The sequence below is a fragment of the Ornithorhynchus anatinus genome, chromosome 4 (genome assembly GCF_004115215.2).
Source record: "Ornithorhynchus anatinus isolate Pmale09 chromosome 4, mOrnAna1.pri.v4, whole genome shotgun sequence".
NCBI lineage: Eukaryota > Metazoa > Chordata > Mammalia > Monotremata > Ornithorhynchidae > Ornithorhynchus > Ornithorhynchus anatinus.
In genome coordinates, this window is record NC_041731.1 from 65,419,298 (window position 1) to 65,563,476 (window position 144,179).

The following is a 144,179-nucleotide window of genomic DNA, read 5'->3' on the forward strand; positions in this document are numbered from 1 at the left end:
TTCCACCCAGCTTGCTGTAGACCGGAATCTGGTCGAATCTTTAAGCACATCTGGAGCGACAGCTCATTAGTACGTTACCAATCCACTGTTTTTAGAGAGAGGTCGACAAAGTCTGACCACCCTAGGTCCCTAGACCTTTCAGTCTAGGTCTCTGAATTGCTACCCTTCAAAAAAAACATGTATCCCCCTTGCCTCTTCGCTACTCCCACGCAACTGGCTTATTCTGGCATAAAAATTATAATCATCGTCAGTATGCTTTTCCTTCAGTTTAACTTTCTTTTTTCAATTTGGGAAGTTCAATTGATAATATTTCATTTCCACTGACTTCTTAGCATCTGCAGAAGGCGGCTAAGTCAAGAAGCTAAAGATGAAAGATCAGGATTTTCCCTTTGAGCTCTGACAGTCGTGTCTTCTAGGTAGGGAAACCAAACTTCAAGAGTCATGGTCACTATATTTCAAGGCTTTGAAGGATGCACCCCTTCTGGGTTAGCATGAGAAGTTATGTGGAGAAAGTATTTTTAATAATTTATAGTATTTATTAAGTGCCTACAAAGTTGATGGTGGTATTTGTTAAGCACTTACTATATGCCAAGCACTATACTAATTGCTGGGGTAGGTACAAGATAATCAGGTTGGATATAGTGCCTGTCCACATGGGGCTCACAATCTTTATCCGTATTTTACAGTTGAGTTAATTGAGGCTGACATAAGTGACTTAAGTGACGTTCCCGAGGTCACACAATAGACAAGTGGTCACACAGCAGAGAAGTAGCATGGCCTAATGGATAGAGCACAAGCCTGGGAGTCAGAAGGACTGAGTTCTAATCCTGGCTCTGCCACTTGTCTGCTGTGTGACCTTGGACAAGTCACTTCATTTCTCTCACTGACCTCATCTGTAAAATGGAGATCGAGACTGTGAGTCCCATGTGGGACAGGGCCTGTGTCTAACCGATTTGCCTGTATCCATCCCAGGGTTTAGGACAGTGCCTGGCACAGAGTAAGCATTTAACAAATACCAATTATTATTATTATTATAAGTGGTAGAGCTGGGATTATAACCCAGGCTCTTCTGATTCCCAAGCCTGTGCTCTACCTATTAGGCCACGCTGCTTCTTAGTTTTTATCCTTTGTTGAAAAAGTATGTGAAATTTGCTTGATTTGGTCTCAACAAAAATGCACATTCCATTCTGCCCTAACGAGTTTTCTATATATATTTTGGCTAGAACACACCAATAAAATTAGAGAACGTATTTCCAACAATGTAGTCCCATCTTGATCCAGCACGTGTAGTGTTGGACAAGGTGAGAACTACGACGAGTTTTCATCGATGCAGTCTTCTACAAGATTTCAGCCCCTAAGTTGTAAGCGAGCTGGATGTATAAAAATTTCCTCTAGCTGAATTTGCTGTTTTTGGAATGTGGCTGGACCTCCAAGGCGGAGAATTCAGTCTTGTGAAATGCAAATTGCAGTTTTTAGTGACCACAAGGAAGTCCAACCTTTTAATTTTCTTTGTCTGGAAAGCAAAATTTGGAATGGCACCGGGCTCCTGCCAAGACTGAGGGTGCATTTCAGGGTCACAGCTCTTCGCGGTGCCACATCTGCTGATGTTTGAGATCTGTCTCTTAGGGAAGAGTCCACCTAGCCTCATCCTACCTGCTTAATTGTTCAAGATAAACTGGGCTTTGATGGTCTTTCCAATCAAAGTTTCATCATAGCCAGTAGCCACATGGCAGAAGAGGGTGACCCCACCCTGACTCAACGCTTCCCAACCAGAACCTCGTATTCTGCCACCTCCAGCACGATTCCCCTCCCTCCAATTTAGTCCTCCCCCTGTAGCACAACTTCCGTGTTCTGGACTCACCCCACCTCTCTTACATGTCTCCTGGACTCTAGACTGTAAGCTCGTTCATTTAATCGTATTTATTGAGCGCTTACTAGATGCAGAGCACTGTACTAAGCACTTAGAATGAACAATTTGGCAACAGAGACAATAACGGCCAATAACGGGCTCACAGTCTAAACTCATTGTGGACAGGGAACGTGTCCGTTTATTGTTGTATTGTACTCTCCCAAGTGTTTAGTGGAGTGCTCCGCACACAGTAAGCATTCAGTAAATATGATCGAATGAACGAATGGCTCCCTGCCTGCCCAGCTATTCTGAGATGTGAGAGGGTCACTGCTTAGAACAGTGCTTGGCACATAGTAAGCACATAACAAATGCCATCATTATTATTATTACATCCCATCAACTCCAGCCTCTCTTCTCTCCCCGATCTCTATGTCACTCTAGCACCACCAACCCCGAGCCCTGGATCACTGCTACAGTCTGCTTCCTCCACGGTTCATTCATTCATTCAATTGTATTTATTAAGTGCTTACTGTGTGCAGAGCACTGTACTAAGTGCTTGGAAAGTACAATTCAGCAATAAAGAGAGATGATCCCTGCCCACAACAGGCTCACAGTCTAGAGACAGTTGGCACCCAGGCAGCTTGACGAAATCTAGGCTGACTTCCGCCCTTACCATTTCGCTTTCAGGGCTGCAGGAGACATGTAAGAGCCTGGAAAAGTTGGGGTGAGGGTGATGATGGTATTTAAGCGCTCACTAAGTGTCAAGCACTGTTCTAAATGCTGGGGAAGATACAATCTAAATGGTTGGGGACAGTCCCTGTCCCACATGGGGCTCACAGTCTTAATCCCCATTGTACAGATGAGGTAACTGAGGCACAGAGAAATTAAGTGACTTGCCCAGTGCTGGGGAAGATACAATCTAAACAGGTTGGACACAGTCCCTGTCCCACATGGGGCTCACAGTCTTAATCCCCATTTTACCGATGAGGTAACTGAGGCACAGAGAAGTTAAATGACTTGCCCAAAGTCACACAGCAGATGAGTGGCAGAGCTGGGCCTGGAACCCAGATCCTTTTGACTCCCAGGCCCATGCTCTATCCACTAGGCCATGGGTGGGTCCAGAACACGAAGGTTGTGCTACAGGGTTTGGACTAACTCACTGATGTTAGTTCAGCCAGGGTGGTAGCTAGCGCTTATGTACATATCCTGTAATTTATTAATTTACATTAATGTGTTTTTCTCCCTCTAGATTGCAAGTTTGTTATGGGCAGGGACCGTGCCTACCAACTCTTTTTTTTGGTTTGTTTTTAATGGTACTTAAGTGCTTACTATGTGTCAGGCATTTTACTAAGCGCTGGGCAGATACAAAGTAATCAGGTTGGACATGGTCCTTGACCCATATGGGACTCACAGTCTTAATCCCTATTTTACAGATGGGGTAACTGAGGCACAGAGAAGTGAAGTGACTTGCCCAAGGTCACACAGCAGTTAAGTGGTGGAGCTGGAATTACACTCTCCCATGCACACAGTAAGTGCTCAATAACTGTGATTAATTGAGAGGAAGGGAACACATACCAAAAGTCCATTGAAGATTGGTAAGGGATTTGCATATATGGTAAGAAATTACATTTCCCACGAGTAATAATAATAATAATGGTATCTGTTAAGTGGTTACTATGTGTTAAGCACTGTTCTAAGCACTGGGGTAGATACAAAGTAATCAGGTAGGACACAGTCCCTGTCCCAATTGAGGCTCACAGTCTTAATCCACATTTTACAGCTGAGGGAATTTAGACCCAGAGAAGTGAAGTGACTTGCCCAGGGTCACACAGCAGAGAAGTGGCAGAGTCATGATTAGAATCCAGGTCCTTCTGACTCTCAAGCCCCTGCTCTATCCTCTAGTCCACGCAGGAAGCCAAGGGACTGATTTTATACATCCCACTAAGGGGAAGCTGAGCTCCTAGAGTTCCCAAGCCAGAGCAGAGACAAAATTTTTTTCCTATTCTCTCCTGGTCCTGATGGAGTGAGGTATTTGATCTATCTCTATGGAGCAAGCCTGATTTTTTATGGTATTTGTTACTATGTACCAGACACTATACTAATCACTGGGGTAGATACAAGCTATCCAGGTTAAATACAGTCCATTTCCCACATGGGATGAAGGAATCGAGACGTCAAGAGAATTGCCCAAGGTCACCCAGCGGAACCCAGGTCCTTCTGACTCCCAGGCCCGTACTCTATGAACTGGGCCACACCGCTTCCGATTGGGTAAGAAGTTTATATCCCTTAAGTGATACGAAAGGTAGGCCAGGAAAGTGGAGGTTAGTGACCTATTTGGGTTTTTTCTGGTGCAAACCCAAGCTCCAAGTAGCTCCAAGTTAAATTATTTAACAGACACCAGTGATCAGAGTTTTATTGTTTTTCAAAGTACTCGAGCAATGTTCCCTTATGTATTCTGCCCAGATTCCACATCTCCTTCGTTCCCTTTGAATGCCTAGATTGTTGAAAGGCTCCTCATTTTAGGTATCTTAGCAAGATGGCTCTTGCATCACTCATTTTATGAATCGAATACACTCATAATTAGCTTCAAGGCTCTCCCACCTACCAAGTCACCCCACCTTACCTATCTGTCATCTTCACCCACTACTCACACCTCAGCTTTCGTTATTCCCAAACAATCAATCAATGGTATTTATTGAGCACTTACTATGTATAGAGCACTGTATGAAGTACAATACATCAGAATTAGCGGACACATTCCCTGCCCGAGAAGAGTTAACCCATCCGTACCGTACTCTCCACTCTCACTCTATTTCCCTGGTGTAGAACTCACTCCCTCTCCAACTTCAGACCACTGCCCTTCTGAAGTCCCCTCTCTTCCAAAAAGCCTTCCCCAATTAATTCCCAGCACCCCAAGTCGGACATACCCACCAGTCAGTTTTAACAGTCATAGAAGCATTTTTAAAAATTATACATTAAATTAGCCAGTCAATTGTATTTACTGAGCACTTACTGTGTGCAGAGCCCTGTACTAAGTGCTTGGGAGAGTATACTATAACAATGAAAAGACATGTTCCCTGCCCACAGCAAGCTTACAGTGTAGAGTAAATAAATAAATGACAGATATGAACATAAGTGCTGTGGGGCTGGGAGCGGGGGATGAATAAAGGGCAAGTCAGGGTGACACAGAAAGGAGTTGGAGAAGGGGAAAGAAGGGCTTAGTCAGGGAAGGCCTCTTGGAGAAAATGTGCCTTCAATATGGCTTTTTAGAGGGGGAGAGTAATGTCTGTCAAGTTTGAGGAGGGAGGTCATTCCAGGCTAGAAGCAGGAGGTGGGTGAGAGGCCGGCAGTGAGATAGATGAGTTTGAGGTAGAGTGAGGAGGTTAGCATTAGAGGAGGGAAGTGTGCGGTCTGGGTTGTAGTAGGAGAATAGCAAGGTGGGGTAGGAGGGGGCAAGGAGATTGAGTGTTTTAAAGCCAATGGTGAGGAATTTCTGTTTGATGCGGAGGTGGACGGGCAACCACTGGAAGTTCTTGAGGAGAGGGGAAACATGGCCTGAACTTTTTTGTTGGAAAATAATTTTGTTTATTTGTAAATAATTTTCTGCCTACCCCCGGCCCCACCAAATTAGAGGCAAGCTCCTTGGGTGAAGGAAGCATGGCTCTTCATTGTTTTGGACTTCCCAAGCACTTTAGAACCGTGCATTGTACCACCCAGTGGACACTCAATAAATGCTACTTCTATTGCTACTGCTAGGACAAACCAAACCAAACCAGGAAAACCAGAAAGGGCAATAAAAATGTTAATGTTGGTATTTATTAAGCGCTTACTATGTGCAGAGCACTGTTCTAAGCGCTGGGATAGATACAGGGTAATCAGGTTGTCCCACGGGGGGCTCACAGTCTTCATCCCCATTTTACAGATGAGGTAACTGAGGCACAGATAAGGTAAGTGACTTGTCCACAGTCACACAGCTGACAAGTGGCAGAGCCGGGAGTCGAACCCATGACCTCTGACTCCGAAGCCCAGGCTCTTTCCACTAAGCCATGCTGTTTCCCCAAGACAGGCAAGACAGGCAAAAAAGAAAGCATGGAGAAGCTGACATTTTCCCTCTAGACTGTATGCTCCCTGAAGGCAGAGATGGTATCGTTCATTCATTCAGTCGTATTTATTGAGCGCTTACTGTGTGCACAGAACTGTACTAAGCACTTGGGAGAATACAATGAGACAGTGTAACAGACACATTCCTGACCCACAATGAGCTTACAGCCTAGAGGAGTAGACAGACATTAACACTCCCTCCGTCTGCTCTACCCCCTTCCCTGCCCCACAGCACTTGTGTATATTTGAACATATTTATTACTCTATTTTATTAATGATATGTATATATCTATAATTCTATTTATTTTGCTGCTATTGATGCCTGTCTACTTCTTTTATTGTCTGTCTCCCCCTTCTAGACCGTGAGCCCATTGTTGGATAGGGATGGTCTCTATCTGTTGCCGAATTGTACTTTCCAAGCACTTAGTGCTCAGCACACAGTAAGAGCTCAATAAATTCGATTGAATGAATATAAATAAATAAATTACAGATATGGACATAAGTGCTGTGGGGCTGGAAAGGGGGCTGCTGAATAAAGGGAGCAAGTCAGAGTGATGCAGAAGGGAGTGTGAGAAGAGGAAAGGAGAGCTTAGGGAAGGCCTCTTGGAGGAGATGTACCTTCAATAACACTTTGAAAGTGTGGAGAGTAATTGTCTGTCAGATATGAAAATGCAGGATATTCCAGGCCAGAGGCAGGATGTGGGCGAGAGGTCGTCGGTGAGATAGACAAGATTGAAGTATAGTGAATAGGTTGGCGTTAGAGGAGTGAAGTGTGCCGGCTGGGTTGTAGTAGGAGAGTAGCGAGGTGAGATAGGAGGGGGCAAGTTGCTTGAGCGTCTACCGACTCTGGGTGCAATGTTAAGCATTGCATAAGTGCTTAGTAGAGTGCTCTGCACACATTAAGTGCTCAATAAATACCATTGATTGATTGACTGATTGATGGGAGAGTGTTTTGAAAGGAGGGAGAGAAGTAGAGGAAGGGAATGCCAAAATGGAAAGAGGAGTGCAAGAGAATAAAAAAGGAATCTTGAGATGGAAAGGAGGTGATGAAAGGAGCCCTGTAGGGGAAAGTAGTATTTCAGTCTTTCAGTTGAGACACAGGCATAAACATCGTAGAAAGTGGGCTTGGGATAATTACTCCTCCAGATTGTCTATGCAACTGCAGCTTCACTTTGCACACATTTAAAATATTTCCAAATTGCTTCTGTTCCACATGTGCTCCTAGAATGTTGGCATGAAATGAACACCAATTACCCATGTCAGAAAATATGAAGAGAATGCCTGAGAACCTCGTTCCCAATATATGAGTATAATATATATTGTACTCTCCTAGCCATTGAGTCATCTCCTCAGTGCTTGAGATGTACAGTATGGAAAAGTAAGCTCTCATAAGGAGGTAACACTCTAATGGGAGAAAAGGACATAAAAATATTTACAGAGTAAGTAACTGAACATGCAACTCTCTGCATACAGTAAGCACTCAATAAATACCATTGATTGATTCCGAGTAAAGTAAAAAATGCTAGAACAAATGAAATGTTCACTTTTCCTAAAAAGGAGATGAAAAATGCCTTCCATATGGACAATCTCTTATCTGCCAAAGCAAATTTGCTAACTGAAGCAGACTATCCTTTTTTTTCCACTCTTTTCCCTTCACATTCCATGATGTGATTGTTTTTAGTGTTGGAAAATTCATTCATTAATAATAATAATAATAATTATGGTATTTGTTAAGCGCTTTCTATGTGCAGAGCACAGTTCTAAGCACTGGGGTAGTTACAGGGTAATCAGATTGTCCCACGTGAGGCTCACATTTTTTAATCCCCATTTTTACGGATGAGGTAACTGAGGCCCAGAGAAGTTAAGTGACTTGCCCAAGGTCACACAGCCGACAAGCGGCAGAGCCAGCATTAGAACCCACGACCTCTGACTCCCAAGCCCGTGCTCTTTCCACTAAGCCACTTCATTCAGCCACATTTATTGAGTTCTTACTGTGTGCAGAGCACTTTACTAAGTGCTTGGAAAGTACAGTTCAGAAATCAAGAGAGACAATCCCTTCCCCCACCGGGTTTACAGTCAATAGACTATATTCAGCTTCAGGTCACATTCGTCTTGGATGACACCATCAGATTGACTAATATCAGCAAAGCCTCCTTCTTTAGAGTCATCCCAATGAGTTCTGGGGTAGCAAGAGAACTTATCGAGTGCTCACTAGGTGCAACAAATTACTGTTATAAATATCAAATGCCATTGAGTTATCTCCTAAATGCTTGAGATGTGCTATATGGAAAAGTATGCTCCCATAAGGAGCTTACACTCTAATGGGAGAGATGGACACAAAAATATTTACAGTGATTCATTGAACATACAACTGAGTAGCATATACACAAAAGTTCTCAGAATGGGTATAAAAAAGTGCATAAGCTGGAGGTGGCTGGTGGGTTTGTTCAGCACATAATACGTTCTTAGTAACTGTTAGTAATAGTAATGATAATAATAATAACTACTGAATGAGGGAACAGCCATTTCACCCATTAATTGTGATATTTGTGGTATTGGTTAAGTGTTTACTATGTGTCAAGCACTGTTCTCAGCATTAGGAAACATACAAGATAATTAGGTCAGGCACAGTCCCTGTCCCACACAGGGCTCACTATCTAAATAGAAAGGAGAACTGATGTTCTAGTTTTCTGCTCCTCTTTCCCTCCAAAGCATCAAATCAGTTCTTTCCTTGCCCCTCTATCTGAAACCTTCTTCTTTTTAGCTTTCAACTGCCAACTTTAAGAAGCAATGTGGCCTAGTGGAAAGAGCACAGGCCCAGGAGTCTGAAGGACCTGCCTTCTAAACCCATCTCCACCACTTCTCTTCTGTGTGAACTTGGGTAAGTCACTTTACTTCTCTGGTCCTCAGTCACCTCATCTGTAAAATGGGGATTTAGACTCTGAGCCCCATGTGGGACATGAACTATGTCCGAACTGATTAGTTTGTATCTACCCCAGAGGTAAATACAGTGCCTGGCACATAGTAAATGCTCAATAATGTCATTTAAAAAAAAACCCCAAAACTACCCTTTTTAGTGAATCTTCTGCTCAATAAATATGATTTATTGTTTGATTGATTGATACTGCACTTGGCTTTACCTCCCAGCATCGAACACCTACACTTTCTGAAGGCCTGACTTCTCTCTTGTTCAAGACATTAACCAAGTGACCTTTTGATGTTGCAGTCCTGAGGAGCAGTGACTGAGGTAAGCTTTGCTGGCTCCGTGTCCTGGTGTCCCAGCCCTGCAGCCTCACCCAGGACGGGGAGCCTTTTATTGGATCCAATTCTGGGATATCGGCTTCCCGACAGACTGTTGTTCGTTCCCCAACACTGTCACTTGAGACAGGGCGAGGGCCTAGAAGACTTGAGAATAGTCCAAAATTGATTGGACAGAGAGAAGGAAAGAATTCTATTAAAATGCCGAAATTCAAACTCAGCCCTTCCCCAGTGGTGCTTTGGGCTTCTGGTTCTCTCTCCTGTCATGGTTTGAGCCAGCTCAAACCCTGAGAAAACTGTTTTCCAGGCTGTTACTTTTCTAAGCTGTCAAAAAGGCACCTCTCATCACATTCTTGTGCAATTCCTTATTAAGAAACATTTATATCCTTGTGAATTGCCTTATCTACTGCAACAACATTATGATGATTTTACAATCAATGAGCCTCAATATTGTCCCCAGGAACTTTAGCTTGGTGAATGTGAATGAGAGTGCAAACTTGCCATTTCGAGTTTGGAGGTGAAAAGTGGATAGGCAGTCAGTCAGTTGTATTTATTGAGCACTTACTGCGTGCAGATCACAGTGCTAAGCACTGGGGAGAGTACTATTCAACAATATAGCAGAAAATTCCCTACCCACAATGAGCCTAAAGTCTAGAGCAGGAGGCAGACATTAAAATAAAGAAAATTACAGGTATGCACATAAATGCTGTGGGATTGGGAGGTCAGTCAATCACTCGTATTTGTTGAGCACTTAATGTGTGCAGAGCACTGTACTAAATACTTGGGAGAGTACAATATTGCAATATAATAGACACATCCCCTGCCCACAATAAGCTCACAGTCTAGAGGGGAAGACAGACATTAAAAAAAATTACAGATGTGTACATAAGTGCTATGGGACTGGGAAGCTAGTCAATTGTATTTATTGAGCACTAACAGTGTGTAGCACTGAACTAAGTAATTGGGAGAGTATAAAATAACAATATAACACATTCCCTGCCCACAATGAGCATACAGTCTAAAGGGCAGGACTTCCAGGTGTGCGTGGGGAGGGTGCAGATGGGGCATTTGGGAGAAGATTTTTTTCAGGTGTGTTTGCAAACTCTCAAGTCTCACTGGAGACCTGGGATGAGCAGACTGGGAATTCAGCCCCAACAGCAGTGGTTGAAAACCACGGTTTTGCTCACAGAGCAAGAAAGCCTGGGGTGGTATTGCCATCAAACTCGTGGAATTGACATCACATGAATGTTCACTATGTCTATTCCTGGGACAAGGCATGCAGACTTCCTTTACACTGATTGGGGTTTAACTGTACTTAGCAGCACATATATAATTTCAGGGTTCAATCAGAATGAAATCATTTATTTCATTCATTCCGGTGCTTTGTATGTCTTTGATTTTGGGGGTTTTTTTAATGGTATTTGTTAAGCGCTCACTGTGTGCCAGGCACTGTACTAAGCCCTGGAGTTGGATACTAGCAAATCAGGTCAGACACAGTCTATGTCCCATGTGGGGCTCACAGTCTTAAACCCTATTTTACAGATGAGGCAACTGAGACCCAAGGAAGTGAAGTGCTTTGCCCAAGTTCACAGAGCTGACAAGCAGCAGAGGCAGGATTAGAACCCAGGTCTTTCTGATTATTAGAACTAATACGATCTCTTCTTATATCTCCGAATAAGTGTTCTTGAACAGGGCAGGCATTTTACTCCCATTCTGTGGTTAAAGACACTGAGACAGCTTTAGCCAGCCCTGCTGGATGACTGGTATGCAGGCTGTAGCGAGTTACCAAGAAAAATAATTAAGGCTGTGACTTCAAATGAGCCGCTTGGAAACCAGCATTCCTGTTAAACACATTACTTGTGAGTCACAACCACATAAGCTAAGTATGCAGAATTGAAAGTCCAGCTCACAGTTAGGGGCCCGCTCTCCGGGCCAGATGCCGTCATTCTGGGCACACACTGGACTGGGATTTCTCTCTTAGAGACTCCGTTTCCCTGGGGGAAATAACTAGCCGCCCTGCCTACCCCCCCAGATTTTGAGCCAGGCTAGAGGGAAAGAATAATCCAGTCGCCTCATGCAGACCAGGTTCAACTACCAGGAGATGGATGGATGCAATTACGGGCTTCTTAACTATAATAATAATAATAGTGGTATCTGTTAAGCACTTACTCGGTGCCAGGCACTGTACTAAGTGCTGAGATGGAGACAAGCAAATCGGGTTGTTGGGACGGTGTCCCACGTGGGAGTTGGCTTCTTGGCCTGCACAGCTGCATGTTGGCAGAGATTGCAAGACAAGCTGACAAGGCCCAAGATGGATCACTAGGGTTCCACCTAGCTGGTTCCTTCCTGCCAATCCTCTCCCACAAGGTCAGGGCTATATTGTTTGAGGAATCCAAGCACAGCATGGTGAGAGGAGATATACTGATGCTACTGATGCCTGTTCACTTGTTTTGATGTCTGTCTCCCCCCTTCTAGACTGCAAGCCCGCTGTGGGCAGGATTGTCTCTATTGCTGAATTGTACTTTCCAAGCACTTAGTACAGTGCTCTGCACACAGTAGGTGCTCAACAAATACAACTGAATGAATGAATTAATTAATAATAGGTGAGGAAAGGGGGGTGGTTAATAATAATGTCATTTGTTAAGTGCCTACTATGTGCCAAGCACTGTTCTAAGTACTGGGGCAGATACAAGGTAATCAGGTTGTCCCACGCAGGGCTCACAGTCTTAATCCCCATTTTACAGAACAGGTAACTGAGGCATAGAGAAATGAAGTGACTTGCCCAAAGTGACACAGTTGATAAGTGACGGAGGCGGGATTAGAACCCATAACTTCTGACTTCCAAGCCCAGGCTCTTTCCACTAAACTACGCTTCTCCTTTAAAGAGCCCTTTCCTCCTCTTGCCATAACCACTCATCTTTCATGTAGGGGGACTTAGTCTCCCTTAGACTGTAAGCTCGATGTGAGTAGGGAACGTGTCTACCACCTCTGTTATATAGTACTCTCCCAAGTACTTAGTACAGCACTCTGCATGTGGTAAGTGCTCAAATGAAATGATTGATTAAAGTTGATCAGAGGCAAAGGGTTTCCACCATCTAGAAAAGGAGAAAATACCAAAATCAGACTTGGATCCCTTCAGTAGTGAATAACCAACTCACTGATGGAGAATTTTCAGACCCGCTTTAAGGTCTAGACGAAGAACCTTTCAAAACAAAGACTCCACCAAGCTCCTTTGATACAGAGGACAAGGCAAGGTATAGAAAAACTATCAGTGAAGGAAGACACGGCACTTCCCCCGGAACAGGGACTGTATCTGACCTGAGTATCTTATCCACCCCTGCGCTTAGTTCAGTGTGTGGCACATAGAAAGCGCCTAACACCTAATATCACGATTATTATTGAAGTCACCGTGACAGTCAAACCATGTAAAATGGCAAAGCACTTGGCCTAAATGGTATACCCACTGATATATAAGCTCCTTCTGGGCAGGGATTGTATTTACCTATTCCATTGAATTGTACTCTTTTTTTATGGTATTTGTTAAGCAGTTTCTTGGAGCCAGACACTATACTAAGCACTGGTGTGGTTCAGTCAGTCATTTAACTGTATTTATTGATTACTCACTATGTGCAGGGCACTGAATTAAGTGCTTAGGAGACTACAACACAATAATATAACAGACACATTCCCTGCCCACAATGAGTTTATAATCTAGAGGGGGAAACAGACATTAATCTAAATAAATACATTACGGAGATGTTCCTAAATGCTATGAAGCTGTCAAGCCTGGGGGTCAGGGGACCTGGATTCTAATCCCTGCTTTGCCATTTGTCTACTCTGTGACCTTGGGTAAATCCCTGAATTTCTCTGAGCCTCAGTTGCCTCATCAGTAAAATGGGGATTAAAACTGTGAGCCCCATGAGGGACTTGGATTATGTCTAACCTGATTAGTCTGTATCTACCCCAGTGCATAGTACAGCCCCTGGACATAATAAGCGCAAGACAAATACCATAAAGAAAAAAGAGGAGATACATGGGAGGGAGGTAGCTGATTGAGTGTCTTAAAGTCACTGGTCAGGAGTTTCTGCTTGATTTAAAGGGGAATGGATAGCCATGAAAGGATTTTGAGGAGTGGGATGACATTCCCGGCTCGGCCACTTGTCAGCTGTGTGACTGTGGGCAAGTCACTTAACTTCTCGGTGCCTTAGTGACCTCATCTGTAAAACGGGGATTAAGACTGTGAGCCCCACGTGGGACAACCTGATTCCCCTCTGTCTACCCCAGCGCTTAGAACAGGGCTCGGCCCATAGTATGCACTTAACAAATACCAACATTATTATTATTATTATGCTCAGAATGACATTTTAGAAAAATAGCCTGAGCAACAGAGTGTAGACTGGACAAATTAAGTTATGGGTCATGCAGTGACAAAGTGAAAAAAACCTCGGGGTAGGTTGGTGACTGATGGCCATGAGTTTCTACATATCACTAAAGAATTTACATAGCCCTGTCCACACCATCCCAACTCCTTTAAAGCATGGGACTGATTCCAGTTGGAACACAGCCAAAGCAGGAATCCTGAGAGGGTATCATCAACACTGCAGAGCCTCAGGAGGCTCGGCAAATCACAGAAAACCTGTGATTGGTGGCTTAGAGAAGCAGTGTGGCTCAGTGGATGGAACAAGGGCCTGGGAGTCAGAAGGATATGGATTCTAATTCCAGCTTCTCCACTTGTCTGCTGTGAGACCTTGGGCAAGTCATTTAACTTCTCTGGACCCCAGTTACGTTATCTGTAAAATGGGGTTTAAGACTGTGAGCCCCATGTGGGACGGGGACTGGGTCCAACCTGATTAACTTGTATCTAGCCCAGTGCTTAGAACAGTGCTTGCATATAGTAAGAGCTTAACAAGTATCATTATTACTATTATTATTCTTGATAATTATAAAATCTGTTGACATACGAAGGCTTGGCATTTGTCCAAACTATTGACAAAATCACCATGGCTGTGTGCTTTAACTCCCAAACATAAACATTTCTTCAACATGTAGACCCCAGAGAAGATGCCACAGAATATCAAAGGTGCTACGTCACCATTTTCACAAAGAAATGTGAAACACTGGACTATGGGAACTCCCACGACATCTCACTGCCCTTGTCAGCTGGTAAGATCCTACACAGAATCGTTCTGGACCAGTTACGGAAGAGTATCATTAACCACATACACCCATGATTGGAATATGACTGCCACATATAAAGCAGTGTAACGAAAGCTTCTAGTCAAAGAAACCATGATTTAACCTCTTGATGGCTTTTTTTTTTTTGGATAGAGAAACCAAATGTATTTTATACATCTAAATGTACTAAGATGGAGTTCCAAAACTCTTATTTATTTTGGCATTCCTTTATCATGCCACAGAACATTCTTTGTGCTTTGAAAGTCGCAGATTTCAGGAGTCATCTATGAGGCCCCAACGACTTCTTTAATCTAGACTGTTTTAAAGTGAAATTTCTAAAGTTAACAATTTTCTAAGGATTGTTCTTTACAATGCAAGGTCTGTTCAGAAATATTGGTTTAAAAATATCAGCACATAGAGCATAGAAGGAGAAGTCACAATAATCGTATTTATTAAGAGCCTACTACATTCAAGGCACTAAACTCAGCGGGAAAAAATACATGGATTCATTCATTCAATCATATTTGAGTGCTTACTGTGTGCAGAGCACTGTACTAAGAGCTTGGAAAGTACAATTCGGCAATAGAGAGAGACAATCCCTGCCCACACTGGGCTTACAGTCTAAAGGTGGGGGAGGCAGACATCAAAACAAGTAAAAAGGTATCAATATAAATAAATAGAATTATAGATCTCTACATATGTACATAAGTGCTCTGGGGTAGGGGGAAGAGAAAAAGGAGCTAGATGAGGTGACGAGGAAGGGAGGAGGAGTTAAGGAAGCAGAGACTTTGTCTTGGAAGGCCTCTTGGAGGAGGTGAGCCTTCGGTAGGGCTTTGAAGGGAGGAAGAGTGATTGGTGGATTTGAGGAAAGAGGGCATTCCAAGCCAGAGGGAGAATGTGGGGCAGGAGTCCATGACAAGACAGCCGAGATTGAGGCAGATGAGTGGCTTCAGAAAGAGCTCGAGGTGCTTAACCAAAGCCTAGTTGGCCCCTAGCCCTCAGAGGGCTGACAGTCTAAGACTAAGAAAGGGGAGAGAGAAGATTGGATACAAATACATAAGGAAAGGTAAAACACAAAAAAAATGAGATAAAGGCAGTGATAAATGCAACAATAGAATGGGGGCTATGGCTAGAAGGGCAGAGTTTCAATCTCCTCACCGTCTCTGTTATGACCACAGCCTACCTAAAATTCTAAATCATAATAGAGAAAACAAGCATGCAAATTTATGTACCAAAATCAAAAGGGCAAAAGAAACTCCAAAGGAAATTGAAAATCGCCAAAAGGAAAAGATTGTGAGATGCTAGAATTTAAGGTGAATAAATTTTTAACCCTTTTGTGTAAGCAGAGTGCTCCTCTAAAAAAAGGAGACAAGGGTATCAGATTGTAGGTCTGAGTAAAGGGACTTAGACCCACTATATCCTCTTGTCCTTTCTTCTCCTCATCCCTTCATCCAGTCTCTAGACTGTAAGTTCACTATGGGTAGGGAAGGCATCTACAAACTCTCCTGTATTGTACGGTCCCAAGCGCTTAGTACTAATACTTAATACTCTGCAGACAGTAAACGCTCAATAGATACCTCTGATTGATTATTACCATTCTGCTCTCTTCCCCTACCACGTGGCCCCACCTGATGTTTGGCTGGTGAGGGGAAGAAGCTTTGGCTTCTGGAGGATACCTCAGAGTGTTATGGGAGTTGTCTCCCATCTTAGGACGCTGGACTGTCAAGTCGCTTCCTGGACAGAACAATATTTCTGTTTTAAGTCTCAGCTCCAGCTACTTTGACCTGGCCCAAATCACCACTTTCTTTAAAAAGTAGGGTCTCAAAATCTAAGGGGGAGGGAAAATGGGTATTTCAATCCCATTTTACAGTTAAGGAAACCAAGGCACAGAGAGGTGAAGTGACTTGCCCAAAGTCACACAGCAGCTTGGCCTAGTGGGAAGAACAAGGGCCTGGGAGTCAGAGGATCTGGGCTCTAATCGGAGAAGCAGCGTGGCTCAGTGGAAAGAGCACGGGCTTTGGAGTCAGGGCTCATGAGTTCGAATCCCAGCTCTGCCACTTGTCGGCTGTGTGACTGTGGGCAAGTCACTTAACTTCTCTGTGCCTCAGTTCCCTCATCTGTAAAATGGGGATTAAGACTGTGAGCCCCACGTGGGACAACCTGATTCCCCTATGTCTACCCCAGCGCTTAGAACAGTGCTCGGCACATAGTAAGCGCTTAACAAATACCAACATTATTATTATTATTATTAACCGTGAGCCCCACGTGGGACAACCTGATCACCTTATATCTCCCCAGCGCTTAGAACTTTGCACATAGTAAGCACTTAACAAATACCACCATTATTATTATTAGAGCATCCTGCTCCTAGTGATGCCTCTCACTTGTTTTACCCAATGGAATTGAGTTGCAGTGAGCGTAGATCGATGCAAGGAAATTGACTCTGTCAAAGGATGTTGTTGTTTGCGAATCTGTCCTGTCATTTGGTATTGATTGTGCCCCATCAGTGTCACTGATGAAACTGCTCAACAAGTCTCTGTTCATTTATTCATTTAATCATATTTATTAAGCACTTACTTGGTGCAGAGTATTGTACTAAACATGTGGGAGAGTACAGTGGAACAATAAACAGACACAGTCCCTGCCCACGATGAGCTGTTTGTGGGGAGACTGGATCTCAGGGCTGTATTCATTCATTCATTCAATAGTATTTATTGAGCGCTTACTATGGGCAGAGCACTGTACTAAGTGCTTGGAATGTAGAGAAGGTTAGTGAGCAGCACCGCGCCGACAGCTTTTAGTTTGGTCTGACAGCTGGCTACCATAACTGCAGCTCCGCTGACTCTCTTTCCTCATGATTTCTGGCCTTCTGGATTCAGTTTGTCTCCTCAGTCAATGGTTTTTGTCTAGGCGATATAATTATTTGACAGCATTTAGCTCTATGTTACCGGATTTTTTTGGTCATATGTTTGGCAAAGCTCCATGTGGGCAAAGAGCTGTGTCCAACCCAATTGTGTATCTACCCCGGCACTTAGTACAGTGCCTGGCATATAGTAGATGCTTAACAAATGCCACTATTATTATTATTATTACCCAGGAGCAGGTTGGCACATTGGTTTTCAGCCCATAATGCCTGTCTGGTTTCATGGCATGATTTACAGTCATTTACATGGCTTGGTAGGTATGTAGGTATGTGCCCCTAGGGTGCAGTCATCTTCAATCAGTCAGTGGTATTTATTTGAGCACTTACTTTGTGCAGAACACTGTACTTGAGAAAGTACAACTGTGCATGTCCCTCAAGGTTCAGTACTGGGTCCCCTTCTATTCTCCATCTATGCCCACTCCCTAGGAGAACTCACTCCCATGGCTTCAATTACCATCTCTTTTCAGATTATATCCAAATCTACATCTCCTGCCCTGATCTCTCCCCCTCTCTCCAATCTCGCATTTTCTCCTGCTTTCAAGACATCTCTCCTTGGATGCCCAAACCTAACATGTCCAAAACAGAACTTCTTATCTTCCCACCCAAATCCTGTCCTCCCCATCACTTTCTGATCATTTGAGACAGCACCACCACCCTTCCGGTCTCATGAATTTCTAACCTTGGTGTTAGCCTTGACTCCTCTCTCTTTCCACCCACATATTCAATCCACCACAAAGTCCTGTCGGTTCCACCTTCACAACGTCGCTAAAATCCACCCTTTCCTCTCCATCCAAACTACCATTACGTTAATTCAATCACTCATGCTATCCCTCTTTGATTACTGTATCAGCCTCCTTACTGATTTCCGTGCCTCCTGTCTCTCCCACTCCAGTCCATACTTCATTCTGCTGCCTGGATCATTTTTCTACAGAAAAATTCAGTCCATGTTTCCCCACTCCTCAAAAAACTCCATTAAATAAAAACTCTTCACCATTGGAGCACTCAATCCATCTGTACCCTCCTAATATCACCCCCTATTCTCCTAAATACAATCCAGCCCACACACTTCACTCCTCTAATGCCAACCATCTCACTTTACCTCGATCTCATCTATCTTGCCACCGACCTCTCTCCCCTGTCCTGCCTCTGGCCTAGAACACCCTCCCTCTTCATATCCGACAATGACTCTCCCCAGATTCAAAGTCTTATTGAAGGCATATCTTCTCCATGAGGGATTTTTTGACTAAGCTCTCTTTTCTTTTTCCTCCACTCCCTTCTGCATCACCCTGACTTGCTCAATTTATTCATTCCCACTCCCGGCCCCACAGCACTTATGTACATAGCTGAAATGTATTTATTTATATTAATGTCTGTCTCCTGCTCTAGAATGTAAGCTCATTGTAGGCAAGGAATGTGTCTGTTTATATTGTTAATAATAATAATAATAATAATGATAATGGTATTTGTTAAGCGCCTACTACATGCCAGCCACTGTACTAAGCACTGGAGTGGATACAAGCAAATCCAGTTGGACAGAGTCCATGTCCCACACAGGGCTCACATTGTTTTATTATACTCTTCCAAGCACTTAGTACAGTGCTCTGAACACAGTAAGTGCTCAGTAAATATGATTGATTGCTTGAATTCCGATCCAAGGGCTGACCTGTCTGATCCTTTCCTTATCATCTATATGGTAAGAGAGGGAATTGTGCTTGGCCCGAATCTGTTAGAGTTGTGTGTCCAGGCTGGAAGGTCAACAAGAGACCTAGATACACTTCCATTTCTCGGGAAACTCTTGCAACTTAAGATTTGAAGCCTCACTCAGAGCCTCTGAAACAGCATGGAGCCAGCTGTGGTGTTATGTGAGCTCATTCCTCCTGCTGCTTGGCCTCAGAATGGCCCCTGTGCAGAGGCTGATGGAGCCGAGGTGTAAGAAAGTGAAAGAAATTGCCCCGCTTTCCCTGAGGAAATTCTCCCAGACTTGCACATCTGGAGTCCAGACCTGAGAGGCCAGAGTCAGAGCTGAAGCTGGAGGGGTGCTGCCAGCATCAGCAGCAGAACGAGGGGCCCCCGCTGCAGCCAAAAAGGCCTTCTGACTCTCGCGTGCCTGGCAGTGGATAGTGTGCATAAATGAAAAACATCCTGATTGGCAGCTTCCCCGCGCTGGGCACGGCAGCGGATCTGAGCATCTGGGGCCCGGGATCGTTTCAGCTTCACGGTTTGTTCAGGGTCAGTGTTCCTCTCTGGCCATGGAATCAAAATGATCTGCAGGCCTACAGTTGTCTTTCCTTGTTCTTCTTCCTTAGATCTGCTTTCACTTCATTTCCCCATTCTGGAAAATGAGAATTTTACCATATTTTGGAGAATGTGTTAATATAGTAAATATGCACATCAATCAATCATCGGTCTTTATTGATGATAGTAACTGTGGCATCTGCTAAGCGCTTACTATTTGCCAAGCACTGCTCTAAGCGCTGAGCACCGTTCTAGTGCTTGCCCAAGGCTACACAGCAGACAAGTGGCAGAGCTGAGATTAGAACCCATGAACTTCTGACTCCCAGGCCCGTGCTCTATTCACCACACCATGCCATACTATGTGCAGAGCATGATACTAAGGGCTTAATAATAACAACTGTGGTATTTGTTAAGCACTTACTATGTCCCAGACCCTATACTAAGCACCATGATAAATATAAGGTAGTTTGGTCACAGTCCCTGTCTCACATAGGGCTCTGTCTCTATCCCCATTTTAAAGATGAGGTAACTGAGGCACAGAGAAGTTAAGTGATATGTCCAAGGTCATACGCTTGACCTTGGTTGGATAATAACAGAGCTGGAATTAGAACCCAGGTCCTTCTGACTCCCAGGCCCATACTCTCTATCCACTAGGTCATGTTGCTTCTCCCAGCCTCCTTGGAAGATTAGATTATTCATGCAGTCGGTCAGATCAGTAGGCATGTTCCCTGTCTACGAGGAGCTTACACTCTAGATGGAGAGACAGACATTAATATAAATAAATTACAGATATGTATGTAAGTTCTGAGGGTGGGGTGAATATCAAGTGCTAAAAGGGTACAAATCTAGGTGCACGGGTGACACAGACAGGAGAGGGAGTAGGGAAAAGAGGGTTTAGTTGGGGAAGGCCTCTCTTGACCGTAATGACCTGGCCATCTTCTCTTTTGAGAAAATTGAAACTAGGCATCATCTCTCTAAAATCTCCCCTGCTCCTCTCCAGTCCCTCCCTCCTCCTGTCCCTTCTTCAACTTCCATCTTTTCCATCTGAATCTCGAGGAGATGTCCTGCTTTCTCTCAAAATCCACTCCCTCTACCTGTGCATCCGACCCCATCCCTTCACTCCTTGACTAAGCACTTGCCCCTTCCCTTCTCTCTGCCCTGACTGCCATCTTCAACTGTTTGCTCTCCAATGGCTTCTTGCCCACTGTTTCAAACATGCCCAAATCTCCCCTATCCTAAAAAAACCCCTCCTTTGACCCCACAGTTCCCTCCACTTACCTTCCCCCTCCCTCCCCTCATTTCTCACCAAACTCCTTGAGCGAGTTGTCTACACCCGCTGTCTCAAGTTCCTCTCCTCCAATTCCCTTCTCCGTCTCCTATGGTCTGGTTTCTGTTCCCTTCAATCCACAGAAACTGCCCTCTCAAAGGTCACAAATGGTCTCCTTCTTGCCATATCCAGTTTCCTCCCCTCCATAATCTTCCTCAACCTCTCAGCTGCCTTCAACACTGTCAACCACCCCCTTATCCGGAAATATTATCCAACTTTGGCTTCACTGACACCGTCCTCTCCTGGTTCTTCTCTTATCTCTCTGGCTGCTTATTCTCAGTCTCTCTCATGAGCAACTCCTCTGTCTCCCACCCTCTAACTGTAGGAGTTCCTCAAGGCTCAGTTCTGGGTCCCCTTCTATTCTCCATCTACACCCACTCCCTAGGAGAACTCATTCACGCCCATGGCTTCAACTACCACTTCTATGCAGTTGATTCCCCTATCTATTTCTGCAGGCCTGATCTCTCTCCCTCTCTGCAGTCTCACATTTCCTCCTGCCCTCAGAACGTCTCTCCTTGGATGTCCTGCCACCACCTCAAACTTAACATGTCCAAAACAGAACTCTTTATCTTCCCATCCAAATCCTGTCCTCCTCCTGACTTTCCCATCAATGTAGATGACACCGCCATCCTTCCCGTCTCACATGCCCGTAACTTTGGCATCGTCCTTGACTCCTTTCTCTCATTCTACACATATATTTAATCTATCAGTAAATCCTGTCGGTTCAGTTTTCACAACATTGTTAAAATTTGTCCTCTCCTCTCCATTCAAACTGCTACCGTGTTAATCCGAGTTGTTAATCCTAATCCATCCCGATTACTGTTCTAACGTTTTTGCTGACCTCCCTGCCTCCTGTCTCTCCCCACTCCAGTCCAAGCACCACTCTGCTGCCTGAATCGTTTTTCTCAAAACACTATTGGGTCTATATTTCCCCACTCCTCAAGAACCTCCAGTGGTTGCCCATCCACCTCTGCATCAAACAGAAACCCCTTACCATCAGGTTGAAAGCACTCAATCACCTTACCCCCCTCCTACATCACCTCACTGGTCTCCTACTACAACCCAGCCTGCAGACTTTGCTCCTTTAATGCCAACCTACTGAATTGTACATTCCAAGTGCTTATTACAGTGCTCTGCACACAGTAAGCGCTCGATAAATACGATTGAATGAACGAACCTACTCACTGTACCTTGATCTCATCTGTCTTGCCGCTGAGCTCTCTAACCCCTATCCCGCCTCTAGTCTGGAACGCCCTCTCTCTTTATATCCGACAGACAATTACTCTCCTCTGCCTTTTGAAAGCCTTATTGAAGGCACATCTCCTCCAAGAGGCTTTCCCTGACTAACCCCTTATTTCTTCTTCTCCCACTTTCCTCTTCTATTCACCTCCCCCTCAAACCCACAGCATTTATGTGCATATCTGTCATTTATTTATATAAATGTCTGTCTCCCCTTCTAGACTGTGAGCTCATTGTGGGTAGGGAATGTGTTTACCAACTCTTTTATACTGTCTTATTCTAACTCTCCCAAGTGCTCAGTCCGGTACTCTGCATACAGTTAGGCTCAATAAATACAATTGACTGATATGGGATTTTATAATGCTTTGAAGGGGGTGGGGAGAACGGGTAGATGAAGAGAGAGAGAGAGAGTTCCAGGCCGGGGGCAGGACCTGGGCAAAGGGTCAGCAGCCATATAGACAAGATTGAGGTTCAGTGAGCAGATTGGAGCTGGAGGAGCAAAATGTGCAAGCTGGGTCATAGTAGGAAATCAGGGAGGTAAGATAGGAGAGCGAAGGTGATATAGTGCTATGGTCCAGCTAATAACTCTTTTGCTGGACAGGGGCCTAAGGCAACAGAGTTTTTTGTGGAAATTCACATCTGCCTGACAGAGCATGGTGCCAGACAATAATAATAAAAATGTTGGTATTTGTTAAGCGCTTACTAAGTGCAGAGCACTGTTCTAAGTGCTGGGGTAGATACAAGGTAATCAGGTTGTCCCACATGAGTCTTCATCCCTAATTTACAGATGAGGTAACTGAGGCCCAGAGAAGTTAAGTGACTTGCCCACAGTCACACAATAGGCTAGGCTAGGTATAATCATAGAAGACCGAAAGCTCGTCCTCTAGACTCTAAGCTTGTTGTGAGCAGGGAATGTGTTTATTGTTGCACTGGACTCTCCCAAGCGCTTAGTAAGTGCTCTGCACACAGTAACTGCTCAGTAAGTATGATTGAATGAATAAATGAGACATTGCTTTTCTCAGGGCAGAGAGTGCTGATGATCAGGGAATATGTCTGTTAAAGATAACAATAATAATAATAATGATGGTATTTGTTAAATGCTTACTATGTGCCAGGCACTGTAATAATAATGATAATGGTATCTGTTAAGTGCTTACTATGTACTAAGCACTGTTCTAAGCACTGGGATAGATACAAGTTAATCAGGTTGTCCCACATGGGGCTTGCAGTCTTAATACCCATTTTACAGATGAAGTAACTGAGGCACAGAGAAGTTAAGTGAATCGCCCAAGGTCACAGCAGAAAAGTGGTGGACCTGGGATTAGAACTCAGGTCCTCTGACTCCCGAGTCATTGCTCTTGCCACTAGGCAAAGCTGCTTCTCCTGTACTAAGTTTCTGGGATGGATTCGAGCAAATCGAGTTGGACACAGTCCCTGTTCTATGTGGGGCTCACAGTCTCAATCCCCGTTTTACAAATGAGGTAATTGAGGCACAGAGAAGTGCCCAAGGTCACACAACAGACAAGCGGTGGAGCCAGAGAGAACCCATGACTGCTGACTTCCAGGCCCCTGATCTTTTCACTTGGCCAGGTCTTGTAATAATAATAATAGTAATGATGGTATTTGATGGTATGTGACAAGCACTGTTCTAAGCGCTGGGGTAGATACAAGGCAATCACATTGTCCCACATGGGGCCCACAGTCTTCATCCCCATTTTACAGATGAAGTAACTGAGGCCCAGGGAAGTTAAGTGACTTGACCAATGTCATACAGCTGCCAAGTGACGGAGCTGGGATTAGAACCCACGACCTCTGACTCCCAAGCCCGTGCTCTTTCCACTTGAGCCATGCTGCTTCTCGATTGTACTCTCCAAGCACTTAGTACAGTGCTTGGCACACAGTAAACGCTCAGTAAATACAATTAATTGAATGAATGATCCTGGGACCTGATTTTCCGGTGGGGGTGGTGGGAATCAGGGATGACCTTGGAGTGATGGGGAAGCACTCTCAACCTGCAGAATGCTCCCATGCTCAAAAGAGCTCTGTGAGGTAAACGGATTCTCCTTTCATTCCCCTTTTTCCCACCACCCTCATCATTTTCATTGAGCACCTACTGTGTGCGGTGCTTGGGAAAGTACGGTAGAATTGGTAGACATGTTCAGTGGAATTAGTAATGATGTTGGTATTTGTTAAGCGCTATGTGCAGAGCACTGTTCTAAGCGCTGGGGTAGATCCAGGGTAATCAGGTTGTCCCACCTGAGGCTCACAGTTAATCCCCATTTTACAGATGAGGTAACTGAGGCACAGAGAAGTTGTGACTTGCCCACAGTCACACAGCTGACAAGTAGCAGAGCTGGGATTCGAACCCATGACCTCTGACTCCCAAGCCCGGGCTCTCTCCACTGAGCTACTCTGTTTCTCTAGACATGTTCCCCACCCTTACAACCTCTCTTGTCCCAGCCTGGCCAGCTTCAGGGAGCTCCCCAGTGTGGGGCAGTTGTGCCAGAACTCCTCAAGGTAGAAGTCTTCCACCCTTCTCAAAGGTGGCGATGGGACAGAACCCTTTCTTTATAGGTAGTTGATAAATACTACATGCCAGGCACTGTACTAAGTGCTGGGGTAGATACAAGCTAATCAGGTTGGACACAGTCCATGTCCCTAGGGGGGCTCACAGTCTTAATCTTCATTTTGCAGATGAGGTAACTGAGGCACAGAGAAATGAAGTGACTGGCCCAAGGTCTCACAGTGGACACATCACAGAGCCGGGATTAGAACCCAGGTCCTTCTGACTCGCAGGCCCGTGTTCTATCCACTGCACCGCGCTGCTTCTCCTGATCTGTGAGTAGGTGTCTTGAATCTGAACTTTGTGGGGTGGATGGCTGAAGAGTAGGTAGCCATGGAGAAACATTCTTCTGCAAATTGTTGTGTAGGATGTCACTGCTTTGTTTTTGCTCGTGTTCTGTGACATGATGGCCTTGCACAGTGTTGGGGGTGGCCCTTATTATTTATTTATTATTGTTGGCATTTGTTAAGCGCTTACTATGTGCAGATCGCTGTTCTAAGCGCTGGGGTAGATACAGGGTAATCAGGTTGTCCCACGTGAGGCTCACAGTCTTCACCCCCATTCTGCAGATGAGGTAACTGAGGCACAGAGAAGTTAAGTAACTTGCCCACAGTCACACAGCTGACAAGTGGCATCTGGGCCCTCCTCAGGGAGGTGGAGTGTCTGAAACTGGCTTTGTTCAGCAGAAGCAGCAACACAAATATTTGGGGTGGGGGTAGGTGGATTTGTGTGTCAGGGTTGGAGCAGAGGAAGCATGCTCTGCGGGGGTCGGGGGGGTACTAGTGCTATTTTTCTCTTCTCCATCTACACCCATTCCCTTGGAGAACTCATTTACTCCCATGGCTTCAGTTACTACCTCTATGCAGATGATTCCCAAATCTACATCTCCAGCCCTGATCTCTCTCCCTCTCTGGAGTCTCACATTTCCTCCTGCCTTCAAGACATCTCTACCTGCATGTCCCACCATCACCCCAAATTCAGTATGTTTAAAACAGAACTCCTCATCTTCCCACCCAAATCGTGTTCTTCCCCTGACTTTCCCATCACTGTAAAAGGCACCACAATCCTTTCTCTCTCACAAGCCCATAACCTTGGAATTAACCATGTCGCCGCTCATTCAACCCACATCTTCAATCCATCACTAAATCCCGTCAGTTCAACCCTCACTACATTCCTAAAATCCGCCCTTTCCCCTTCATCCAAACTGCTACAGTGTTAATTCAAGCACCTATCCTACCACGCCTTGATTACTGTGGCAGCCTCCTTGCCAACCTCCCGCCTCCTGTCTCTCCCCACTGCAGTCTAAACTTCACTCTGCTGTCTGCATCCTTTTTCTACAAAAACGTTCAGTCCACGGTTCCTCACTCCTCAGGAACCTCCGGTGGTCACCCATCCAATTCCGCATCAAACAGAAACTCCTCCCCATTGGCTTCAAAACACTCAATCGCTACTCTCTTACTACAACCCATCCCGCACACTTCGCTCCTCTAATGCCATTCTTCTCACTGTACCTGGATCTTGTCTCTCTCTCCGCCGACCTCTTGCCCGTGCCCTGCTTCTGGCCTGGAAAACCCTCCCTCTTCATACCCCGACAGATTATTACTCTCCCCACTTCAAAGCCATATTCAAGGCACAAAAGAGGTCTTCCCCGACTAAGCCCTCCTTTTCCTTTTCTTCCACTCCCTTCTGCACCACCTTGACCCGCTCCATTTATTCATCCCCCTCCCAGGCCCACAACACTTATGTACATATCCTTAATTTATTTATTTACATTTACGTCTGTCTCCAGCTCTAGACTGTGAGTTCAGTGTAGGCGGGGAATGTATCTGTTATATTATACTCACCCAAGTGCTTAGTACAGTGCTCTGCACTAAGCGGTCAATAAATTCAACTATTGGACAAGATGATTTCCCTAGGACCTTGGTTTCCACGGCTTCACTTACTCCCTTGGACATGGAGTCGATGCCCGTGCTTGACTGTGCGCCTCTGTTCCCGCAAACTTACACGCAGGCACAGGAGGGGAGAGAGAGAGGGAAGGGGCCAATCAGAGGCATTTATTTGAACACTTACTGGGTGTAGAGCACTGTACTAAGCGCTTGGGAGGCTACAACACAACGGAATTAGTGGACACATTCCCTGCCCACAAGGAAACCACCCCTAACTCCAGTCCTGCTTTTCTGACATGTCTTTCTACAAACGATAGTTTGTCCTTGCTTGTTTTAGCTGGAAAGGGCTGAGCCGTGAAGGGGCTAAGGAATGCGGTCTCTGCTGGCTTGAGGGGAATCCAGATTTTTTTTTTCCCCAACGTTGAAGTCCCTGCAGAGTGGGTGCGGGCTTAGGAGGGATGCATTCATTCAACCAGTTGTATTTATTGAGCCCTTACTGTGCGACTTGCTCCTTAGCTCTCCCAACCCTCATCTCCCCGCCCCACGGCACTTGTGCATATATCTGTAATTTTATTTATTTATATTAATGTCTATTTGTGTTGATGTCTGACTCCTCCCCTCCGCCTCCCCAGACTGTGAGCTCGTTGTGAGCAGGGATCAGTCACTCTTTGTTGCTGTATTATACTCTCCCAAGCGCTTAGTTCAGTGCCCTGCACCCAGTAAGCGCTCAAAAAATAGGATCGAATGAATGAAATGCCAAGCCCTGTCCTGAACGCTTATTATTTTTAAGTGCCTTCGAGTCGTTTCCGATTCCTAGCGACTCCATGGATATATATGTCCAAAGCGTCCTGTCCTCTGCCATAATCCGCGACCTTTCTAACGGTTCTTCCCCTATTCAGTCATTCAACCGTATTTATTGAGCGCTTAGTACGTGCAGAACACTGGACTAAGCGCTTGGAATGTACAATTCGACATCAGAGAGAGACGATCCCTGCCTTAACGTTGTTATGGTCTCTGTGATGGTCGAGGATGGTATTTGTTAAGCGCTTATTACGTGCCAAGCCCTAGAGAAGCAGCGTGGCTCAGTGGAAAGAGCCCGGGCTCGGGAGTCAGAGGTCGTGGGTTCTAATCCCACCCCGCCGCTCGTCAGCTTTGTGACTTTGGGCAAGTCCCTTCATTTCTGTGTGTCTCAGTTCTCTCATCTGTAAAATGGGGATGAAGACTGTGAGCCCCAAGTGGGACAAACTGATCACCTTATAGCCTACCAGCGCTTAGCACACAGTAAGTGCTTCACAAATGTCATCATTATTATTATTGCTCTAATTGCTGATCCATCTGGCTGCCGGGCTGCCTCTTCCCCGTTTTCCCCGGACTTTTCCTGGCGTCAGCGTCTTCTCCGGAGAATGATGAGCCTTCTTGGTGATGTGTCCAAACCTGAGCGCTTGGGAGAGTGTACAATCCAACGACCGGCGGGGTTGGAGTTGGGCAGGGATGGTCTCTCTCTGTTGCCCAATTGTACACACTAATCGCTTAGTCCAGTGCTCTGCACATAGTCAGCGCTCAGTCAATACGATGGAATGAATGAGTGGAGGGTAGAGGGATGGGGACGATCATAATAATGGCATTCGTTAAGCGCTTACTGTATGCCAAGCACTGTTCTAAGCGCTGGAGGGGATACAAGGTGATCAGGGTGTCCCACGTGGGGCTCACAGTCTGAATGCCCATTTTACAGATGAGGTCACTGAGGCCCAGAGACTCGCCCCAAGTCACGCCGCTGCCAAGCGGCGGAGCCGGGATATTAATGATGACATTTGTTCATTCATTCAATAGTATTTATTGAGCGCTTACTCTGTGCAGAGCACTGGACTAAGCGCTTGGAATGGACAATTCAGCAACAGATAGAGACAGTCCCTGCCCAGTGACGGGCTTTGTTAAGTGCTTCCCATGTGCCAAGCGCTGAGAACAGTGCTGGGGGGGGGGGGGGGGGATTCAAGGTGATCAGGTTGTCCCCCGTGGGGCTCTCAGTCTTCATCCCCATTTTCCAGATGAGGAAACTGAGGCCCAGAGAAGTGAAGTGACTGGCCCAAAATCACAGAGCGGGCCAGCGGTGGAGCCGGGATTTGAACCCACGAGCTCTGACTCCCCAGTCCGGGCTCTTCCCACTGAGCCCCGCTGCTGAACCCGTGAGCTCTGACTGCTCAGCCCGGCCTTTATTCCACTGAGCCACGTTGCTCCCGCTTGGGACCCGTGTGTGTTCGTGAGTGTGTGTGTGTGTGTGTGTCTGTCTGTGTCCCCGAACCCTCCCACCGACCCCCGGCCCGACCCCCGTCCTCGGGGCGACCTTCTGGGGAGGGGCCGGGACGGGGAGGAGAGGCGAGGAGGGGAGAGAAGGGGAGGGGAAAGGAGGGGAGAAGAGAAGAGGGGAAGAAGAGGGAAGAGGAGAAGAGGGGAGAGGAGGGGAGAAAGGAGGGGAGAGGAGAAGAGAAGAGGGGAGGAGAGAGGAGGGAAGAAGAGGGGAAGGGAGAGGAGAAGAAGGGGAGAGGAGAAGAGGGGAGAGGAGGGGGGAGGAGAAGAGAAGAGGGGAGGGGAGCAGAGAGGTGGGAAAAAGAGGAGAAGAGGGGCGAGGAGGGGAGAAGAGAAGAGGGGCGGGGAGAGGAGAGAAGAGGGGAGGGGAGAGGAGGAGAGAAGAGGGAAAAAGAGGGGAGGGGAGAGGAGAGGAGGGGCGGGGTGTTGGTGCTGGCCCAGGGTGCACATTCCTGGGGTCCCCCGGGAGGGCGCGGGCTCGGGCCCCTCAAAGGCGCATTGATGCGGCCGCCGGCCCCCGCTCGGCGCGGCGCGGCGCGGCGCGGCGCGGCGCGGCGGAGACGCACACTGACCCATTCACCGCCCGCCCCCGCCCCTCCTCCTCCGTCCTCCTCCGTCCTCCTCCATCCTCCATCCTCCTCCTCCTCCTCCTCCATCCCGGCTGCAGGAGCCCGGGGCGGGGCGGGGCGGGATGGGCGGCGGGGCCGGGCTGCGGGGGCTGCGGGGGCTGTGGGCGCTGTGGGCGCTGTGCGCCCTGTCCGCCGCCGAGGGTCCCAACGGCAAGCAGAAGGCGCTGCTCCGACACAGGGAGGTGGTGGACCTGGTGAGCGCGGACACGGGGGGGAGGGGAGGGGAGGGGGGGGGGGGGGGGGGGTCTGTGCACGTCTGGCGCGCGCCCACGTGTGTCCCTGCAAGTCTGGGCGCGCCCGCACGTGTGTCCGGCTCTGGGGGCGCGCCCACGTCTGTCCGTGCCCGCCTGTGGGTGCCCGTCCGTCTGGGCGCGCACCCGCCTGTGCCTGCGTGTCCACGTCTGGGCGCGCGCTCCCGTGCGCGCGTCCACGTCGGGGGGCGCGTCCACGTGTGGGTCCACGGCCACGTGTGGGTCCCCGGCTGGGCGCGCACGCACTTCTGTGTGTGTCCGTCCGCGTCTGCGCGCGCACCCACGTGTGTCTGGGTGTCCACGTCTGGGCGCGCGCTCACGTGTGCGCGTCCACGTGTGTGTCCACGGCCACGTGTGTGTCCACGGCCACGTGTGGGTCCCCGGCTGGGCACGCACGCACTTTTGTGTGTGTTCGTCCGCGTCTGTGCGGGCGCCCACGTGTGTCTGTGTGTCCACCTCAGTGCGCGCGCGCTCTCACGTGTGTGTGTGTGTGTGTGTGTGTCCACATATTTGCTGTTGTTTTAATGAGCTGTTCATCCCCTCGATTCTATTTATTGCCATTGTTCTTGTCTGCCCGTCTCCCCCGATTAGACTGGAAGCCCGTCAGAGGGCGGGGACCGTCTCTATCTGGTACCGATTTGTACATTCCGGCTCTGTCACTTGGCAGCTGTGTGACTGTGGGCAAGTCACTTCACTTCTCTGTGCCCCAGTTGCCTCATCTGTAAAATGGGGATTAACTGTGAGCCTCACGTGGGACCACCTGATTACCCTGTGTCTACCCCAGCGCTTAGAACAGTGCTCGGCACATAGTAAGCGCTTAACAAATACCAACATTATTATTATTACATTCCAAGCGCTTAGTACAGTGCTCTGCACATAGTAAGTGCTCAATAAATACTATTGAATGAATGAATCTGTGTGCACACATCCACATCTGGGTGCACGCCCACAGCTGTGTGCCCGCCCGCAGCTGTGTGCGCACCCACATCTGTGTTGTGTCCATGACGTGGACGGACACACACACACGTGTGCACACCCCTCTGCAACTCCGGGTAGAGACGTGGGGACGCAGGCCCTCATTCTTTTCTTCTGGACCCTCCCAACCGCTCAGTACCCTGCGCTGCTCGTAGTAAGCGCTCAGTTCATTCATTCGATCGTCTCTATGGAGCGCTTACCCTGTGCAGAGCGCTGGACGGAGCGCTCGGAACGTACGGTTCTGCAACGGATGGAGACGACCCCCGCCCAACAGCGGGCTCGGTTCATTCCATCCATCGATGGGAGGTGTCTGCATTTCTCTGTGTAGAGGACTGGAGATGGAAGCAATCGATTAATAATAATGACGTTGGTATTTGTTAAGCTTACTATGTGTGGAGCACTGTCCTAGTGCTGGGGTAGATACGGGGTGATCAGGTTGTCCCACGTGAGGCTAACGGTCTTCATCCCCATTTTACAGATGAGGTGACTGAGGCACAGAGGAAGTGAAGTGACTTGCCCACAGTCACACAGCTGCCAAGTGGCAGAGCCGGGATTCGAACCCATGACGTCTGACTCCCAAGCCCGGGCTCTTTCCACTGAGCCACGCTGCTTCCCTAATATTATGATTATTGTGGTATTTGTTAAACACTCGCTTTGTGCCAGGCACTCTATGAAGTGCTGGGATGGAGGCAAGCACATCAGGTTGGACACAGTCCCTGTCCCATGTGGGGTTCACAGTCTTTATCCCCATTTTACAGAAGAGGTAATTGAGGCACTGAGATGTGAAGCGACTTGCCGCAGGCGACCCAGAAGACGAGTGGCAGAGACGGGATTAGAACCTGGGCCCTCTTCACTAGGCCATGCTGTTTCTCTAGGTAGGCAGGATCCTGTCCCTCAAGGGGGCTGGGAAGAAAGAGCATATTTTTCCCATTTCATTTAAACAAGAAAGCCCATCCTTAGCTGTACTCACGCTGATAGCTCGTAACACACGGGTGGTTCATTCATTCAATAGTATTTATTGAGCGCTTACTATGTGCAGAGCACTGTACTAAGCGCTTGGAATGAACAAGTCGGCAACAGATACAGTCCCTGCCCTTTGACGGGCTTACAGTCTAGGGTGGTTGTCCTGTTGTGAAATATTTGTGGTATTTGTTAAGCCCTTATTATGTGCCAAGCACTATCCTGAGCACTGGGGTAGATACAGGATGATCAAGGTGGACATAGTCCCCATCCTGGGCCTAGGAGTCAGAGGGTCGTGGGTTCTAATCCCGGCTCCGCCGCTTGTCTGCTCTGTGACCTCGGGCAAGTTACTGCACTTCTCTGGGCTTCAGTTACCTCATCTGTAAAATAGGGATTGAGACTGTGAGCCCCACATGGGACAGGGACTATGTCCAACTTGATTTGCTTGTATCCATCCCAGCGCTTAGTATAATGCCCAGCACCTAGTAAGCACTTAACAAATACCATAATTATTATTATTATGTTGGATACATTCCCTGTTCCTCATGGGGTTCACAGTTTAAATAGGAGAGACAATAGGTATCGAATCCCTATTTTGCAGTTGAGGAAACGGAGGCACAGAGAAGTTAAATGACTTGCCCAAGGTCACCCCAGCAGGCAAGGGGTGGGGCTGGGATTAGAACCCAGGTCCTCTGACTTCTAGGGCCATGCACTTTCCAGGAGCCCACGTTGCTTGCTTCTCCAGGGTTTGAGGAGGTTGGACTGAGACACAGTGGCGGGAGTGGGGGAGGAGAGGGGATGGAAATGGGAAGAGAAGGGAAGCCGGGGGGCCGGGGGGAGGAGGGAGAAATTGGCCAACTGGGCCGGGGGGGGATCAGTGACTCCACAGACTGGGGCCTCAGCCAAGCTACGTGGCCATTGTTGGGAGAAACGCCCCTCTCCGCCAGCAGGAACGAACACCCACAAAAACTATTTTGTCCGACTCCTTCTGTAATTGGAAGATTATAAGTCATGTTGGGTCGTCTTTCTAGGAAGGAGCAGCAGCAGTTTTCTTGTCTGAATGACCACAGGTCCTGTGGTAGGGAAAGGTTCTGACGGTTTAAAGTAGGGAGAAGCTCCCGCTGGCTCTGTGGCATCGTATTCTCCCAAGCGCTTAGAATGCGCTCTGCACACAGTGCTCATAAATACCATCGATTGATTAATGCAGAGGCGGGTCTATTTAATTTGGAAACCTTTCTTTTTAGTTTCTGTAGTTTTAGCAGCCACATTAGGCTCTTCCTAGTCGCCTAGACCTTTTTTAAGTGGAGCCTAGGATGTTCTTGTTCTCTTGGGTTATGTTGAGGTATTTTTTTCTTCTCTCCCAATCTTTCATTTTTCCTCCCTCTAAATAAGTGATCGTCTCCTCTCTCTCTCTCTGTGTCTCAACTCTTCTAGAGCCTCTTTTTTTTTTCTCTTTCTTCAATTGTCCAACCCATCTTCTGGGTTCCTTTTTTTCTGTCTTCTCTCTCTTTCGGCCTCTCCTCACTTCTACTCATCGGTCTCCTTTTCCTCCACAGTGAATGTTTCTCTGTCTTTCCCATGACTGTAATCTTTTGTCTTTACTGTCTTCAGCCTTCCTTCCTGTCTTCACTTTTCCCTCTGCTCTTTCAGGCCTTTTCCCAGCCCTTTTGCAATTTTTTCTCTGTTCCTTTTTCAGCTCTTCTACCTTCTTCCTCTTTCCCTCACTTCCCCTCCCCTCCTGTTCTTTTCTACAGCCCTTTGTCGGATGGCTTCTGGTGCAAGACAGAGAGAGATGGGTGTCACAGAGGATGATTGGGCGAGGTTTTTAACAAATCAGACCTACGGCTCAGCGGGTTGTAAATCAACCCCTTCAACTGGGTGGAGGATGATCAGATAGGGGTGCCGAGGATGATCAGATAGGGGTGCCCGAGGAATCCACTTGAATACTCTTTAGGCAGTCAGCACCCCTGTTGAATACAGATGAACCCACCTTTCTACCCCTATGTGGGGGCAGGGTTTCCTTGACAGAAGCCAACCAGTCGGAGCCTAGGCAGTGGTGCTAGTTTCCCCACTTCTTTGTTTTCCCTTGGTACTGAAGATCTAGGGAAGTCCAGGCTACTGTCTGAGGGAGTAAATGAAACAAGAAGACAGTGCTGAAAAACACAATTGTGCAATCTCAATCCCAACAACAGCATCCCGCTGCATGGGATTTTCTGTAAGCTTGTTATGGGCAGAGTATGTGACTGCAAATTCTGTTGTATCGTACTTTCCCAAGCTCTTACAGTGCTCTGCACATCGTAAACACCCACTAAATACCATTGATCGATTTCTTCCACCATTAAACCCATCTATTAGTGGTACTAGGGGTAGGTTACTCTGTGTACTTTAGTACCTGGGAGAGTAATAATAATAATAATGATGCTGGTATTTGTTAAGCGCTTACTATGGGCAGAGCATTGTTCTAAGCGCTGGGGTGGATACAGGGCAATCAGGTTGTCCCACGTGAGGCTCAGTCTTAATCCCCATTTTACAGATGAGGTAACTGAGGCCCAGAGAAGCTAAGTGACTTGCCCACAGTCAACACTGCTGACAAGCGGCAGACAATGCAAGAGTCTTAGCAGACACATTCCCTACCTATAACAAGCTAACAGTCTTAGAGACTAATTTACAGAATTAATAATTACCACATGTATTAAGCCCTTACTATATATTAAGTACCGGAGTAGATGTCAGGTGATCAGATCAGACACAGTCCCTGTCCCACAGGGACTCACAATCTATTGTAGCCCCGTTTTACAGATAAGGAAACTGGGGCTCAGAGAGTTTAAGTGACTTGGCCAAGGTCACACAGCAGGCTAAAAGCAGAACTGGGTCTAAGATCTGAGTCACCTGACACCCAATTCCATACCCGGTCCACTAGACCAGCTCTCATATGGAAACTTTTGAACTGGAAGTAAAAGTTTTATAGTGGAAAAATTATGGGTCTGGGAGTCAGGAAACCTGGGTTCTAGCCCCAGGTCTCCTACTTGCTTGCTGTGTGATACTGGGCAAGTCATTTAACTTCTCTGCGCCTCAATTTCCTCATCTGTAAAATGGGGGAAAAGCACCATCCATCCTCCTTAACCCCGGGTAGGAACAGGAACTGTGTCCAATCTGAATGTCTTTCAGCTACTCTAGTGCTTAGCACAGTGAGCGGTACATGCGTAGGAAGTGCTTAATCAATACCATCATTATTATTAGTTCATTAGTTCTCTTCTAGACTGTAAGCTCGTCGTGGGCAGCGAATGTGACTGTTTATTGTCGTATTGTACTCTCCCAAGTGCTTAGTACGGTGCTCTGCACACTGTAAGTGCTCAATGAATACGATTGAATAAATGAATAGTTCATAACATTTGCTACCTGCCTATTTGCTCTTTGCACTCCGTGCCCCACACACGGTCCATGCAGGATCAAGAGTGTACAAGTCAAACTAGCTACATAAGCCACTAGCACGATTGATTGATAGCACTATAATCAATTTCTCTGAGCAGGTACTTGATCCTGAGGTTGATCTGTCGTTCCTAGCAGGAGACGCCTGCAGAATAACGTTCCGAAAAACGCCCTTCACTGAAAGTAGCCACTCAACGGGGCTCCTCTCTACCAACTCTATTGCATTGTACTGCCCCAAATGCACAATACCTTGCTCTTTAACTGTAAGTGCTCGGCACATTCCATTGATTGATTGAATAGGTGACGACCACCGTATCATTATAAATAGAGCCTTTATTTCCTCTGCCTATAAAGAGGTTCTCACGATACGCTCTCCCTGTTATGTCTGGGTTTCATCTGTAATGATGACTCACGCTCGATCAGACACAAACAATTTTCAACTTGCTAGCGAGTCATCCTAACTGGAACCGACATGGGACCGCTTCAGCCGGATCCATCACGCTCCCTCCTCTAGCTTTCCCCCCGCAGAGCCCTGGGTGTGTTAGGTTTTTCAAGGCCCCATGTGTCTGCCCCTTAAGTGACTGCCCAAATCCCAGACTGAAATAAAAAAATGTTAATTCGTGTACTTTTGGCATACGATTTGAATTTTGTCAAAAAGTGTGCATGCAAAAACCAGTAGACATGCCCTGCTTTCTGTTGTTTTCCCTTCAATTCCTACACCATTCCTCCCCTATGTTCCAACCCCTTATTTCCTTTCCCCAGTGCTCAGGGCTCCAATCCAGACGGGAAAAGGTACTGATTGGGTTCAAGTCAGTAGCCTACATGTCTCAGTTGTACCACCGCATATATAACAATAACAATGATGTTGGCATTTGTTAAGAGCTTACTGTGTGCCAAGCACAGTTCTAAGCACGAGATGCAAGGGGAGGAAAGAGTTGATCTGGTAAATGGGATTTGTTTTCTCTGAAACATGAACCAAATACAAATCCTAGAAAGCCGAGATGGCAACAAAATATTTTTGGCAAAGGCCTGACCCCTAGTGGAATTTACGTAGCAAGGGGCCAGGGAAAAGGAAGATTCATGGTTTGTAAATCTTCAATCAATCGCATTTATTGACCGCTTACCGTGTGTACAGCACTATACTAAGTGCTTGGGAGAGTGCAGTATAAATCTTCATCTTTCATTACCCTGAATATTCTTTCGTAGCACTCAAACAGGTGCTGATTTGGAGTCATTTTTCTTCTGAGACACCGCCAGCAGCGTGGCCTAGTGGATAGAACCCCGGACCCGGCTCCTAATCCCGGCTCTGCCACTTGTCTGCCGCGTGACCTTGGGCAATTCACTTAACTTCTGCATGCCTCAATTACCTCGGCTGAAAATGGGGATTATCGCTATAGTTATAAAACAGTGTGTAGATTACCTTCTGGAATGAGGAGAATGCTCTCGCTGGCGATGGGAAAGTCTGTAGGAGGAGTGGGGTTGGGAGGGAAGATGAGCAGATGAGATAGTTGATTTTTTCAGTATTCTAGAAATAGGACCCAGGTAATGGCCTCTGAGAGACAAGTTGTGATATGCTAAGAATTCTCCTTTTGGCCCTACAGAATAAACTCAGCTTTGCAACCCTTCAGATTTATCCTTGTCATCTACCTAAGTTGAATCTCTTGCTCTTTCCCCAGTATAATGGAATGTGTTTGCAAGGACCAGCTGGGGTGCCGGGGCGAGACGGCAGTCCCGGGGCCAATGGGATCCCTGGGACTCCAGGAATCCCCGGCCGGGATGGCTTCAAAGGAGAAAAGGGGGAATGCCTGAGGGAAAGTTTTGAAGAGTCCTGGACCCCCAACTACAAACAGTGTGCGTGGAGCGCTCTCAATTACGGCATAGACCTGGGGAAAATTGCGGTGAGTAAACATCTCTCTTATGGCAAATTCTAAATTCTCTACATAGAGTAGATATGAGTTCCATACTAATAGCTAATTTAGTTCATTTCATTCTGAGACTTAATTCTCTTCTTGGGACTGTGAGCCCCATCTGGGACAGGAACTGTTGTCTGACCTAATTAACCTGTATCTACCCCTGCGCTTAGGACAGTGTTTGACACATAGTAAGCGCTTAACAAATACTATTTAAAAAAACACAACACTCAACCATGACATCCGGAACATTCTTTGCCTTAATTTGGAGGAGACCCAGGTGGTCTGCATTCTGTCAGGCTGGAAAGCAGCCAACCAGTTCTCCCTCCTCCTACTTTGCCTCACTGAGCTCCTCTCTAGGCTGTGAGCTCTTGTGAGCAGGGAATGTGACTGTTGTTATACTGGACTCTCCCAAGCGCTTAATGCACTGTTTTGCACACATAAGCATAAACACAACCGAATGAATGAATCTCCTAATACAGGCCAACCCGTACACTCTGTTCCTCTAACACCAAACATCTCACTGTACCTCAGTCTCATCTATCTTGCCACCAACCACTTGTCCACATCCTCCCTTTGGCCTGGAACTCCCTCCCCCTTCATATATGACAGACCATCACTCTCCCCACTTTCAAAGCCTTATTACAATTCTTCCAAGAGGCTTTTCCAGACTAAGCTGTCATTTCCCCAATTCACTCTCCCTTCCACCTATGCTCTTGGACCTGTGCCCTTTGAACACTTGATATTCACCTCCCCCTCAATCCCACAGCACTTATGTGCATATTTGTAATTCTTTTTAATGCCTGTCTCCCCCTCTAGACTCTAAGCTCCTTGTGGGCGGGGATTATCTCTGCCAACTCTACTGTATTGTACTCTCCCAAGCTTGTAATATAGATTATATTACAGAACCAGTTTTAAAAAATTCCCTGGTCATAATAGATTAGAAAACTGCATAAATTTCCTGCCAGTTTACAATAAAATAGTACTTACAACACAATGTGGCATTGTATAATAAGTGTACCACTCCTAAAACGGGCTGTCATGCCCCTTCATACTTTTCGATTGACTGGAAGATACTCTTCACTAGCTATTACCCGAGCAATGCCTCTTAATACTAGTATTAGTAAAAGTTGAAGCAGCGTGGCTTAGTGGAAAGAGCACACGGGCTTGGGAGTCAGAACACTTGGGTTCTAATCCCACCTCCACCACTATCTGCTATGTGACCTTGGACAAATCACTTAACTTCTCTGTACCTCAGTTACCTCATCTGTAAAATGGGGATTAAAAGTGTGAGCTCCAAGTGGGACAACTTGATTACCCTGTATCTTCCCCAGTGCTTAGAACAGTGCTTGGCACCTAGTAAGTGCTTAATAAATACCATAATTATTATTAAAAGTTTTTTTCTGAGTGCCAGCTGGATTCAATTTGTTGTGCTAGACACTTGGAAAGTATAAAGCAAAAAAAAAGACACCCTCTGCCCACAAGGAGTTTATACACAAATGGGGAAACATACTATTTAGATTGGATAGTTAAGAGAGTCAAATGTACAGCTGATCAAAATTGCATGGAAAACTACTGAGGCTGGGTATAAATAAGTTCATAAATGCTAGAAGTGGCTGATGGGTTTACATGACCTTAGGTGCTGGGATCTTATTGAAGAGGAATTGTGTGGTCTTGCTGAATTCCTCAGCAAAGTGATAGCCGTGTGAGAGCAAGAGACTCTTTAAGGTTGATGGTGTGAAGAGCAGAAAACCATAGAACTGTGGCACTTGAACTGAAAGGAAGAACAGGGCCCCTCACCTTAACTAAGGACTTGGAGAAACAGAAAGGATCTAGAGAGGAGTAACAAAAGAGTTGGAAAATGACCTATTTAGTGTAAGAAGTGAAGCAAAGATGTGACTGCAAACTAAGTTTGTCCTGCCTCTGGCCTGAAACCTCCTCCTCCTTGACATCTGTCAACCATCGGTCACTCTCCCCATCTTCAAAACCTTATTAAAAGCACATCTCGTCCAAGAAGCCTTCCCCGATTAAGCCCTGACTTCTTCTTACTCCACCTGCGTCCATCTTGCACTTGATTTGTACCCTTTATTAATCCCTCCCTCAGCCCCACAGCTTATGTTCTCATGTACCTACCTGTTATTTATATTAGTATCTGTCTCCCCCTTTAGACTGGAAGCTTCTTGGGCAGGTAACATGTCTACCAACTCTGTTATACTGTGCTCTGCCTAGCGCTTATTAGAGTGCTCTGCACACACTAAGTACTCAATGATTGATGATGAGTACTTGATTGATCAATGAGTGATTGATGTGCACAGTGCCTATCTTGTGGGGGTGATGTTCCCATGGAGTTCCTGTTCCTGGATTTTCGATAGAGAATGACTCTCCTTCCGAAGAACCGATTAAAGCTCTAACCGCGATCAGGATGGTGCATATCTATGTAAAGCCAACCTCCTGCCTGAACAGGAGCTGGGAAGCAATTATTTCATAGGTGTTTGTGTTAGAAAAAAGAAATTTAATGACTAAACAGTGCCACTCGCCTGGCTGTTTCACCAAATCAGTTTTTATTTGCTATTGTTTTAATGAGATGTTCTTCCCCTTGACTCGATTTATTGCCACTGTTCTTGTCTGTCTCCCCCAATTAGACTGTAAGCCCGTCAAAGGGCGGGACTGTCTCTATCTGTTACCGATTTGTACATTCCAAGCGCTTAGTACAGTGCTCTGCACATAGTAAGCACTCAATAAATACTCTTGAATGAACTTGGTTGCCTAGAACTTAATGTCAGCTGTGGGGAATAGGACAGTTAAAAGTCCGAGGCAACATCTGGGTCTGGAGCCCATGGCTGGGTAGGGATTGTCTCTACCTGTTGCCAAATTGTACTTTCCAAGCGCTTAGTACAGTGCTCTGCACAGAATAAGCGCTCAGTAAATACAACTGAATGAATGAGTTATGTCGAATGCCAGCTAACGTCTGTACTTTGCACTAGGAATGTACTTTTACGAAGATGCGCTCTAACAGTGCCCTCAGAGTGCTCTTCAGTGGATCGCTTCGACTCAAATGCAAAAGTGCATGTTGTCAACGTTGGTATTTCACGTTCAATGGAGCCGAATGCTCCGGGCCCCTTCCCATCGAAGCTATCATCTACCTGGACCAAGGCAGCCCTGAGCTGAATTCCACCATTAATATTCACCGCACCTCTTCAGGTATGTAGAATGACAGCTTCAAATTGGTTAAATTACAATTATGGCATCCATTAAGCGCTCACTGTGTGTCGAGCACCGTTCTAAGCACTAGGGTTGGTATAACTTAATCAGGTTGGACACAGTCCCTGTCCCATATAGGGCTTGCAGTCTATGGTGGGAGAACAGGAATTTCACCCCCATTTTACGGATGAGGAAATTGAGGCACCATATATTGGAGCAGCAGCGTGGCTCAGTGGAAAGAGCACGGGCTTGGGAGTCAGCGGTCATGGGTTCGAATTCCGGCTCTGCCACTTCTCAGCTGTGTGACTGTGGGCAAGTCACTTAACTTCTCTGTGCCTCAGTTACCTCATCTGTCAAATGGGGATTAACTGTGAGCCTCACGTAGGACAACCTGATTACCCTGTATCTACCCCAGTGCCTCGAACAGTGCTCTGCACACAGTAAGCGCTTAACAAATACCAACATTATTACTGCTGAAGATTTTCCTATGCATTTGATTTACAGAACCAGTTTTTTTAAAATCCCTGTTCATAATAGATCAGTAGATTGCATAACATTCCTTCCAGTTTAGACATAGTAAAATAGTACTTAGGAAACAATGCAGCATTGAACAGTAGGTATAACAACTCATAAAAAGGGCTGTCATGCCTTTATACTTTGGGGCTTATTTTAATCAGCCAATCAATGGTATTTGAATGCTTACTGTGTGCATTACTGTGTAAAAAAAGGTATATGGGTAGAAAGAAATTAAAATACAAACTCTAAAAATTAATATAGGCCTGAACAGTATTTGATATATGAATCATGGTGTACTGAGACGCAGCAGGATTGGGTGGAAAGAACACAGGCCTTGGGCAAGTCACTTAATTTCTGTGTGCCTCAGTTACCTCATCTGTATAATGGAGATTAAGGCTGTGACCACCCCCCAAAGTGGGACATGGATTTTGTGACCCACCTGATTAGATTTTATCTAACCTAGTGCTTAGTTCAGTGCCTAACACCTATTAATAAGCACTTAAAAAATACGTTTAAAATAAAAGTTTGTGTTTGTAGGGGTTGCAGGGGTGGCAGGACCACATCATGTAAATATTCTGTGTTTCACCTCTTACAAGGTGGAGCTCACCACGGGCAGGGAATGTCTGCTAATTCTGTTGAACTAGACTCTCCCAAGTGCTTAGTACAGTGCTCTGCACATTGTAAGTGCTCAACAAATATCACTGATTGATTGATACCCCATAAATTCTGAACAGCCTCCCAACACAAGACCGTGAGAAGCAGCATGGCCTAGTGGAAGGAGCCATGGCTCTGCTGCTTGCTTGCTGTGTGACCCTGGCCAAGTCACTGAACTTCTCTGTGCCTCAGTTTCCTAAACTGCACAATGGGGATTTACCTGTTTTCCCTCCTACTTAGACTGTGAGGCCCAGTGTCTGTGATAAGACTCTGTGAGAGTAGTCAGGCTGGGTTGGGATAAAGCTCCTTTCATTACGAATAATGCCTTTGCCCTTTTGGACACATTTAACTGACCACTGGGACGTGTTGTTAATTTTTTTGGTTTTGGTTTAGTCTTTTCTAAGGTACAGGCAGAAGCTTGAGTGAGAATGACAAAGGTTGACTACAGTTACTTTTTATTTAAATATTGTACAAATGTTTAGAGGTCCTTGCAGAAATGGTACTTTTATAAGTCACACATGAAAAATGAAAATCACTACAAAAAATCGTATTAGTGAGTAGTTGTGTGTCCTACAGCCGAAGCCCTGAAAAAAACAATCTTAGCCTTTTTTTGCTTTATGCACATCATCAGTGTAATGGAAATATCTTCTATTTAAAGAACATCAAATGCACAATGGTTAATAATGGATCTTTAGAGTACAACTAACCTTGAAAATAAATCTACAGCCTTTCCGGGGGAGATGTAATGATTAATCTTTCGTCTTGATTTTCCCAGAAACTAAAGACATTTTCCACAGAGCTGAAAAAATGTAGGCCATTTGATGGTAATGCTTTTGCCACAGAGCTATTGAATGTATGTGCTATTTAGCTGAAGAAAAACCTTGCTTTACCATGTACCTGGGGCACAGCTACAGGAGTCCTGATCAGTTATTGCAGCGTGGCGCAGTGGAAGGAGCACGGGCTTTGGAGTCAGGGCTCATGAGTTCGAATCCCAGCTCTGCCACTTGTCGGCTGTGTGACTGTGGGCAAGTCACTTAACTTCTCTGTGCCTCAGTTCCCTCATCTGTAAAATGGGGATTAAGACTGTGAGCCCCACATGGGACAACCTGATTCCCCTATGTCTACCCCAGCGCTTAGAACAGTGCTCGGCACATAGTAAGCGCTTAACAAATACCAACATTATTATTATTATTGAGTATTTATTAAGGAAAGTTGTTTAGTATGAATAATTGGGAATGAGTCCAGTGTATGCTGTGTGAAAATGTAACTGCAGGTTGCTGGGTGTGAAGTGTAATCTCTCTCTCTCTGCATTTTGTCTGTTTTTGCAGTGGAGGGGCTCTGCGAAGGGGTCGGTGCCGGGTTAGTGGATGTCGCCATCTGGGTCGGGACTTGTGCCGATTACCCCAAAGGAGATGCTTCCACTGGATGGAATTCTGTTTCTCGCATCATCATTGAAGAACTGCCCAAATAGCCTCTGAGCCTCGCTTTTTTTAATCACAAGAAACATTTCTCTGCCTGTTTTCTACGTTTCTGACCAATATGTAGTTAAATTTGTTTACAAATATGAGTGAAGATTCAGACCACCTTTTTTTTAAGGTCACCCCCGCCTAGTTCATTTAAAGATGTGTTAGGGAGTTTGCTGTCAGTAGAATGTACCTCTCCTTCCCCCATAATTAGGAGTGACACTTCTGCCAGATACGTTTTTATTTGTTCCTTTTCTGGCAATGGAGCATTTAGCCAGCCTTTATACAGGTTCAAGATCATTTTATATGTCTTAATAAAACCTCTTACCAAACAATTAACAAAGCCTGTTTTTTGGACCTGGGTTTGCATTTCCAAACTAGACCTGACAAGAAATGGGTAATTTTATAAGATTAAAAGAATTTCAATAAATATCAGGCAACCTTGCATTTAGGCTTCTGTTCCCTAGATCGTGCTGTTTGTCCCTACCAAGTGAACCAAACTATCTTTCGAGCTCCAGTTCTCTGAGCACAGTGTGGGAAGGGGACTGTATTCAACCGGATTATCTTGTATCTATCCCAGGATGCCTGGCCCGTAATAAGTGCTAAACAAATACCATTTACCATCAACCCCCTCCGCCCCCCAAAAAGAACAGTTCAGAAGTGGGGCACTAAAACAGAAGGGACAATGGAGCATCCTCAGAGTAGAAAAGATTCTGACCTGTTGCAGAGAAGATCCCCTACAGCACTGCTGACTCTTCACTTTCCAGGACAACAGCAGACAGTGAAATCTTTTCAGAGGCCCCAATTCACTTGAAGTGTTTTCAAAATCTCATTCAGTACTCCACCACCCACCGAGAGCAGAGGGCAAAAAGCTTAAGCTTATGCCTGTGAATGCATATCGGACTCCAGGAGGCCCACTATGTCCCACCTTTGTTACCAGTGGGCACCCCATCCTTTCTCGGGATGACTTGCTAAGCCTATGACTTCTAGCTACCAAGGCAGTAGTTGGTTACTGAAAAACCTGGCACTACTGAAAAACCTGGCAGCTGGAAGGGCCAGCGGTGTGAGCCTTACCTTGCAAACCTATTTCATGGCCTCAAAGGCTATACTGAGCTCTGAGAGTGCCCCATCAACTTTCAGTCCTTCGGACACGTGGACAGGCTGTGTATTCTGAAGAGTTGCTTTTGCCTTCTCCGATTAAGCCCTCTTTTCCCCTACTCCCTCTCCTTTCTGCATCACCTATGCACTTAGAGCTGTACCCTTCAAACTCTTGATATTCACTTCCACCTTCAGCCTCATATATCCTTCATATATTTATATTAATGTCTGGCTCCCTTCTAGACCCTAGACTCGCTGTGGACAGGGAACATTACTAATGCTGTTATACTGTACTCTCCCAAGCGCTCACTTCAGTCCTCTGCATTCATTCATTGAATCGTATTTAATGAGCCCTTATGGTGTACAAAGCACTTTACTAAGCGCTTGGGAGACTACAACAATAAACAGACATTCCCTGCCCACAAAGAGCGAGTAAGCACTTAAGTAAATACCACTGATTAATTCTCTACAATTTCAGGCTTGAGGAGGCTGAGGTTCTCCCAAACGACGATGAGACCACCCCTCCAGAGAAGCATGGGACTGTTGGCCTCCGTGAACACAGGTGGTTTTTGGACCCACCCCCTTCCTGAACCAACACCCTCTAAAGAAAGATGCTGAAAAGTTTTCATTTGGGTAGCAAGAGATAAAATACCCAACTAAAGGTGAACTGCGGAGACTAAGAACTTATCTATAAACTCAGTAATTCAAAAAAAAATTTTTACTTAAGTTTACTTTGCTCTCTAGGGACAGAGAGAAATCAAGGAACCCCACCCAAAATGGGAGACAGGGGCCACTGTTCCTCAATGTGTTCAAAGGCCATGAAAGCATGATGTTGGCAAGCTCGGAGTCAAGAGTCAACTGCTGAATGTTTAGGGTGACACACAAACTTTCCTGTTATTAGGAGCTGTTATTTAACCTTCCTGAACAGTTCTCTTACTTCAGTAGGTGTTGGGGCCTGAGTATTTACTGCCTACCTACCATATTACTCGATTACTTATAAACTAGAATGTCAGTATCAAGTCCCACTCTGTCAAAGCATTCACCTTTGGATCAAACAACAACAATCAATAATCACTCATGGCGTTATTCAAAATGGCTCCTTTTCTAACAGTGGCTAAAATCACACTTCATTTTGCAGATTATAAGTCTAGATTTAGTAGCCGTACATTCCAGAAAAAACTATGAATAACATCAATTTATAGTTTTCTTTACTGTCAAAGCTTTTGATGAGGTTAGTGTGATGAAAAAACTTTCATTCAAACATCTTCCCTGGCATATGCCCAATGGCCGAGAAAGTACACATAGCTGAGCGTTTATCACTTCATTTTTATTTTCAAACAATGTCATTTAAATATAAAAATATATCCATTTTCAAAGATCCATTTAAATTATTATGGCTTTGAAAACAAATGTTTTATTTACAAGAAATAAATGGTACTGGTATAGCAGAAATAAGATGTTTGTGATAAATTAGATTGGTTTCAGTACTTGAGTTTAGAAATAGAATTGCTTTTCTGCCCTTTACCTTGGCAGACCTACAAGGGTAGAATCAACACTAATGGGCGAAGGCACAAAATAAGCACCTCAACAATCAATGGGCAGCCAGTAGTGAATTAATCATGGATTTGGAATCCAAACCAAGGTGTTCAAGGTTATGCTAGCATTACTGAACAGAAATCACATCCAGTTCCTAGAAAACCAGCCTGTTCATTTAAATCGCTCTCCATACTCTTCTACCGCTGTCCAGAGGCTTTGTTACCTACTCAGAATTCTCTGAAAATGCTAAGTTTGAAATGACCTGGATCCACGAGCTCAGAAAACACGAAAAAATCAATTTTCATAAAATCCCAACTCTTCATCGGCTAGAAAAGTGGCGCTTGAGGCCGCAATAAAGTTTCCTACTAGGGTGGGATCCCTGCAGAAAAATACGGAAGAGGCAAAGTAGACTATTTCAATCTCTTCCAGATTTTGCAAAGCTTACTATTCTTCTCCCGCTAATCCCCTTAAGTTTGATGTTTACTTAAAAGACGCATTCCGGATTTGGATCCTCAAATTTCCAGTGAGTTTCCTTCCACCTTCGATCCCTCCTTTAAAATGTAATATTTCATACACAGCCTTAAAGGAAGCCAATTCTTGCAACTGCCCAGAAATGGATTTTAAAACCAAGCCGGTTTAGCAAGAGATAGGAAAATCCATTCGAAGCACAAGTGCCAATTCAAAGTAGCTTCTACTTGTCGAAACAGCTCTACTTCCAACTGCACGCTGCCGACCGGCTTTAATGTTGATTTGAAGGCTGGGTTAAGGCAGCCGAGTCACATGCAAAGCTGAGAAGGCAGAAGGGGGGTGGGGAAAGGCTGGGGGGACTGATCTGTTTATGAATCTTCCAACAGTTACAGAACCGGTCTCGATCTTTTGCCCGTGTTGTGGTATGATAGTCTTCCAAGTTTCACGTCTCAACCCTAAAGGATAAGTTGCCCTCAACGGATACTTTGGAACTCTCTTCCTGATGCAACCTTTCAGCTGTCATTTACCTTTACTCTTCTCTAAAGCCAAGTAAAAAATGTGAGACGTTCTCATACACCACAAAGGTAATACAGCAGGCAGGTGTCACTCTAATCAAGTTGGGGACAATTCCTTTGTAAAATCCATGAACACCTTCTTTCCTGTAGAGGTAAAATAATAATTATTATATACTCAGTCTCCAAAAGAGCTGGTCTGATTAATCAAAATCTAACCTAAGATAATGATTAGCATGGTTTGCAAAACATTTAAGATTCTCATTTACTACATTAGGCCAATGGAATAAACAATCCAAAGCCCTCCTGTTACTTACACCTTCACGTGGTGGTTCATAGAACTTTTTGGTCTGGGAGAACATGGTGCACGTTTTTTGTTCCCTCTAGACTGTAAGCTTGTTGTGGGCAGGGATCGTGTCTACCAACTCTGTTATACTCAACTCTCCCATGTACTTAGTACAGTGCCCTGCACAGAGCAAAGGCTCAGTCAAAACCATCGGTGGACTGACTGATTGACTGAGAGACTAACGGAAAGAAGGGAGGGTGGGAAGACCACGAGTCTGCGCTACAAAAGAAAAACGTAGCAAATTAATTTGCCTGACTTGAAACAGCCGCCCCTAAATTTCTTACATCAAGCTGCTAAGTTTCCACAAATCTGCGATTGAAGCGGCATAGTGCACACTCTAATTTTCTTCACATTTACTATGCAGAGTATAGGGTTAGGCCTGGGTGCAAAAGGAAATGTAGGATTCAAGCTTCCCGCCAGCTCTATCTGCTTCTGCAGTAGGAGCGGTGGTCCTACTGGTAGAGTTGAAGCATCCTGAGGAGAGGGCTGGACTCCGGCGGGATTCCAGCTGGAAGGAGGTCCTTTCAGAGAAAACGTGTACCTGCCCTCTCCTCCCTTGGCCTTATCAAGACCATCAAAATATGTGACCCTATGGGGACTTCATGCTAGTCCACTACCCACGAATACGGCACGTCCATTAGGGCTTAAGAGAGCGTGGGGTCTGGAGGAAGAATATCCACCTTCCCTCCTTCCCTCTGTCCCGCCCTCCTTCCAAAACGGGCTCCATTGATCCCATAGTCTTACCTCCACGTCCGACTGATTACATCCATCACTCCTTCGTATAAATTGTGTTGATCCTGAAGGCGGGCTCTCACTACTTGATAGGGGTAGGTTGCTGCCACAGCAAATATTTTAGATAGTGCTGCCACTGATATATATTCTAATGTGCTCTAAAACCACAAACACAATATCATTCTTTCTTACTTTCCGGTCGCTAAATACATGGAAACTAAAGTAATCCACAGACGTAAAGCAAAATTAGCAAATTACCACAAAACAGCAGAAGCGGGGCAACTCCCCTGCTGGTGCTCCTACACAATTTCTTGAAGGAAGAAGCACTTTAAGATGAACTGATTGCCTAATTAAATGACACGAGTTCACACTGTGCAGTGACTTGAGAAGTTTTTCTTTCTTCGAGCCTCAGGAGGGCTCCTCACATCTCAACCCCTTCCTTCATATACCAAAAGTCTGTGGTTTTGCCCTGTGGGAACTATCATTGTCAAATGGCTGTTCGGAGTCTTCCACTCAACACCGTAATGAATCTTAATGGTTGGTAGGAAGATAGGCAGAGGAAGGCCCAGGCAGAGAGATGAGGAGGTTGGCTCATTCCATTCCCATCATCCTTAGATTTGCTGCTGTCACCAGTGTTTAGAAAGAGCTCTAATCAATCGTATTTACTGAGTGCTTACTGTGCGCAAAACACTGTACTAAGCACTTGGTAGAGTGCAATATAACATGAGACACATTCCCTGCCCATAACGAGCTCACAGTCTACAGCACCGATCCTTTTAGAACACCTCTGGGAGGTTTCAAACTCCAATGCGAAGGAACACTAACAGAGTGAAATTCATTTAGAGGGCAAAAAATCACTTGCAGGCAGGCTAGTTTGTAGCATTCATATTTTATAAACTTGAAATACCCAAAGGAAAACTACTCTGTACCACCTAACATACTGCTCTGAAATCAAGTTATGGGTTCATTTAATAATAATAATTGTGACATTCGTTAAGCACTTACTATGTCCCACGCAAAATCAGCAGGTCCCATTAGGGACTCACAGTCTAAGTAGGAGGGAGAATTCAGGTACTGAATTCCCATTTTGCAGATGAAGGATCTGAAGCAAAGAGAGGTTAAATGATTTGCCCAAGGTCACACAGCAGACAAGTGGCAGACCTCTCAAGACTGTAAACTCCTTGTGGGCAGGGAAGGTGTCTGTTTATTGCTATACTGTACTCTCCCAAGCATTTAGTACAGTGTCCTGCACACAGTAAGCGCTCAATAAATACGAATAAATGGGTTGAATGAATGAAAGAAATCTGGAATTAGGGCCTGGGTCCTTTCATTCCCAGGCCTGTGCTCTTTCCACTAGGACATGCTGCTTCTCTATTTCCCAGATATTTTTAAAAAAATAACAAAACTCCCCTGACATCTTTCAATCGTGGTTTAAATCAGTGGTGGCACCTGAAGTCACTCAAACTGGCACTGCTAACACGGACACTGGTCCTCCTGGAGTGAGCCCTAAGGCATGGCATAGTGGCTAGAGCACAGGCCTGGGAGTCAGGGGGTCATGGGTTCTAATCCTACTCCCCGCTTGTCTGCTGGGTCACCTTGGGTAAGTCACTTCACTTCTCTATGCCTCAGTTATCTCATCTGGGAATTGAGGTTGTACAGCTCATGTGGGACAGGGACTGCGTCCAACCCAATTTGCTTGTTGCTGCAATCACAAATGCTGAGGCAGGACAGGGGTACGGTAGAGAGGGAAGTGTCCAAGCTTGAGCTCGCTGACCCACCCTGAAGGTGGCCTTCAGAGACAGCGGAAAAGTGGCAAATATCCAGAAGGGTCAGAGGTGAATGGATCAGAGAGTTGTTTAAAACTACCATCATCCTGGCTTTGGACAGTACAGTCACCAATAGGTTAAATATGCTCATTTACATGAAATAGAAGCCAAACACAATTCTGTAATCTGTTAACTTTCCATTCAGGAAACCATTTCATAGAATCCACCCCCCTCGATATCATTTAAAATGCCAACTCCCTGATGGCTGGCTCCTGGCCCTCCGGGTTCGATGCAAGCTTGACTCAGCTAGATCACCCTCTGTTACAGCAGTTACTTGGTTTATGGTTTAATTCAAGGCTCTGGGGATTCCCAGCCCTCACCTACTGCCTACCTTTTGTCCATCGGGTCCAGGCAGGTCTCCTGCCTCTCCTGCTCTGATACTGACATCTCCATCAATGTGCTCTCACATGCTGCTGCCCTCAATATTGCTGCTGCTGCTGTTAATAGTGATTAAGCACTTATGTGCTAGGGACGGTACTAAGCACTGGGCAGATACACGCTAATTAGATTGGACACAGACCAAGGCCCAAATAGGGCTCGTGGTCTTAATCCCCATTTTACAGATGAGACAGAGAGAAGTAAAATGACTTGCCCACGGTCACACAGCAGAAAAGTGGCAGAGCCGGAATTAGAACCCACGACCCTCTGACTCCAGGCCTGTGCTCTATCCACGAGAACATGCTACTTCTCTGCTACTGACTTCTTTAGTCCTCTGGCATCTTTCTTTGCCATTCCCTTTACGGCACTTCCCATCACTACAGCACCTGATGTTTCAGCACTCATTATGTGCCGAGCACTAAGGTAGATTCAAGACAATAGATAAAACAGACCTTGGTCCCACATAGGGTTCCCAGTCTAAGGGGGAGGAAAATCGATTTTATCCCCATTTTTAAAGATGAGGAAACTGAAGCACAGAGAAGCTAAGATGACTCGCCCAAGTGGTGGAGCCGGGATTAGAACCCAGGTTTCCTGATCTGGTAACACCACACTAGTCGTGGCAAAAGAGAAAACAGAAATAGCAGTGGATAAGGGTGGCAGTGGGGAGAGGAACAAGCAGTCTGGTATGGAGTAGGTGAATCCACTGTTAAAACAATTCGATTCTAATGACACTCACGGATTCCTTCAGTGCTACAACGAGGGACAATCTTCCTTTCGTTTTATAAAGGTCAAAACCCATGAAAGAAATGATAGCCATTTTCCTTAATTTCTGTGTCACTTTCTATACTTAATGATTTTTTTAAAAAATTCTTCACGTCAGTTCTCATCCTTTTAAATAATCCGAATACCAAATTTCCACAAAAGCCAATGAGATTATTTTTTTCAAGAATCACCTACCAATTGTGCTTCTGGTAGTCTTTTCATATGCTTATTGTACTCCAACTTCAGCAATTCGTATGCCATGAACTGAAGAGCACCATGGGATGTTCCAAACAGCCCCGGCACAAATCCCTAGAAAAGAATGTTTTTAGAAGAAAGTTACATTCTCAACTTTAACACACACCTATCTCCTTAAGAAAGCCTAAAACACTTTCTCTCTTCTCTTAGTTCAACACAGGACTTCTATTCATTCCTAGAGAGGTCAAAAGGACTCAATCCTATGACCTTAGCTTAATGACAACATCCTAAACCCAGGCAAGTAAGGAATTCCAAAGAGATGGCAGTAACACTTGAATGATCTTCTGAACGCAGAGCTCGGTGGAAACTAAGGCCTTTCAAAGTACTGAGACTTTGCAAATAGGTGAAATCCCTCAAACCTTTTATGAAGTTACTATTGCAGTGCATTGTGATCAATCAAATTGATTGAGCATTTACTGTGTGCAGAGCACTGTATTAAGCACTTAGGAGAGTTCAATACAAAGGAGTTGGTAGACGTTCCCTGCCCACAATGTGCTTACAATCCAGAGTGCTTAGAACAGTGCCTGACATACAGTAAGGGTGTAACAATTATCATAATCACCATTAGTCAAGGCTCTAAAGAATGGTAAAGTTTCTGACAACCTACAATCAGGGAGGGTAACTATCCAGGTGACCTCATGGAGCCCAGGTGAGAAAGGGACTGTGTCTGCTTTGATTTAGTGCTTAATACTATTATTAATACTATTATCATTTTGCATATTACAGAAAAAGCATATGCAAAGATCATCTCTATCATCAGCCATTTCAATGAAATTGAAAAATCACTCTGATACTTGCTGCTTGCCACTGCACACAGAACCTTACCCAGAATCCTTCTGGACTGACTCATCCATACTGTGACTAACAACCATAACAGGGTACAAAATATGATCTTTGCATGGCTCAGTGGACAGAGCCCGGGCTTGGGAGTCAGAGGTCAGGGGTTCTAATCCCAACTCCGCCACTTGTCAGCTGTGTGACTCTGGACAAGTCACTTAACTTCTCTGTGCCTCAGTTACCTCATCTGCCAAATGGGGATTAAGACTGTGAGCCTCATGTGGGACAACCTGATCACCTTGTATCACCCCGCACTTAGAACAGGGCTTCACACATAGTAAGCGCTTAACAAATATCATCATTATCAAGTGCACACGCTCTGCACATAGTAAGCGCCCAATAAATACTATTGAGTGAATGACCTTTGCCACCCACTAAATGCAAAAGCATAAGGAACATCACCAAGACCTAAAGACCAAATTTGTTGACTGTACAAACGAATTGGGCACCATCACGAGACCTGGGCTTTTAGATACTACAGAAAATTAGCTTTACTAAAAACATCTTCAAGATCCACTATTTCACAGTTGTATGGCAGGTTGTGTCAGGAGTCAAAGTGCACTGTGTGACCTTGCCTCTCGTCACAATGGAGTAAAACGACATCGTGTACCACGTTAGGCCTTTTCAACTCATTATCCGCAGCCGTGCTTGAAATGTAACGGAGGACCTGGAGGTTCAAGTTACAATATCCTCCCACACTCAATATTTCTCCACACACTATGAGCACATTCAATATTTTTCTTCTTCCCATTGCAGAGTTTGCTCTTTCTGACTGGGCCTGGAGTTCCTTCCTGGAAATCTTCATTTGCAAATTGCTCCAAATGTTTATAAAAATTAACTGAGTGCAGAGGCCCCATTGACTAATTTTGATTTTTCACTGGGGGTAAAATAAGGAAGGGACTATGGAACAACTGGAAGTTTGCAGACAGTGGCCCTCTATATATTGCTTGCAGTAAACAGGAGCAGGCATAGTGAAGACCTGCTAATAATAGTAAAAATTATATTTGTTAAGCACTTACTATGTGCCAGGCATCGTTCTCAGTGCTGGAGTGCACACATGCAAACCAGGTTGGACCCAGTCCCTGTCCCACATGAGCCCCATTCCCCATTTTACAGATGAGGTAACAGTCACAGAAGTGGAGTGATTTATCCAAGGTCACAGAGCAGATAAATGGTGGAGCTGGGATAAGAGCCCATGACCTTCTAATGCCCAGGCCTGTGCTCTATCCACTAGGCCATGCCCCTTCTCTAACCCACTGATCTACTGACCTTTGGACAGAGTAGGTGAATAGGGGAAGAGAGAAGATATTAGGCAAGATGGGAACAGATAAGGTGGGTTGGGGGAGAGAGAAGTTATTAGGCAAGATGGCATCGGATGACAGCAGCATCTAAGGGAGAAATCGCCATTTCACCCACTCCTAGTCTCCTTCTTGATCCATCCACAAGCTGATTGAGTCTCAGCACGGATTTGTCCCATTGCCCACTGATGATATTCATGAGTTACTGTTCCAGGGGTGACCCACTGAGTCTCTTTCCCATACCATGAGGGTGTGAGGGGGACAGAGTCTTGGGCGAGGGAGGAGGGGGAGGCACATGCAAGGGGCCTGCATCACTCCATTTCTCAATGACTTGTGCTTCCACTCCCAAAAGAGAATGGAGTCAAGTTCATTCATTCAATAGTATTTATTGAGCGCTTACTATGTGCAGAGCACTGTACTAAGCGCTTGGGATGAACAAGTCGGCAACAGATAGAGACAGTCCCTGCCGTTTGACGGGCTTACAGTTAATTGAGATACCCCAGAGATAAATTGCTGTGGTAAATGTCTTAGAACAACCTGCACCTCTCTTTATATAAATCAAAACTAATCCTCAAATTGTAATTATATTCCTCTTTTCTGGCCCAAACAAGCTATCTAAAATCGGATTATGAAAACTGTAAAGATTCCTACCTTGTATAATCCACGTACACCTTCATTTTTGTATATTTTTACAAGGGTATCCAACATTCCTTTGTACTGTCTTTTTGAGTTCACATCACCTTCATACTGTAACATAAGTCTTGTCTTTGTCACCCATAATGGATTTGTAAGGCAGAGGGTCATCGCTCCTAAACAGGAATTGAAATCGAATAGAATTGGATATTGCCTTGAAAGTTCTTTTCAAAAAATATTGTGAACTATGGGCCCATTTTTCAGAATTCACTAATGTGTAAGGAAAAATAGACTTGTCAACCACCTTTACTATTTAAGTCCCAGTGCAGGACCCAATATAACCACACACCATGAGGTTTAAATTATTTTTTCAAATGTTTGAGTTTTGCAGATTCAGAGCCATATCTTATGCATGTGTATTTCTTAGGCTATTCAAAATTTAATAAAATAAACTTAAGTTTAAAAATATACTGTTAAAATCACTGACACTGTGATGGAAAGAGACCCATATGCATTTAATCTTTTCATCTTTGGCTCTGAAAAACAGAGGTATATAAAACCAACAAAGTAACCCTACTAGATTGTGTAGCTGGGATATTACATTTCCAGGTGTAAGCTACCTTTTTATGGTATCTGGTAAGTGCTCACTATATGCAAGTACTATTCTAAGCGCTGGGGAAGATACAAGTTAATCAGATTGGACACAGTCCCTGTCCCACATGCGGCTCACAGAATTAACCCCCATTTTACAAATAAGGTAACTGAGGCAGAGAAGTGAAGTGACTTACTCATGGTCACAGAGCAGACAGTGGCAGAGCCAGCATCAGAACTCAGGTCCTCTGATACCCAGGCCCGGGCTCTATCCACTAGGCCACGCTGCTTTTCCTTGTTGGCAGAGAACATGTTTACCAACTGTAATGTACTGTACTGTCTTCAGTGCTTAGTATAGTGCTCTGTGAATGGTAAGCGCTCAATAAATGCCATCAACTGATTGAATTCTGCAGCCTATACTACTCAGGTTAAAGGTGTGGAACGACAGCAAAATGGCCTATGCTTATGCGGCCCTTTTAGACTGCGATTCCCTTGAGGGACAGGGGCCAGGTTAAATTTCCAGTGGTGTGTTCTTTCCCGACTCTCAGTACAGTGCTCTGCACACGATGAGCACTTTGTAAATACTATTACTACTATTTGTGAATGGAATACTTTTAAAAAATCATTGTAAACTAGACAACTGTGTCACCACAGGACTTCCAAGTAAAAGTGATTCATATAGCTTGACTAACACCTACATTTAGATACTAAGAACAAAAAGAAAAGAAACATTGCCATTTTGAAGTTAACACTTTTGAAAGTTATATATATATATATATATATATATATATATTTCCTCACCAGCTTCAGCAGCTGACACTAGGTATTCTGTTGCTTCGAGCTGTGTTGCTTTCCCTTCCGTCTTATAGGATTTGATAGCATTATAGCTAGAAGGGTTAAACACAAAGATCAAGATTAATATTAAACGTACCCAAAACACTGACATAAGGCTGACAGAAATGAAATATTTTCATCATCATTCTTTAATTAGCATGTGGAAGGTAAATTACCTTCCATCTAAGTCATTCTTCAAAAAAAAAGTCACTTTTAACAAGCTCTTTAGAAAATGTGCTTGCATAGAAATGAACTGCAATCAGATTCAATAAATCATGGTTTTTTGACATTTTACATGACAGCAAAAAGTATCACTCTAAAAATAATATCGGTGTACAGGCGGTAGTACTGATATTTGTACAATACTTTGTAACAGGCTATATCAGTTTGTGGTTAAAATTGACTTTATCCTTTGTAAAAAAAAAAAATTGTCAAAAATATTCTTTCTTCATGGCAAGCTACTAGAAACAATGCAATGCATGCCCCCACAATACAGGAGAAATACATTACTTGAAAATATGGATTGTACCATAAACAAATGTATTGTGAGGGGTGTTTTCTCAATGCCCTCCCAAGTTATCAACTGGAATCTGTTCCAGAACCCTTGTGAAAAATATGAAATTCTTTTACATGAACAACATTAAGCATGACTAAACTTTTATAAATTCTCTTAAAATAATTCAAAACACACATCACAACATCAACTACATGTTTTGGGCAGGGACTGTCACTGTTGCTGAACTGTACTTTCCAAGTGCTTAGTACAGTGCTCGGCACACAGTAGGCACTCACTAAATACGACTTAATGAACTACATGGGAGTGGCAATATGATTAGCCTTTGCAGGAGCCTGAAGAAGTAGAAGCTTACTCTTCTGCTTGTGCCAGTGGTTTTTCAGCTCTGGTGAAATATACGAGCGATTTACGTTGAACAACAGCATTTGTCATAAAGCTCCCTGCAGTAGAGTAAATCCCGCTGAAGATCTCTGCACACCTCTGAACTCTTCTCTCTATCAGAGTTGTCTTTTTCAATCTTTTTTAAAAGTTCCTCGACTTTCTTGAAAATCGTTGTGAGGATTTCAACCTGACAGTCCCAGCTGATGGGGGAGCTGAGATTCTAGCCTTAGCGGTGGCCATGACCACCTCCTCTACCATCTCCAGGGAAAAGGGGTTTCTCCACTTTATCCTAAGCCAGGACAGAATAGGGCGAGGTAATAGGGCAGAGACCGGAGCCAGATTTAGATGGCCTTTTCTACTTGGCTGTGAGAAGCAGCGTGGCTTAGCAGAAAGAGCAGGGGCTTGGGAGTCAGAGGTCGGGGGTTCTAATCCCAGCTCTGCCACTTGTCAGCTGTGTGTCTTTGGGCAAGTCACTTAACTTCTCTGTGCCTCAGTTACCTCATCTGTAAAATGGGTATTAAGACTGTGAGCCCCATGTGGGACAACCTAATTACCTTATATCTACCCTAGTGCTTAGAACAATGCTTGGCACGTAGAAAGCGTTTAACAAATACCAACATTATTATTATTATTATTATTAACTCCCTGCTGCTTTCTGGTTTTTGGTTTCTGATTGGAGGCAGGTGGGGGAAGGGGAGCAGGATTCCATCTCCACTCCATTCTATAGCAGCAAAGAATTGGAGTTGAGGTAGAAGGGCGGAGAGCAGCCTCCTCTACCACCCAAGATCCTCTCCAGCTTTAGGACAGTGCAGAAAAATCAGGCAGTGACTGGGCTCCTAATATTTGGCATGGCTTATGGATCCTGGGCTATGCTGGCAATCGGTGCGTGAGGTATCAGTATATTTTACGGAGTGGTCACCTGAAACCAGGATGTGCCTGGATTATACAATTTGAGTTGTATATTCAATCTTTCACCAAATCCTGTCAGTTCTACCTCCACGACATCGCTAAAATCTGCCCGGTCCTCTCGATCCAAACTGCTACTATGCTGAACCAAGCACTTATCAGAGCCCACCTTGGCTACTGCATCAGCCTCCTTGCTGACCTCCCTACCTCCGGTCCCTCCCACCCCAGTCTTTACTTCATCCTGCTGCCCGGATCATTTTTCTAAAAAGTCATTCAGTTCACATCTCCCCACTCCTCAAAAACCTCTAATGGTTGCCCATCCACCTTCACGTCAAACAGAAACTCCTTATCATCGGCTTTAAAGCACTCAATCAGCTCTTTTCTTCCTTCCTTACCTTGCTGACTACCTACCACAACTGAGTCTGCATGCTTTGCTCCTCCAAAACCATCCTCCTCACTCTACCTTGATCTATCCCATTGCCGACCCCATGCCCACGTCCTCTCTCTCGCCTGAAATTCCCTTCCTTTTTACATGACAGACCACCACTCTCTCCACTCTTAAAGCCTTTTTTTTAAAAAAAAAAATCACATCTCCTCCAAAAGACTTTCCCTGATTAAGCCCTCATTTCCCTTACTCCCTCTCCCATCTGTGTCACCTATGCACTTGAATTTGTATCATTCAAGCACTTGATAATTCCCTCCATCCTCATACCTAGAGCACTTATTACATAACCATAATTTAACTGAATGCTTTGTTTTGCCCCCACCCCAGGAGTTTGGAAGCTTCTGGTGGACAGGGAAAATGTCTATCATGCTGTAGAATTGTATTTTCCCAAGGGCTTAGTACAATGCTCTGTATACGGTAAGTGCTCAATAAATACTATTGACTGATTACTGTTTATTAACACCAGAATTTCTCTGGGATTAGCCAATAAACTGCTAACGGCAGAAGCTCCAAGAACTGGTGTGACTTTGAGAAAACACCTGGTAGAAAGAAGATGGCACCTAAAGGATAATCTGAGGATTCCAGAACACTTTTGTGACCTCCCTGCAGCCTGGGCTAACGCAAGTTCAGGAACTTTTATGCCAAGGTGAAGAGGTCCAAGTCAGAGGATTGAAAAAGAGGAGCCATAATGATAATAAGTGTGCTATTTGTTTAGGGCTTATTATGTGCCACGTAGTGTGATAAATCCTGGGGTAGATTCAGAAAAATCAGTTTGTAACCAATCTCTGTCCTACATAAGGATTACAGTCTCAGGAGAAAGGAGAAAAGGTACTGAATTCCCATTTTCCAGGTAAGGAAACTGAGGCACAGAGAAGTTAAATGAGTTACTTGAGGTCACACAGCAGGCAAATGGTGAGGCCAGAATTAGAACTCAGGCCTCCCAACTCCCAGTCCTGAACTCTTTCCATTAGGGTCCCACCATGTGGCATGCAGGGCAGATGGCAAAGACATGGAGAGATGCCCTGCAGCAAATCCTCAGACTTCTACTACCTCTACTTGACTCTTCTGAGCACTTTGTTCAGTCTTCTTCATAGAATAAGTGCTCAATAAATACTATGGATTGCTTATCTGTTATAATCCTGTTAGATGCAGAGTGCTTGAGATTTATGGAGGGATCTGGCCTGGGGTGCAGACAGAATCGACACACACTACACTTCAATTATAGTACTATTTTTTTCTCATTTTCAACACTCTGATGGGAGATAAGAAGATCACCATGGGGGGCAGTGAGGAGGAGAAACACCCCACAAGAAAATTCACTTAGGTAATTTGGTAATTCTTGATAAATTAAAACTACAATGGAAAGGTCTTTATGACAACCCTCCGACAAATCACATTAATTTTCTCCACACTTTAAATTCCAAATTCCTAGTAGTTTTCAGTGCTCTTAAAAGGTAAAGTTATATCACTGATGAGGATTTAAAGCCTTCAGGCCGCATGCATATTTTCTGAAGACACTTTCAAAAAATATTTAACTGCCTTGTGTCTTACACATCGTAGATAAAGACAAGGTTCCTATCCTCATAAAGCTTGCCAAGTGGAGGGGTTTGCTGCCAACTAGTGACTGCACTACTTCCTCATCGGGATGGCATAGTAACCGGACACATTGATTTACAAACCCGTCTGGGTAAAAGAGTCGGGACCGATGAACTTCATTTGGGATGTGAGGAATGCAGATAAGATGAGCTCCGGGAAAAGGAGAACTCTGATGATTCCATCTGCTTTCCACACGGAAGGTTCTGGGTCTCCTCCAAGAGCCTTTGAGCGTCTCAGCCCTCTTTCTCCCTGACTCCCTCTCCCTTCTGCCTTGTCTACACCCCTGGATCTGTACCCTTTGGGCACTTAGTATTCAACCCACCCTCAGCCCCGCACCACTTACGTACATATCTGCAATTTACTTATTCATACTGATTTCTGGCTCCCCTTCTAGACTGTGAGCTCACTGTGGGCAGAATACGTGTCTAACAACTCTGTTGTATCGTACTCTCCCAAGCGCTCAGTCCAGTGCTCTGAACAAAAAACCACTCAATAGATACCATTGATTGATCTGATATACCTATAGGGGAAGAAAAGGAGTCACCCTAAGTGAATGGAATAATAGCAATAGTAGTCTTAGTTGAGTGCTCGCTCGGTGGAAAGAGCCCGGGCTTGGGAGTCAGAGGTCATGGGTTCGAATCCCGGCTCTGCCACGTGTCAGCTGTGTGACTGTGGGCAAGTCACTTCACTTCTCTGTGCCTCAGTTCCCTCATCTGTAAAATGGGGATTAACTGTGAGCCTCACGGGGGACATTCTGATTACCCTGTATCTCCCCCAGCGCTTAGAACAGTGCTCTGCACATCGTAAGCACTTAAAAAATACCAACATTATTATTATGAATTAAGCACACCAAGTGCTGCAGTAGATACAAGGTAATCATGTCGGACACAGTCAGGGATCTACTGAAGGGAGCAGGAGTCAGTCGAGTATAGGGAGGTTCTCCTGGCTGGGAATGCTGTAACACTGGTGGATGTGTCCCCTCACTCCCCGCCACCACTGTGGGATCACCTAGGACTCGGATTCCTAGAGATCAATACCACCACCACCTAGGAGAAATCTCGGCATTTATGACCACCTGAGGCAGCACAGAACCAACACCAGATAATGGCAGGGGCCTAGGTACACAAACCAGTCTTTCAGGATCAGGTCCCCCATTGAAGTTTGTTGGTCCCGACTCCGTTGCCCAGAGGCTGGCATGCCGATTTGTGGCTATCTGCAAGAGTCAGATGGAACCTGCAATCCATGTGAAGTCACTAAGTGGCAGCAAAAATCCTCCTCACAAACCCATCTGTAAACATACACAGGGAGCATCAAGGCCTAGTGGAAAGAGCAGGGCTTGGGAAGAAGATCAGAGAACCTGCTTTCTAATCCACTTTGCTGTGGGACCTGGGACAAGTCGCTTAACTTCTCTGTGCCTCAGTTACCTTACCTGCAAAACTGAATCTCCCTCCCTAGACTTAGATCAGATTATCTTGCATCTACCTCGGCACTTAGCACAGTGCCTGGCACATAAGAAGATCTTAACACCATAAAAAACTACTCCAGAACACACACATCAGCACCTAAGAAAAGATCTATAAAAGGAAAATGAAAGAAGCCCAAACTGCCCGGTGACACTGACACTTTCTGTCCACTACTTCTACTCAATGAACTGAGTTTACAGCAAGAATAGCCCTATTTCTCATAGCATTCTATTACTTCACAGGTCCTGAATTTAGGATTATTAAACTACTCTGAAAAAATTTGCCCAGTGATTCTTCACAGTTCTAAAATCCATCCTTCAAATTAAAAACTGGTACAGAGATGTTTATACCCAAGTGTCTCTAGGGCAGAAAGCAGCACTTACTATGTATCAGGAACTGTATTAAGCACTGGGGTGGATACAAGCAAATTGAGTTGGACACAGTCCCTGTCCCACATGGGGTTCACAGTCTTAATCCCTCTTTTACAGATGAGGAAAATGAGGCACAGAGAAGTTAAGTAACTTGCCCAAGGTCACACAGCAGATATGCGGCTGAACCGGGATATGAACCCAGGTACTTCTGACTCCCAGGTCTGTGCTCTATCCACTAGGCCATGAAGTTGTTCAGTGGGGTCTACTGGAAAGGCACAGACAGACCTTGGAGTTGGAGGACCTGGGTTCTAACTAATCCTGGCTTTGCCATCTGTCTGTTGTGTGACCTTGGGCAAGTCATTTAACTTCACTATGCCTCAGTTTCCTCATCTGTCAAATGGGGATGCCGTACCTGTACTTCCTCCTACATAAACTGTTAGCTCTGTGACTCACGGAGTCAAGGTCAGGGACTGTGTTCAGACTACTGTTCTGTCTCTACACCAGTGCTCAGTGCAGTGCTTGGCACACAGTAAGTGTTTAACAAATACCACAATTATTAATAATAATGAAGTGAGAATCAGAAACACAGGCTACTCACCTACAATAGTCAGTCTCAGAAAATGCGCAGTCCACCAGATCTTGGTCTAACCTAGATACTACCCACTTTTGAAGAACCAAGCAAACTGATTTTTGGCAAGTTTATAGGATAGGCGTAATGACTCCAGAGTTAATCCAAATCAGCAGAAGCAAAAACATTTGCACATATCACTGCACACATCCCCCATTTCAGAATATTTACTTTCAGTAATTCCAAATCAGTACTCAGGATTCAGATAGAGGAAGGAATTAAAATATGGTAGGTGTTAAGTGAATTTCAGGGAGACATTTAGCAGAGCACTGTCTTTAGTAATGGAGAACAGGGATACGGTAGGAAATAGAAGACTACAGGAAATCTAATCATTTCATTAAACTAGATGACTTCATCGACATGCCTTCTATTTTTTCTTTTTTTAACCAGAGCAGCTAATAGGGAGAAGCGGCAGCAACAGTCTTGAACAACGAATAAGGTACACTTGTAGGCAGAGGTCCATAGAGGCATGTATTGTTTCTCTCTTCTTCCCCCTCCCCCATTTTTTTTTTGGAGGGGGTGGTATTTGTTAAGCATTTCCTATGTGCCAGGCATTGTACTAAGCAATGGGTAGATCAATCAATCAAACTTACTGAGTGCTTATTGTGTTCAGAGCACTATACTAAGCACTTGGGAGAGTACCTCACAACAGCATTCTCTGCCCACAACAAGTTTACAGTCTAGAAGGGGAGACAGACATTCATATAGATAAATTACAGATCTCTATATAAGTGTTGTGGGGCTGTAAAGGGTAGTGTGTAAAGGGAGCAAATCAGGGCAATGCAGAGGGGAGCTGGAAAAGCAGATTCAAGCAAATCGGGTTGGACAGTCCCTGTCCTACCTGGAGCTCACAGTCTTAACCGTATTTTACAGAGTCCACTAGGACACACTGCTCCTCACTAGGCTGAGCTCTCTCAAGACTGTAAGTTTGTTGTGGGCAACCCTGGCCACACACTTCGCTCCTCTAATGCTTTCTGACTGTACCTCAATCTTGTCCATCTCACTGCCGACCACTTGCCCATGTCCAGTCTCTGGCCTGAAATGCCCCCCCTCCTTATATCTGATGAACAATTACTCTCCCCCACTTCAAAGTACTATTGAAGGCACATCACTTCCAAGAAGCCTTCCCTAAGTCCTCCTTTTCCCCTCCCGGCCCCTCAGCACTTATGTATATATCTGTCATTTATTTATATTAATGACTACCTCCCCCCTCTAGGCTGCAAACTCGTTGTGGGCAGGGAATGTGTCTGTGTATTTTATACTGCACTCTCCCAAGTGCTTAGTCCAGTGCTTTGCACACAGTAAGGGCTCAATTAGCATGATCAACTGACTTCCCCAAGGTTCACATAGCAGAAAAGTGGTAGAGTGGGATTAGAACCCAGGTCCTTCTGGCTCCCAGGCCCATGCTCTATCCATTAAGCCACACTGCTTCTCAACCCTCTTGGCAGCTCTGGATGCCTTCCTATTCTAAGTTCCTCTTCCTATGCCACTGCTCCTGGTTGAAGCTAGAAATGGAAAGCCAAACCACTAGAAAACAACTGCTCTCCTTGCGTGGCTCACTGGAAAGAGCCCGGGCTTGGGAGTCAGAGGTCATGGGTTCAAATCCCAGCTCTGCCAATTGTCAGCTGTGTGACTGTGGGCAAGTCACTTAACTTCTCTGTGCCTCAGTTACCTCATCTGTAAAATGGGGATTAAGATTGTGAGCCTCACGTGGGACAACCTGATTAACCTGTATCTACCCCAGCACTTAGAACAGTGCCTGCACATAGTAAGCACTTAAATACCAACATTATTAACTGGAGATTGGTACAGTGCTCTGCACAAAGTGAATGTTCAATAAATTCCATTGCTAGATTGACTGTTATGCACTTGGATTTGTACTTTCTCCCCTCCAAACTACACTGCTCTGCACACAGTAAGCGCTCAGTAAATACGATTGAATGAATAAGCTCACTGTGGACAGGGAATGTGTCTACCAACTCTGTTAAAATGCTATATAGTATTCTCCCAAACACAATAAGTGCTCAGGAAATACCACTGATTAATATACACTTAGATGTGTACGCTTTGGGCATTTGGTATTCACCCTGCCCTTAGCTCGTTTATATCTGTAATGTACTTATATTAATGTCTGTCTCCCAGGAAGGGGTATGGCATATTGGATAGAGTATGGGTCCTGGGAGTCAGAAGGTCCTGAGTTTGAATCCCAACTCGACCACCTATCTGCTGTGTGACCCTGGGCAAGTCACTTCACTTCTCTGTGTCTCAGTTACCTCACCTGTAAAATGGGGATTGAGACTGTGAGGACTATGTGGGACAGGGACTGTGGATACAAGGGATTTGCTTGTGTCCGCCCCAGTGCTTACTTAGTACAGTGGCTGGCACTTAGTAAGCCCTTAAATACCATAACTGTTATTGTTATTAATAGACTGTACTCTTGTAGTGGACAGGAAACATGTCTACCAGCTTGGTTGTATTGTATGCTTCCAAGAACTATACTAAGTAAATACCACGAATTGACGGATTGAGATGGGAGTCACCAACCTTGACTGTGAGCCCCTTGCAGGCCAGGGACCCTAATTCTCACCTGGGAATTCCGTCCCCTTGCTTGGCACAGTGCTTTGTGCACAAAAAGTGCTTAACGAATACTAGTGAGGTGGCTTGTGACTTGTCTTCATCAATTTAACATTCAAATAAAGCCTGAAGAGTACAATATTAATGGAAAACCCCAAGCATTTCCATATAGTATGGCAAAATCCCAACAGTTCTACTTACAAGAAAAAGTAGAGTCCCCAGGATAAACCCGCACCCCACACATTTGGGGTTACTCCTTGGTAAAGGCCACGCACTCCATCGAGTTTCCAAATAGTAGTCAAACAATGCAGAATCCCCTTATATTTCGGTCTCAACTCCAATCCATCACTGACTACACAAAAGCACATGCACAAAATTAATTTACAGTGAAGTTCTAGTTAATGGCAAATTAGAACACACACATTTTGACACTTTGCAAATTTTAGTTATGTAAAAAATCTTCTAAATGATTTCCTTGGGGGTGGAGTAGAGCTGAAGTCTATAGCCACCTTTCTCTGAGAAACTCAAGGTGCTGTATGGCTTATATACATAAATGGGATTTGTTCTCAAATTTTTCAAAGCTACAAATACACAGTGGTCGGCAACATTTTTGGGCAGAGGGACAGAGCAAAACAAAATTTTTGAAGAGTTGGTGGCACACAGCCAATCTCATATTTGAAACGCTTGCTAATGTAGCTTACTTCATTGTGAATCTTACGGCTTTAAATGCCTCGCCTCCTACTCCTCCTGCAAGGCTCGAGAGCCATATGGGGCTCCAAGCAAAAACAGCTATGGCTCCCGACCCATATGTTGCCGCTTCTGGGCTCCAGGAACAGATAGCAATCATTCGTTTTACAGACATAAATAATCAAATAAAAGGCTGATGTGTATATATCAGAACTCACCATCTTCATTCCTCCCGAGACAGCTTAACTAAACCTCTCGAGTGTCCTGTCCCCATCGCTCGTGTTGTTCCCCTGGCTTGGCGCTCCCTCCATCTGCACATCGGACAGGCCATGGCCCTCCCCTAGTCAAAGCCATCCTGAAAACCCAACTCCAACATATGTACACCTGATTCAATTCCCAGTCCCAAGTCATCTCCAGGGCTTGTGTACTTCCTTTTACCCAGCCTGACTACTTATGTATATGCAGTTTTTCAACAGTTCATACAATTACGGGAGGGGAATGTGTCATTACCATTGTAACTTTCCAAGCGCTTAGATCACTGCAGTGCCCCCATGGATGCTCAATCAGTGGTATTTATCAAGAGCTTACTGTGTGCAGATCACTGCACTACGCACTTTGGGAGAGTACCACAGAGTTGGTAGATGTGTTCCCGGCCCACAGTGAGCTTGCAGTCTAGAAATGCTATTGCTACTAAGTCTTAGATAATAAGACTTAGCTGCTTCAAACAAAAACCCCTCACCACTGGTTATAAAGCACTCTTCCACCTTGCCCCCTCCTACTTTACCTCGCTACTCTCCTTCTACAACCCAGCCCACACACCTCGCTCCTCCAGGGCTAACCTTCTCACCCTGCCTCGCTCCCGCCTGTCAGACCCCTAGCCCATGGTCCTGCCTCTGACCTGGAACACCCTCCCTCCTCATATCCAACTGATAATTTCTCTCCCTCACTTCAAAGCCTTACTGAAGCCACATCTCCTCCAAGAGACCTTCCCAGACTAGGCCCCCAACTTTCTTCTTCTCCCACTCCCATCTGCATTGTTCTGACCTGCTCATTTCATTCTTCACCATTCCCAGCCCCAGCACTTATGTACATATCTGTAATTATTTATTTGTATTGATGTCTACCTCCCCCCTCTAGACTGTAAGCTAGTTGTAGGCAGGGAATGTGTCTGTTTATTGTCATACTGAACTTTCCCAGCACTTGGTACAGTGCTCTAAACACAGTATGCACTCAATAAACATGACTGAATGAATAACAAAATTACCACACTCTGATTTTGTTAAAGATAAAAACTAAAATGCTTTAGGGAATCTACTTCAACCTTTCTAATAGAGGCATAATAGTAAGTTTTATTTGTTGTGCCAGCCACTGTACTAAGCACTAGGGTAGATAAAAGACAATAGGATGGGAAACAGTCCTTGTCCCACATGGGGCTCACTGTCTTAATCCCCATTTCACAGATGAGGAAACTGAGGCACAGAGAAGTGAGGTGATTTGCCGAAGTTCAAACAGCAGACAAATGATACATCCAGGATTAGAACCCAGGTCCTCTGACGCCAGGCATGAGCTCATTCCATTATGACACACTGCTTCTCATGCATGAAAGGAGCAATCAACAGATGCTAAATGAAAGGGAAAGTTTAGGCTTCTGTCAGTAATTTGGCACATACAATTTTCCTTAATAATTCTTCACTTCCTTTTCTCACTTTTTTTTCCAACCTCCTATGCATTTGTACTTCTTTCAGCCCTGTAACTCTTTTGTTCTATCAAGGGCCTCCCATTTTAGACCACCTGCACCCATTTTGTCTCTCTCAAATATCAGATCACATCACAGTAATCCCCCGGGGTTAAGGTAGGAAATACTTTAGGCCTTTGAAGAACCTGATTTCTGCATTGTAAAGAGTCACCTGAAGCAAGATGAGATTAAGTATTAAAGTGGGTCTCATTTCTACACTTCTCAAAAGATACCAAGGAACTCTCTGTACCTCCAACCTCTCTATCCTGCAGCTGACCTCTTGCCCACTTCCGCCCTCAGGCCTAGAAGCCCCTTCCCCTTTGTAATAATAATAGTAATTACGGTATTTGTTAAGCACTTACTATGTGCCAGGCACCATACTAAGTGTTGGGGTTAATACAAGCAAATCCAGCTGGACAAAGTCCATGTCCCCCACAGGGCTCATATTCTTCATCTCCATTTTATGGAGGAGGTAACTGAGGCAAAGAGAAGTAAAGTGGTTTGCCCAAGGCCACACAGCAGACAAGTCTTCCCACCTTCAAAGCCCTCATTCCCCCTTCCCTCCTTCCCCTGGGAGATACCTATGCCGCTGGATCTGTAGCCCTTAAGTACCAGATAATCACCCCATCCTTAGACCCACAACACTTATCCTTACATTCTGCCCTTTCTTCTTGCTGTAATTTGTTTTATTGTCTGTTTCCTCTCTAAACAATAAGCTCCTCTAGGGCAGGGATCATGTCTCCCAACTCGGTTGTATTGCACTTTCCCAAGTGCTCTGCACAAGGTAAGTGCTCAATACCACTGAGTAACTGAATAAACACGATTGACTGATTAACCAAAATATTTTATGCTCTGTTATCCTTTATTCATTCACTTAAAGCCAGGGGTCACATATTAAGAAGTAAATGCAAACAAAAAACCCTACCAAAAAAGCCATAGCTCATTTTCTCTATTAAAAAAAGGTTCTTACTACAGCACCACAAACCCCCAAATTAAAATTGCTGTAAACAATAATAATTGGGGTATTTGTTAAGCACTTACTATATACTAAGCACTATGGTAGATACAAGATAATCAGGTACCACATGGGGCTCACGGTCTAAGTAGGTGGGAGGTCAGGTATTGAATCTCCATTTGTGCAGATGAGGAAATTGAGGCACAGAGAAGTGAACTGACTTGCCCAAGGTCATACTGGTAAAGGGTGGAACCAGAATTAGAACTCGGGTGCTCAGATTCCCAGGCCCGGGCTCTTTCCACTAGGCCACTCCTTCCCAGACTTTAGAGAGGGCCTAGGTCGCCCCCTTGAAGACCCTCTAAAATGTTAAAAAAAAAACCAACCCTGCCAGCCAAAAATTCTTTGTTACATTTTAATTTAAATCTAGGGAAAGTAGTAGGAGTGCGCGAATGTGTCTACCAGCTCTACTGTTCTGTTTTTTCCCAAGTGCTTAGTAGTGTTCTGCACACATAAGCACTCAATAAATACCACTGATCGATTTGATTGAAGAGTGGAGAGGAGAACCTGAAAGTCCTAATTTTCAGAGAGTGGCTAACCTCCAATGGGCTACTCAACTGGGGGATGGTGTCCTTAGGAGAAAGCACGGGGCTGCCCAACCTAAGAGTAGATTTCCCCACTCCCACCGAGTAGAAACTCCATTGCTATTTCTGTCCCCAACTCAGATGGGCAGCCAGCGTTAACCAGTTAACCGGTGAGGTGGAAAGTCGATGGCAGCGAAGGGGCGGATTGATCCACCGCTTTAGGATTGTTCCTCAATAGAGCAGTGGGGAGGGGGTATTCTTTAATACACTCCTCACACACACACACCCCGGGGGGAGAGGGCGTCGGGAGGATATGTGTGGTACTTGCCATACTGATACTCAGGCTCCGATTTTAGAACTTAGAATTTAGATCCAGTCCAGGTCACTTCTAGACTGTGAGCCCGCTGCTGGGTAGCGATTGCCTCTGTTGACAAACTGTACTTTTCAAGAGCTGAGTACAGTGCTCTGCACACAGTAAGCGCTCAATAAATACGATTGAGTGAATGAATGATTGTATTCAAGTACCCTAATGAGGTGATGTGCTAAGGGAAGGAAGAGTTCACTTGATTGAGGCTGGGGAACTACAGGTGCATCGTGAGGGGGGCTGATAATTTCACATTAATGTTTTTGGTCACACCAGGAGATAACCTCCCCACTGGTAACTGCTGGTCTTTTTTCTTTTTTTTATGTGTAGAGACACTTTGAACCCTAGAACAAGGAAAGAATCCCTGTTTGCTTCTAGGCAGACATGGCTCTGATCTATTGTTAAAAGAGCCTCATTCTGTGGGAAAAAGCCAACAAAGTTGTCGGGGACTTGGGAAACAGAGAAAAGAGGGAAGTTTCTATTAACTTGGGGGAGAGTTGAACTCTCGAACACTGACAAGACCTTTTTCAAGGCTGATTCCACCCACGCTGGCAACTGAATGTTTCAGAACATAAATAATTAAAAAAGCCATTTCTGGGTCAGAGGAGTGGGTACAGCCTCTGCCCCGTTAAGATAAAGGCCACAGGATGCTGGAAGGAATTGTGTGAGGCCTGCTGGCTTGATATCGACTCAAATGGTAGAATAGAGGTATACCACCAAAAATCGCTCATTTTTCCAAAATGGTCCTCATCTATGAATTACCTTCACCTTTTTGAATTTACCAATATTTTGGGCTTGCACAAAATCCTAGCTTAGCAAATTCCATGTTAAGCTGCTGGGTAAAAGTATTTCCTTTTCTTTTGGGGAAGCAGGGCACCTTAGTGGAAAGAGCTCGGTCTGAGGAGACAGAGGCTGTGGATTCTAATTCCAGCTCCATCACTTAACTCGAGTAAGTCACTTAATTCCTATGTGCCTCAGTTCCCTCATCTGCAAAATGGGGATTCAGTATATGTTCTCTAAGACTGTGAGCCCCATGTGAGATCTTATTACTTTGTATCTACCCCAGTGCTTAGCACATAGTAAGTGTTTAACAAATACCACAATTATAATTATTTTGTTTGTTTTTACCTATCCCCTCCGAGTCGTAATAGATGCTCCTCATCCTGGTGTCAGGGGCTTTGGCAAGCAACAATCTGGGTTCGATCGTCTCTCCTCTCATTCATTCAATCGTATTTATTGAGCGCTTACTGTGTGCAGAGCACTGTACTAAGCGCTTCCTCAGTCTGAAGAGTCCAAAGCTTTTCAGGCTGTCTTCAGACCTCTGCTCATCTTTCTTACCCTTCCCTGTACTTTCTTCAGTTGTACAATACAAATACAAAATTGGGGTGGAATAGAAGGATCGCTTTTGTTTTCCAAGGGTAAATTTAGGGATTTACCACGATCCAGTTGATTTTTGGACTGGGAGAATCGAAAGGTAGAGGAATAAAAAAGCCATCCTTTTTCCCCTCTGGAATCCCTCAGACCCAATTGCCAACCTACTGAAAACCTACCGAAATCCAGACCTGCAACTCTCCTTCCTAGTGGAAAGAGCTCAAGCCTGAAAGTCAGAGGACCTGGATTCTAATTTGGCCCAAGTGCTTGCTAGGTGACCCTTGGCAAGTCATTTAACTCCATCTCCATCTCCCTCCTATGTAAACCATGAGTCCCAGTGTGGGAAAGGGACTGTATCAGAGCTGATTATTTTCTATTTACCTTACCCCTTAGAGTGCTTAGCACACAGTAAGCACTCAAAATATACCATAATTATTAGTAGTATTATTTAATAATCCTGTTCTGAGACACAACCTAATTCAGCTATGATTTTTCTCAAAACCATTCCTGACATGGTTTCACTCATAACATTTTCACAAGGTTCATTTTTATAATATAATAATCTAAATGCACATCCCACATGATTCTCTTGGAAGACTCCTGGGCTTCTTCCTGTCCTGTCAGTAAATCATTTTTATTGTCTATTATATGCCAGAGCACTGTCCTGGGAAGTTCAGGATCTGACAGCTGAAAAAGACAGGGCAAGCGACTTAATCAAAAAGGACACCTGGGAAATGCCTGAAATAGAGCCTAATTGCGGGTTCAGTTAAGCAATAACAATAATAATATCTACCACTAAATCCTGTCGGTTCCACCTTCACAACATTGCTAAAATCCACCCTTTCCGCTCCATCCAAACTACTACTACATTAATTCAATCACTCATCCTATCCCTCTTTGATTACTGTATCAGCCTCCTTACTGATTTCTCTGCCTCCTGTCTCTCCCCACTCCAGTCCATACTTCACCCTGCTACCTGGACCATTTTTCTACAGAAAGACTCGGGCCATGTTTCCTCCCTCAAGAACCTCAAGTCATTGCCCATCCACCTCCACATCAGACCCTCCTTAGCATCGGCTTTAAACCATTAGATCACCTTGCTCCCTACCTCACTTCACTGCTCTCCTACAACCCAGCCCACACACTTTGCTCCTCTAATACCAACCTACTCACTGTACCTCGATCTCTTCTATCTAGCTGCCAGCCTCTCGTCCATGTCCTTTCTCTGGCCTGGATCGGCCTCCCTCTTCATAACCAAGGGATATTAAAGGCACATCTCCTCCAAAAGGCCTTCCATGACTAAACTCTCTTTTCCTCTTCTTCCACTTCCTTGTGTCATCCTGATTTGCTCTCTTTAACCCCCTCCCAGCCCCACAGCACTTATACACATATGCGTTCTTTATATCATGTCTGTCTCCTCTTTTAGGACTGTAAGCTCATTGTGGGCAGGGAATGTGGCTGTTACATTGTTGTGCTGTCCTCTCCCAAGAGCTTTAATACAGTGCTCTGAACAAAGTAAGTGCTCAATAAATGATTGATTTTTGGACAGTGAATTTTGAGGGAAGCTAGGGTGTGTTCTACTGACAAGGAGTACTTGCCCAGAAAGAACATGTGGGGCTGTCAAAAGAAAGAGTTGTGTGCACGCAAAAAGCAATAATCAAGGTGAATGTACTATATGTTTTCTCCTAAATGTGAGGTCCTTCAAATATACAACTCTTACACTATACAACTGACTAAATGATTGATGCAGTCCTTTTATTTTCCCATAACCTCTTTCCAGCTGTATTTATACTTTTCCCCCAGCTCCTATTGTATGAATAATATTCACGTCTGTGTTTTCACCATGCGATTGTAAACTCCGGTGTGTCTTTTCCTTTGTCTTGTACTTTGCCAAATGCCCAGTATAGTGCTTTGAACAGAGTGGGTGCTCAATAAATACTACGGAATGAATTAAAAGTCTATCAAAGAAGTATTTTTCCCAAGGCTTGGGGTAGGCCACGGCTGTTTAGCTGACCACAACTGATGTGTTGCAATTACGTAAGTGGAATTTCAAAATAAATCTTGGCCTTGCTATTTTTAATAGAAAGCAACAACATGATCCTTTTTAATAGCCGATCTTGAGAAACCATTTTGGAATCCAAATATAGTATTAATGTAGTGTTTGTTGAACGCTCACTGGATGCCAAGCTCTGTACTGAGCACCCGGTTAGATGTGATGTGATCAGATCTTACAGAATAATGTCAGACACATGGGGTTCAGTCTAAGAGTGAGAAGAACTGGTATTTAATCCCCATTTTATCTCCAGGAAGACAGAGGCACAGCAGCAGTGGTAGCAAGAGCCTTTATTAAGCACTGACTGTGCACTGTACTAAGTACTGGGAAAGGATTCACAGGTGGGATCTAATTCCCACCCAAGGTCACGCAGCCTGTCTTCTCTTTCTTGGTCCCAACATTATAAAGGGGAATCCAAAATCAAAGCAGTTCTATAGGTGAACACCGACATACCCTAACGCCGCTGCAACACACTGGCATCCAGATTTTGCAGCAGGACCAGAGGGGTCGCTTCTCCTCCCCTCCCGGCACCCACCTCAGCCCCGAGGATAGAGCATGGGTCTCGGAAATCAAGTCATGGTCTAATCCCGGCTCCGCCACTTGTTTGCTCTGTGGCCTTGGGTAAGTCACTTCACTTCTCCTTGCCTCAATTCCCTCATTTGTAAAATGGGGATTAAGATTGTGAACCCCATGCACGACAGGGACTGCGTCCAGCCTGATTTGTCTGTAAATGCCCCATTGCTTAGTACAGCACCTGGCAGGTAGTAAGCGCTTTACGAATGCTTTTATTGTTATTATTCTCCCGACAAGCTCCGGGAGGGAAGTGCAACTCATCCGTTCACTCAGTCATATTTATTGAGCGCTTACTGTGTGCAGAACGCTGTACTCACATGGGGTGGGTTACCACGAAGATGGACAGAGGAGAGATTCCGGGCCGGGCCGCTCCTGCCTGAGCGGTGTGGTGCGACTCTGCCTTCCTCCAGGGTTGACAAGTCCCGACCCTTCAATCAATCGCTCAGTGATATTTTTGAAGTCCTTACTGTGTGCAGAGCACTGTACTATGCAACTGGGAGACTACAATGCAACATAATTAGGGGAACCAGCACTGCATAGTGTATATTTAGCATGGACCTGCGAGTCAGAAGGACCTGGGTTCTAATCCCTGCTCCGCCACTGGTCTGCTGTGTGGCCTTTAGGCACTCTCCCAATTCCCTCCTCTGTAAAACGGGGATTAAGCCCGTGAGCCCCACATGGGTCAGGGACTGCGACCAATTCGATTTGCTTGTATCCACCCCAGCGCTTAGTGAATGGCACACGCATTCATTCAATCGTATTTACTGAGCGCTTACCGTGTGCTAAGCACTGTACTAACAACTCGGGCAGTATAACATGAGACACGTTCCCTGCCCACCTCGAGCTCACGGTCGAGAGACGGTAAAGGCGTCACAAATACCAGAGTTACTCTTATTACGATTCTCTGCTCACAGCGAGCTTAGAGTCCAGAAAGAGATGGACATTAAGATAAACATATTGCGGGTCTGTATCTCGGTTCTGTGGGGCTGGGGTGTGGGGGGATGGATGAATGGGGAGGCCGTGTGGTGTAGTGGGCAGAGCCAGGGCCTGGGAATTAAAGGTTAAATGACTCCCCAGCTCCGCCACATGTCTGCTGTGTGGCCTTGGGCAAGTCACTTCACTTCTCTGGGCCTCAGCTACCTCAACTGTAAAATGGGGATTGAGACCGTGAGACCCACGTGGGACAGGGACTGGGTCCAACCCAATTTGTATCTCCCCTACCCCCAGCCAGTGCTTAGAACAGTGCTTGGCACATAGTAAGTGCTTAACAAATACCATCATCATTATTCCCAGCTCTGACACTTGTCAGCTGTGTGACTGTGGGCAAGTCACTTAACTTCTCTGTGCCTCAGTTAGCTCATCTGTAAAATGAGGATTAAGACTGTGTGCCTCATGTGGGGCAACCTGATTACCCTGTATCTACCCCAGCGCTTAGAACAGTGCTCTGCACATAGTAAGCGCTTAACAAATACCAACATTACTATTATTATTATTGTTTACTTCTATCCACCCTGGTGCTTAGTACAGTGCCGGGCACATAGTAAGGGCTTAACAAATACCATTATTATTATAGACCATGGCCTGGGAGTCAGAGGACGTGGGTTCTAACCCCAGATCCACGTCTTGTCTGCTGTTGGACCTCGGGGAAGTCACTTCACTTCTCTGGTCCTCAGGGACCTCACCTCTCAGCGTGGCTCAGTGGAAAGAGCAACAGGCTTAGGAGACAGGGGTCGTGGGTTCTAATCCCGGCTCCGCCACCTGTCAGCTGTGTGACTTTGGGCAAGTCACTTCTCGGTGCCTCAGTTACCTCATCTGTAAAATGGGGATGAAGACTGTGAGCCCCATGTGGGACAACCTGAATACCTTGTATCTACCCTGGTGCTTAGAACAGTGCTCGGCACAAAGTAAGCGCTTAATCAAGCGCTTAGTACAGTGCTCTGCACATAGTAAGCACTCAATAAATACTATTGAATTGAATGAATAATAATAATGTTGGTATCTGTTAAGTGCTTACTATGTGTCAGGCACTGTTCTAAGTGCTGGGGGGGATACAAGTTAATCAGGTTGTCCCATGGGCAGTGTGGCTCAGTGGAAAGAGCCCGGGCTTGGGAGTCAGAACTGGGCCTCAGTTCCCTCATCGGGAAAATGGAGATGAAGACTATAAGCCCCTTGCCGGACAACCTGATCATCCTGTATCCCCCCCAGCGCTTAGAACAGTGTTTGGCACATAGTAAGTGCTTAAATACCCTCATTATTACTACTAATAATACTAGTGATGGAGGGGTGCAAATCCACAGCCCCGGGGCCTCTGGGCCTCAATTCCCTCATCTGTAAAATGGGGATGAAGACTGTGCGCCCCACGTGGGACAACCTGATCACTCTGTGTCTCCCCAGTGCTCAGAACAGTGCTTGGCACATGCCACTTGTCAGCTGTGTGACTGTGGGCAAGTCACTTCACTTCTCTGTGCCTCAGTTACCTCATCTGTAAAATGGGGATGAAGACTGTGAGCCCCACGTTGGACAACCTGATTCCCCTGTGTCTACTCCAGTGCTTAGAACAGTGCTCTGCACATAGTAAGTGCTTAATACCAACATTATTATCATTATTATGGCAACATCATTACTAATAATAGTACCACTGGTGGCAGGGTGCAAATCCACACCCCCTGGGCCTCTGGGCCTCAGTTCCCTCATCTGTAAAATAGGGATGAAGCCTGTGCGCCCCACGTGGGAGGACTTGATCATTCCGTATCCTCTCCAGCGCTTAGAACAGTGCTTTGCACAGAGTAAGCGCTTAACAAATACCCTCATTACTACTACTACTACTAATACTAGGAATGGAGGGGTGCAAATCCACACCCTGGGGCCTCTGGCCCTCAGTTCCCTCATCTGTAAAATGGGGATGAAGCCTGTGCACCCCACGTGGGATGACCTGATCGCCCTGTATCCCCCCCAGCACTTAGAAGAGTGCTTGGTACATAGTAAGCGCTTAACAAATACCAACATTATTATTACTAATAATAGTAGGCATGAAGGGGTGCAAATGCACAACCTGGGGCCTCTGGGCCTCAGTTCCCTCATCTGTAAAATGGGGATGAAGCCTGTGCGTCCCACGTGGGACAACCTGATCACTTTGTATCCTCCCCAGCGCTTAGAACAGTGCTTTGCACAGAGTAAGCGCTTAACAAATACCCTCATTATTATTACTACTACTACTACTACTACTACTAGTGATGAAGGGGTGCAAATCCACAGGCCCGGGGCCTCTGGGCCTCAATTCCCTCATCTGTAAAATGGGGATGAAGACTGTGTGCCCCACGTGGGACAACCTGATCACCCTGTGTCTCCCCCAGCGCTTAGAACAGTGCTTGGTATATAGTAAGCCCTTAACAAATACCAACATTATTATTACTAATAATAGTAGGGATGAAGGGGTGCAAATCCACATCCTGGGGCCTCGGGGCCTCAATTCCCTCATCTGTAAAATGGGGATGAAGCCTGTGCGTCCCACGTGGGACAACCTGATCACTTTGTATCCTCCCCAGCGCTTAGAACAGTGCTTTGCACAGAGTAAGCGCTTAACAAATACCCTCATTATTATTACTACTACTACTAGTGATGAAGGGGTGCAAATCCACAGGCCCGGGGCCTCTGGGCCTCAATTCCCTCATCTGTAAAATGGGGATGAAGACTGTGTGCCCCACGTGGGACAACCTGATCACCCTGTGTCTCCCCCAGCGCTTAGAACAGTGCTTGGTATATAGTAAGCCCTTAACAAATACCAACATTATTATTACTAATAATAGTAGGGATGAAGAGGTGCAAATCCACATCCTGGGGCCTCTGGGCCTCAATTCCCTCATCTGTAAAATGGGGATGAAGCCTGTGCGCCCCACATTGGACAACCTGATTCCCCTGTGTCTACCCCAGCGGTTAGAACAGTGCTCTGCACATAGTAAATCCTTAACAAATACCAACATTATTATTACTAATGATAGTAGGGATGAAGGGGTGCAAATCCACATCCTGGGGCCTCTGGGCCTCAGTTCCCTCATCTGTAAAATGGGGATGAAGCCTGTGCGCCCCACGTGGGTCGACCTGATCACTCTGTATCCTCTCCAGCGCTTGGCACATAGTAAGCGCTTAACAAATACCCTCATTATTATTTCTACTACTACTAGTGATGGAGGGGTGCAAATCCACAGCCCCGGGGCCTCTGGGCCTCAGTTCCCTCATCTGTAAAATGGGGATGAAGCCTGTGCGCCCCACGCGGGACGACTGTTGGAGTTCCTCAAGGGTCAGTTCTTGGCCCTCTTCTGTTCTCCATTTACACTCACTCCCTCGGTGAACTCATTCGCTCTCACGGCTTTGACTACCATCTCTACGCAGATGACACGCAGATCTACATCTCCGCCCCTGTCCTCTCCCCCTCCCTTCAGGCTCGCATCTCCTCCTGCCTCCGGGACGTCTCCACCTGGATGTCGGCCCGCCACCTAAAACTCAACATGAGCAAGACTGAGCTCCTCATCTTCCCTCCCAAGCCCGGTCCGCTCCCAGACTTCTCCGTCACCGTGGATGGCACGACCATCCTTCCCGTCCCGCAGGCCCGCAATCTCGGTGTCATCCTTGACTCGTCCCTCTCGTTCACCCCACACATCCTATCTGTTACCAAGACCTGCCGGTTTCACCTCTACAATATCGCCAAGATCCGCCCTTTCCTCTCCACCCAAACGGCTACCTTACTATTGCGGGCTCTCGTTATATCCCGGCTAGACTACTGTGTCAGCCTTTTCTCTGACCTCCCTTCCTCCTCTCTCGCCCCGCTCCGGTCTATTCTTCACTCCGCTGCCCGGCTCATCTTCCTGCAGAAACGATCTGGGCATGTCACTCCCCTTCTTAAACAACTCCAGTGGTTGCCTATCAACCTCCGCTCCAAACAAAAACTCCTCACTCTAGGCTTCAAGGCTCTCCATCACCTTGCCCCTTCCTACCTCTCCTCCCTTCTCTCTTTCTACCGCTCACCCCGCACGCTCCGCTCCTCCGCCGCCCACCTCCTCACCGTCCCTCGGTCTCGCCTATCCCGCCGTCGACCCCTGGGTCACGTCCTCCCGCGGTCCTGGAACGCCCTCCCTCCTCACCTCCGCCAAACTGATTCTCTTTCCCTCTTCAAAACCTTACTTAAAAATCACCTCCTCCAAGAGGCGTTCCCAGACTGAGCTCCTCTTCCCCCTCTACTCCCTCTGCCATCCCCCCTTTACCTCTCCGCAGCTAAAGCCTCATTTTCCCCTTTTCCCTCTGCTCCTCCACCTCTCCCTTCCCATCCCCACAGCACTGTACCCGTCCGCTCAACTGTATATATTTTCGTTACCCTATTTATTTTGTTAATGAATTGTACATCGCCTCGATTCTATTTAGTTGCCATCGGTTTTTACGAGATGTTCTTCCCCTTGACGCTGTTTAGTGCCATTGTTCTTGTCTGTCCGTCTCCCCCGATTAGACTGTAAGCCCGTCAAACGGCAGGGACTGTCTCTATCTGTTGCCGACTTGTTCATCCCAAGCGCTTAGTACAGTGCTCTGCACATAGTAAGCGCTCAATAAATACTATTGAATGAATGAATGATCGCCCTGTATCCTCTTCATTCTCTTAAATTATTATCACGAGCGAGGGCGGGGTGCAAATCCAAGGCGGGGGGGGGGGGAGGGGAGGGTGGTCCTCTCACCTGCGAAGCGGACCTTGACGAGGTCGAGCGGGTGCAGCGCCAGGTTGGAGAGGACCCCGCCGCTGACGCCGGCCACCAAGGTCTCGTAGCGCACATGGCGGAAGAGGCCGGTCCTGGGCGGCGGGGCCCGGCCGGGGCCCGCCATGGGCTCGGGGGGGGCGGCGGGGGCGGCGGGGGGCACCGTGGCGTCGTCCAGGGCCGGGGCCGGGCGGGAGGCCTTCGGCCCGGGGCGGCGAGGCGGCGCCGCGAGTCGCACGGACGCAGGGGGACGGGCCCAGTCCCGGCCCCGCCCTCGGCCGCCGCCGCCGCCCTCCCTTCTTCTTCTTCTCCTCCTCCTCCTCCTCCTCCGTCGTCGTCTTCTCCTCAGCGCTAACGGCCGGGCTGACGTCACTTCCGGCGGCGGGACCGGAAGCGCCCCTCCGGCGGCCCCGAGGCGAGGCCCCGCGGCAGGATGAAGGTGAAGGTGCTGAGCCGGAATCCCGATGACTACGTCCGCGAGACCAAGCTGGACCTGCAGAGAGGTGAGCGGGGGAAGGCGGGGGCCCCGAGGGAGGCCGCGCGTCGGGCCCGCCGCCCCTCCACACCCCCTTCCTCGGGCCGGCTCCCGGAAGTCGGCCCGGCCTGCTTCTGCGCATGCGCGCTGGGCCTCCCCTCTCCACCGGCGCGCGCCCCCCCCCTCCCCCCCAGGCCGCCATTGGGCCCCTTCTGCTAGAGTGATGGGCTGGGGGGGGGGGGTTGTTAAGCCCTTGCTATAATAACGTTGGTATTTGCTAAGCGTTTACTATGTGCCAAGCACTGTGCACCGAGCACTGGGCTAAGCGCTGGGGTGGATCCAAGCCCACCCCAGGGTTAGACACATCCCCTTCCCACCTGGGGCTCCCAGTCTCCATCCCCATTTTACAGAGGAGGGAACCGAGGCCCAGAGGAATAATCATCACAATGTTGGTATTTGTTAAGCGCTTACTATGATGTGCACCGAGCACTGGGCTAAGCGCTGGAGTGGATCCAAGCCAATCGGGTTGGACACAGCCCCCTCCCACCTGGGGCGCCCAGTCTCCATCCCCATTTTACAGAGGAGGGAACTGAGGCCCAGAGAAATAATCATCATAATGTTGGTATTTGTTAAGCGCTTACTATGGGCACTGGGCTAAGCCCTGGGGTGGATCCAAGCCGATGGGGTTGGACACATGCCCCCCTCCCATATGGGGCTCCCAGTCTCCATCCCCATTTTATAGAGGAGGGAACCGAGGCCCAGAGGAATAATCATCATAATGTTGGTATTTGTTAAGCGCTTACTGTGATGTGCACCGAGCACTGGGCTAAGCGCTGGAGTGGATCCAAGCCAATCGGGTTGGACACATCCCCCTCCCACCTGGGGCTCCCAGTCTCCATCCCCATTTTACAGAGGAGGGAACGAGGCCCAGAGGAAGGGAAGTGACTCGCACAAGGCCACACAGACAAGTGGCAGAGCTGGGATTAAAACCCACGACCTAATTCCCAGGCCTCTGCTCTGTAATAATAACAGTAATGGTATTTGTTAAGCACTTACAATGTGCACCGAGCACTGGGCTAAGCGCTGGGGTGGATCCAAGCCAATCGGGTTGGACACATCCCCGTCCCACGTGGAGCTCCCAGTCTCCATCTCCATTTTACAGAGGAGGGAACTGAGGCCCAGAGGAAGGGAAGTGACTCGCTCAAGGCCACACAGCAGAACAGTACTTTGCACACTAAGCACTTAACAAATACCATCATTATCATTATTATTAAATGGCAGAGGAGGGGTTAGAACCCCTGACCTGATTCCCAGGCCTGTGCTCTATAATAGTAATGGTAATAGTGTTTGTTAAGCGCTTACTATGTATTAGCCCATCGTTGGGCAGGGATTGTCTCTATCTGTTGCCGAATTGTATATTCCAAGCGCTTAGTACAGTCCTCTGCACATAGTAAGCGCTCAATAAATATGAATGAATGAATGCCAGGCACTGTACTAAGCGCTGGAGTTGATACAATCCACTACAATCCTATCCCACCGTCGAACCCTGGGCCACGTCCTCCCGCGGTCCCGGAACGCCCTCCCTCCTCACCTCCGCCAAACTAATTCTCTTCCCCTCTTCAAAACCGTACTTAAAACTCACCTCCTCCAAGAGGCCTTCCCAGACTGAGCTCCCCTTCTCCCTCTACTCCCTCTACCACCCCCCCTTCACCTCTCCACAGCTTAACCCTCTTCTCCCCCCATTTCCCTCTGCTCCTCCCCCTCTCCCATCCCATCCCCTCAGCACAGTACTCCTCTGCTCAACTGTATATATTTTCATTACCCTATTTATTTTGTTAATTTTGTTAATGAAATGTACATCGCCTCGATTCTATTTAGTTGCCATTGTTTTTACGAGATATTCTTCCCCTCGACTCTATTTATTGCCATTGTTCTTGTCTGTCCGTCGCCCCCGATTAGACTGTAAGCCCGTCAAACGGCAGGGACTGTCTCTATCTGTGCCCACTTGTTCATTCCAAGCGCTTAGTACAGCGCTCTGCCCATAGTAAGTGCTCAATAAATACTATTGAATGAATGAATACAAGCCAATCGGGTTGGACACAGTCCCCATCCCACATGGGGCTCCCGGTCTCCATCCCCATTATACAGATGAGGGAACCGAGGCCCAGAGGAAGGGAAGTGACTCGCTCAAGACCACACAGAGCTGTGCTTTGCACATACTAAGCGTGTTTTGCACATCCTACGCGCTTAACAAATACTATCATTATCATTATTATTAAGTAGCGGAGGAGGGATTAGTGCCCATGACCTTCTGATTCCCAGGCCTTGCTTTATAATAATAACAGTAATGATATTTGTTAAGTGCTTATTTTGTGCCAGGCACTGAACTAAGCACTGGGGTGGTTACAAGCAAATCAGGTTGGACACAATCCCCATCCCGTGTGGGATTCCCAGTCTCGATCCCCATTTTACAGATGAGGGAACTGAGGTCCAGAGGAAGTGAAGTGCTTCACCCAAGGCCACACATTAGATAAGGAGTGGAGTTGGGGTTAGAACCTATGACCTTCTGACAACCAAGCTTGTGCTCTATAATAATAGTAGTAATGGTATTTCTTAAGTGCCTACTGTGCGCCAGGCACTCTACTAAACGTTAGGGTGGATTCAGGCAAATCGGGTTGGAAACAGTCTTTTGTCTCACGTGGGCCTCCCTGTCTCAATCCCCATTTTACAGATGAGGTAACTGAGGCACGGAGAAGTGAAAAGACTCACCCAGAGTCATATAGCAGATAAATGGTGGAGCCGGGATTAGAACCTGTGATCTTCTGATTCCCAAGCCTGTGCTCTATCCACTATCCCATGCTGCTTCTCTTTATTTAAGGGCTCACTTAAACACTTAACAGTACTCTACACACAGTAAGCACTCAGTAAATACGATGGATTGATTACCATGTGTCAGACACTGTAGTAAGCTCTGGGGTAGATACAAGCTCATCAGGTTGCAGCATGGCTCAGTGGAAAGAGCCTGGGCTTGGGAGTCGGAGGTCATGGGTTTGAATCCCGGCCCTGCCACTTGTCAGCTGTGTGACTGTGGGCAAGTTACTTAACTTCTCTGTGCCTCGGGTACTTCATCTGTAAAATGGGGATTAAGACTGTGAGCCTCACGTGGGACAACCTGATTACCCTGTATCTACCCCAGCGCTTAGAACAGTGCTCGGCACATAGTAAGCGCTTAATAAATACCAACATTATTAATAATAAAAATAATGTTGGCATTTGTTAAGCGCTTACTATGTGCCGAGCACTGTTCTAAGCGCTGGGGTAGACATAGGGGAATCAGGTTGTCCCACGTGGGGCTCACAGTCTTAATCCCCGTTTTACAGATGAGGGAACTGAGGCACAGAGAAGCTAAGTGACTTGCCTACAGTCACACAGCCGACAAGTGGCAGAGCTGGGATTCGAACTCATGAGCCCTGACTCCAAAGCCCGTGCTCTTTCCACTGAGCCACGCTACACAGACCATGTCCCACATGGGGTTCACAGCCTTTTTTTAATGGTATTTGATAAGCACTTACTACACTGAAGCACGGGGATAGATACAAAGTTGTCAGGTTGGACTCTGTCCCTGTCCCGCATGGGACTCACAGTCTTCATCCCCCTTTTACAGATGAGGGAGCAGAGGCACAGAGACGTGAAGTGACTTGCCCGGGGTCACGCAGCAGGCCAGTGGTAGAGCCGGGGGAGCCGGGATTAGAACTCGGGTCGTTCTTACTCCCAGGTCCCTGCTCTGACCATCAGGCCATGTGTGATGGCCTTGTTGCTGAGGTTGAAATTGGCATTTCCCTGAGAATTTCCTCCCAAGCTTGCTGTTTTTCCCCTGAGCAGCTGGGAAATCCTAACCAGTTGACTACTCGTTTACTCAGATGTTCGGTGTCTCTGCTTTGCATTATTCATTCAGTTGTATTTATTGAGCACTTACTGAGTGCAGAGCACTGTTCTTTGCTACTCTTTCTCTTCCTACTCTCTCTGGGCCCAATTCTGGTGACACTTTTCTTGTTTGCATTTCCATCAATCAATTAGTGCTATTTATTGAGCACTCGCTTTGTGAGAGCACAGTCCCAAGCAGCAGCAGTGGGACAAGGGTGGTAAGGGGAGGTGTAACTTTTTGTCAACATGTTTGTCGAGGCTAAAAGGCCATTTGGAAATTAACAGTGATTTTCGCTTTTTTGCCATATCCCGACTATCCACTCTACCCTGTTAGCCGGGTTAATCCGAGGTTGCCGACACAGTAAACTCAATGATCCGGCTTCAGAGTATTAGTTACAAGATAAGTGTGAACTATAAACTAGACTATAGCCTATAAACTCTCTGTGGACAGGGGATGTGTCGGCCAACTTCATTGTTCTGTATTCTCCCAAGCGTTTTAGTACAGTGCTCTGCACACAGTAAGGGGTCAGTAAAAACGGTTGATTGGTTGAATGGCCAATTCTGCCCAACAGTTGATTCACGGTGAAGTTTGGATCATTTTTTTAAAGGGAGGTGTCGGAATCCCTCCTTACAATTCCTCCCTCCTCGCAATTGGCAGTTAATTAGGTGGGAATACTTATGGGATTGCCTAAACCAACCATCACCCATCATTAATCAGGAAGTAGGAGCACTGCGTGGATATAGTGGCATGCTTCAACGAAAAAAATCCAGTCTTTGCTGAGAGGTATCTATTTTATTAACCAAAACCTCTAGCCTTTCCTGAGAGGTATCTTTTCTCTTAACTGCGCGTTATGGTTTCCATTTTATCTGAGCCTGTGATTGAAATGGATAATTGAGAGCTTCTAAGGAAACATGACATGACCACAAAGTTACATTTGTCTTATTATTTAGCTAAATTTTGCATCTTCAATAGTTCTTTTTAAGGTGTCAGTGAGGAAGAAGTCATCGTCACCTTGGACAAAGTTACCTGTCTCGATTGAATAAATTAGGGAAAGTTTAAAAATATAAAGGAAAAATGAGACTAGAGAGATTGCTACAATATTAGCAAAGCATTGCTAAGCACCACTTTTGGAAGATGGGACTGAAAAAGTATGAATTGTAGAGATTGTCATGATCCTTTTCTATTCATTCTCTCACGCCAGTACCCAGAAACTATGACCCTACACTACATCCATTTGAAGTTTCAAGAGAATATACAAGAGCCCTAAATGCTACCAAATTGGAACGTGTGTTTGCAAAGCCATTCCTTGCTTCCCTGGATGGTCACCGTGATGGAGTGAATTGCATAGCCAAACATCCGAAGAGTTTGTGTACGATACTTTCTGGGGCATGTGATGGAGAGGCAAGTGATTTGCTTTTTGATTCACAAAAATCTCTTTGTTCTACCACTCAGTTTTTATAATTTCCATGCCTTCTGTACCCTAGTTGCTGTTGCCACAACTCATTTTTAAAATCAGAAAGTTAAATCTAATGCCTACTCTGCAGGTAACAAAATTATAAATGTCCAAACTTATGTATCTCATGACTCTTCTGCTGAAATACAGATCACATTCTTGTAGTTCAGCCACTTGACCTTTAACTTCTCTTCCAAGAAGACCTAATTACCACTTAACTGAAACTCGTTTCCCTTTTATAAATGTGGGAACTTTTGATGCCTGGCATCTGCACATTTTTCCTGCATTGGTATTGTTGATTGACTGATCTCGGTCTTGTATCCAATACACAGTCCATCAATTGACTCCAGAGGACTTTGCTTATCCCTCTCCATTGGTGATTCTGACTGACGTTGACGGCATTTTGCCTATATATAGCAACCCAGACAGTGATATCTGATACTTAATTTAAATTTCCTGATGCGGTTTAATAGGTTAAAATTTGGAACTTAACCAAGCGAGACTGTATCCGAACATTTCAAGCCCATGAAGGTTTTGTACGTGGAATGTGTGCCCGCTTCTGTGGAACCTCCTTCTTTACCGTAAGTATAATGTTGCTAAACTTTCTCATGTGGTAAAGAGCCAAATGTAACATCGCCGGTGCTTCCTTATGAGTTTATTCAATGCCTATTTTTGATAGAGTGCTTTGATAGAGATAGGGAATACCTCTCTCCTGTTCTCCCTCCCTCCCCTTCCCCACACCGTCTTTGTCTGTTTTGTAAATAGCAACAGTTCCAGTTGACATCAGTGCCATCGGTCCCCCGAGGAGAGGGCAGGGATCACCTTTTTCCCTTCTGTCGAAGTCTCCCAAGTGCCTCATTCAGTGCTGTGGCCCCAGTAGGTGCTCAAATACAAATGGACAAGTGTGTCTAACAAGTGTATTCTTAATCACAAATTGTTTCTTGAGTACCACTTTGCCTATTGTGTCTCTGGGGTCTTGTAATAAGTTACCCTTAGCATTTAGCTGATTGATATGTAGAGTGAGTTTGTATTGATTTGAGTCTCTCATATAGTCTTGTTCAAGAAAAGTGTAAAATTTTAGTAACAACTGCAGTGGTTCCTACCTTATTCATGTTAGGAAAGCTGAATTGTGCCTTAATTCAGTGGAAAGAGCACAGATGTGGAAGTCAGAAGACCTGAATCCTAGTCTTAGCTTTTGCCAGTGGCAGTCTGAGGCACTCTGAGCGAGTCAAAAGTCACTTTGGGATCTTCAGTTTCCTGATCTGTAAAACGGGGACAAAAGTGCCTTCTTCTCCCTTCCTCAGAAGATTGGATATTTCTTTAGATTGCAGGACATTGTGAACCAAATTCTCATAACAAAGTCATTTCCTGGAATCAAGGAAGGTCATTTGGCATTGTTTTAATAACTTTTAGTCATTTGGAAACTGTTCAGTGTCTTCTGTTGCACCCATATTCCCTGAGCACTTTCTAAGTAGAACCTGGAAGCACTTACAGTAATACACTGGGAAGAAGTTGAATGCACTGTTCATAATGTGGAAAATGCCCAGGCCAGAATAATCTGGACAGAGCATGTGTGCCGGGAACAAGAGCATTCAGACAACTAGAGAATCAACAGGATAAAGGATAGCCTGAAAGAGTTAATTCCTGCGTTGCTCCCCCAAAAATCTAAATGGGGGGGTGTGACAGTGTCCTAAATCTAGGAATGTGTTGGTCACCATAGGGCCAAGGTTGGTGGAATTGGTGTGCTGAAGTGCTTAAAATAATTCTTTGCTAACTTAATTGCTAAAAGATTTCTTCAATAAAATTTATGTGCAAATAGTATTTTATGAACTAAAGAGTTTGAAAGTTGAGACAAGGCATATTGAAATTATGTAGTAGTAACTTTGTCTTAATCACATTTAGATTGGTGATGACAAGACAGTGAAACACTGGAAAATGGAAGGACCGGCATATGGAGAAGAGGAAGAGCCACTGCAAACTATATTAGGAAAGGTAGAGAAATGATTTACTTTAGTAATTCTCATTTTGTAAGACCAAGTAAGAAAAATATATGAGAACCCTTACACCTCTTCCCTTTCAATTCCCCCTCTCCCCTTCCCCCCCACCAAACGCAAACAAAACAGAAGGGAATCATTATACTGTTGGCTGATTTTTTTTAGTGCTTTAGATTTAGTCATGAGAATTTCTTAATGATCAAAAATAACAGTAACACGGTACTGTGTATTATTGCATATCTCATAAACATGTGCCCAGAAAACAATTTTATGAGATCACACTACACTTTAGATGAGACTTTATCTTGTGACTTTAAAGTAGTAATAAAATCTGTGGTGATAGAGTAAAATGATAAAATTCAGGTCAGATGACTTTATTCTGGCCAGAATAAAAATAAATGTAAAATGACGGTAAGGGGAGTGGACTTTAGGATATTTAAGATATGAATTGTTTCCTTTGTCATCACCTAGTTTTAACTTTTGCTTGGCAAGTCAGAATTCTTTCAGTTTCAAGGGCAATATGAATCACTTACAAGGAGCCCTGAATTCTGTAAAGCAGTTAATATGTTGCAAGTGCACTTTTTTCGGGGCGGGGGGGATATGACTTGTGTTTGTACTCTGCATTTGGGGTAGGATGAAATTGGGAATAGGGAATGTTTTTTCAGCAATGTGCGTCTACCTGGTCAGAAGTGACGCGTTGTTGGAAGAGAAGTTTTTGCACATGCACAGGTCACTGATGAAGGCATGTTTCTGAATCAGTGATTCAAAGGAATTTGTATGCAGAAGGAAACTTATATTTTTAACCTGGTAGGATAAATTGATGCAAAAGCCTTGAAGTATTTTTTTGGCGTGCAAACCTGAAGCAGTAGCTGAACACTTCTTTAACACTGTATTTGTTCTTAAAGACTGTGTACACAGGAATTGATCACCACTGGAAAAAAGCAGTTTTTGCAACATGTGGCCAACAAGTGGACATCTGGGATGAGCAAAGAACTAGCCCTTTATGTTCAATGACATGGGGTGTTGAGAGCATTAACAGTGTTAAATTTAACCCGATTGAGGTAATGTGTTTTTGTTCTACTATTCTATGAATTATTACTTAAAATTAAATGAGTTTCAACAGTGTTTTATGAGCCTATTTAAAAAGGAGTGCATCTACTAGTCCTGTGCGTATTTTTGAAAACAGTATTGCTTTGTTATGAGATGACCTATTTAATAAATGCCATAAGTTTTGCTCATATTGCTCAAAAGCTGTTATAATGTTCTCAGTACTTTACACTCTTGGATACTGGATTTGAGCTTTGAAAAGGATTGAGACGCAGCATGGCCTAGTGGATAGAGCCCACGCCTGGGAGTTGGAAGGACCTGGGTTCTAATCCTGCCTCTGCCACTTGTCTACTGTGTGACTTGGGACAAGTCACTTACCTTCTCAGGACCATCATCCTAATTTATAAAATGGGGATTAAGACTTGTCAACCCCATGTGGGACATGGACTGTGTCCAACCTGATTAGATTGTACCTACCCCAGTGCTTAGTACGGTGCCTGGCACATAGCACTTAACAAATACCATTTAAAAAAAGCTCATTTTAAAGTCTGTCACTCTGGCCAAAAGTTAGCACTAGCTGTGAGAGATTTTGTGTAACGTAGGGTTTCCTAATGCCAGGTGTAGCCTGAAGCTTCCCCATGACATTCTTCATTCCTTGCAGGCCACCTTGCTGGACATTTTCTCAGGTAAATGGGGTAGGATGTAAGAACAAGGAGATCAAGAGCTGCGAATGAGCGCATGCTCCTATTCTGCTCCGCAATTCTATTCCAGAGAGTCGTTGGGTTCCTCCACCCTTCTTTCCCTACCTCTTCGCCTTCGGAAGTACCAGTGGCGTGGCATAGTGGATAGAGCCTGGGGCCTGGGAGTCAGGAAATCATGGGTTCTAATCCTGGCTCCTCCACTTGTCCACTGTGTGACCCTGGGCAAGTCACTTTACTTATCCAGGGCCTCAGTTACCTCATCTGTAAAATGGGGATTGAGACTGTGGGCTCCACATTGGAAAGAGATTATGATCAACTTGATTTGCTTATATCCATCTCAGTGCTTAGTACAGTGCCTGACATATACTAATAATTATGGTATTTGTTAAGTGCTCACTATGTGCCAGGCACCATACTAAATGCTGGAATGGTTACAAGGAACTCGGTTTGGACATAGTCCCTGTCCCATATTGGGGGCTCAGTCTCAATCTCCATTTTACAGATGAAGTAACTGAGGCGAAATAAAGTGACTTTTGCTCAAGGTCACACAGCAGGCAAATGATATTAAGCACTTAATAAATACCACAGTTATTATTCAGTGGCAAAATCAAAAGCAAATCTAAAAATGCAGTTCCAATAAGAAGCTGCCAACCTCATCTTTCACACCCTACCTGATGTTTAAGGCCTTGGAACAATTTGACATTCATTCATTCATTCAGTCGTATTTATTGAGCACTTACTATGTGCAGAGCACTGTACTAAGCACATGGAATATACAATTCAACAACAGATAGAGACAATCCCTGCCCGACGACGGGCTCACAGTCTAAACGGGGGAGACAGACAACAAAACAAAATGATAGTCTGGTGTCAGTATCATCAAGATAAATAGAATCATAGATACATACACATCATTAACAAAATCGAGTAATAAATAATATATACAAATATGCACAAGTGCTGTGGGGCGGGGAACGGGGAAAAGCAGAGGGTGGGAGAAGGGAAGTAGAGGGGTGGAGGAGCAGAGGGAAAGGGGAGACTCCTGGGAAGGCCTCCTGGAGGAGGTGAGCTTTCAGTAGGGCTTTGAAGAGGGGAAGAGAGTTAGTTTGGCAGATGTGGGGAGGGAGGGCATTCCAGGTCAGCGGTAGGTTGTGGGCCAGGGGTTGACAACGGGACAGGCGCAAATGAGGGACCGTGAGGAAGTGAGCAGCAGAGGAGTGGAGCAAGCTGGGCTGTAAAAGGAGAGAAGGGAGGTGAGGGAGGAGGGGGCAAGGTGATGGAGAGTTTTGAAGCCAAGAGTGAGGAGTTTTTGTTTCTTGCAAAGGTTGATAGTCAACCACTGGAGGTTTTTGAGGAGGGGAGTGACATGCCCAGAGCATTTCTTTAGGAAGATGATCCAGGCAGCGGAATGAAGAATAGACCGGAGTGGGGAGAGGTAGGAGGAAGGGAGATCTGAGAGGAGGCTAGCACAATAATCCAGCCGGGATATTATGAGAGCTTGTACCAGCAAAGTAGCAGTTTGGATGGAGAAGAAAGGTCAGATCTTGGCGATATTGTGAAGGTGGGACCGGCAGGTTCTGGTGACGGATTGGATGTGAGGTGAATATGAGAGCATTCAGAATTCAAAACATTCAAAACAAATAATGGGTAGTACTGGGTCCCCTTTTATTCTCCATCTACACCCACTCCCTTGGAGAACTTATTCGCTCACACAGCTTTAGCTACCATCTCTTTGCGAATCTACATCTCCAGCCCTGATCTCTCTCCCTCTCTGGAGTCTCACATTTCCTCCTGCCTTCAAGACATCTCTACTTGGATGTCCTCCCATCACCTCGAACTTAATATGGCTAAAACTGAACTTAGCTTCCCACCCAAATCCTGCTCTACCGCCCACTTTCCCATCACCCTTGACGGCATCACCATCCTTCCTGTTTCACAAGCCCATAACCTTGGCGTTATCCTTGACTCCTCTCTGTCATTCAACCCACATATTCAAGCCATCACACTAAATCCTGTCAGTTCTACCTTCACGACATTGCTGAAATTCGCCCCTTCCTATCCATCCAAACTGCTGCCACATTAATACAGCGCTTATCCTATTCCACTTTGAGTTTTTTGTGTCAGCCTCTTTGCTGACTTCCCTGCCTCCTCTCTCTCCCCACTCCAGTCCATGCTACACTCTGCTGCCCAGATCATTTTCCTTCAAAAATGTTCAGACCATGTTTCCCCACTTTTCAAGAAACTCCAGGACGTGCCCATTCACTTCTGCCTCAAACAGGAACTCCTCACCGTTGGCTTTATAGCACTCAATCACTTTGCCCCCTCCTACCCCACCTTGCCACTATTCCTGCTACAACGCAGCCTGCACACTTCATTCTTCTAATGCTATACTCACTGTACTTCGACCTCGTCTATCTCGCCGCTGAGCTCTTGCCGATATCCTACCTCTGACCTGGAACGCCCTCCTTCCTCATATCGGACAGATAATTGCTTTCCCCTACTTCAAAGCCTTATTGAAGGCACATCTCCTCCAAAAAACCTTCCCTGACTAAGCCCTCCTCTCCTCTTCTTCCACTCCCTTCTACGTCACCCTGACTTGTCCCTTCATCCATCCTCCCTCCCAGCACCTGAGCATATATGTATACATCTGTGATTTATTTATTTATTTGTGTCTATTAATGTCTGTCTCCCCTTCTAGATTGTGAGCTCATTGTGGGCAGGGAATGTGTCTGTTCGTTGTGTACAAACATCTCCCAGGCGCTTAGTACAGTGCTTTGCACACAGTAAGCACTCAATAAATACGATAAAATGAGTGAATGATAGATCATCAGCCTTCTTGCTATCGGCTACTTGCTTTCATCATGTAATAGGAAAGTAATGTTCCCAGTCAATAGTCCGTGTTCTGGTCTCTGTAGATACTAAGAATCGTCTGTTACAGGGCTAGCCAACCAGCAGCCTCATGTGGCTTTTGCCATGCTGCAGAGCTAGTGGTTTATTATTTATTTCTTTTGCCTTAGTAGTATAGTGGGGCTGGGCCTGGGCAGGAATGGGTGTGTCCTGGCCCAATCAATCAATTCATCAGTGGTGCTAAGTTTGGGAGAATCTTGTCTTGTTTTATGAGTTTCCTACCCGTAGCAACTCCATGGCCACACCACTCCCAAAACGCCCCACCTCCATCCGCACTCACTGGGGAGAATACAGTAGAGTAAATAGAGTGATCCCTGGCTTAAAGGAGTGTCCATTCTAGCAGACTCCCCAGCCCTCTCCCTCTCCTATTGTTGCTCACCAGTCCTCCCTCCTCTGAGTGTTTGCTAGCCTTTTGATCTGTGGTTCTCAGTTTTGTGGCTCTTCAGTTCGTGAAGTTTGGTCTCTCCTATTGTATTGTTTTCAAACCAAGCATTGTGCTGACATCCACCTGGTCATCAAACCTGATTTTCCCACCTCGAGGCTGGCTCCGCCTTCCTCATCCTCCCACATAAAATTTAGTCCAACATCTGCTAACTTTGGGGGAAGTAGTCAGGCTATGTTCCCTCTGAGGGCTGGGAAATAGAACTGGTAGCCTTGGAGGCAATAGAGCAAGTCCTGATGGGCAGAACTCCAAGTTCCACCAGGGCTCTTTGTTTTCTGAGACCGTAAATAACAAAGATTCTACAGTTAGGTGGTCACTAAAAAGGGAAGTAAAAGAGATGATCTACAGGGAGAGAAGTTAATGAAGTGGGGCTTAGTAAGTCCAGAGACTAATCATGTACGTTAGTGTCTTCAATAAGAAGGACATCTACATGTGGATTATGAGCTTAAACTGAACATTATTCAAAAAGCCAGCCATATGGATAGAAAATACTTTGTTTTGCACTTGCCTGTTGGGTTGGAAAAAGAAGGTAGTATTTTTTTATGGTATTTGCTATGTGCTTATTCTGTGTCAAACACTGTTCTAGGTACTGGGGTAGGTACAAGTTAATTAGGTCAGACAGTCCCTGTCCTGCATGAGATGCACCCTCTAAGTAGAGGGGGCTACAGGTATTTAATCCTCATTGTACAGTTGAGGAACTGAGGCACAGAGAAGGTAAGTGATTTGCCCAAGGTCACACAGCAAGCAATTGGCAAGGCCAGATTAGAACCCAGGTCCCCCCAGGCCCATGTTCTTTCCATTAGGCAATGCTGCTTCTCTGTAATGAGAATGGAGTGGAAAGGTAAAGAAGCCAATGTGCTAATGCAGTTATAATTAGTGGTGGCATAATTAAGTGCTTAGTACAGTGCTCTGTGCACCATAAGCACTCGATAAATACCATTGGTCAATCAGTTGATATTCACTTCTCCCCTTCTCCTTGCTCCCTCTCGTACATCATTTCTCTGCTCACTTCCAGCCTGGGAAGTGGAAGCTTACTGTTTGTAACACTTGCCCCAGCTAAGTGAATACCTCTGTGAGTTACTGATTACTGATAAAAATAATAATAATGTTGGTATTTGTTAAGCACTTATTATGTGCAGATAAAATGGATAAGTAACATAGATTTTATTAATTGACTCTGTAATGTTTAGTTTGGTGCCCAATTCATTCTAGAACATAAAACTGATGTTTGTCACATTTATTTTTAGACCCACCTTTTGGGAAGTTGCGCATCTGATAGGAATATAGTGCTATATGATATGAGGCAGTCCACGCCTTTGAAGAAGGTGAGTTGCTTTTGTTGTTTTCCTTCTGGTTTACACACTGGTCAAACTTTTCAGCTACTAAGGACAGTAAAACAATTCTGAAAAGAACATGGACTAGGAATGGAACTGGGGAAGAGGTTCAGGCATTTCTTTGGTCCAATTTCAAAGTCCAGCATTTTAATTTTTTTTGAAGTCATGGGTAATAATGGAATGGAAATACTGTCTTTTCCAGGCCTAGGCAGGTGCTCCAGAGAGGTGGAGTGCTTTTTAGATATCATGGGGGTTCTTGGGAGAAGGCCACAGACCTTGTAGAGGTAGATAAAAGAGGCATGATTAGGGGCTCGTGTCTGAGCCTGTTCTATCGTACTCCAAGAGCAAGGTTGGGTTCCACTTGTGAGGTTCTAGATTTGTCTTTTTGCCTTTGAAGATCACAGTAGTGGGCCTGGGATGGTGTTAAAACAATGTGGGCTTCCTTTCTCAGGTGATTTTGGACATGAGGACAAATACACTCTGTTGGAACCCTATGGAAGCTTTCATCTTCACTGCAGCAAATGAAGACTACAAGTAAGCAATTCTCTATTCTCAAATGCTCTGTTTATCCCAGACAGATTTGGCCAATGACTTTTTTTTGAATCATAGTCACTGCCAGTTGAATTAATGGTCCTCAAATATTTCAGTGTAAAACTACCTTGGTAGTGCAAAAATTTTCGAGAACAAAGAGAAAGGAGGAAGTCATAGGGGTATCTCATTGAGCACGTCACCTCCTGGTTTTCCCATATCTTTCTGGCCACTTTCTCAGTCTCTTTCGCAGGCTCCTCTGCCTCCCATCCCAGCACTGTGGAAATCCCTCAAAGCTTAGTTTCCGAGTCTCCTTCTATTCTCCATCTACACCCACTGCTTTGGAGAACTCATTTGCCCCTTTGGGTTCAACTACCATCTCTATGTGGATGATCCCAAATGTACCTCTTCAGCTTGGGCTTTTCTCCTTTTCTACAGTCTCACCGTTCCTCCTGCCTTCTGCCAATACCTTAAATTTAACATACCCAAAACAGAATTCTTCATCTTTCCACCCAAACCCTTTCTTCCCTGCACTTTCCTATCACAGTAGTCAGCACCCCCATCCTCCCTGTCCCACGAGCCCGTAACCTTGGCATTATCCTGGACTCATCTCTCTCATTTAACCCACATATTCATTCTGTCACCACATCATTTCGGTTCTACCTTCATGTCACTAAAATCTACTCTTTCCACCCAGACTGCTATCACATTAATCCAGGCATTTCTCCTATCCCGCCTTGATTACTGCATTGGCCTCCTTGCTGACCTCTCTGCCTGTTGGCCATACTTCACTCTGCTGCCCGGATTATTTTTCTTAAAAAAAAAATTCAGTCTGTTTCCCCACTCTTCAAGAATCTCCAGCTGTTGTCCACCTTTGCGTCCAACAAATCCCTCGCCATTGGCTTTGGAGCACTCAAATACCTTTCTCCTTCCTATCTTACCTCACTAATTTCCTGCTACAACCCAACCCACTCACTTCGCTCCTCTAACACCAGCCTACTCACGGTATCTCAGTCCCATCCATCGCACCACCAACCCCTTGCCCACATCCTACCTCTGGCCTGGAACACCCTCCCCCTTCATATCCAACAGACCACCACTCCATCTCCTCCAGGAGGCCTTCTCTGACTAAGCCCTTATTTCCTCTACTCTCTCTCCCTTTATCGCCTTTGCATTTTGATTGGTAATGTGTATAAATCCATCAGTGATATATATTGAGTGCTTCCTGTGTACAGAGCACTGTATTAAGCACTTGGGAGAATACAACAGAGGTGCTTTCAGCCTCTCCCTTTTCCAGTCCATACTTTATCCTGCTTCTTGGATCCTTTTTAAAATACATTGCACATCTTCCACTCCTCAAAAACTCCGGTGCTTGTCAGTTCTACTCCATATCAAGCAGAAACTCCTAATCATTCTTTTTAAGGCATTCAGTCAGCTGTCTTCCTTCTACTTATCCTCTCTCTTCTTCCACAACACCCAGCTCTCAATCTTCCTTCCTTTTTAAATGAATCTATTCATTCTGCTTTTTTCTTATCTCCCCTTCAAAGCCTCCCCACTGCCTGAAACTCCCTCCCCATTCAAATCCAACAGGCTACAGCTCTCTCCACCTGTAAAACCTTTCTTTGATGGCATCTCTTCCAGAAGGCCTTCCCTCTGTAGTCTTTAATGTCCTCTCAATTATAATCCTTAACTTCCACTTCAACTCCTCCGCACCACCTAGATTGCTTATTACCACAATGCCTGTAGCACTAATGTGTATATCTTATATGCTCTTTCTAACATTTGTACTCTTTATAGCAGGCACTCAATTGGTACTATTGATGGAGTTCATTCGATTATTTTTACTGAGTATTTACTGTGTGCAGAGCACTGTACTAAGCACTTGGAAAAGTACATTACAGCAATAAAGAGAGACGGTCCCTGCCCACAATGAGCTCACACTCTAGAAGGAGTGAGATGCTGTCTCCCAGTAGCCGAGCTAAAAGTTAAAAGTTAAAGTAAACAGCCTAACTTTTAGCAGTTGGGCAGGCGGTTTAATTTTGGAGAATTTTTATGTCTACCTATGTATTTTTTTATAATTGATCTAAATCTCTTACAGCTTGTATACTTTTGATATGCGTTCCCTTTCCAAGCCTGTAAAAGTGCATATGGATCACGTGTCTGCAGTTCTTGATGTGGATTACTCTCCCACTGGGAAAGAGTTTGTGTCAGCCAGTTTTGATAAATCCATTCGCATCTTTCCTGTAGATTATGGTCATAGCAGGTAAGTGACTACAAGTAAGAGTTTTTCAGTCAGTGATGAATTTAGAGGTTTTTTTCCTAGCCTTTATTTGGGTAACCTGAGTATTGGATGACTGTCAAATGATCCGTAAAATGATCCGTAAAAATATTTTTGATTCACTACTGCCTTGGCATCTCTGTTATTCTTAATGTTTGTTTTACGCACTGTTAATGCCGAGGACAACTCCAGGTTTTTCGCATTTCATATAGGAGGACATAATTAACTGAAATATTTTGTGGAAGTAGTTGTCATTCAGAAAAGATTGGCTCTAAGTGTTCATATTAAGCCTCTTCCATTCTGTTTATTCAAACATGGGTTAATAAATTCAGCCCTTCCTTTTATTTGTTAAGTGTTCATCAGTGTCAAGCACTATTCTAAGCTCTAAGGTAGACTCAAGTTAATCAGGTCGGAGACCATCCCTGTCTCACATGGAATTCACAGTCTAATTAGGAGGGTTATAACGTATTGAATCAACATTTTGCGGTTGAGAAAACTGAGGCACAGAGAAATGAATTCCCCAAGGTCACACGGCAGGGAAGTTGCAGACCTGGAATTAGAACCCAGGTCCTTTGACTCTCAGATCTGTGCTTTAACCACAAGGCCACACTGGCCTAGAAAACTGGTACAAAATAGAATCAGAGCAGGAGTGGACTTCAGGACATTTACATGTCCAGTCTCCTGCCTCCAAGCAAATGAGAGATGGCTCCTGTTATTTTCTTTAACTTTTTCAGGAAAGGAGATTTAACAAACTCCTGATTTAGTGGTTATATTTGACTTCTGAAGTGTATAATGGCGGGAAGCAGTGGTGGTTCTTAGATTTGGAAGTTTTAAAAAAAAATCAGGACTCCAAGACAGATAATTGAATTTATCATCCAGAAAGATCAAAATTCTCTTTTTTTCCTCACTGGACAGACATTAAATTTGTTCCTGTAGTGTAGGCCAAGCTGAACTTTTTTTACTTTCATAGTAGCAATTGTATTGGATGATGTTGGGCAAAAAGTTGAGTTAATATTTACCTACAGAAGACTGTTTCACAGGATTCAAGACTTGTAAGTCAATATAGCATTTTCAGTTCACACAACTAGTTAGTAGAGCAAGCACACTGAAAAAATTATTTTCAGTAATTCAGTGGTGCTTGAGTAGTGTGGGCAGAGCACTGTACTACGGGCTTGGGAGAGTACCGTACAGCAGAGTTGGTAGACACATTCCCTTCCCACAGCAAATGCTCTGATTGACATGTTCCATCTCAACCTGTCTTGTGCAGTTAATGCCGTATTTCAGTTATAGCTACATTCCAGGAGAAACGCTAAACAAAATTTGTTAGTTTGACAGGTTCACTGACAACTGTATCATAAATCTTGTCTTGTCCTGTTGAGTTGTCGCCAACTTGTAGTGTTGCCATGGACACATCTCTCCCAGAACGCCCCACTTCCATCTGTAATCGTTCCAGTAGTGTATCCCTAGAGTTTTCTTGGTAAAAATACTGAAACGGTTTACCATTGCCTCCTTCCGCGCAGTCAACTTGAGTCTCCGGCCTCAACTCTCCCATGCCGCTGCTGCCCAGCACAGGGGAGTTTTGACTGGTAGCAGATTGCCTGCCACTCGCTAGCCACTGGCCAAGCTAGGAATGGAATGGGTAGGCCTCTGCTTAACTCTCCCTCCCATAGTCAAAACTGGTAGAGCACTGAAAGCTCTCCAGGTACGACAATGGGAGGAGAGTATCATAAACAGAAATAGCTTTTTGCTCAGTATGGTGATGAGTATGCACTGAAGTTTTTCCTTGTTATAAGATAGAACGCTGGTGTTAGCGGAAGCATCTGCTGATGCACTATTTGAGTAAAATTCATTAAGTGGGAACTATGCCCCCATCATATCCTCCTCCCCCTCTCTCCTGCCCTGCAACCCCCACAGAGGGTATAAAAGCATTTGTGCTGTGACAGGAAATAAAAGTTTGGCAGATGTGTCGAGCACTTAGTTCAGTGCTCAGCACACAGTAAGCAATCAATAAATATGATTGGCGTGTGGGCTTGCTTTAAAGCTATGGAGGAAAAAGGTAAGAAGGGAGTGTTAGCACAGTCATAAACAGGTGCTAATTGACTCTTCTAAATCAGGTCACCCTAATTTCTTGCTGTCCGTCTACAGTATACTTTTTCCATTCTTGACATAAATGAGTGTTTTGGTAGATAATCATCTCAGGCTAGGGCCCCTGAACTGTAGTTGGAAATAAAAGAACCCCAGCCCTGGGCAGCAGCTGGAGTGCTCCTATAGAAATGATTTTTCTTGTTTTTTTTTCCTGTTGAGGAATTTATGCTCCATGAGCCTGGGGTTGCATTTGACAAATTTTTTTTTTAAAAAAGACCACATTCAGATAGTCTCTGAAATGACCTTCAAGAAATACTTTGTGTATTTTCTTGTTCAGCCTTTGACATAAATTGTGAGGGAAAGCTCTTAAATGCTACATTTGAATCAATAGATTTAAAAACAGCTTCCAATTTAGAGTTCATTCATTGTTTACCAAGCAGATAACTGGATCACTGTCCTTCACCTAAAGCAATTATTTTGTTTCTATGTAGATTCAGAGCTTATTACATATAAATTATTATCCCTATTGTAAAGTGAATGTTTCCTCTCTTTCTCTTGGTAAGATTTAAAATCTAGTATGTGGGCGAGGACCCGCAAAAATAACCAGAGATTCAAAGATGCAAGAATTATTATTATTAATCTTATTTGTTGAGCACTTACTGTGTGTGAAGCACTGTACTAAGTGCTCGGGAGAAACTTAGGAGCTGGAGTGCTCCTATAGAAATGATTTTTCTTGTTTTTTTTTCCTGTTGAGGAATTTATGCTCCATGAGCCTGGGGTTGCATTTGACAAATTTTTTTTTAAAAAAGACCACATTCAGATAGTCTCTGAAATGACCTTCAAGAAATACTTTGTGTATTTTCTTGTTCAGCCTTTGACATAAATTGTGAGGGAAAGCTCTTAAATGCTACATTTGAATCAATAGATTTAAAAACAGCTTCCAATTTAGAGTTCATTCATTGTTTACCAAGCAGATAACTGGATCACTGTCCTTCACCTAAAGCAATTATTTTGTTTCTATGTAGATTCAGAGCTTATTACATATAAATTATTATCCCTATTGTAAAGTGAATGTTTCCTCTCTTTCTCTTGGTAAGATTTAAAATCTAGTATGTGGGCGAGGACCCGCAAAAATAACCAGAGATTCAAAGATGCAAGAATTATTATTATTAATCTTATTTGTTGAGCACTTACTGTGTGTGAAGCACTGTACTAAGTGCTCGGGAGAAACTTAGAGCATCAAACATATTCCCTGCCCACAACGGAATGACTGAAATCCATTGTATATAGGAATGTTGATTAACTGATTCCTAATCATCATCATTATTATTATATATAATAAGATATAATATTCCTCATTATTATTATTTTTGATGCAAGCGCAAAACCTGCACTAGTACCAAGTGTGTTTTATACTGGATACAAAGCTAAAATGTAGTTTCCTGGCATTTATTTTAAACTTGACGGCAGTCAGGGATATGGATGCCAGAGTCTCTGACTTGAATTTAGGATTTTGGAACAAGTTGGAAACAATAGAATATCTCAAATCAGTAGTGGACCCAATGCACCTGGACAGCCACGGATCCTCTGGTGATACTAGATCCAGTCAATCAGGAGAATTTATTGAGTCATGTGTGCAATGCACTGTGCTGGTAGAATTCAGCAGCGGTAAAAGACCATTTCAACCCTCATGGTAAACTCATCATACAGACTGATATATGATAGAACCATCTCAGCTCTCTTCTCTGTACCTGTAACAGCGCCTTACATAAAAACCCAAATGTTATTTAAAGGAAACATTGCTCTCAGAATTCCTTAGTAAAGTAAAAGCTTCAGTGGTTTGCCAAAAGGTCTTGGAGTAGTTGTACATGGTGGAAAGGCACTGCTAAACTGGAACTGGACCCGTTCAACATAAGCAAACAATGCATCTTTTAAGTGGTTTGACTATGTTAAATTGGAATATGGATACAAATTAGCTGTCACGCCCTGGGCTTCTTTCAGTACGTTTCCATCCTATTATATATTTTGTCAGTCAGTTGTGTTTAGTGAGCACTTACTGTGTGCAGAGCATTGTACTAAACACTGTGATTTTCTGCCCAAGTTTGAACTTGTTTATTCAAATTTTTTTCAATTCTCACTCGGGGGGCCATTTGTACTTTTGTCTTGATGCATTTTATTATTTATTATCATCAAGTGCCATCGAGTCATTTCCGACTCAGTGGCTCTATGGATATCTTTTTTTCCAGAACATGCTGTTTTCTACCATAATCCATAAACTTTCTAACAGTTCTTCCGTTATTGTTGTGGTCTCTATCCATCTAGCTGCTGGTCTGTCTCTTCCACGTTTTCCCTGGACTTTTCCTAGCATTAGTGTCTTCTCCAGAGAATTATGTCTCCTGATTATGTGTCCAAAATATGCTAATCTAAGTCCAGTCATTTGGCCTTCCAAAAACCACTTTGGCTTAATTTGCTCCAAAATCCATTTGTTTATTTTTCAGGCAGTCCATGGTATTTGCAAAAGCCTTCCCCAACACCACATTTCAAAAGAGTTGATGCTTTTTCTACCTTGTTTTTTCACTGTCCAGCTTTCAGATCCGTACACTATCACTAGAAACATCTAATTAATGTTGGTATTTGTTAAGCGCTTACTATGTGCAGAGCACTGTTCTAAGCGCTGGGGGAGACACGGGGGAATCAGGTTGTCCCACATGGGGCTCACAATCTTAATCCCCATTTTACAGATGAGGTAACTGAGGCCCAGAGAAGTTAAGTGACTTGCCCACAGTCACACAGCTGACAAGTGGCAGAGCTGGGATTCGAACTCATGACCTCTGACTCCAAAGCCCATGCTCTTTCCACTGAGCCACGCTGCTTCTAGAGCAGCGTCATAGAATTGATGCATTTTATAGCACTTTTCAATTTAGTGTCTGGTGAATTTTAATTAATGTTTCATTAGCATTTACAAGTCCTCTAACATTTTCTTTAAGAATTCATTATATCATCTCAACACACTATCTGGAGGCCCTCACCATCTTTCCACAATCATCCTCTGTTGTTTTCAGATCACCCCAATCTAGCTGAATTATCGTGACTGGGGGCCAAAAAGAGTCAATAAAACATGAAGATGAGAAGCACTTCAGAGTCTAGCTACACATCACGATTTCCTCTAATTTAGCAATTCTAAGACAAAGTCTTAATATCTAAGTTTTAACCCTGGCATAAAATAAGCACTTTGAGAGGAACAGTGAATGTTAGTGTATTACTGCTAAAAGATTTGATAGGTCATTTGAATTTTTTGGGTTTGTTTTTTTGGGTTTCCATATTATTCATCTAGTTTCCTTTAGTCATTTCTAAGCATGATTTATTATGTTAAATTTTCATCAGAATTTATAATATTTATAATAATTTATGGAGCACCGTGTGCAGAGAGCATTATTAAGTGCCTGGAAGAGTACAGTATAACAGACACATTCCCTGCCCACTACAAGCTTACAGTCTAGACAGGGAAACAGACATTCACTTGTCGGCTGTGTGACTGTGGGCAAGTCACTTCACTTCTCTGTGCCTCAGTTCCCTCATCTGTAAAATGGGGATTAAGACTGTGAGCCCCACGAGGGACAACCTGATTCCCCTATGTCTACCCCAGCACTTAGAACAGTGCTCGGCACATAGTAAGCGCTTAACAAATACCAACATTATTATTATAATAAATAAATTATGGATATGCACATAAGCACTGTGGGGATGGGGGACGGGGAGGTGAATAAAAGGAGCAAATCAGATCCACTCTGAAGGTAGTGGGAGAAAAAGAAATGAGGGCTTAGTAAGGGAAGGCCTTTTGGAGAAGATGTGCCTTCAATAAGCCTTTGAAGCTGGAGAGAGTAATTATCTGTCAGCTTTGAAGAGGGAGGGCGTTCCAGGCCAGAGGCAGGACGTGGGCGAGGGGTCAATGGCAAGATAGATGAGATGGAGGTACAGTGAGAAGATTATAATTAGAGGAGCGAAGTGTGTGGGGTGGGTTGTAGAAGGAGACTATCAAGAAGGTAGGAGGGAGCAAAGTGATAGAGTGCTTTAAGGAGTTTCTGTTTAATGTGGAGGTGGATGAGCAACTATTGGAGGTGCTTGAGAAGAGGGGAAGTATGGACTGAACTTTCTGTAGAGTAGTGATCTGGGAAGCAGAGTGAAGGTTGGCCTGGAGTGAGGAGAGACAGGAGGCAGAGCAGAAGGAGGACAGGATTGGGAGTCAGTTGAACTGAGTTTTCAACTTACACTCCAGCACTTGTCTGCTCTCTGACTTTGGGCAAGTCACTTAGCTTCTCTGTCTCATTTCATCATCTGTAAAATGGAGATTAAATATTGGGTCTCCTTCCCCCCTTAGACTGCATTCCATGTGAGACAGGGACTGTGTGACTGATCTGATTAATGTGAATCTACCCCAGCACTTAGAACAAAAGTGCTTAACAAATACCAGTTATTATTACTTTTTTTAATCATAGTTCCATTCTCTCAGGATTTAGTGTTAGAAAAAGAAATATTTGGAAAGAGTAATTGATATGATTTTGATTGTGTTCCTATTTTTTAGGGAAGTGTACCACACCAAACGAATGCAGCACGTCATCTGTGTCAAGTGGACATCTGACAACAAATATATTCTCTGTGGCTCTGATGAAATGAACATTCGTCTGTGGAAAGCCAATCCTTCTGAAAAGCTGGGTGTGGTAAGAGGCTCCTTTATGCGTTTGATGGTTGGCCTGAGAGACCTATTTCTTTTATAATGCATTTCCTTAGTAATCAGAGAAAAACCATGTCTATCAAACCAAATAGCTGTGCAGTTATTAATAGCATTACTGCAGTTTGGGCTACTCTGTGTTTCTTTAAAATTCCGATGTGATTATGTTTGTGATTGTCATGTTATGTGAAATACTGCTTGTCGGTTTGATTTTTGCTTGGCAGACTTTTGAATGTCTTGTTCTTGTATCACTAATTTCAGCCATTACAATTTATTGGACTCCCTTAGTAATTCCATTTAGATGATCAGTAATCAATTCAGAGCATTTTGTGGTTTTTTTTCTTTTTGTTAGTCAAGTAAATATCTTCCAAGAGCCAGTAAGCAATCTGTACCTTGTCTGCCCCCTTTCCTCACTCCTAATTAATATTGGAAATTGAATAATAATAGAACACGTTGTTCCAAGCACTGTGCTAAATAGTAGTAATTGTATTTATTGAGTGCTTAGGGAGAGCAAGGGTACTATTGGGTAGATTAAACAGAAGCACAAGACATAAACTCTGCTTCGTCAGAGCTTACATGGTAATGGAGGAGACAAATAGATATATCATAGATAATAAGCACTCTCCCTCTCTTTTTCTATCAGGATGGATATAAATTCATATGTGCAGCGGCAGCTGAAAGGTTGATAAGCAGGATACAGAGAGTTAGTTAGGGAAGGTTTATTGGAGCTAGGTGTTTTAAGAGGGCTTTGGAGGTGGGTAGGGCTGAGGTCCGGCAGATATGGTGGGAAAGGGAGTTCCAGCCTGTGGGGACAATACAAGGAAGAGGTCAGAGGCAGGCAAGAGAAGAACTGGGTATAGCCAGGAGGTGGGCATTTAGGGGAGTGAAGAACATGAGCAGTGGAGAAAGAGGTGGGAGGAGCTGATAAGGAGGAGAACCCTAAAGTCATCAGTGAGCAGTTTTTGCCTGACGTAGAAGGAAATGGAGAACCATTGGAGAATTTTGAAGAGAGAGGAGATGTGTGCCGAGCAAAAATCAGAAAGATAATTTGGGCATCAGCATAGAGTAGGGGCTAAAGAGGGGAGAAGTTGAAGATTTTAAGAGGGGTCAAAGGACTGGGGTAGATTGAACATAATTGGATCAGGCACAGTCCCCATCCCACAATTTTGGATCTGAAGATGAATATGATGTATCATTCAACTGACTTGAAGCTTTCTGAAAGTTTCCACTAAATGACAAAAAATTATATTTTGAATTTGAAGTTGGAAGAAAAATTATTTTCAGGTTTTAATGTATTTTTAGTCAACTCTATTCCTAAGAACTTTTTTCTTAAAGTAGACAGCATTAACATTTCAGGTAGTTACAAGGCCCTTCAAATTGATTTCAAAAACCTGGTGTATTCAGGCTTTTTGAGCATTGAAACACCTGCTACAAATCAACCAGATTTAACTGAGGTGTCACTTAATTGTAAATGTACCACCTTTATTATAAACACATTACTATTGGTATAAATCTTGACTATGTCATGAACCATTTTGCTGAATTAAATGGTGCGTAGAGAAATGGAAAAGAACAAAGGAATATGATAACACTCAAAAATCGAAAGATGAAGACATTGAAGATCTGTTTTATGTCACATTCATATTTTTAACACAGAATTAAATCATAGGATCTAGAATGAACGAGGATTGTTTTTTTAAAAATTAGTTCAAATTAAATATTGTTACCATACATAGTCTCATGATCTATGGCCACCTGTAGCATTTCAAAGTACAGTAGTGATAATGGGAATATTCCAAAGACAGTATTGATTTTTTCACTTCTTTCAATATTTTATGATATTGCCTCATGAGACAAAGTCTTGTATAGAGGGTCCTGTAGTAAACTGACGAACATTGTTGATTTGCACTTTTCATTTGTTGCAGCCACTTGTAATGTGCCAAAATCCAAAGTCCTTTGACGAAAATGCCTTTTGTCACAAAGTCCTTTTGTATGATTTGTGTGACAAATATTTGCTCTTTGAGGGGACTTCCTTTTCCCCAGCAGTCACTTTAGCTTCCCCTATCAATTTTTCAACCAGATGCCTTCTTTAGTTTTCTTTAGAAAAGCAGCATGGTGTAGTGGATGGAGCATCGGCCTGGGAGTCAGAAGGTCATGGGTTCTAATCCCAGCTCCACCCCTTGTGTAACCTTGGGCAAATCACTTCACTTCTGTGCCTCAAGTTACTTCATCTGTAAAGTGGGAATTTAAGGCTGTGAATCCCCTGTGGGACAGGGACTGTGTCCAACCTGACTTGCTTGTATAATAATAATGTTGGTATTTGTTAAGCGCTTACTATGTGCAAAGCACTGTTTTAAGCACTGGGGGGGGAGATACAAGGTGATCAGGTTATCCCACTTGGGGGTCACAGTCTTCATCCCCATATTACAGATGAGGTAACAGAGGCCCAGAGAAGTTAAGTGACTTGTCCAAAGTCACACAGCTGACAAGTGGCAGAGCCAGAATTGGAACCCATGACCTCTGACTCCCAAGCCCGGGCTCTTGCCACTGAGCCCCACTGCTTCAACCCCCGAATCTATCCCAATGCTTAGTATGGTGCCTGGCACAAAGTAAGCACATAACAAATACCATAATTATTATTTAGCCATTGGGTGCCAGACTTAGGAGTGTAAGTCTCAACCTTAAGTGGAATTTTAGAGGAACTCAGTTGATAATGAATGCAGTGGCAGTCACATGGTTTAATGACCAATCTCTTTCGGTACATTTAAGCTAAACTGTGAAACAAATGAAACACTGTTAGCATTTGTGAGAACAGACTTGTAGCATTATTCTATAGATTAGGGGTGGTTTTTGGTGTTTATAATAATTAGGAATTAAGTAACAGGGACCAATACCACATATGTTTGCAGTCTTACTATTTGATCCGCTCTTAATGGCAAAATGTATTTCCTCAGCTTGCACCGCGAGAAAAAGCTGCGTTACTTTATAATCAAAAGCTGAAGGAGAAATTCCAACACCATCCTCAGATCAGACGTATAGCTCGCCATCGTCATCTCCCGAAGGCCATCTACAGCCAGGTCCAGCAGCAGCGCATCATGAGAGCATCTCGTCAACGGAAGTATGTCTACGGGTGTTGGTTCCTCAGCCTGGCCTCCCCTCCCTTCTCAATTAGAAAGCTAAGGCAGGAGACCATCAGTTTGGTAGCAGTGGACCAGGCCGTATTTCAAGGAAGCATGATCTGCTATCACACAGATGAGTCAGTGGGTAATGGCGTCAGTCTGAAAGGGTAGAAAAGGTCAGATCTTCTTGCCTGAAGTCACTCTGGTAGTGATCGACCCAGGGTCAGAATTAATGATGACCTTTGTAGGGGGAGGAAAAAACACCTTTGTTCTTGCTGGAAAGAATGCATGCAAATCTGGACTTGAAGAGGGAAATCAACTTAAAGCAAATGATATATCACTGAGGACATTGCTCTGCCTGAATTTTCTGACCTTTGAGTGGATTTGCTCACCTTTGCAAATGAAAAGCAGAGTTTAAAAAGTCTGTGTTTGAGAGGCATGATGCCTTTTTGTTTTCTAGTAAAAGTACCCGAGAGACCATTGGCTAGCAGTTCCCAAGAGCGGTCTGTGGGGGATATAAAGTAGAATGTTCTCGGGGGACAATCCTTGCCTTTGGAATTCTGTCAACATCAAAAATAATCCTTGTTCATCTGACGTAGCCTATCTCCAGCTACCCAACCCAGATGGGTAACCTACATCCCTGCCTTTTTGTTTCCATATTTTCAACACTTGATTTTCTGGAATTAAACCATTTTTAATAGAGGTGTTATTCACCTTAAAAACCTAATGGCTCGTTGAGAAGATAAGTAACAAACTCAAGTGTCGGCTACTTCATTTGAGCCTGTACCTTAGAACGCTTAAAGAAATGTGGCTTATAATGAGAGATGTTTCATCTCTTGGCTTCTCAGATCTCACTTAAATTTTGTATATTTTTTTGTTTCTAGGGAAAAGAATCGACGTCAACATAGCAAACCGGGATCTGTACCGATTGTGTCAGAGAAGGACAAGCATGTTGTGGCTGTAGTGAAATAACATTCCACTGCTGTCTCTTGTAAATATTGGTTTTCTTTAATGGGCATAATCTAAAAATAGATTATTAATCTTGACTTCAGGTACAGTGGGGCCATCCCATTTTTTTATCACCTTTGCATTTTAACATTGTGGTGTTCATTAGTCAAGTCTCTTCAAAATAGCCCTATTAAATGCTTGCTAATACAGTTTTGAAAATCAAGTCATTTCCTGGTTAGAAACAACAAACTACTGAATTTTCTTCAGAGATATTCGTATTCTTGATCTCATCTCTGCCTCTGGCAGCTCATATTTTGGTAGTGGGAATAAGAATTCCAATGACTTCCTTCAAAAATAATACTAGTGTTCTCGCCTTTCTCACGCCGACCCTTGGCCCACATCCTGCCTCTGGCCTGGAATGCCCTCCCTCCTCAAGTCCGCCAGAAAATTATTCTTCCCCCCTCCTCAAAGCCTTATTGAAGGCACATCTTCTCCAACAGGCCTTCCCAGACTAAGCCCCGCTTTTCCTCACCTCCCACTCCCTTCTGCGTCATTCCTGACTTGCTCCCTTTGCTCTTTCCCCTGTCCCAGTCCCACAACACTTATGTATACATCTGTAATTTTATTTATTTGTATTAATGTCTGTCTCCCTACCCTCTAGACAGTGAGCTCTTTGTGGGCAGGGAATGTCACTATTTATTGTTATATTGTACTTTCCCAAGCACTTAGTGCTCAGCACATAGTAAGTGCTATTGTACTTTCTCAAGCACTAAGTACAATGCTCAGCATATAGTAAATGCTTAATAAATGCAATTGAATGAATGAATGAATTCAAGTGCTTACCGTGCGCCAAGCACTGTACTAACTGCAGAGGTGCATGCAAGATAATCAGGTCAGGCACAGCTCCTGTCCCTCTTGGGGCTCCTAGTCTAAATAGGAAGGGAAACAGGTATTGTACCCCCATTTCAAAAGTTAGGATACTAAGGCACTGAAAAGTTTGTGACTTGCCCAAGGTCACACAGCAGGCAAGTGACAGAGCCAGGATTAGAACACAGGTCTTCTGACTCCCAGGCTGTGCTCTTTCCACTAGGCCACGCTGCTTCCCAGTCCAACATATTGTACATTTGGGATATTTTAGTTGAATTATCAAAACCTTAAGTTACCTGCTGGAGCCACAGCCAGGTATATCCTAAATTGGAGTAAGGTGACTAAAACACATACTGCATAAGACCACAGAAAGATGACATATTTTGTGGTGTCTTTTCATCCCCTTGACATGGAATATTTGACTTACTCCCTTGAGCCATTAAGCGTAGTGATTTGGAGAAAAGTTGTTCCTTATTGAACTCATTAAATTTAAACTAAAATCATGAAGTAGGTAACTATCCTTGTTAATAGGTATCAATAAATCCCTTTTATACTGAAAAGGGTATGAATGAGAGCAGCTCATCTGGGTGTTCTTTGGAAATATGGGCCTCTGCAGCTGATCGGTATGTTTCCCTCTATGGATGTTAGTAGAACCAGAAACTACAAACTTCAAAAACTCTCTGCTTCACAGATCCTCTTGTCCCCAAGGATCTCTCAGCTAGGTAAAATGATTTCTCTTCAGTTTCTTTATCATGCTCGACATTTACAAGGCACCCAAATGGGCCATATGGAGTTAAAGATTCCTTTCTTACTGTAGAAGAGCAAGTTAAAGGCTTTCCAACTCAGGGCTTGGCTGCAGGTGGAGGAGAAGAAACTGGGTTCCATTTCCTGATCCCAGATGCCAAACATCTTGTTATACCTCGACTAGTCTATGATGCAGTGGGTGGGGAAATAATAATAATTATGGTATTTGTTAAGGGCTTACTATGTGCCAAGCACTGTTCTAAGTGCTGGGGTAGATAGAAGGTGATTAGGTTGTCCCACATGGGGCTCACAGTCTTAATCCCCATTTTACAGATGAGGTAACTGAGGCACAGAGAAGTGGCTTGCCCAAGGTCACACAATAGACAAGTGGCAGAGCCGGGATTAGAAACCACATCCTCTGACTCCCAAACCTGTTCTCTTTCCACTAAGCCCCACTGTTTCTCAGTGACAAATGGGAGACTCTTCCTCCAAACTCATGCTAAAATCAAAGTGACTGTGATTCAACACCTGCGTCCAATCTTTGGCCTCTTGGTTGCTATCCAGAGAAGGCGGCTTTTGTTCTAAAGGTAGTATTTGATCTACCCTATGGCCAACCTGTGTCATGCTGGAAATGGTAAAGGGGGTGGGGGAAGACTAAGACAGAGCCCACATTATGGTTTGAACTGATGCCTTCTACTTGTGGAGAACACTGCTGTTCTTAAATACATTTAATACTTCAGCCTGGAACTTCCCTCCCTTCAGTCTGAATTTGTGACATTTTATTGAAGTTCCATTTAATTCTCTTCCACAATACCGAGCGACAATATATTGTGCTTCTCTTAATATTTAAATTGCTCGACCATGACATTTAACAGAGTAAACGTTTCAAGTGCATTTTCTTGAGATACTAAGAATTTTTTGTTCTGCTTTATTTTGTACTCCCCAAAATAAGATCACTTCATGTACTAGTGCAAACTATCACATTAGACTCTTAGAGCTAAGTGACCTAACTGCAAGACTCTCCCAGCGAGATGCATATGCCTCACATTAAGATGTCCAGTTCCATATAGCCTTCATTTTCTTTCAGTAATAAGTTTGTGCTTGGCCATCTCTTTGTAAATTCCTAGAGCTCAGGGACCTTGGTTTACCAGCATTGTTCAGTACCCAGAACAGGACAATGGACAAATGAGTATGTCCCGAACGAAGTTGAGGGCTTTTTAGAACGCCTTTCATCTCTGGGATGTGGATATGGAAAATGGACTTCTTGGAAGACTAAATGTCTTGTGTTTTATTAATGCCTCTGATCCCAAGCTACCAGAAAAACATAAGGGATCAAAATCAAGCAGTCAATGGTTATTTATTCAGTGCTTAATCAGTGCTCAATAAACTGGAAAAGTACAATAAATAAGAGAAATAAGATCCCTGCCCCAAAGGAGAACTGTAGCATGGCTCAGTGGAAAGAATCCGGGCTTGGGAGTCAGAGGTCATGGGTTCGAATCCCGACTCTGCCTCTTGTCAGCTGTGTGACCGTGGCAAGTCACTAAAGCTCTCTGTACCTCAGTGACCTCATCTGTAAAATGGGGATTAAGACTGTGAGCCTCACGTGGAACAATCTGATTACCCTGTTATCTCCCCCAGTGCTTAGAACAGTGCTCTGCACATAGTAAGTGCTTAACAAATACCAACATTATTATTATTAGTTCGTGCCCATTGAGAAGTTCGTATAGACCAATCACCGGACAAGAACATTTCAAATCTAGTTGCTGATTATTTTTGCAAACAACTGATTTGGCTGTGTTCTTTGTCTTCTCAGAGCCAGGTATTGGTCCTGTCATGTCTAAACCAGCCAAAGGACATCCAAAGTGTCCGGCATTAGGTACCACAAATGAAGGAATCCCTTTGCTGATATGCCTTAGGGGACTACAACTTTCTGTTTGTCTCTAGGATGTCATTATTCATCGAAGGGGGTAAAGAATGCTTCTATTTATCTGGATTGAAAGGTTACAGTGGTTCGATAGGGTAGGAGTTGGGATTTGTGAGGTGGGGTTTCAGTCAGTCAATCGTGTTTATTGAGCGATTACTTTGTGCAGATGAGGTAACTGAGGCACAGAGAAGTAAAGTGACTTGCCCAGGGTCACACAGCAGATAGGTGATGTAGCCAGGATTAAAACCCATGACCTGGCACCCAGGTCCATGATCTATCCACTACACCATGTTACTTCTCTATAGATAGAGCACGGGCCTGGGAGTTAGAAGGATCTGGGTTCTGATCGCAGATCCGCCACTTGCCCGCTGTGTGAGCATGGACAAGTCATTTAACTTCTCTGTATCTGTTACCTCTCCTTTAAAATGGGGATTAAGATTGTGAACCCCATGTGGGCCAGGGACTGTGTCCAACCTGATTATCTTGTATCTAGATCGGTCCCTGTCCCACATAGGGGTCCCAAACTAAGTAGGAAGGAGAACAGGGTGAGTCTCCATTTTACAGGTGAGGTAAGTGAGGTCCAGAAAGTGGTGACTTGCCCGGTGAAGCCAGGATAATAATAATAATAATGTTGGTATTTGTTAAGCGCTTACTATGTGCCGAGCACTGTTCTAAGCGCTGGGGTAGACATAGGGGAATCGGGTTGTCCCACATGGGGCTCACAGTCTTAAGCCCCATTTTACAGATGAGGGAACTGAGGCACAGAGAAGTTAAGTGACTTGCCCACAGTCACACAGCCAATAAGTGGCAGAGCTGGGATTCGAACTCATGAGCCCTGACTCCAAAGCCCATGCTCTTTCCACTGAGCCACGCTGCTTCTCCGATTAGAGCCCAGATCCTCTGACTCCCAGGCCCTTGTTCTTCCCACTAGGCCAAGCTGCTCCGCTACAACTCAGGTCTAGCACACAACTCAGCCAGCCTTAACAGGTAGGCGTCTCTGCAGTTTGGACATCACAGGAAAGGTCCGATCCAGTTCCTCCCCGTGGAAACCTCCAGGATCTTGTGTGGCAGTCACTTTTATCTTTTCCCTGACGGACATGGGCTTTACATCAGCCACAGGTAACATTTGCACCCTATCTTCCCTCCTCCACCAGAGCCAAAGAAACAAACGAAAATAAACATCTCAGCTTCTTTTCTAAATAAAGGATTGATTTGCAACTCCTTTCGGAATGTTAGTGTCATTTTGACACATTCAGGAAATGTACCTTACTTTCACAAAAAATGTGCAAATAGGTTGCAAGGCTATTTACAAAGGCTTGTGATGCATTTTGTTTCTCACATAAATCATATCTTAGATCATTTATTTGAGAATTACATTTAAAATGTAGTTGCTATCTCCCCTACTGCCCCCTCCCCCACCTTCCCTGGTCACCAATAACCAGTAAGATCATTTTGGTTGACCATTGGTTCAAATTGTATGGGATCCTCTTTAGACTAATAATAATAATGATGTTATTCGTTAAGCATTTATTATGTGCCAAGCACTGTTCTCAGCCCTGGGGTAGATACAAGGTTACCAGGTTGTCCCACGTGGGGCTCACAGTCTTAATCCCCATTTTACAGATGAGATAACTGAGGCACAGAGAAGTTAAGTGATTTGCCCATAGTCACCCAGCTGATAAGTGGCGGAGTGGGATTAGAACCCATGACCTCTGACTTCCAAGCCCATGCTCCTTCCACTAAACCACACTGCTTCCTGGCCTGGGCTTTTGGTAGTCTTTTCTACCCATCACATTCTAGCTTTTCAGTCACCACATACGTGGGAAGCCTTCAGTGGCCCACAAATTTGTGACCACAAGTCAATCTCATATTTATTGGGTGCTGTTTGCAGAGCACTGTGCTAAGCACTTGGGAAAGTACAATACAATTGCAGACACAATCCCTGCCCCACGAGATGCTTACAGCCTAGTGGGGGAGACAGACAATAAAATAAATTATAGATGGAGGAAGCAATAGAGTGTCAAGATATGTACAAACACAAACAAACCTGCACACAAGCACATGAGCCCCTTGTGGCACAGGGACTGTGATGGACCTGATTTACTCTACCATAGTGCTTAGAACAGTTTGACACGTAATAAGTGCTTAACAAATACCATAAAAAAGAGAGGAAAGGCAAGAGGGGTCAGAAGAAGGCTGATGCAGTAGTCAAGGCAGGATATGACAAGTGTTCGGATCACGAAGGTTAACTGGGACCGGCCCAGATTGGTAGATTTTGGGAATTTGCACGTTCATTCATTCATTCAGTCGTAATTACTGAGTGCTTACTGTGCAGAGATCGCTGTACTAAGCACTTGGGAGAATACAGTACAACAACAGACACATAGTGGATAGAGCACAGGTCTGGGAATCAAAAGGTCATGATTTCTAATCCTGGCTCTGCCACTTGTGTGCTGTGTGACCTTGGGCAAGTCATTTGACTTCTCTGTGCCTCAGTTACCCCATCTGTGAAATAGGGATTGAGACTGTGAGCCCCATGTGGGACAGGGACTGTGTCCAACCCAATTTGCTTGTATTCATCCCAGGCTTTAGAACAGTGCCTGGCATATAGTAAGTGCTTAACAAGCACTGTAATTATTACCTAGGAGGTATGAATGGAAGGAGAAAAGCAGAAGGGCAAATAGAGTGAGGAAATTAGAGGTCAATCAGGGAAGGATTCCTGGAGGAGTTCTGATTTTAGTAGGGGTTTGAAGATGGAGAGAGTGCTGGTCTGTGGGATATGAAGTCCAGTGCTTAGTACAGTACCTAGCACATAGTATTTAATGAATACCATAGTTTAAAAAAAGTGTTTGAGAATTGGAGGCATGAAGGAGGACATGAGCAAAGAGTTGATGGACAGAGAGACAAGATTGAAGCACAGTACATAGGTTGGTGTTAGAGGAGCGAAGTATGTGGAGCGGGCTGTAGTGAGAGGTGAGGAGAGGAAGGAGAAGTTGCTGAATGAAGGCATTAAAGCCCAGAGTGAGTAGATTCAGCTTGATACAGAGATTGATGGGCAACCATTGGAGGTTTTGCAGGAGTGGGGAGATGTGCTCCTAATGATATTTCAGAAAAATAATCTAGGCACCGGCCTAAAACATAGGCTGGAGAAAGGAAGCAGCCAGACTTAATGCATAGAGCGTGGGCCTGAAAGCCAGAGAACCTGGGTTCTAATCCAGGCTCCACCATTTACCTGCTGCGTAACCTTAGTCGTCACTTCACTGCTCTGTGCCTCAGTTTCCTCAACTGCAATGCCTGTTCTGCCTTCTACTACTACTGTGAGCCCCTTGTGGCACGGGGACTGTGATGGACTTGATTTACTCTACCCTAGAATTTAGAACAGTGTTTGACACATAATAAGTGCTTAACAAATACCATAAAAAAGAAAGGCAGGAGGGGTCAGAAGAAGGCTAATGCAGTAAAGGCAGGATATGACAAGTGCTTGGATCATGAAGATCAACTGGGACTGGGCCCCGAATGGTAGATTTTGGGAATTTGCTCGTTCATTCGTTCATTCATTCATTCAGTCATATTTACTGAGTGTTTACTGTGCAGAGAACACTGTACTAAGCACTTGGGAGAATACAACGGACATATTTCCTGCCCTCAGTGAGCTCACACTCTTTTTCACCCAGCAACACAATACAATAAGATTTCATGCAAGGTTATTCTAAAACAGTAAATTCATTATCAATTTAGGCAGCTATTAGATTTCATATGTTTATCTAAAAATTGTTAATAAATCATCCATTAGTTTTTATTATGCCCATGCTCAAGAATCAGGTTACCTGTACAATCTAAATTTACATTGCCTGCCCATAACGAGCTTATAGTCTTGTGCTGGCCCCACCCCCCAGAAGTTGAGAAGCAGCATGGCTTAGTGGAAAGAGCCCAGGCTTGGGAGTCAGAGGTCATGGGTTCGAATCCCAACTCCGCCACTTGTCAGCTGTATGACCTTGGGCAAGTCACTTAACTTCTCTGTTCCTGAGTTACCTCGTCTGTAAAATGGGGATGAGGACTGCGAGTCCCACATGGGACAACCTGATTACCTTATATCTACTGCAGCACTTAGAACAGTGCTTGGCACATAGTAAGCGCTTTACAAAAACCAACATTATTATTATTATCGAATGCCCAGGCCTAGAATCCGCTGCCCGGGACTACATCCCACGAAGGCCAGAGGGCATGTCTTCCCTTCAAACCCCTCCCTATAATCTACTCTTAAACGAACATGTCACAGCTTCAAATCCACTAGGGGTCACAGCCAACCCAGAGAGATTCATTCTTGGATGGGATTTCAGACCAAAAAGACTTCCTATTCATTTTTCCGCATGAAGCCTCGCCCCACCCTGCAGACTTCGCCTTTTATCAGGCATTAAGATGTCTCAGTTTTAGAGGCCCAGTGTGCCCCGGCTGGTTTCTTAGTGAAACATCACCAGACTAAGGTTTTCCTCTCCTAATGAACTTTACTCCGGAAAATCAAAATGTGCGTTAAGGCCATGAGGCGGATTAACCTCCACTCAACTGTCTTCTCTGGCCAGCCAAGCTCAGTCCAGTGTTAGACTGCAGAAGTCCAATACATGATGATGGTATTTGTTAAACGCTTACTATGTGCCAAGCACCATTGTAAGTGCTGCTATGCCTGCCTACCATTAATGAAGAAATGAGTTGGGCTGTCCCAGCTCTACCATATACATGAACTCTCCCTGAGGACAGGGATCATGTCTACCAACTCTATTGTATTTTCGTGAACACTTAGTAAGGTGCCCTGCACATCGTGAGCGCTCAATATATGTCACTGATTGATGGATCCTGAATCAGTCAGTCAATCATATTTATTGAGCTCTTACTGTGTGCAGAGCACAGTACTAAGTGCTTGGGGAGTACAATATAAAAATATGGACATATTCCCCGCCCACAATGACCTTAGCCAATAATATAAATAAATAAATTACAGACATGTATGTAAGTGCTGTGGGGCTGGGAGTGGGGGATGAATATAGGGAGCAAGTCAGGGAGATGCAAAAGGGGTTTGAAGAACAAGAAAAGAGGGCTTAGTCAGGGAAGACCTGAATGGGATATAACATTTACCCATGTAAATGGGAAACACATAGGAATGATTAGCAGTGATCATACCCCACCTGAATTTGGGTGTGTGTGTCTGAGAGTGGTTTCGGTGTTGCCCTTTCCTAGTTTGCCTTTACCCAAAATACAATAATAATAATCATCATATTTGTTTGATGCTTGCTATGTGTCAAGCACTCTAATAAGTGTTTGGGTAGCTACAAGATAAAGATAAAGTCTTCAGATAGAGTCCCCATCCCACAGTGCTCTGCACACAGTAAGCGCTCAATAAATATGATTGAATGAATGAGTGAATGAACATAGAACTCAGAATTTAAGGGGGAGGGGGAACAAAAGGAAACTGAGGCACAGAAAATTAAGTGACTTGCCAGGTGGCTGAGCTGGGATTAGAACCTAGGTCACCTAGGCTGTCCAGGCCCATGCCGTTTCTACCAGGCCTTGCAGCTATTCGATGTCAAATTCTGACAAAGGGACTGTGACTTTGGAGTTTTCTTGCTTCATTGTGTCTTTAACCTTATAGGAAAGGTACGTTTCACTTAACATCGCAGTTATCTTCCTAAGTGGTGAGAGTATCAGAAAACAATCCTCCACAAGGAAAAGATTGAAATGCAACAAGACAGCTCTTTCTGCTCTAACGCTTCCTTCACTTGAAGTGTAAAATCATTCAGTCACTTTCATTTTTGTCAGTGTTTAGGCAGATAACCACTGACAAAAAAAAATCACAATTTTAAAAGACTGAATTCCAGCCCCATACTTTTCTGCGGAAACTGGTTTTTTTAAAATCTTAGTATTAGAGTCTGATTCTAAGAACCCATCATTAGCCATATTCTCAATGGAATTCAAAATACGCAGCTTTCACTAGATTGTTTTTCCATAAAAATAAATATACCACTTTTATAGTAAAATAATGGTCTTTGCTACTTCCATCTGCGGAGGAGAGGCATTGCCAGCGGGAAGCAGCTGCTTTATAGTCTGTCCTTGGGATTTACAGGCTGCCTTGCTAACCCCCTTTATTTCCTGTCCCCAAAAAAGCAAAGAATAACCATAAGTCCATTAGAAATGGGTCAGGCTGGTTCTTGTCTGGAAATAAGGTAGTGGGAAACCAAGGGTACGTTGAAGATAGTAGGAGTGGAGGAGTTCAGTGACAGATGGGAAGAGGCAGGAGGGCTACTCACCACTCCCCACCAAAGTCTCTACTCCATCCTTCCCCTTGACGCTGTTTAGTGCCATTGTTCTTGTCTGTCCGTCTCCCCCGATTAGACTGTAAGCCCGTCAAACGGCAGGGACTGTCTCTATCTGTTGCCGACTTGTTCATCCCAAGTGCTTAGTACAGTGCTCTGCACATAGTAAGCGCTCAATAAATAAATAAATACTATTGAATCCTGGTCTCTTCAGCTCTTCACTCCCTAACCCGTTCCCTAGTGCTTCCTTCTCAACAGGGCCGATGTTATTACAGGAGCAAGCGGGGCTTTAACCGGGGTCCCCACAATGGTGATTTTGCACTTGGGGAAGCAGCATGATCTAGTGGATAGAGCACAGGCCTGGGAGTCAGAAGGACCCAGTGTTCTAATTCCAGCTCCGCCACTTACCTGTTGTGTGTCTGTGGGTAAGTCACTTCACTTCTCTGTACCACGCTTACCTCATCTGTAAAATGGGGATTAAGACTGTGAGCTCCATGTGGGACAGGGACTGTGATCAACTTGATTACCTTGTATCTACCTCCATGCTTAGAACTGTGCTTGACACATAGTAAGCGCTTAACAAATACCGTTACTATTATTTTATTTTACCACGAAAGGTGGGGAGGTATTGGCCTCGTTTTAAGGGTTGAGATTAGTGTTTCTCTTAAACCCACCCCAACCCTCCCCTATTTGTAATTTATTTTAATGCCTGTCTCCCCGAGTAGACTGCAAACTCCTTGTGTGAGGGATCGTGTCTATCAACTCTATTGCATTGTTCTTTCCCAAGCACTTAGTACAGTTCTCTGCACACAGTAAGTGCTCAAGAAATACAATTGATTGATTGATTGATTGGTTGTCCTGTCTACTGTCTCACTTCTCTCCTCCCCAACAGCTCCACAGTTTCCTGTTCCCTGACTCTTCCCTCATGGCTGTCTGCTTTGCTCTGTCACTTACTACTTTTTTTTTTCCTACTTGCAATGGGCCTCCCCACTGCCTCCTGTCTGTAACTCTACTCATTCACTCCTTCTGGGTTTGCATCTCTCTCCTCCCCAACTACTTCTTTCCTTCCCCCGTCCTTTTCCTACTGCTTCCTGCTTTGTAAACAGCTTCCCGCCTCCTCCCCACGATTTCCCCAACCATTGCTTGGTCTGTCTGGTTGCCTGCCCCTCCCCCTCCCTTTCCATTCATAACCATTCATAATGATCATTGATCAAACGGTTGATGATTGGCCTTGGCATGGTTATGTTCCTCGTAATCTGAATTATTATCTTAAAGGAATACCAGTTTGTTATAGCTCCTTTCTACTGAGCTGTGTTTGAGGTAATCAAAGATTCTACTCCCAGAACTGTGGCATAACTCACAGGGGCATTTCCTTGACATTTCTTAAAAGGAGCCTACAAGCTCACTGTAGGCAGGGAATGGGTTTGATTATTGCTATATTGTACTCTTCCAAGGGTTTAGTACAGTGCTCACCACGTAGTAAGTGCTGAAGAAATACGACTGACAGATTGACTTATTACATTTTTTAGATTTTGAAAAGGTAGGGGATGTAGGTCATCTCAGATAATAATAATATTAATGATTATAATAATGGCACTTGTTAAATTGTATGTGCCAAGCACTGCTGGAAGCACTGGGTGCAAGCTTAGGTTCCTTTCCCACATGAGACTCACACTCTAAATCCCCATTTTTTGAAAATGAGGCACAGAGAAGTTAAGCGACTTGCCCAAGATCACCCAGCAGACAAGTGGCAGAGCTGGGATTCTCCTTCCCCTAGGCCTGTGCTCTTTCCAGATAATATGGCACCTTAGATTTCATCGGGAAACCAATTCTAATGCAGACAATAGCAACTAGTACAGGTTGCTGCAGACAGTGAGAGTTCAAAACATACCAGGGAATGAATGAATAAATAATGAAAGACTCCATTAAGAAATAGTGATAATGGGGCAGGTACACAATAAGAAGGTCAGCCCCAGCCCCCAACAACCTAAGAGGGGTAAAGAACTGGTATCTTGTCTTCATTTTACAGCTGAGGAAACTGCAGGCACAAAGAAGTTAAGTGACATGATCAAGGTCACACACAGGCAAGTGGCAAGGTCAGGATTAGAACCTGAGCCGTCTGATTTGTCGCCCCTGTGCTCGCTCTACTAAGCCGGGTTTCCTGATGGAAAATGGTGGCAATGGGTGGCGTGTCTCTTTTCTTCAATCCTTTGACATAAGGATGGTTGTCGTCATCTTATGTTGCGAATAGTGTTCGACCCACAGCAACGCCATAGACACATCTCTCCCAGATCGCCCCAGTTTTCATCTGCGATCCTTCCGGCAGTGTCTCCATAGAGTTTTCCTGGTAAAAATACAGAAGTGGTTTACCACTGCCTCCTTCCGCGCAGTAAATGAGTCTCTGCTCTCGACTCTCTCCCGTGCCGCTGCCGCCCAACACGGGTGAGTTTTGACTTGTTGCAGATTGCCTTCCACTCGCTAGCCACTGCCCAAGCTAGGAATGGAATGGGTAGGCCTCTGCTTGACTCTCCCTCCTGTAGTCGTGACTGGTAGTGTACTAGAAACTTTCCAGGTGCTACCCTGAGGGATGACATAAGGATACAGTCCGTTAAACGTAACGGACTAGACTGTAGACCGTAGGTACTCTAGACTGTAAGCTCATTATGAGCAGGGAATGTGTTTGTTCATTGATTTATTGTACTCTCCCAAGTGCTTAGTACAGTGCTCTGCACACAGTAAGCCTCAATAAATACTATTGAATGAATGAATGAACATAGGTGACCTGTGAAAGATGAACAAGCCACTGAACCCTGAAACATACAAGTCCCTCCACCAAATGATAGCAACTGCTGCTCTATCTGTTGCCGAATTGTACATTCCAAGAGCTTATTACAGTGCATTTATTGAGTAAGCGCTCAATAAATACAATTCAATGAATGAATGAGTACTACTATAAAAAGCAGGGCAAGCACTCCCTGGTAAATCATTGATGTAGTTGGACAACTGCCTGGAACAGCTGGATTTTCTTTATAGGGCCTCTCCTTTTCTGGCCTTTGAAATCAATTAATTTCATCCATTTTTGACCAAATGAAATGAGCCTACTGGATCATCACTGACAGGTGATTATTGAGCAAAAGTAGAATTTATCACCTACATCTTCACTGTCAGAAGCATGGACTTTCTCTGAGCTTCATGTCTGTCTCCGCCTCCAGGCTGTAAACCCATGGTGGGCAGGGAATGTGTTTATTGTATTGCTATATTGTACTCTCCTAAGCTCTTAGTACAGTGCTCTGTACAAAGTCAAGCGATCAGTATATACGATCGATTGTGATTGACTTTTTTATGGTATCTGTTAAGTGGTTATTATGTGTCAAACACTGTTCTAAGTGCTGGGGTAGATATAAAGTTAATTAGGCTGGATACAGTTCCTCTCCCACATGGAGATCATAGTATAAGTAGGCCAGTGGCAGGGCCGGGATTAGAACCCAGGTCCTCTGGCTCCCAGGCCTATGCTCCTTCCCCTAGGCCACGCTGCTTCCCTTGATATGGGCCAGTCCTAAAGGAGTTTTTCCAGATGAAACAGCTTTATTCTAGAAAAGCCGAGGGATTTTCACACTGCCGGACATTCTTTTAAACACCCATAATTATTGATCATTTTGCTAATTTTATTTGGATAACTGATTTCTTCCTGGCCTAAATTTGCATGATGATCTGCAATTAACCTTTTCCAGGACCCTCTCTCTTGTGGAGTAGAGTACCCAGGGATCTTTTCTCCCTTTCATTCAGCGTGTATTCAAGGCAAATCCTAAACAAAAAAGAGACATTTAGATCAGCATTACCATCAGTACCCAGGTGAGAGGAAGCTTTGCATCGCTTTTCATCACCTCTGGATGGTGCAATTTTTCTGAATTTCACAGCACCTGGCAGAATAAAGGAAGTGGATGAGAGCAGGTTGGCTGAGGGCCAATCCAGAGAAGACTATGTTGAGGTTCATAAGAAGAGGAAAGTACCTGTGGCATAAAGCTGGAGCCATTTCAGAACTCCTAAATTGTGGTGAATGAATTCACCTTGTTAACTCTGAGGGCTGCAATTGGGAACTGCACCTTGGATCTTGGTCGATTCTTGAATTTCCAGGTAATGACTGTGGTTTGGAAAATTGCTTTTTAAAATTCATTTCATTTGAAAATCGTTCACCTTTTCTTCCAGTTGCACTTTGCCAGGCATTCATATTCAATGCTATACCTTTAATTTCCGCATATCTTTGCAGAGTATTCCAGAGCATTCTCGAACAGAATGCAGTTGTCCGTTTATTGAAAAATGTACCAATGGGAGTATCCTCTCAGGGTCACACCTGGAGAGTTTCCACTATTCTACCAGTCTCTGCTACAGGAGGAAAAGTCAAGCAGAAGCATAATTATTCCATTCCTACCTTGGGCAGTAGTTAACTAGTGGTAAGCAATCTTCCAGAAGTCAAAACTCCCCTGTGTTGAGCAGCAGTGGCATGGGAGAGAGTCGAGGGTGGAGACTCAAGTTGACTGCGTGGAAGGAGGCAATGATAAACCGCTTCTGTATTTTGACCAAGAAAACTCTATGGATACACTACCGGAATGATTGCTGATGGAGGTGGGGACAGCTTTGTAAAATGAGCACAAAAGATGAACCATTCTAAAGAAAACTTTTACTGGCCCACATTCTCTCTTACAGGTACGGTGGAGTAGAACAAGGAAATTGCATGTCTTTTCTATTCATTCAGCCAGGGCCACGTCCATGCACCTCCTGCACCTATGGCAATGATCCCGCGTGTACATCCCCTACCATGCTTTTTTAGGTATTTTCGATGCTGGTCTGAGCAGCAGCCACCTCAGTACCGGTATTTGCTCTCCACGAGTGTATGCCTTTGTTTATTGTGTGCAACTGTTGGGCAGTGGTGCCTGTAGCATGAGAGGAAGAAGCTGCCGGCATGAGGCCTCACATCCCTGCTACCTTGAATATATTCACATGCCTATACACACACGGAGAAGCAGCATGTTTAATGGGTAAAGCACAGGCCTGGGAGTCAGAAGGACCTGAATTCTATTCCGGACTCCTCCACGTGTGAGCTATGTGACCTTGGGCAAGTCTCTTCACTTCTCTGTGCCTCAGTCACCTCATCTTTAAAATGGGGATTGAGACTGTGAGCCCCACGTGGGACAGGGACCGTCCAACCTGATTTCCTTGTACCCACTCCAGTGCTTAGTACAATGCTTGGCACATAGTAAGTGCTTAACAAATACCACAATTATTAATTAGACACACACACCACCCTCAGCTTCAAATTCCTCAAACTGCAAGGGGCCGAGCGGACATTTTATATATCCCTGAAACTGCAACAAACTGCCATTCCCTCAGCGTAACTTTGCACCTAGTACCATTTGGTACTCTCTCTGATTGTGTAGGCAAATGACTCTTTTTAATCAGGGCTGAGCTAGGAAATTTAGTGTCATTTAAATTTTGCTTAGTATTTCTTGCGTGTGAGAGACCAAACTGCGTTATAGTGAGATCCAACCCATTGCTGTTGGTGTCGATTACACCGACATGATCTGGGGAGCGGCGAAAAGAACTTTAAAAAAAGAATTACGGTTCCACATCATATAAGGAAAGTCCAGAGCAGAAGATGGAACTCAAATGTTTTGGATCGGAAGAGAAACAACAGGAAAAATAGATATGAGCTTTTGAAATTGTTTTTTTCATATCAGTATATCAGGGAGAAGCAGTGTGGCCTCATGGAAAGAGACTGGGCCTGGGAGTCAGAGGACTTGGGTTCTAATCCTGACTCGGCCACTCATCTGCTGCTGTGTGACCTTGGCAAGTTGCTTACCTTTTCTGGGCCTCACTTACCTCATCTGTAAAATGGGGATTCAAGCTGTGAGCCCATTGTGGGTCAGGGACAGCATCCAACCTGATTAGCTGGTATGGCAGGGCCTGGCACATAGTAAGCACTTACCAAATATACTCAATGAGAAACAAAAATGAAAAAGCATCTGGAAATCATTTTGCCTAATCGCTCCTTCTCCCTTCACCTCTCTTTCAGGATAGCGCCTCACCACTCTCCATTCCTCCAGGGTAGAAATAGCAGCTGGTGGCTACAGGGTCCACCCACCCTCTCGCCTCCAGCTCCTTCCACCTTTGGCTTCTGCTGTACATTTGGAGAACTCGCTGATGTGATACTGGCTTTAGAAATAGGTCTCCCTGGTCTAAATGCATAATTTGCCTTCTACTAATATCTATAAATAGTCTTGACTTATATAAGTGTACATATCCCATATTTGGGAGTGAGGAAGCTTGGAATTAGCTCTGGAAGACTGCTTCGTTCGTTGTAAACAGACCCTGACCATGGGGAAACGTTCTGACTGTCTCAAAATTTCTTCTTCTTTCATTCAGCCAGCTGCATTCTCTCGTCCCTTCTTCCTCATTGAATCTGCCCTCATTCATTCAATAGCATTTACTGAGCACTTACTATGTACAGAGCACTGTACTAAGTGCTTGGATTGTACAATTTGGCAACAGATAGAGACAATCCCTGCCCAATAACGGGCTCACAGTCTAAACGGGAGAGACAGCAAAGCAAAACAGAACCAAACAAAGCAAGACAACATCATTAAGATAAATAGAATCATGGAGATATACACCTCATTAACAAACTAAATAAGGTAATAAATAATATATACAAATAAGCACAGTGCCGAGGGGAGGGGAAGGGGGGAGAGCAGAGGGCAGGAGAGGGGGGGAAAGAGAGGGGAGGAGGAGCAGACCGTGCATCCCTAAAACAAAATAGAAGAAGGTGGGAGAGATTCACATCTCAATTTTGGCAGGCTGGGTGATAGGTGGAAATGAAAAACCGATACCCTCTCGGGGACATTTGAAGTTCTTGAATGTGTATATGATTAAAGAGAAGAGGCCCCTCTCCCTTCTTCCTCATCCTTCCTGCCCAGCCTCCTCCTTTCCAACGATATCGCAGGGAACAGGTTGGCAAAGAAGCTGTTTAACCACGAGGATTTCCTCGCCAGTTTTGGAGAGGGGCACTTAGCTGGCAGAGACAATACTGTAGTGGATGAAATTTCTGAAATTTGATACTATGGTATAACAATAATAATAAAATAATTATGGTATTTGTTAAGTGCTTACCTTCTTCTTACTAAGTGCCAGGCACTGTACTAAGCGCTGGGGTGGATACAAGCGAATCGGGTTGGACCCAGTCCCTGTCTCATGTGGGGCTCACAGTCTCAATCCCCATTTTACAGATGAGGTCACTGAGGCCCAGAGAACTTAAATGACTTGCCCAAGGTCACACAGCAGACAAGTGGAGGAGTCGAGATTAGACCCCATGACTTTCTGACTCCCAGGCCCGTGGTCTATCCACCAGGCCATGCCGTTTCGCTGGGCCTTTCCCTGGAAGTAACTCTGACGTTTGGGAGACAGGATATCAGATGAGGCTCCCTACCGGTCTAGGAGACTCAGGTCCTGGTGGACAAGGGATCGTGTCTCCCAACTCCACTGCCATGTGCTCTCCCAAGCTCTTAGAACAGTGCCATACACACAGTCAGCACTCAATAAATGTCAGCGTTCGATGGGTGGCTAGGACGTTGGAGGTCAACGATTATGATGAGACCAAAGTGTTTCACGGGGACGGATCTTTCCTAAGCGATCTGTACCCTCTTCCTTGGATCTGGTTTTTCTGTTTGGCTGCTGCTCACTGCGGCCCGCCCCCCGCCCCGCTTCCTGGTTCTCCCAGCCCCAGCCCTCTTCCATCTGTTGTCTCCTCTCCCTCGCCTCCCCTGCCAGCTGTCAGGCCAGTGTCTTCTCCAACCCCAGCATAGCAAGCTGCCCGGAGCTCTCCTCCACCTCCTCCGTCTTCCTCTACCTCATCCTCTCTTCATCTCCTCCTCCTCCTCCATCTCCTTCTCTACCTCCTCTTCCTTCTTCATCTCCCCTACCTCCATCTCCTTCTCTACCTCCTCTTCCTCCTTCATCTCCTCCTCTACCTCCTTCATCTCCTCCTCTTCCTTCTCTTCCTCCTCCTTCATCTCCTCCTCTTCCTCCTTCTCTTCTCCCTCCTTTCACTCTTTCTCTCGCTCCTCCTCCACCGCCTTCTCTTCCTCCCCCTCCTTCACTTCTTCTTCCTCTTTTCCCTCTCCTTCATCTCTTCTTCCCCCACCTTCTCCATCTCTTCTTCCCCCTACTTCTCCATCATCTCTTCCTCCTCCTCTCCTCCACCTCCTTCTCCTCCCCTCCACCTCCTTCTCTTCCTCCTCCTTCACTTCATCCACCTCCTCTCCCTCCTCCTTCATCTCTTCTTCCCCCTCCTCTACTTCCTCTTCCTCCTCCATCTCTTCTTCCCCCTCCTTCTTCTCTTCCATCTCTTCCTCCCTCCCCCTTCTCCTCTATCTCGTCGTCCTCCTCTTCCTCCTCCTGCGCTCTCATTTACGCTTTAAAACATGAATAGTCTTTGGAGGCTCTTCCTGTTCCTTCCTTCCTCTCTCCTTCTTTCTTCCCTGCCTGCCTTCCCTGCTCCCTCCCTCCTTCCCCACCCAATAAGGGGAGAGGCTCTCTGGTGTTGGCCGGGAACCCCCGATGTGTCCGGGCTGCGGGGGCCGGGTCGGGGCCCCCCGAGGGCGCGGACAGCGGCCCATCCTCTGGGCTGCCGCTCCTTCTCCCCGCCCCCATCTGCGCCTCATTCATTCGATTCATTCCACCGTCTCGATCGAGGGCTTGCTCTGTGCGGAGCACTGGGCGAAGCGCTTGGAATGGACGATTCGGCAAAGAGAGAGAGAGCGGCCCTGCCCGACGACGGGGTCGCCGTCTACTGCGAGCCCGTCGATGGGCGGGGCTGGTCTCTATCTGTTTGCCGAATCGTCCATTCCGAGCGCTTCGTCCAGTGCTCTGCACATAGTAAGCGCTCAGTCAATACCATGGAATGAATCAATACTATGGAATGAATGAATACGCCGGCCCTTCGGGAGCTCATGTGACTCGGCCGCTCGGACTTGGCTGTCGCTGGGGGGGTGGGGGGGAGGAAGCCCCCTCTCCGGCCCGGTTTTCCCAGCCCGCCCACCGGACCCCCCCATCTCCTCCGCCCTCCTTCCAGCCGCTCCCTCCCGGCCTGTCTCTCCCACCGACCCACCCATTCATTCAACAGTATTTATTGAGCGCTTACTATGTGCAGAGCACCGTACTAAGCGCTTGGAATGGACAAATCGGTAACAGACGGAGACAGTCCCTGCCCAATGACGGGTTTGTACCCACCGGTCCACCCACCGGTCCATCCACCCGACCCACCCACCGGTCCATCCACCCGACCCACCCATTCATTCCATAGTATTTACTGAGCGCTTACTATGTGCAGAGCACTGCACTAAGCACTTGGAATGGACAAATCGGCAACAGACGGAGACAGTCCCTGCCCATTGACGGGCTTGTACCCACTGGTCCACCCACCGGTCCATCCACCGACTCGCCCACTGATCCACCCACTGGTCCACCCACCGACCCACCCATTCCTTCAATAGTACGTATTGAGCGCTTACTATGTGCAGAGCACTGTACTAAGCGCTTGGAATGGCTAAATCGGCAACAGAGACAGTCCCTGCTCATTGACGGGCTTGCACCCACCGGCGGTCCACCCACCGACCCACCCATTCATTCCATAGTATTCATTGAGCGCTTACTCTGTGCGGAGCACTCTACTAAGCGCTCGGAAGGGACAAATCGGCAACAGATAGAGACAGTCCCTGCCCATTGACGGGCTCGTACCCACTGGCCCACCCACCGACGCACCCACTGGTCCACCCACCCGACCCACCCACCGGCCCACCCACCGGCCCACCCACCGACCCACCCACCGGCCCCTCCTGCTCCCTTAGCCCTTGTCACCCTCCAAGGACCACACCGGCCCTCCCCGTCCATCCATCCATCCCACCCCTCCGGCCCCGGCCCCAACTCCTCACTCTCCAGCCGGGCCCGGTCCCTCCCCTTCTTCCCTCCCTTCTCCGCTCTCCCGGCTCCTGTCCCCTTCCCCCCCTCCCTCCCTCCCCGCACAGGCCCCGGCTTCAGTTTATTGGGGGGAGGGGAGGGAGGGGACCGGGCCGGGTGTCTCTTGCTGCCGCGGATTGAAAGGGAATTGATTTGCATGTCTTTGTCCCGGAGCCGGTGGCCCCCGCTGGCCCTGGGGCTGGTCCTGGAGCCGGTCCTGGAGCCGGTCCTGGAGCTGGAGCTGGAGCTGGCGCGGCGGGTGGAGTTGCTCCAGTATCTCCCCTAGCGTGGTTGAGCTGGGCTCCGCCAACATGTCGGCTCCTGTCGGGCCCCGGAGCGGCCCTGCGCCTCTCCCGCCGCCGCAGCCCGAGATGCCCGACCTCAGCCACCTCACGGAGGAGGAGAGGAAAATCATCCTGGCCGTCATGGACCGGCAGAAGAAAGAGGAAGAGAAGGAGCAGTCGGTGCTCAAGTAAGGACCGGCCTCCCCTCTCTGTCTCGGGACACCACAGTCTCTGTGGGTCTCTGGGCGTCTCTGTCTCTCCTCCCCGTCCCCTCCTCCCGGCGTCTAGACGGAGGGGGCTCCCCGTCTGCGGGCCCCCCTCTCCCCCCAGGCTGCGGGGCTGGAGGGGCGTCAGGGGGACGGCTGTTGCCTCGCCTGGCGTTGCCCCGGCAGCCTGGATGTGTTGCGTGTGCTTGTGCGGGTGTGTGTTGTGCGTGTTATGTGCGAGCGCTCTGTCTGCGCTGGGTGCTGGGTGTGTGGATGGGCGGGTGGGTTGTGTGTCCTGGGTGTGCTGTGTGTCTTGTCGTGTGTGTGTGTGTGTGTGTGCGTGCGTGGGGCGGCGGGGAGGGAGGAGGCCGGGGGCGTGGGGGGTGTAGACGGGGAAGCCGTGGCCGGAGAAGAAGGAGAGGGAGGAGGACGAAGGGGTTCGGCAGGCCGTCCGGGTGGCAGCCCCGGTCCTCCCGCCGGCCGGTCCCGGCTGGCCGTCCGGGGCCCGGGGGCGTGGGCGGGCTGCGGGGCGCCTCCCGGCCGAGGACCGGGCCGAGCAATCCAATATGGCCGCCCACAGGTGCTCCGCTCCCCGGGGCTGCTGCGGGAGGCCGCCCGAGGACCGGCCCGCCCAGGACCGGGCCCCACCGACGGGCGGCTCCCCGCCGGCCCGGCCGCCGGGACAGGCGGGGCGGCGGGCCGGGCCGGGCCGTGTGCGGGGCCGGGGGCCGGGGGCGGGAGGGCGGCTCCGGCGTCCGGTCCTGGGGGGGGAGGGAGGGAGGGAGGGAGGGTTCCCGCGGCCGCCATCTTCCCTGCCCACCCCCTCCCTTGACATCCCGGCCGCTCCCGGCATCCTCCGCGCCCCACCTTGGCCTCTCTTGGCAGCAGGAGCCTCCCCCCTCTCCACCAGGCCCTGTTGCGCTCCCGGCCTCTTCCCGGGAAGTTTTACCCCTCACCTTCACCATCCAAGCCAAGGGGGGAGGCCGGCTCCGTCGAGGGGGAGGCGCCCCCCCATTTCGGGTCCCACCGCCAGCCCCCTTTCAGTCGAAGAGCCCCTCGTCGGGCGGGGATGGTCCCTTGTCTGTCGCCGAACCCGCCGAGGGCTTAGTCCAGTGCTCCGCGCACAGGGAGGAGGAGGAGGAGGAGGAGTGGGGCCCAGTGGAAAGAGCCCGGGCTTGGGAGGCGGAGGTCGTGGGTTCTAATCCGGTGCTCAGTACAGTGCTCCGCCGCCGGTCAGCCGGGTGACTTGGGCTTCGCTTCTCCGGGCCTCAGTTAACCTCCTCTGCAAAATGGGGATTGAGACCGAGAGCCCCATGCGGGACAGGCACTCTGTCCCACCCCATTTCCTTCTGTCCACCCCAGCGCTTAGTACGGTGCTCTGCCACTTGTCAGCCGAGAGGACGAGTCACTTCTCCGTGCCTCAGTTCCCTCATCTGTAAAATGGGGATGAAGCCCGGGAGCCTCACGTGGAACAGCCTGATGCCCCTGCATCTCCCCCAGCGCTTAGAACAGTGCTCTGCGCCTAGTAAGCGCTTAACAAATACCAACATCATTATTATTATTACAGTGCCTGGCACATAGGTAAGCGCTTGACAAATACCATTAATATGATTATCTGTAAAATGGGGATGGAGACTGTGAGCCCCACGTGGGACAACCTCATTACCTCGTATCCCCCCCAGCGCTTACAACAGTGACTGGCACATAGTAAGAGCTGAACAGGTGCCATTATTATTATTATTATAATTCTTATTTCCGTTGAGGAAATGAACGAGTGACTAGTTTGCTCTGGAACTTCAGCACCGGGGAACTGTCCAGGCCGGGGCGGCTTCTGGGGCCCAGCCCCGCTCCGACACCCATTTTTCTCCCCCGGCTAGGTGGAAAACGCATCCTATCCCTTAAAAGCGGTGGGATTGTGTTTTTTGTTCTTTTGTTCTTTTTTTAGAGGTGAATCGGTGCCGAAGACGGGGAACCTCTTTTATTGTGACCCAACCGATCTCGTTTGGATTCCCTTTACTGGAGAGTTTGAGCCTGGACCCGTCGCTGTGGAGAAACGGTCTCTTGCTTGGCATTTTGAGCCGGTTCGGTTCGCTCCCAAATCTGCTCAGAAAGGCAGCCCGCTGGACAGTGGTCTTCTCTAGTACAACTGCCACATCGCCCTCTAAGAGATTAAAAAAAAAACCCACCACATTTCGTTCACTCTGCTTTTTTTTTGGCCTGGAAAACATAGATCTGTATCAATTCAATGACAGAAACCCGCTATTTTCCCATCACCCTGCTCAGTTAGTGTGTCTCATCCTTGTTATGACTTCTTTTTTTTTCTTTTGAAAAGTAAGCGCCAGTAATATAATGATAGCCTTTGTTAAGCGCTTACTATGTGCAAAGCACTGTTCTAAAGGTTGGAGAGGATACAAGGTGATCGGGTTGTCCCGAGTGGGGCGTACGGTCTTCATGCCTATTTTACAGATGAGGGAACCGTGGCACCGGGAAGTTACGTGACTTGCCCAAAGTCACCCAGCTGACAAGCGGGAGGCGGGATTTGAACCCATGACCTCCCGCTTCCCCGCCCGTGCTCTTTCCACCTGGCCACGCTGCGGTAATATCTCGAGGTGAGGCAGAGGCCCAACGAATTAACATCTGACTGGGCTACCTTGGGCCTCTGCTGTACTTTCACTTCAAAATCAAAGGCGCTTTCTGGATTTCAATGCTCCTTGCCAATGCGCTTGTCCTAGACTATTATTATAGTGATAATAATCGCAGTAGGAGCCAAATAGTTTTTTTTTTTACACTGTACGTACAATGATTCATTTTCTAAAACAGATTTCACACCCCCATTTTGTGATTTCTCCTTTAATTGTAACTCTTAATAAAGTTTTTTTCTTGAATTTTGCAGGGCTGATAGTAGAATGAAACAGGGTGTGTGGCTTTGATTCATTTTAATAGACTACTTTATATTCAAAAAGTATATTTATACTTTTAAGTAAATAAAGTGTATTTATATACTTTATATTCAGAGGGATTTAGACTATTTTATGAGTAGCATGCCATTATAATCTGTGAATTTTCAATTCTGAAGGAATTAATAATAATAATTATGGTATTTGTTAAGCGCTTACTATGGGCTGAGCACTGTTCTAAGTGTGGGGTAGATACAGGGTAATCAAATTGTCCTCCTGGGGCTCACATTTTTTAATCCCCATTTTTACAGATGAGGTAACTGAGGCACAGAGAAGTGAAGTGACTTGTCCAAGGTCACACAGCAGCCAAGTGGCGGGGCCGGGATTAGAACCCACGACCTCTGACTCTCAAGCCCCTGCTCTTTTTACTACTCCACGCTGATTCTCTAAGAGCTATGAAATTTGTAAAATATCGATCTATGATAGTATGTAGCGGCATATTGAACAGAAATATTTCTGCCATTGTTTATTTTTCTAAAACGTTTGGCTCTATTTTTACAAGCCATACACTGTGATTTTATAAAGGAGTTTCATCATGATCCCAGAGAGTGGTAGTGTATAGGCTACGGGCCATTTTTTCCCCTCTCTTACTGTGATCATATTATAAGAATAGAAATTCTGTCCAACTTTTGAGAGTTGGGTTGTGATCGTGCTGAGCTGCAGAGGATATTTTTATTAGCTAGAGCACTGTGCCTATCTATTAAGGGTTTTTCAGATATCTGGAAAACTGAATTATATATCTAGTACAGCTGTATCTAAACAAATATTGTATGCAAACATGTGTAATGTTTGTTCTGTTAATGTTCACCTTATAGCTGTATAGTTTGCTGCTTAATACAAGCACTAAGTATACACACACACACACATGTATGTAGGAGGCTCACTGTCTATTTAAATAATGATCACTTTAAAAATTAACTTATAAATGAATTCCCCCAAAAGTTGGCGTACCTGGTTTTGAGTGATTCATGTAGGAAACTGTTTGAAAATGTATTTAAAATGACATTTTTATTTTGATTTGAAAGGGTATGAAGAAATTGAAGAATAAAAATAATACAAACATACAAATAGTGCACGGATTTATATTCACAAAAGCTGTCGTAATAATCTGACAGGATATAAATAAATCTAGTATAAGTTTTTGTTGTAGTTTGAATATATTTTTTTTGGGGGGGGGGAATATCATCACCAATCATTTTACAATAATTGGGCTAACTCGTGATCATTCAGGGCCTGACATTCTAAATAGTGAATGATCCCCTGCCCTTCTTTTTACCTATTGGGCATTTCCCAGATCCCAGAGGCAGAGACGGGGAGATGAAATTTAAACTGCTTTTTTTTTTTTACTTTTTTAATACCTTGAGCAGGGGGTTTGCAGGAGAGGAAGGTTGAAGTTGGCTGAAGTAGAGTTGTAGCGTTTCAGTTACCTAACCCCTCTATCCTCTGTTATCTTGATAGCTGAGATTTGTTTGTGTTTATTTTAGTGAATAATTAACTCCTGCCTTTATGTTTTCTGAGTGGGAAAATTTCCTCATTTAATTCTTTATCACAGGACTTGTAAAATAAAAAAGGGAAAGGATGGGAAATAGAAAGAAGATTTGAGGAATAATTGGAAGCAGGGAATGGGTCTGCCACCTACTGAGACTTGGCAACAATTTTTTTTGAGGGTGTTTGTTAAGCGCTTCCTAGGTGCCAGGCATTGTACTAAGCAGTGGGGTAGATACAAGCTAATTCTGGTTGGACACAGTCCATGTCCCACATGGGACTCATAGTCTTAACCCCCAGATCATATGGATTTTGAGACGATGCTGTTTTTCCATTATTTGTATAGATTGCCTGTTAAAACCAGTGAGTGGTTTGCTCACACTTGGAGGAAATAGTCTGACACAGTTATTTAGGCCCGTGATTTCTCGATAGCTAATCTGTTTGGACCACGGGCAGTATTTGGGTCTTTGGGCTTGTTTGAGGATGAGTGTAATGTAATTTAAATGTCCCTTAAAATAAACCCAAGTATTGGAACCCCAAATTACGCTTAAGTGTTTCTTTTAAACCTCAACCCAGGAATTTAAACACTCCCGTGCACAGGGCAGATGCTCAATAAATATTATTGGTTGATCGAGACCTTTGTTATTTCTCAGTCTGAAGTTGGTTTTTTACATTTAATAAAATGATTCAAGGGTACAATATTTTAATTAATTTGTTTTTCTGATCAGCAAAATATGTGGCAAAGGAATTTGTAAACTTCTATCTACCACCTCTGGTATAATGTACTCTCCTCAACACTTAGTACAATGCTCTGCATACGATAAGCACTCAATAAGTACTACTGACAGTTTGATTCATTTGATTTTTTTTTTAACCTACCAGCAAGACAAATTTTCAATAACAAAAACACAACTTGGAATTTATAAATTCATTTAAGTTCAAATTATTACTCATTTATTGAATAGAACATCATGACTTCCTTTGATTCTTGTAAATCATCTAAACATCGGTCTTAGCTAGGCAGAGATAAGTGTATTTTGATAGTTGGGAGAGAGGATGTTCTGGCTTTGGCGAACAGAACCTGCTCTTTAGGATTCAGATGCTCCATACCCAACTAAGGTCCAAAAATAATGGAGACTTTTGTCAATCTGGATGCAATAATTATATCTGCTTTCCCGAGCAATGCTCGAAGAAGGGCACATCTTGGAGTGATTGCCTGTGAGACTCGATCACTTTGGAAAAGGGTTGGCCTATAAGACTACTGCCGGACCGGGAATCCCTTCCACGTCATCTGCGTGGAAAGATTGCTTCTCTTTGGTTTGGACTTGAAGACACTGTCCGAATTGTTTAATAGCTCACGTGTGTCTTGTTCCTTCTAGAATCAATCCGTCAGTCAGTCATATTTATTTAGCATTTCCTGTGCGCAGAGCACTGTACTAAGTGCTCGGGAGAGTACAATGTAACAGATTTGGAAGACTCATTCCTTGCCCGCAGGGAGCTTACAGTCAAGCGGATCGTAGCAAAATAGAATGTGTTGGTTCAGAATATTCATTCATTCAGTCGTATTTACACTGTGCTAAACACTTGGGAGATTAAAATACAACAACAAACACATTCCCTGAGCTTACAGTCTAGAGGGGCAGACAGACATTAATGTAAATAAATAAATAAATTGCAGATCTGTACCTAAGTGCCGTGGGGCTGGGAAGGAGGGTGAATAGAGGCAAAAAGTCAAGGCGATGCGGATGGGAGTGGAAGAAGAGGAAAGGAGGGCTTAGTCAGGGAAGACCTCTTGGAGGAGATGTGCCTTTATAAGGCTTTTAAGTGGAGGAGAGTAATTGTCTGGCAGTCTTGAGGAGGGAGGGTGTTCCAGGCCAGAGGGAGGAGGTGGGCGAGGGGTCGGCGGTGAGACGGGAGAGAATACTATTATTATTTTTGAAGGAAGTCCTTGGAATTAGCATTAGCATTAGAGGAGCGAAGTGTGCGGACTGGGTTGTAGTAGGAGAGTAGCGAGGTGAGGTATGAAGGGGCAAGATGATTATGTACTTTAAAACCAATGTGAGGAGTTTTTATTTGTCGCGGAGGTGGATGAGCAACCACTGGAGCTTCTTGAGGAGCGGGGAAATATGTCCTGAATGCTTTTGTAGAAAAATTATCCAGGCAAGCAGAGTGATGGACTGGAGTGGGGAGAGACAGGAGGCTAGGAGGTCAGCAAGGAGTCTGATACAGTAGTCAAGGCGGGAGAGGATAAATGATTATTTTAACGTGCTAGTAGTTTAGATGGAGAGGAGAGGGCAGATTTTAGGGATGTTGTGAAGGTGGAACCAACAGGATTTAGTGATGGATTGAATATGTGGGTTGAAAGAGAGAGAGGATTCAAGGATAACACCAAGGTTACGGGCTTGTGAGAGAGGAAGGATGATGGTCCCGTCTTCAGTGATGGGAAAGTCAGGAGCATCAGACGTTTAATCTGAGGGCTCAGTTCAAGTTACTGTCTGGGTGAAAATTAACTGGGAAAGCAGTGTGGTCTACTGGATAGAGCACGGGCCTGGTAGTCAGGATCCCGGCTCCACCACTTGTCTGATGTGTGACCTTGGGCAAGTCACTTCATTTCTCTGTCCCTCAGTTACCTCATCTGTAAAATGGGGATGAAGACTGTGAGCCTAATGGGGCACAAGGACACACCTGATTAGCTTGTATCTAGTCAGAGCTTATTGTAGTGTCTGGCCCATAGTAAGTGCTTAACAAATACCATTGAAATAAATGAACATACTCACCTGGTGGTTATCCTTAGTGGTGCATGGCCTGTCTTTCCAGTTTTGCAGTCACACAGCCAGGTAAGGGCATAATCTTCACTAATATGGGATAAGACTCTCTCTAGAGGCTTCCACAGGTTGGGTCAGCCCTTGTTGGGGCAGCCCTGGTATTTATTGAGCACTTCCTGTGTTAAGAACACTATACTAAACACTGGGGAGAGTACAACGCAACAATCTAACAGACACTTTCCTTGCCCACAACAAGCTTACTGTCTAGAGGGGCAGATTCGTGGCTCAGTGGAAAGAGCACGGGCTTGGGAGTCAGAGATCATGAGTTCGAATTCCGGCTCTGCCACTTGTCAGCTGTGTGACTGTGGGCGAGTCACTTAACTTCTCTGTGCTTCAGTTACCTCATCTGTAAAATGCGGGATTAACTGTGAACCTCACGTGGGACAACCTGATTACCTGTATCTACCCCAGCGCTTAGAACAGTGCTCGGCACATAGTAAGCGCTTAACAAATACCAACATTATTATTATTATCCCCAAAGATAGGCTTAGCTAGAGCCAAATCCAGCTGAATAAAGATCCATTCATAGCATCTGTCCAACTCTCTTGTGGAGAACCATTTTGGGTGGGAAGAGGTAATTCATTCATGCAATCGTATTTACTGAGCACTTACTGTGTGCAGAGCACTCTATTAGGCACTTAGTGCTGCTTAGAAGGAATAGTAGTTTCATCCATGTGTCATTGTCTAAGATCCATCTGATTACAATCCCCCCGTGGTGTCAATACTGGAGTGTTTCCCCCTGGATTCTTACTTAAGGCTTGAGCCATCCATGTCCAAATCATTTTAGATCTGGATGAAACAGTTCTATAATGTACTGGATTTCCTCTCAGGTTGGAGGCTTGGAGATTTTTTGCCTGAATAAGGATCTCTTATTGCTGTATTACTTTCAATATCCAGATATGAACAGCGGGGGAGACCGTTTTGACCCTTGTTTGGAGTCTCGGGGAAATGCTGTCCGGTTGACTGCTGGTATTTATCGAGATCCCAGAAGGGCATTGGTATTAGAATTTCTTAAAAATCTGCTCTAAGGTGTGATTTCACTATGCGCTTTGGCTAGAAAGTTGTTTGGGAATTAGAGAATGTTCATGTGATAGCACGAGTCTCTTTGGATACAGTACTCTATGGTATCGAAAGAAACAGTTTGTGTTTTTGAGTGGATGAGTACTAAAGTGCCAATTTTCCTGATTGCCAGATTTTTCAAGAACACAACCACTGTATTATAATTATTATTATTGTGGGGGTTTTTATGCGCTTACTATCTGCCAGGCATTATACTAAGCATGAGGGTACATACAGGATAATCGGGTTGGACACAATCCCTGTCCCACAGAGGGCTCACAGTCTTTATCCCCATTTTACAAATGAGGTAACTGAGGCACAGAGAAGTTAAGTGACTTGCCCAAGGTCCCACAACAGACAAGTGGCAGACCTGGGTTTAGAACCTGTGTCTTCTGACCCCAAGCCCTTGCAATTTCCACTAGGCTACGCTGCTTGATACAAATGCCTCGCTCACCTACTATCGCTGTTCTAACATTGGTGCCTGCTTGTCATATCGATATCTCAATTAAATGCCAACACAGCATCCCGAACAATGAGGTGCTAGAACTAGTCCTCCAGCATTGAAGAATTGCTCGTTGCTTTTTTATGGTATTTGGTAATTGCCCACTATATGTCAAGTACTGTTCTAAGGGCTGTGGTAGATACAAGTTGATCATGCTAGGTGCAGTCCCTCTCCATGTGGACTCACAGTCTACTTGGAGTACTGAGTCCTCATTTCCCCACTTGAGGAAACTGAGGCACAGAGAAGTGAAGTGACTCACCCAAGATCACACAGCTGGCAAGTGGCGGGACCTGGATTTGAATCCAGGTCCTTTGATTCCCAGGCACTGTGGAAGCAGCGTGGCTGAGTGGAAAGAGCCTGGGCTTCAGAGTCAGAGGTCATGGGTTCGACTCCCAGCTCTGCCACTTGTCAGCTGTGTGACTGTGGGCAAGTCATTTGACTTCTCTGGGCCTCAGTGACCTCATCTGTAAAATGGGGATTAATTGTGAGTTCACATGGGACAACCTGATGACCCTGTATCTCCCCCAGCGCTTAGAACAGTGCTCGGCACATAGTAAGTGCTTAACAAATACCAACATTATTATTATTATTGTTATCCACTAGGACACACTGCTTTCCATGCTGTGGCTCGTTGGTGGGCTATGTAAAAAGAATGGATGACCGAGGAGTCCCCAAGAGCTGCACATGGTGAACTTAATAAGAAATCTCTAGTAGGACAGGAGCATTCATTCATTCATTCAATCGTATTTATTGAGCGCCTACTATGTGCAGAGCACTGTACTAAGTACTTGGAATGTACAGTTCGGCAACAGCTAGACAGTCCCTGCCCAACAACAAGCTCACGGTCTAAAGCATTGCCTTGAGGGCAGACAGTCAGCCCTGCTGTTGAAATCAGGACATCTGGGTTCCAGTCCTGGGTCTGTCTGTTGGGGCTATGCCGTCACCAGTGAAGGTTTCTGACCAAAGAATCATTAAGGCGTTCTGTCAGCCCCAGCAGGAAGCCTGGACATAAACTTGTTGAGGGCAGGGAATGTGTCCAACCGATTTTGGACACACTTCACTTCTCTGTGCCTCAGTAACCTCATCTGTAAAATGGGGATTGAGACTGTGAACCCGATGTGGGGCAGGGACTGTGTCCAACCGATTTTGCTTGTATCTGCCCCAGCACTTAATAAGGTGCCTGGCACAGAGTAAACACTCAACAAGTACCACAATTATTATTACTCTCTCAAGTGCCTAGTTTAGTGCTCTGCATAGTAAATGTTCTATAAATACAAATGATTGAAAGATTGATTGCAGTAATGGCTACCAGAGCAACCCCCGATTGTCTCCCCCGATTAGACCGCAAGCCCGTCAAAGGGCAGGGACCGTCTCTATCTGTTGCCGACTTGTACATTCCAAGCGCTTAGTACAGTGCTCTGCACATAGTAAGTGCGCAATAAATACTATTGAATGAATGAATGAACGAACCACCTTCTGGATCATGGTGTTATTTTTATTTTTTTTAATGATATCTATTAAGTGGTTACTATGGGCCAGGCCCCCAACTAAGTGCAGGGGTAGATACAAGATAATCCAGGTTGGACACAGTCTCTGTCCCAAATAGGGCTTCACATTCTTAATCCCCATTTTATAGATGAGGTAACTGAGACACAGAGAAGTGAAGCGACTTACCCAAGGTTACACAGCAGGCATGTGGTGGAGCTGGGATTAGAACCCAGGTCCTCTGACTCCCAGGCCTGTGCTCTTTCCACTAGGCCTTGCTGCTGCTTCTGTTACTATGCACAGCACTGATACTAAGCTCATGGTCACTTCCACCCTAAACGGGTCCTGCGTGTAAAAAGCGTCAGCCCGCACGTCACATCGTGCCGGAACCCTGCCTGCTTGCTCGTTACCTTCCAGGCCCCGGCAGTACCGTAGCAGACACGGACAAGAAGTGGCCCTGTGACTAGCATTATTAATCAATTCCTTGTGGCGGGTTCCCAGTCCCGAAGTCCTGATCTGTCATTCTAGACGGGAGACTCCATAGTCGTCTCAGATAATGTGGTCTAGCTGGGAACATCTGGGCGACAGCAGCAGAAAAGAGACCTGCCTGGAATAGAGCAATTAGAAATAGGGGGATTCTTTTCAAGCAGAGGCTTCAAGAAGAGCATCATACTGAGACAGAAATGAAAATGACATTAAGATCTCAGGGGAGTGAATGCAACAGTGTGAACACAAGCACCCTTTAAATGGAACTCCTTATATTCCCACCCAAAAGCCTGTCCTCCCCCTGACTTTCCCGTGACCGTAGACGGCGCCACCCCTCATTCCCTTCTCACAAGTCCGTGACCTTGGCGTTATCCTTAACTCCTCTCTCTCATTCCACCCACACATTCGATCCATCGCTAAATCCTGTCGGTTCGGACCTCGGTTAACATCGCTAAAATCCACCCTTTCCTGTCCATCCAAACTGCTACCACGTTAGTTAGTAGCAGGGACGTGCTTACCCTGTCCCGCCTTAATTATGGTAACAGCCTCCTTGCCGACCTCCCCGGCTCCTGTCTCTCCTCACTCCAGTCCATACTTCAACTCTGCTGGCCGCGGCTCATTTTCTACAAAAATATTCAGGCCAGGTCTGCCCCATCCTCAAGAACCTCCAGTGGTTGCCATCCACTTCTGCATCAAACAGGAACTCCTCATCATTGACTTCAAAGCAAAACACCTTGTCCCTTCCTGCTTCACCTCGCTACTCTCGTACTACAACCCAGGCCATACGCTTTGCTCCTCTAATACCGACCTTCTCACTCTACCTCGATCTCAGTCACCTCGCCGCGACCCTCGTCCACATCCTGCCTCTGGCCTGGTCCGCCTTCCTCCTCATATCCGACAGACGATTACTCTTCCCCCCTTCAAAGACTTATCAAGAGGCACGTCTCCTCCAAGAGACCTCTTCCCTGACTAAGCCCTTTTTTTCCTTTTCTTCGATCCCTTCTGCATTGCCCTCACCTGTTCCCTTTTTTTCACGCCACCTCCCAGCCCCACAGCACTTATGTACATATCTGTAATTTATTTATTTATATCCATGTCGGCCCCCCTTCTAGACCCGTAAGCCCACTGTGGGTTGGGAGCGTGCGGAGTGGATAGTACACGGGCCTGGGAGTCAGAAGGTCATGTATTTTAATCCTGGCTCTGCCACTTGTCTGCTTTGTGGCCTGGGGCAAGTCACTTGACTTCTCTGTGCCTCGGTTACCTCATCTGAAAAATGGGGATTAAGTCTGGCGAGCGCTTTGCAGGATAGGGGACTGTATCCAACCCAATTTGCTTGTATTATACAGTGCCTGGCAGACAGTAAGCATATAGCAATATATAATTTTATTGTTATATTGTACTTTCCAAGCACTTAGTAAGAGCTCAACACAATAATTGCTTAGTAAATATGACTGACTGACTGACTCAACAAAAAGGATTGTAAATCAGGTAATGTTCTGGCAAGGTGGTACTCTTCAAATGAATTAAAATTTCACTTGGAGAAGCATCATTTTTGAATCTTGAAGATGTTCTGGTTATTTAATCACTATTGATGTGTTTGAATCTGTATGAATATGCTTTATTACTTGGGGGTATTAAAGACTACTTATTTTTTAATATTCACAATTTATCATAGAAATTCTAAATGAATTACACTATGCAATTATGTACAGAAGCCAGGTTTATTTTACTAAAACAGGTCCATTTTAGGAACTCATTCATTCATTCAATCGTATTTATTGAGCGCTTACAGTGTGCAGAGCATTGTACTAAAGCACTTGGAAAGTACAGTTCGACAACAGATAGAGACAATCCCTACCGAACAACGGGCTTCACAATCTAGAAGGGGGAGACAGACAACAAAACTAACAAGGAGACAGGCTTTTGGGCCATTGAAATTTAGTTAGTTCTTGAGATTGCTTCATTTTATCCTGAACACTAAATTCTAGGCCACCACGCTATGTGAAAAAAGTAAAAAAAATCAAACCAAACAAAACAACAAAAAAAACTTTGTCTTGCTGAGGCATGAGTGTTACCTAAGCATTAGGTATAATTAATGGAATGCTATTTTTTCAGGGAACTGATTGGATTACTCCAACTTTGGACAATTTCAGTTTCACTTAAATCTAAATATTTACTTAACTCCTCGGGCTTAACATTTTGATGTAATATAGATTTTTTCTATAGGGTTAATGATCTCACTTTAGAATTTGCGGGGGCTTAATTAGTGAATTTACTGTATTCCATTTGTAAACCTTAACAGTTTGAGAGGTTCATTAACCCAAGCATCATTCCAAATCTCAGAAAAGCTGAAATTGATTTTGATGAAGCTTTTAAGAAGATTTGGGTGAAATAATTCAATGTCTTTAGTCATATGACTGTTCTGTGGCTGTAACCCAGTTCCACACTGCCATATTTTCATCTCTCAACAATCACAATTTACAGTTAATTTAGGGTGGCCATGCTGGAATTTTCTAATAAGGCCTTTCCAAATTTTCTGTCTGCCCTCTGAGTCTGGCATGGAATCTTCCACTATTTCAACCCTGATCAAAGAGCAGGCTGGGGGACAAACCTCACAGCTATCCCTTCAATTTTCTGAGTGGATGGTCTGTAATGACGGCTCGATCCCGTAAATTACAGGTGTTTCAACATTAGAAAAGCCCAGAGGGGTCATCAAATAATGGGATATGGTTCAAAGTGCGACAGACTGAACGAGCCATGTGGTCAAACAAAACACATGGAAATAATAAACAGTTAAACCTTCGCAAACCTATCAATGGTGTAAATCCCGCTACTCTAAACAGCATCTTTTCACTTGGAATCAGTCTTTAATTGGGGGAAAAGTGAGTTGCACTGTGTTGGATGTTTTTGATTCTCATAGAAGGAATGACCGAGGGAGAAGAAGTCAGACGAATGGGAATATTTGTTGTAAAACTTCACCTCAAACTCTATTCATATTCAATCCTAGTGATCTGTGGTACATTTGCTACTCAGGTCTTGGCTGCTGTAAGAAGCAGGTAATCTTAGTGAGCAGAATACTGTAGGGCTCTTCACATGGTAAAAAATTCATATCATTATTCAGAAGAATGCCATGAGCTTGTAGCACTGAGGTAGATGTAAGATAATCAAATCAGACACAGTCCCAATTAATCAATCAATCAATCAATGCTGTTGAATGAGTGCTTACTGTGTGCTAGGCAGAGTCCAATACAATAGAATGGAAGAATGGAAAGCACGATTTCTGCCCACAAGGAGTTGGCAATCTAGAGCGGCAGACAGACATTAACAGACAGACCCTGGGGTTACTATCTAAGAGTAATAATCAGAATCAATCAATCATATTAATTGAGTGTCTATTATGTGCAGGGCACCATACTAAGCTCTTGGGAGAGTACAATATAACGGAGTTGGAAGACGTGTTCCCCGCCCACAGAGAGCTTACAGTCCAGAGGGAAGAGTTATAACATAGAAAAAGGATGTAAAAACTTTTGGAAAATGAGAGCCCTAAGGATTTTGATGTTCTTGAGTTGATTCTGGTTTTCTCTAAGGGTTCTTCCCAAAAGAAGAAAGAGGACTTCTATTTGCTTTTCTTGTCTTATGCTGTTGAGTCATCTCTGACTCAGGGGGCTTTTTGCTAGATCCCAGGAGGCCCAAAATTCCATCCTTGTGTAAAGGCATATGAGGATCACAGTCTTAATCCCCATTTTACAGATGAGGTAACTAAGGCCCAGAGAAGTGAAGTGACATACTCAAGGCCACACAGCAGACAGGAGGCATTGGTGGTCCAATGTTAACAGCTGGCCTGGGTCAAGGCCCGAGAGGAGCCCGAGTGGTTACCTCCAGAAGTCATGTTCCCAGGGGGATGGCAAGAGTCAACAATATTCAATTCAATTCAATTCAATAGTATTTATTGAGCGCTTACTATGTGCAGAGCACTGTACTAAGCGCTTGGAATGAACAAGTCGGCACCAGATAGACACAGTCCCTGCCGTTTGACGGGCTTACAGTCTAATCAGGGGAGATGGACAGACAAGAACAATGGCAATAAATAGAGTCGAGGGGAAGAACATCTCGTAAAAACAATGGCAACTAAATAGAATCAAGGCGATGTACATTTCATTAACAAAATAAATAGGGTAATGAAAATATATACAGTTGAGCGGACGAGTACAGTGCTGAGGGGATGGGAAGGGAGAGGGGGAGGAGCAGAGGGAATCTATGTACACAAGTCTGGTTCAAAGAGAACTTCTTAGGCATATGTGGCAGCAATCAATCAGTCAATCAGTGGTATTTATTGAGAAGCAGCTGGCATAAGGGATAGATGATAGGCCTGGGAGTCAGAGGGATCTGTGTTCTAATCCCGGCTCTGCCAACTGTCTGCTGTGTGGCCTTGAGTATGTCACTTCACTTCTCTGGGCCTTAGTTACCTCATCTGTAAAATGGGGATTAAGACTGTGATCCTCATATGCGGCATGGACTGGGCCAAACCTCGTATCTTATCCAGCCCTTAGTAGAGTGCCTGACACATAGTGAGCTCTTAACAAATGCTGTAAAAAAAATGGGTGCTTACTGTGTGCAGAGTACTGTAGTAAGCTCTTTGGAAAGTGTAATGAAAGAGCAGGTAGCCCTGTCCACGAGGAGCTTAGACTCTAGAAGAGGAGAAGACAGATATTAAAGTAAATTTCAGATGGACAGGTACATAAGCCCTGTAGGGAGGGATGAAAATCAAAGTTCTTAATCGGTAGTATTTACTGAGCACTTACTGTGTGCAGAGCGCTTGAGAGAGTATAATACAACAGAGTTGGTAGATATATTCCCTGCTCACAGTGAGCTTGCAGTCTAGGGATACGGATCCAAGCACATAAGCAGCACTGCAGAGAGGGTGAATAGGGTAAATAAGGCCATGGCTAGGAAAGGCCTTTTGGAGGAGATATGATTTTAGTAGAGCTTTGAAGACAGGGAGAATGATGGTCTGTGATGATGATACAAAGTAGGAGGGAGATCCGGGGCATAGGGAGGATTTTGGCAAAGGGTAGGAGGCAAGACCCCCCTCTGAGAGTTTCCAGTATTTTACCGGTCTCAACTACCGGAGGGAGAGTCAGGCAGAGGCCTATCCATTCCATTCCTAGCTGGGCAGTGGCTAGCAAGTGGAAGGCAATCTGCTACAAGTCAAAACTCACCTGTGCTGCTAGCAGCGATGGGAGAGAGTAGAGGTGAAGAATCAAGTTTACTGTGCGGAAGGAGGTAATGGTAAACCACTTCCGTATCTTTACCAACAAAACTCTATGAATGATTGCAGATGGAGGTGGGATGTTCTAGGAGAGATCTGTCCATGGCATCACTATGGGGCAGAGTCAACTCAACAGTATAAGACAAACAAGACAAGGAGGCCGGATGGACAAGGTGGGTTGGTGTTAGAGGAGTGAATTGTGTGGATTAAGTTATGGTAGGAAATGAGCAAGAATCGGTTGGGAGGAGAGGGCTGATTAAGGTAAGGAGTTTCTATTTCATGTGGAAATGGATGGGCAATGACTGGAGGTGTTTGAGGAATGGGGAGACATGTACTGAATGGTTTTTTAAAAAAATGATCCAGGCAGCAGAGTGAAGTATGGACTGGAGTGTGGAGAGACAGGAAGTAGGGAGGTCAGCAAGAAGGCTGGTGCAGTTGTCTAGGAAGGAAATGATAAGTGCTTGGCCCAGCATAGTAGTAGTTTGGATGGAGAAGAAGGGATGAATTTTAGAGATATTATGAAGTTGAACAAATAGAATTTGGTGACAGACAGAAGGATATGCTAAGGTTATGGACTTGGAGGATATTGATAATAATAACAATATCTGTTAAACATTACATGCCAAGCACTGTTCTAAGCACTTGGGATAATCAAATTGGACACAGTCCCTGTCCCATATGGGGCTCAGTCTAAGTAGGGAATATGATTCAATCCCCATTTTACAGATCGGGTAACTGAGGCACAGAGAAGTTAAGTGACTTGCTCAAAGTCACACAGCAGAAACATGGCAGATCTGGATTAGAACCCAGGTCCTCTGACTCCCAGGCCCAAGCTCTTTCCATTAGATCATGCTGCTTCTCTGCTTCTCTATATACAGTTAAGAGAAAGTGAGAAAGAGGACAGGGTTTGGGTGGGAGAGTACTTTTTTGGACAGGCTAAGTTAAAGGTGATGGTGGAACATCCAAGTAGACATATCCTGAAGGCAGGAGGAAATACGAGACGGCAGAAGAGAGAGGTCAGGACTGGAAAGGTAGACTTGGGAATCTTCTGCATAGAAATGGTAGCTCATGAATTCTCCAATCGAGTGGGTGTAGATGGAGAATATAAGGGGACCCAAAACTGAGGCTTCAGGGATTCCCCATAGTTAGGGTGTGGGAGGCAGAGGAGGAAACTGCAAAAGAGACTGAGAAGGAGCAGCCAGAGAGATAGGAGGAGAACCAGGAGAGGACAGTATCAGTGAAGCCAAGGTTAGGTAATGTTTCCAGGGGAAGAGTGGTAGTCCACAGTCCTCAAGGCAGCTGAGAGGTCTAGGAGGATTAGGATGGAGTAGAGGCCATTGGATTTAGCAAGGAGGAAGTCATTGGTAACTTTAGAGAGGGCAGTTGCTGTGTAGAAGATGGGTCCGAAGCCACGTTTCAGGGGATTAAAGAGAGAATTGAAGGAAAGGAAGTAGAAGGAGCAGGGGTAGATAACTCGCTTAATGAGTTTGGAGAGGAATTAGATAACGTAAAGTAACAAGAACAAAAAGTAATGCATGGTACCTGCTCAGCAAGGCTGAGCAAAAGCCTGAAGGCTTGCAGATTCTTGCAACTGTTTCTGCTGACACCAGATCTCCTGTTAGCAACTCATAGATTGTGTTGTACCCAGACCAAAATCATGCTGTGGGAAGAATATTTCCTAATATATGAGAACAGTGTGGCATAGTGGATAGAGCATGGACCTGGGAGCCAGAAGGACCCGCGTTCTAACCCCGGATCTGCCACTTGTCGGCTCTGTGACCTTGGGCACACTTTACTTCTCTGTGCCTCATCTGTAAAATGGGAATTAAGACCGTGAGTCCCACGTGGGATAGGGACTGTATCCAACTTGGTAACCTTGTATTTACTCCAGTGCTTAGAACAGTGCTTGGTACAGAGTC

The 144,179-nt window shown here is 45.2% G+C and overlaps 4 protein-coding genes, 1 long non-coding RNA gene and 2 other non-coding genes across 29 annotated transcripts in view; 4 read left to right on the plus strand and 3 right to left on the minus strand.

Moving 5' to 3' along the window:
• The first annotated feature begins 8,790 nt into the window (after positions 1–8,790).
• Positions 8,791–20,077, plus strand: LOC114811038. The gene is made up of 3 exons (XR_003758716.1): positions 8,791–8,831; positions 9,098–9,197; positions 20,062–20,077. It is a non-coding gene; the product is annotated as an uncharacterized LOC114811038 (long non-coding RNA).
• Positions 20,078–29,442: 9,365 nt separating this feature from the next.
• On the plus strand, positions 29,443–43,187 carry CTHRC1 (collagen triple helix repeat containing 1). The gene is made up of 4 exons (XM_029064190.1): positions 29,443–29,683; positions 36,781–37,002; positions 39,999–40,215; positions 42,714–43,187. The coding sequence occupies exons 1-4, from the start codon at positions 29,552–29,554 to the stop codon at positions 42,854–42,856; spliced, it is 714 nt and encodes a 237-aa protein (XP_028920023.1). The 5' UTR covers positions 29,443–29,551; the 3' UTR covers positions 42,857–43,187.
• Positions 43,188–45,137: 1,950 nt separating this feature from the next.
• SLC25A32 (solute carrier family 25 member 32) lies at positions 45,138–78,018 on the minus strand. The gene is made up of 7 exons (XM_029063613.2): positions 77,872–78,018; positions 64,034–64,184; positions 54,922–55,007; positions 53,548–53,705; positions 50,702–50,815; positions 47,553–47,698; positions 45,138–46,609 (listed from the first exon to the last, which is right to left on the minus strand). The coding sequence occupies exons 1-7, from the start codon at positions 78,014–78,016 to the stop codon at positions 46,480–46,482; spliced, it is 930 nt and encodes a 309-aa protein (XP_028919446.1). The 5' UTR covers positions 78,017–78,018; the 3' UTR covers positions 45,138–46,479.
• A 243-nt stretch (positions 78,019–78,261) lies between these two features.
• Positions 78,262–106,073, plus strand: DCAF13 (DDB1 and CUL4 associated factor 13). The gene is made up of 11 exons (XM_029063862.2): positions 78,262–78,392; positions 83,491–83,690; positions 84,216–84,323; positions 85,645–85,734; positions 86,642–86,797; positions 92,081–92,158; positions 92,619–92,701; positions 94,794–94,958; positions 101,641–101,776; positions 104,742–104,905; positions 105,791–106,073. Exons 1-11 carry the CDS (start codon positions 78,323–78,325, stop codon positions 105,876–105,878), a joined length of 1,338 nt encoding a protein of 445 aa, XP_028919695.1. The 5' UTR covers positions 78,262–78,322; the 3' UTR covers positions 105,879–106,073.
• LOC114811698 lies at positions 96,556–96,693 on the minus strand. The gene has a single exon (XR_003759394.1). It is a non-coding gene; the product is annotated as a small nucleolar RNA SNORA7 (small nucleolar RNA).
• A 12,073-nt stretch (positions 106,074–118,146) lies between the features above and the next one.
• Positions 118,147–118,284, minus strand: LOC114811917. The gene has a single exon (XR_003759612.1). It is a non-coding gene; the product is annotated as a small nucleolar RNA SNORA7 (small nucleolar RNA).
• Positions 118,285–125,751: 7,467 nt separating this feature from the next.
• Positions 125,752–144,179, plus strand: part of RIMS2 (regulating synaptic membrane exocytosis 2) — a 695,597-nt gene continuing 677,169 nt past the window's right edge. For 8 of the 23 annotated variants that reach the window (XM_029062343.2, XM_029062345.2, XM_029062346.2 and 5 more), the window contains exon 1: positions 125,755–126,174. In XM_029062343.2, coding sequence (XP_028918176.1) covers positions 126,014–126,174 — 161 coding nt within the window. In that variant the 5' untranslated portion in view covers positions 125,755–126,013. Of the gene's footprint in view, positions 126,175–144,179 lie in introns of all 23 variants that reach the window. The other 15 variants (XM_029062342.2, XM_029062335.2, XM_039911832.1 and 12 more) reach the window with 5 other exon arrangements.

What these genes read in the sequence shown, in the direction of transcription:
- CTHRC1 (XM_029064190.1), top strand. Translation starts at nt 29,552, where the DNA reads ATGGGCGGCGGGGCCGGGCTGCGGGGGCTGCGGGGGCTGTGGGCGCTG. An exon ending in TAGACCTGGGGAAAATTGCG is followed by an intron (nt 37,003 to 39,998) that starts GTGAGTAAACAT and finishes ACTTTGCACTAG; the next exon opens with GAATGTACTTTTACGAAGAT. An exon ending in TATTCACCGCACCTCTTCAG is followed by an intron (nt 40,216 to 42,713) that starts GTATGTAGAATG and finishes CTGTTTTTGCAG; the next exon opens with TGGAGGGGCTCTGCGAAGGG.
- DCAF13 (XM_029063862.2), top strand. Translation starts at nt 78,323, where the DNA reads ATGAAGGTGAAGGTGCTGAGCCGGAATCCCGATGACTACGTCCGCGAG. An exon ending in GTGGAACCTCCTTCTTTACC is followed by an intron (nt 84,324 to 85,644) that starts GTAAGTATAATG and finishes AATCACATTTAG; the next exon opens with ATTGGTGATGACAAGACAGT. An exon ending in AGTCCACGCCTTTGAAGAAG is followed by an intron (nt 92,159 to 92,618) that starts GTGAGTTGCTTT and finishes TTCCTTTCTCAG; the next exon opens with GTGATTTTGGACATGAGGAC.
- SLC25A32 (XM_029063613.2), bottom strand. Translation starts at nt 78,016, where the DNA reads ATGGCGGGCCCCGGCCGGGCCCCGCCGCCCAGGACCGGCCTCTTCCGC. An exon ending in TGGGGACTCTACTTTTTCTT is followed by an intron (nt 55,008 to 64,033) that starts GTAAGTAGAACT and finishes TAACCCTTCTAG; the next exon opens with CTATAATGCTATCAAATCCT. An exon ending in GACTACCAGAAGCACAATTG is followed by an intron (nt 47,699 to 50,701) that starts GTAGGTGATTCT and finishes TTGTGGTTTTAG; the next exon opens with AGCACATTAGAATATATATC.